This window comes from Pleurodeles waltl, chromosome 11 (genome assembly GCF_031143425.1).
Source record: "Pleurodeles waltl isolate 20211129_DDA chromosome 11, aPleWal1.hap1.20221129, whole genome shotgun sequence".
NCBI lineage: Eukaryota > Metazoa > Chordata > Amphibia > Caudata > Salamandridae > Pleurodeles > Pleurodeles waltl.
Window position 1 is genome coordinate 590,665,015 of NC_090450.1, and position 144,179 is coordinate 590,809,193.

Genomic DNA, 144,179 nt, shown 5'->3' on the forward strand with positions numbered 1-144,179 from the left:
TTTTCAACTCATTTTCAATATTTTTTTATTTCAACAGTTATTTCCCTTGGGAAAACCTTGAGGGATCTACACTCATGTTCCTTTGGTAAATTCAGAATTGTGTTCACTTTTCAGAAATCAATAGCTTTTCTGGATCACCCATGGGTTTCACACTGGTTTCCATCATAAACTGGAAGTAGGTTGAGGGCACACAAAATAGGGAAAATAGGTTACCTCTTAGAAAATGCCAAAACTGTGGTCCAAAATTAGATTTTTTAATTCAACTCTGCATGTTCCTAAAAACTGGAAACATGGTTACTTTAGTACAGCAAACGGTTCGTGGATGCCAATTTAAGGGAAAAACAGACTTTTATCTGGAGCAATTCTTCCCTAGTTTTCTCAAACTTGCTATATTTTTGCCTATTTTCTCAGTCACCTCCAGTGGAATCCACAAGCACCTTCAGAATCCCCAGGATGTTAGAAAAGAGGACACAAATTTGATGTGGATAGCTTAGGTGGACAAAAATGTATGAAGGCACAAGGGCAAACTATCCCAAAATGTCCAAAAAGGCTTAGTACAGTGGGGGAGAGGGGCTAGCAGTGAAGGGGTTAAACTATTATGCCCAAACAAATATTTGCATAAATTAACAAAAACTAAACAAACATTGGAGGTAAGGTTAAGCAAATATTTGGTATTCAAAGATGGCAACTAGGGTGTAGTCCACATCCTTAATTTTAGAATATTATGGGTTTTTTTTAGGTTTTGTGGTGTAGCCGCTCTCGATATATTAGCCTCTTTTAACTTTAGAATATATATTGGCGATTCAGTGTGTAGTTACAATTAGGTAAGAGTTTCCTAAAAATTGTTAATAATTTTGAAAAATCTGAACAAAACACTAAACACTGGTTTTGGGTTCGGCACGCAAAGTTTCATGCAGATGTATAAAGGGGCTTCATTCAAACGGCACCTCACTTTTTACCTCCAACGGTTTCCTTGCTCTTCAAAAGAGAAAAAGCTTAACAGAATAGTGTAAATCTATTCAGCAGTTTTCAAGAGATCAGACTTACAGAACTGGGATATATGGGCTTGTAGGATTCAAAAGCAAGAGATATGTGTACCATTAGTTTACAGGCCGTCTTCAAATCTGAGTTTGCTGGCTGTTTGAGGACCTAAATAAAAAAAAAAGCCTCAATTGGACAAGAGGACTTTTTGCTCATATCATCCATTTTGAGTCTGCAGGCCCGAACAGTCTGTTTGGCTGGACACCAACAGAAAATTCTTATTGCAACCACCACTACAGAATGCAGAGATCTGTTGCTGTTTCTTCTGAAAAAAGAATTTAGATAAGCTAAAAGAGCAGCCTCTGACCCACTAGTTTACTGGGGGACCCCAAGGTTTGTAAAAAAAAAAAAAAAACATGAATTGCTGCTCCAGGGCTGTGGAACTTTGGTCAGGGTTCAAACCCCAATGAGAGAGACTTCAAGATAAGCAAACACTTCTCAACTTCTCAACCCTTGTTTGCACCGCTCATGGGGTCATGAATCTCAGTCAGATTTGCAATCCTTCAGGGGATACGGGTGGCCCAAAAGGGGCAGATGAGTTCTTAAGGATTCACAAATTCAGATTAGGCTTCAAGATCCCCTCCAAAATAAAATGAAAAAATAATAAAATAATTATAGATAGCATAAAATAAATAAAAGGTTTCAACCCCCGTTTTGCCACCAATGGTAGGTTATATGCTGGGTCTGTCTGAGGGACAATCCACAGCGGGATGGCCTGAAGGCTTGGCCGAAAGCTTGGCATTGAGGATTGGGAATTTGTCACCAACAGTGGGTTGGCTGCAGAGTCTTAACTTCCCCACCTATACATTTTGTGAAGATTCAATAAACTGTGCCAAAGTTATTAGCATATGAATTTTTTTTTTGCATGGTTCAGCACAAAATTTTTATCAACATAAAACTAAAAATGCTAAAAACTTCCTAATTCCATATGGATTTGTCAAAGCATGACAAAGTTATTAGCAAATTAACACTTTTGACCCTCCCACTTAACTGTCCCCGATGATATATTCAAAATACAAAGAGTAAACTAAACATGTTAAGTGTGTGCCATATTTTGTGCAAATTTGTCAAACTGCGCTAAAGGTATAGACACATTTAAAAAACCCGAGCTATATAGGTACAAAGTCTTCCTGGCTATCTAGCTCAGCGTGGATACCACTGTGTTAATCCTATGCCTAAAAACCTTGCTAGACAAACAGACATTTAAGGTGAGCAAATCTAGAGTAACGCTGGTGTTGCAGGGTGCTCCTTACTAGAATTGCTCTCCACCTAAATTTGGGAGCTACCCGGAGTTCTCTCTTCCTTTTTATGGGCAAGCACAAAGTGCTCCGTCCATTCTGTAATCTCTCTTTGGGCTTGAAACCACACCCATGCCACGTCAGTCACTTACATTGGTTTGTGGGCTTGCCTTTTAAAATCCGCTTGCTTTCATTTGTGAAAGGCATGCAAACGTCATGCCTTTTCCGATATTAAGCCCACCTACACATCACCGGTAAAGTACCAAAAACATACGAGGCTCGATGTTTTCAGCCTGGAGTCCGGACTACTTTATCTGTTTATTTTCCACGCAGCGCGATTGAGCTGCATTTCACATAGCGCAATCACGCTTCATTTTTTTTGCTTTACCACGCTGTTCGCGCTAACTCGAACAAATGCGAGACCTGTTGCATTGAAAATGCTTGTTGTATATATGTTACCTACTGGCGACCGCCAGTAAGTATTTACAGTTAGGACCATGTTTCCATAAAAAAAACATTTTTTGACTTGCCTATATCTTTGGTACCGTTTGACGAATCTTCACAAAATGTTCTAGAAAAAGTGTGCCCGTGATTCTTGTTGTGCATGGAAAGTTTTGGAGTGATCCGTCGTGGGGGGCAGAGAAGAAAAGGGGGGTCTAAAGACGTGTGTTTCTAATGTTAATTCCCACAGGAGCTTTGAACACAACTACAGCCCGAACCACTGAATGAAATTACACCAAATTTGGAAGAAAGGTCGGTTTTGGTACGCAGATTACGCTTTTGCATATTTGGTGAAAATCCGTTCAGAAGTTTTCGAGAAATTAAAATGGAAATAAATTTGTATATCTAGCCCTGCGGATCCAGTGGAACGTTTTCGTGGCAATTGTGGTGAATTGGTGAATTCGCACCCCAACAGAAATGCTGTGATTTTTAAAAATTAAAAAGACATTCACACTCATTCATACACTACATCATTCACTCATAAAAACACTCAGACACTCATGCTCCCACTCACAGACCCGCTCAGAGAGTCATACACCCACATTCAAACCCATTGAGTCACTCATGCACCCACTCACTCACGCACCCACTCAGACCGTCACACATCCACACACAGATGCACTCAGACCGTCACGCACCCACTCTCACACCCAGACCTACTCAGACACTCATGCACCCACTCACAGACCAATTCAGACCCTCACACACCCGCTCAAAAACCCACTCAGACACTGATGCACCCACTAACAGACCCACTCAGACCCTCACCACCTACTCACAGACCCAGCCAGACACTCGTGCACCCACTCACAGGCCGTCAGCCATCCGCTTGCAGATCCACTCAGACCCTCACGTCCCATTCTCACACAGACAGACACTCTCACACCCACTCTCACATCAAGAGACACCCTCTCACACCTATTCTCACACCCAGACAGCCAACTCCCTTCAGCTGTGTGCGATGCAGGGTTAAATTGTTATGGGGGTTGGATGTAGGCCAGACTCTCCGGCCAACACCTGTCACACACAGCCGAAAGCCGTGCATAGTGTGGGGTTGGGTGGTTACAGGGTGTTGAGCGCAGGGCCTGGCCACAGGCCAGGCCCTGCTGCCAAACCCCACCATGCATGGCCGAAGGCTGTATGCGGCAATGGCTGGATTAACATATACTAATTAAAATTACTTTAAGTTAAAAAAAACATCGAAATTCACTGAAAGAAAAAAAGGTTACAGGGACGTTATACTTCTGAATTTACTTGTACAAAACCACAGAAATTCAGCAGCTATAGTTAGAGTTATTTCAAGTAACTATAACTCGCTCCCTAAGGTAACTATAACTCACGCCCTCACCATACACTGCTAATTATCCCATATATTACAGCACTCATAACAACTTCTATAACGTTATTAAAAATATAAACTAAGCATTAGCAGTCAAATTAATGAAGAAAAAACTGTGCTGTGTTTTTTTTTTTTAATTGATGTGAGTTCAAAGATCCAGAGTGAATTTGTGGCAAACTTTTTTTAAAAAAATGCTTTTTTGCTCTACAGGGACCACAACACCAGAGCTAAGGGGTCAGGGTGTCCCTACCCTGCCCCTTTTGTTTTTAACAAAAAATGTTTGTGGGTCTCGCCTGAACCCGAGTCCTAAGGTGGCTGATAACACTTCCTGGTTTGTGCCAAATTTGGTGTAATTCTGTCTAGCGGTTCGGACGGTCATGTCTAAATTCCCTATGGGAATTATAATGGGAAATGCACATTTTTTGAAGGATTTTTAATTGCACCAGTCAGAATCTAGCCCTAATGGCTATGTCCCTGGCACTACCAATGGCCTACCAATGGCATCCACCTATTCCTTTTCCTCTAATGGTCCCAGGTCTGTTACCCATTTCTCCTTCAAGTTACGCAGTGGGTCAGGGGAATTGTTAATTAGTTTTATGTAGATTACTGAAGTGCCCAGCCTATTAAGTGGCTCCAGCGGGATACGATCTTCCAACAGGGAAGCATCCGGCAGCCTTTCCCCCTCCCTAATGTGCCTCTTCAGCACATGTCTGAGCTGCATGCATCGAAAATGTTCACCAGGTGCCAGAGCGCACTCCTCTCTAAGTGTCCTGAAGCCCGTCGCGCTTTTCACTGTCTGCTAGGCAGACAGTGAAAAGCTTCATGGGGCCCTGTTAGGGGGCCCCTGCACTGCCCATGCCAGTGGCATGGGCAGTGCAGGGGCCCCCAGGGGCCCCAGGACACCCCCTACCGCCAGCCTCTTCCTGGCGGTGAAAACCGCCAGAAACAGGCTGGCGGTAAGGGGGTCAGAATCTCCAGGGCAGCCCTGCTTGCAGCGCTGCCCTGGCGGATTCGCCCAGCCGGGGCAAAAACGGCGGGAAACCGCCGGCTCCAGTTTTCTGACCGCGGCTTTACCGCCGCGGTCAGAATGGGCTTGGAAGCACCGCCAGCCTGTTGGCGGTGCTTCCGTCATTCGTGGCCCTGGCGGTCTTGGACCGCCAGGGTCAGAATGACCCCCATAGTCTGGAAGCGAGAGCCCTGGCCTCCAACAATCCAGAAGATCATGAGAAATTGCGACCGCGACAATCGGAGCTGAGAGCTCTGTCAGCGAACCAGGCCAAGCAATATGCTATAGCGGTCCAGCGTAGGATGTATGATGTGAGTGACAAGGCAGGCAGGTTGTTAACATGGCTCGAGTGGAGGGACAGAGAGTGTACATAGACACAAATGACTGGGGCAGCCATAGCAGAGACCTTTGCAGACTATTAAGAAAATCTGTATGCGTCCAAGACGGAAATGTCTGCTGAGGACTGTGAGGATTTCCTCAGGGATATCCAACTACCGGTACTGAAGACAGATGACAGAGACGCACTGGAAGCCGCTATGATGGAGGAAGAGGTGACCCTGGCATTGCGAGACTTGCAGACGGGGAAGGCTGTGGGCCTAAGCAGACAGTGAAAAGCGCGACGGGTGCAACTGCACCCGTCGCACCGCCGGCTCCATTCGGAGCCGGCTCCTGTGTTGCGGCCCCCATTCCCGCTGGGCCGGCGGGCGCTAACATGGTTAGCGCCCGCTGGCCCAGCGGGAATGTCGGAATGGGGGCAGCGCTATTTTGGCCGCATGGCGGCCAAATGGCGGCTACCGCCGCCCGCCAGACTTGGAATGACCCCCTATGTCTTTCTCTATGGTAGCGCATTATAGCCACGTCTCCTTCCTTTTCATCCCAGTGTCTGCCTACGCTTGCCCCCTCAAGACTGTCTTGAAGGCTTCCTATAACGTCCCAGGCCATGCTACTGTACCCTGACTTTCCGCAAAGTAAAGGGATGCCCCCTTCCGCAGTTTCTCTCTAACCCCCAGTTCCTTCAGACTCCAAACATCCAGTCTGCCCGGCAGTGTATAGTCCTGTTGTGGGCCCAGCAGTCTAATCCCAACCGGGGAATGGTCAGAGACACCCCTCGCATGTATAGTCGGGTCGCGAAACTGGTGAGTGTTCGCACACTGGGTGAAGATGTGTTCCAATCTGGAGATACCCCCGTGAGTCACTGAAAAGTATGTGTATTGTCTTGCATGTGGGTTGCCTTCCCTCCAAAGGGCAGCTAGGCCCAGTGCCCGGGCAAACTGGGAGAGTGTTCCTGGACCTCCCCCCATACTTGGGTCCCAAATCTGTCCAGTTTCGAGTTCATGGTCTGATTCAAGTCGTCACTTAAAATAAGGATCCCAGTGGGTAGGTGTAGTAACAGGTCTCCCACCTCTGCGAGGGTCGCTGCCTCTAGTCGGGGAGGAAGGTACACCGAGCACAGGTTGAGCGCAGTCCCCTCGCAGGTACCCGAGAGAGCCACGTAACGGCCCATATGATCATGCCACAACTGATGGATGATAAGGGGTATCGTTTTTTTCATTAGAATACCCACTCCCCTAGCGTTAGTAGTGTACCCTGTGTGTGCTTTGAGGATATAATCAAATCTATCATGTGCCTTATAGTGATTGCCTCTTAGGTGTGTTTCCTGAAGTAGGACCATGTCTGGGGAGTGATGCTTTATATGCTGTAATACCAATGTGCATTTTATCCTGCTCCCCAGCCCATTAATGTTCCAGGACCAAGTTGCAAACCTGCTCTGGGGAGGCAGCCGGTGGCCCACCTCTCTTCGCCACTGGTCCCAGCCGCCTTCCGATTGGTCCACCCCCTCACACTCTCTGTAGGGGCCACCAATTGTAGGTCTCGTGCCCCCGCACTCCTTCTCTCTGGGGGACAGTGGGGTGCAGGCCGCGCTGAGGGCGCCGCTTACTGTGTCCCTGCATGGCCATCTTCTTCCTCGGGCCGGGTGTCCGGAGCGCCGCTCACGGCCGCCACAGTAGATCAGGGCAGTCCCCCCACCTTGCGAGGCCGGGCAGCGAGAGCCCTTGCACTTCAGGAGCCTCGCCGCGATAAGGGCCATTCCGCTCTGACCGCCATTTTTTTCAGAGGCGGGCGGCGGTACTTCACCGCTTGCAGCCCTCAGCCAACCTCACTGGTTGGTTCTCACAGGGTCGCAGGGCTCCAGGCATGCTCTGAGCCCCACCATCAGCAGGATTTTGTCAGATTTAAGGGGGTTATATCCCCCGGCAGCACTGGAGCACTGTCAGTGCGCGGCCATCTTCGGTGGCAGCAAGTTCCGCCCCCAGGATCTGGAAATTTTCAAGCAGTACCCCTGCATGCTGGTAGGTGGCATAGTTCAGCTCCACATCGCCGTTGTTGGCATTGTCTGCACTGGAAGTGACATGCGTGGTTATATAGGCGCTACCCCTGACGTCAGTTTTTCTTTGTGACTTTAAACACCAGAAACACAGAGCCATGAGTAATACTGGCACACTTGTGTGTAATTCTAAGGCCCTTAGAATGGTAACCATATGAAATCAATTTGCAGAGCAGGAAGGATCATTAATCAATCTCCAGCTAGACAGAGTCTCTGTCAGATAAGGCATTACCAAAGGTAAGTAACTTGTCATCTGATAGAGACTTCTAGCTGCAGGTTTCTTACCTAAGAATAGATACTCAAGCAATACCTCCCCAGAGATGGGTCTGTGATACAGAATAAATCAAGACATCCTCCAGGACCAGATGGGTAAAGTGTCTGTCATGATGTACCTAGCCATCTAGACAGCAGTGTTTATGAATGTGTGCAAGGATGTCCACAGTGCTGCCTAACAGATGCCCAGGACAGGGAATCCAGAAGATAAAGCAGTGGTCACAACCATGGCTCTGGTAGAATGAGCTTGCAAACCCTCAGGGGGCTATTTTGTCGGCCAATGCTAACATATCTTTATGCAGAGTACTATCCATTGTAAGTTGGTTCTCTCCTGCATGGCCTTCCCTTTGTTAGCAGCAATATACTCCACAAAGAGTGGATCATCCATCCAGAACTTGTGTGGCCTAGATAAAACAACAATGTTCTTTTTCAGTCTATAGTCTCTCATCTTCTTTGGAATGGTGATGCGCAGCACAGAAAGCAGGTAAGGTGATGTTTTTGTCTACATGAAAAGTTGTCACAACCTTCAGAAGCAATGGAGCGCATGTGTCTGCAAAACCAGCTTGTCTGGGTAAAGGGTGGTGTAAGGAGGGTGAACAAAGTGCATGTACAATTCACTGACCCTCCTGGCTGGTGGTATGACACTAGAAAAAACGTCTTAATGGTAAGCAGGAAAAGTGGACAGTTGTACAGCAACTTGAACTGCGCACGCATAAAAAAGTGAGCACCAAATTAGGATTCCTTTGGGGCATGATGAAGGGCCTGGGAAAAAACATATCATGAAGGCCTTTGAGGAATTTTGTCATGTCAGGTGAGTTGAACAAGGAAGTTTAGTCCAGCATCCACAAGAATGCTACAATGGCAGACAAATACCCTTTAACAGTGCCAAGAGTCCTGCTGGGCTAGAGAAAGAACAAACTAAGGAACTTGGGATGAGGGCAAATAAAGAGGATCGATATCCTTGGATGCACATCATGCCAGAAGCTTGTCCGAACAGCAGGCGTATACCATCTTGGTGGAGGGACACCTGGCTACCTAATTAACATCTAAACACACAAAGAGAGTCCGGGAGAGAAAAAGAACCAACCCACACTATCTCCCTATAACTAGAACCATAAACACAAAGAGTATGGAGTTCACTTATATGATGGAGCCACTGGCGAGGGATTTCACCTAGGGTTCCTCAAACTCACACTATGAGTTTCCGTGTCGGGTGCTGTGGAAGATTATGTGGTGAGGGGAGTTTCCTTTACGGACTAGGTGGTCTCACACACTATATAGTGTCATGCTTCATCATATGACCACCTAGCCCCACCCAGGTAGGACAGTGCCACCTGGGCAGACTCAACCTCACCAGTAAAAGAACAAGAGGGAGTGCGTAAATTCAGTTTGTCTGAAAAAATATGGGATCCAGCTATACTAGGGAAGAAGTAAAAACACCTAGTCAGTCACCTGTGTGATAGTACACCTTTATTCGTGATGTCTGCTGGTGTGATTAAGAACAAAGGATAGGACACCTATGTGAGAATTTAAGACTCACTGGGTCACCTACCTAAAAATTACTGGCCAACACGTTTCTGCCCTCTACTAAGAGCCAAAGGAGGTCTGGGGTCATTCTTCAGGGCCTAGGATGCCTCATAATCATGCATTACAAACGATGGACTACTCCGCTAAAAGGAGTGCAGATAATATAAAGATAAGGGGCCTACCCTTGGGGAGATACCCTATGGAGGCCTGAAGGAAACAAAGGAGGGAAATGTTATGCATATACGTCACACAAAACACTACACAGCACACGAAGAGGTGACACAGCAAGCAAAGAGTTGTGCAATGTAAACGGGAGTAACATGTGTCCAAGGGGAAGGTATAGTTTTCTTACCCTAAACCTAAAAGGCTACTGGCCCCAGGTCAAAAGGAGGGGGAGTGTCCCCTTATAGTCACACACTAAAAAAGGAAGATAAGGCAGAACAGAAAAAGAAACAACCAGTAAATATTATGTAGGCATGATCTGGTCCACTAAATGGTAGCCATCGATGCCCTATGCTAAGAGGGCCGCGTGGGGGCTGAGGTTAATTACATAGCTGATGCCCACAGAGTAATGTAAGAGCCAACATCCAGAAATTTCATGGCTCATGCACCTATGTCATAACATAAATGTAAACATCAAAGTACACATGTAGTATGCTCAAGTCAGTGATATCCAGCTATATAACCCAAACGGGGATAACCAACCAACTGAGAAACGTAAGAAAATATTCAGGAGTTATCTGTGCCGTAGAAGTCACCGCTGTGCGAGGGTTCATAAAAGACTCACAACTCCAAAGCAGGCGCTCGCTTAGCACCTACTCCATTCCCCTCTCTAGACCGCTTGTGGTAACAGGTCTAGCGAGAGGACAGTAAATAAAGAGGGAGAAACAGCACGTGTCCCCGCCCGCTGGCCCCACCGGATCCCGGGGCGTAGTGGGTGGCGGGACGTTGGTATTGCGTTACCAACGCGAAGGTGCGTTGAACTGTGGCCCGAAGAGTCTGGGAAACGTAGTTCCCTGCTCTGCGTGCCGTGCGTTTGTATGCGCAGGTCCGGTCACAGTGAAAGAAACTGACCATCGCTCTGGGATATGAGCAGGGGGGATGGGTTTTAGGGAGGGGGTGGTGGCAAAAGAGAGAAGGGTGAATGGGGGAACAGAGAGGAAGTATGAAGACACACAAGGGGAGAAATCGTAAAAAAAGGACAGAAGAAGAAGCAGAAATTGAGAGATTAAAAGATCTGAGAAACAGAAGAAAAGAGGAAAAAGGTTTTTCAGAAATAGAGAGATTGAAAGATCTGAGATACACATGGGGCGAAGGAGGGAAGGGGGAGGGGTGAGGGAAAGAATGGGTGGAGGAGGGGAGGAGAGGGGGTGTAAAAACACACAAGAGGAGTGATAGCGAAAGGGACAAAGGAGAAGAAGAAGAGAAGATTTCTTTGAGTTAGTGAGATTAAAGGATCTGAGAGACATAAGGGGGAGGACGGGGTTGAGAGAATGGGTGGAGGAGGAGGTGTGAAAATACATACAAGAAGAGAGATAGAAAAAAGGAAAACAAGAGCAAAGGACAGAAGAAAGAAAACAGAAAAGGTTTTTCAGAGATAGAGAGATTGAAAGATCTGAGAAACACTTGGGGGGGAACAGGGGGAAAAAGTATTAAAGATAGACAACTCATGACAAGTGGGAAGAAGGAAGGGAAGGGGGAGGGTAGAACAGGTGTGGTGAGAGGGGGGAAGAAGAGGGGGGAAGAAGAGGGGGAAGGTTGGTGAAGGTGTGAAGGTGCTAGGAGGTTGGCTATGGGGGGAGGGGTTAGGAATAAAGGGGATGAGTTAGCACTGGTGGTGCTCAATGAGTGCTGGTTGTGTATCATATCACTTAGTTAGTAATGTCACTTAGTAATGACCACGGAATTTCATCATTCAATCCATTGGTATATGAGTGTAGCCTCCACACCCATTGTTGTTCGTCATAAAAAGGTTTCTGGTTCAAGTTATTTGTTATTGGTGGTAGTTTGTCTAAAACTATCCATTCCAGCTCCTCTGGGGAATGGTTACTCATGATGAACTTGCTTGTGAGTTTAGTGGTGTCCCGTTTGCAACGGATGGTACTCCTATGTTCACAGATGCGGGTGCCCACCTTCCTGGTTGTCATACCAATGTACTTAAGTTGACAGGGACACTTGATCATGTAAATCACATTCTTACTGTTGCAATTTGTGAGAGATTTCAATATCCTTGGTGTTTTTAAACCTAAATCCACTGTGGTGGATCTCTGCGTGAACCGGCAAACACTACAGTTTCCACAGGGATAGTGACCCGTTGGGGGTGGTAGTTGCCATAGTGTTGTCTGGTTGTTGAAAGGTTTCACGGTGGGTCTTGTGTGGACCACCATGTCTCGTATGTTTGTGGCCCTTTTATAGGCCTGTAGAGGTTGTTGAAACGGAAGGCCGCCAGAGGTCAGGATTTTCCAGTCATCCCTGATTATTTTCTGGATTTTGTTAGATAGAGGGTTAAATGTTGTCACACACACTCTCTGTTCGGCCTATGGTTTGCTTTGGCAGGGTTCTAACAATTGAACTCTATTGTTATTCCGTGCCCTTTTGTTTGCTCTCCTGACAAGGTATGCAGGGTAGTCTTTTCCTTGCAGTTTTGTAGTCGGACAGACCCGAGCAGTTTCGTCTCAAACGTAAGAATTGGCCCATCAGAAGATTCTCCTGTAGGGACCTCAGGTGAAAACTCTGAAATTAAATCAGATTATTGCAGTCTGTAGATTTGTAATAGACCTCTGTGGCTAACGTTCCATTTTTCTAGTAAATTGATTATTGCCAATCGTCATTGTAAATTTCAAAAAGGGGTTTGCTGTATTGAGCCAGTTCGAAAAGGCCTGGGCTTCGTTCCAGGTACCTGTCCAGATCAGTAAGATATCATCAATGTAAAGTTTCCACAGTTAGATCTGCCCCAGGACCGGGTTATCATCGTGGAGAACCACTTGTTTTTCAAAACTATCTACATAAAGACAGGCCAGAGTGGGAGCAAACGTGCTGCCCATATATGTCCCCTGTATGTGTAGATAAAAGGTATTTTCAAAGTCAAAATAGTTCCTTGTTAATGCTAGGTGGGCCAGATCTAGTATGAATTCCGGAGATGTTCGTGAATTACCTCTAGTCTTTTCCAGTAGGTCACAGATGACTTCCAGGGTAGCTTTCTGGGGAATATTGGTACAGAGAGATTCCACGTCCAGCGTGATTAGAAGTTCTGTGGTTTTGTCAAAGGACATGGAGTCTAACAGAACCAGGACATCAGTAGTGTCTTTTAAGTAGGTTGGGATCTGTTTGACTAGGGGTTGTAAGAAGAAGTCACAGAACTGAGAGAGGGGTTCCAAAATGGAGCCAATTCCAGAGACAATAGGCCTTCCCGGGGGAGGGGTTTTCCCTTTATGTACCTTAGGGAGAATATAAAAGTAAGGCACTTTTGGATTGGTTTGTATCAGGAAGGCTGCTTCCTATTTAGTTAGCCAGTTGTTCTCGGATCCTCTCGCCACTAGGAAAGAGATTTCTTCCTGGATTTCTGGTGTTGGGTCCCTAGACAAGCGTTTATAATGTTGTGTGTTCCTCAACAGACGTTGGCATTCATCTTTATACATCTTCCGTGGTAAAATCACCGTCGCCCCACCTTTATCTGCCGGTTTAATCACAATGGAGGGATCCGATGTCACACGTTTCAAGGCTGTTAATTCATCTGAACTCATATTATGAAATGAATTGTTAGTTATCTCCATTAGGCCACCAATTTTTTGAGATACTGATTTCTCGAAGGCTAAGATCTCTGGTGGCATCTGCCCTGGCACGGGACAGAATGTGGACTTAGGGCGTAGTCCTGTATTTTTATCTAGTTCGTCGGTGGTTCTCTCCAAGAAGAATGTTTTAAGTCGGATTTTACGAAAAAAGTCTGAAAGTTCAGTTCTGGTTTTGAACAAGTCTACTTTAGGGGTTGGGACAAAGTTCAAACCCTTTATCACAGCTTTTGACTTAGTAGTGTCAATGTTTCTATGGCTTAGATTTATAATGTTGTTGTTTCTAGTTGTCATATTTGCAGTTGCTACAACTTGCTCATGCCTGGGGCATTCTCTCGCAGTAACTCGCTCTCTGGAGGTTCCTCTCTTGGTCTCCAACTCACCCCTTTCTTTTTTCCTTTTCCCCTTCCTTGGCGTCTGTCTAAAAAAGAGGGTGGAGGTTCAGGAAACGACCATTGTGCTGGATGTTGGTATATAGGAGCCTGATAGTGGGCTGGAGGTCCATACTGAGTTGGCAACCACATTGTTGGTTGTTGAACGGGGGATAGGAGGCATCATTGGTGGATACTTCCACCTCCCCTGATACTGGCCACGACGTCCGCGGCGCTGTCGTGTGATCCCTGAGGACTCGCTATCAGAGTCTGAGCTAGTGTTCTTTCCTGACGATGTATCAGACATATTGTTAGACTTAGCTAGTCCGTTTTTGTGTAGGGGTACACTTTCTCATGGGAGAATCTGGTTAAATCTTTTTGGAATTTGGAGATTTTTTGTTGAGACAAGTACTCCTTGTACTCATGCATATTTTAATAGTTTCTTCTAGTTTCTTTTTGAAGGAGAGGATACCCAGGCCTGTCTTCAGATTGCTTTCGCTTGTGTAATCTGTATCAGCAATGTTTCTGATAGTCTAGTTGCTGTTTTGATTTGTTATTAATCACACCAGCAGACACCACAAATAAAGGTGTCCTATCACACAGGTGACTGACTAGGTGTTTTTACTTCTTCCCTAGTGTAGCTGGATCCCATATTTTTCCAGACAAACTGAATTTACGCACTCCCTCCTGTTCTGTTAACAGAGAGGTTGAGTCCGCCCAAGTGGCACTGTCCTACCTGGGTGGGGCTAAGTGGTCATATGATGAAGCATGACACTATATAGTGTGTGAGACCACCTAGTCAATAAAGGAAACTCTCATCATCACATAATCTGCCACATCACCCGACATGGAAATTCATAGTGTGAGTTTGAGGAACACTAGGCGAAATCCCTTTGACACTTTGCACCACCTGGATGGATCCACTAGGCATCGAAGGCTGTTTGTCTGCCCTGGCGTTTTGAAAGCTGACCAGGGAAATGCCCTGACATTCCAGTCAATGTCCAGAGGTGCAGGGACTCTTGACAAAGGGTCCACAATCCCACCCGCCCTGTTTTTTGCAGTACCACATTGTGGTGTGTGTTCGTGAACACCTGCCACAGCCTTCCCTTGACTGACGGAAGAAAGGCTTTCAATGCTCACCGGATCACCTGGATCTTCAACAGGTTAATGTGGAGCCCGGACTCCATTGGAGACAGACAGTCCTCTTATCTCCACCTCTCTCAGATGGCCACCCGAGATCCAGGAGTGACGCATCTATTAATACAGTCAGCACTGGTTGGGGAAGGGGAGGGGGTCTGTTGCTGGCCTAATTGCGGTTCATCAGCTACTACTGCAGGTTTGTTGCAGCTCTCTCCAAAACATGGACTAGGTCGGAGAGATTTCCCAGAAGCTGTGCCCACTGGAGCTTCAGGCCCCACTGCAGAGCCCTCATATGCCAACAGACACGTGTCAAGAAAAGGAGGCAGGTGTCATGATGCCCAGCAGCCTTAGAGTCAGTCTCATCAACATCCAGGATAGAGGGTGAAACATTGGTTTTATAGCCTAAATATCCTTAAGCCGTTTGGGAGGATAGGCCTAAAACTGCACTGAGTCCAGAACGGCCCAGATGGAGGGGAGCATCTGAGAGGGATTCAGTTGTGACTCTTGTTAGGGAATAACAGTGAATGCAGGAGGTCCACACTCGTCTGGAGGTAGGAGATGACTGCCTGGGGGGGTCCTGCCTTCAACATCCACTCGTCGAGGTTGGAGCACACTGGAACCCCTAATCTCTGTAGATGTGCTTCCACCACCACCATGAGCTTGGTGAACACCCGAGAGGCACTAGTCAGACCAAAAGGAAGCATGGCAAACTGGAAGTGCTCTTGGTCCACTGTGAAATGCAGGTTCAGCCTGTGGACAGGCAGGACAGAGATGTGGATATATGCGTCTTGCAAGACCAATGCTACTATCCAGTGTCCAGAGTTCTTAAGACATCAGCTAAGGTGGGTACCTTGAACTTCTCCTTTTTCCAGAAGTTGAGAAGGTTCACTTTTAGAATAGGACGGAGGCCTCAGTCCTTTTTGAACACCAGAAAGTAGCAGGAACCTACTTCTGATGCTGGAACCCTGTCTATGGAGCCTATGGCCAAAAGGCTCAACACTTCCTGATGGAGCAAGAAGAGATGGTCCCCTGTTAGCCAGTTGTGAGTGGCATGGCTGGGGAATCCAGAAAGGGGATGGAGTAGTCCCTCTGGATTATTTGCAAAACCACTTATGTTATGGACTGCTAGTGGGGCAGGTGAAGACGAATCATGCCTCTCACTGGGTGCACGTGCTAGTTTAAGGACAAACTAAAGGGGTTGTAGGCTGTGGCTCCCAGGGGTGGGATGGACTGACTAATCTCTGGTTGGTAGTTCCACATGGTCTGTGGGAGCCGCAGCCATGAAAAGGCTGGTAAACCTGTTGGCCTTGGTGGCTGGGCGGGAAGGGACGTGGCTGGTAGTAGCTACTGTAGTCACAGAAGCGGCGAAAGACAGGCTGGGGTTGGAGAGGTGCCAAGGATAGGCCCTACTACCTTGCTGTAACTCTGTTGTCCTTAAAGCGTTAGCTCTGAGTCTGCCTTCTCATCAAAGAGGCAAGAGCCGTCAAAGGGCATGTCCATGAGTGTAGCTTGGATATCTCCTGAAAAGTCAGTCATTATCAGCCAGGCATGGTGTCTAAGTGCAACTGATGATGAAATGGCTTTGCCCAGCAAGTCAGTTGTGTCAAGTCTATATCTGATGGTGAACTTGGCTGCATCTGTTCTGTCAGCAAACGTTTGGGAGAGGATGGCTCAGGCCTCCTACAAGACCATGGGCAGCACTTGTACAATCGAATCCTATACAGTGTGAGTGTATTGTGGCAAAAGGCACATAGTGTTCACCGACCATAATGCTAGGCTTGTGGAAGCAAAAATCTTCTTATGAAAGGTATCCAGCCTTTTGGATTTCCTAACCAGTGGAGTGGCATAGAATGAACCTTGAAGAAATTGAGATTCAGAAGAGTAGAAATGGATCCTGGAAGTGGAGGCTTTGACCAAGCTGTCTGGTGTGGGGTACTGGGTGAGGACACTGGGGTCCCCCAGTAGGGCAATGGCAGCGGGCAATTGTCCTGTGCACAGGAGCCACTGTGTGGGATAGGACAAGGCCCCAAGAAGGACATCGTAGGGGCTTCATTAAATGGGAGTAATAGTTTGGAGGTGACAACTCTCAGCTGAAGCACTGCTGTCAATATGTTTATCTTAACTGCTATTGAGGGCAACTGATGGTCCAGTGTAGGAGGCTGGCCTGGCTTATAGTGGGTACCTAATGATACTTACACCTTGTGCCAGGTCCGCCTCCTACATTGGTGGCAGCGGTGGGATAAGTACTTGTAACTGCTTTACCACTTTGTCATTGGTGCTTTTCATAAGAAAAACATATACCAAATACTTAAAAATATACACAGTTAACCTAAACAGTTTAACTTTCTTTCTAAAAATATCATAGGAATCACAATACTCAGAGTTACTAAAAATAAAGGTACTTTATTTTAGTGACAATGTGCCAAAAATATCTAAGAGGATATACTCCCTTAGGACGTAAGTAAAATACACAAAATATACACACAAACCAAAATCGGGTAAGTAAACAGAAAAGTAGTGCAAATACTGTAGAGTACAATAGGATGCAATAGGCCTGGGGCAACACAAATCATATACTAAGAAAGTGGAATGCGAACGACTTAGGGACCCAAGGCCTAGTGTAGTGTGTAGAGGGTCGCTGGTGGTGTTCGAAAACACTAAGGGTGTCCAAGGTACCCCACCAAGAACCTGAAAAAAAAAGTTACCCTACTTCCCCAGAAACACACTAAAGTCGTGATAGGAGATTCTGCAAGGACAACAACTGACTGCAAAGCACTGAAGACGGATTCCTGGACCTGAGGACCTGTAAAGGAAGGAGACCAAGTCCAAGAGTCACGAAAGTGTCCGGGGGGAGCAGGAGCCCACTAAACCACGGATGAAGGTGCAAAATGGCTGCCTCTGGGTGGAAGAAGCTGAAGATTCTGCAACAACGGAAGATGCCAGGAACTTCTTCTTTGCACAGAAGATGTCCCACGGCGTGCTGGAGGATGCAGAGTTGTTTCCACACAGAAAGACCGCAAACAAGCCTTGCTAGCTGCAAAGGTCACGGTTGAAGAAAATAGGTGCTGCCCAGGCCCAGAAAGGACCAGGAGGTCGCCCCTTGGAGGAGGAGACTGAGGGGGCGCTCAGCAGCACAGAGAGTCCACGCAGAAGCAGGCAGCACCCGCAGAAGCACATGAACAGGGGTTCAAGAGAACTGAGCACAGCGGTCATCTCAAGACTACAAAGGAGGGTCCCACGAAGCCGGTGGTCAACTCAGCGAGTTGAGCAATGCAGGACGGAGTGCTGGGGACCTGGGCTGTGCTGTGCACGAAGTATTCCTTGCAAAAGTGCACAGAAGCCCTAGCAGCTGCAGTTCACTCAGTACACAGGATTACTGTCTGGCATGGGGAGGCAAGGACTTACCTCCACCAAATTAGGACAGAAGGACCACTGGACTGTCGGGGTCACTTGGATCCAGCTCCTGTGTTCCAGGGACCACGCTCGTCAAGATGAGAGGAGACCCAGAGGTCCGGTGAAGCAGAAGTTTGGTGCCTGCGTTAGCAGGGGGAAGATTCCGTCGACCCACAGGAGATTTCTTCTTGGCTTCCAGTGCAGGGTGAAGGCAGACAGCCCTCAGAGCATGCACCACCAGGAAACATTTGAGAAAGCCGGCAGGATTAGGCGCTACAATGTTGCTGGTAGTCTTCTTGCTACTTTGTTGCGGTTTTGCAGGCGTCCTGGAGCAGTCAGCGGTTGATCCTTGGCAGAAGTCGAAGAGGGAGATGCAGAGAAACTCTGGTGAGCTCTTGCATTCATTATCTGACGAGAAACCCACAGGAGAGACCCTAAATAGCCATCAGAGGACGATTGGCCACCTAGTCAGTGTAGGAGGCTGGACTGGCTTGTAGTGAGTACCAAGGGGTACTTACACCTTGCACCAGGCCCAGGTATCCATTATTAGTGTAGAGGGATGTCTAGCAGCTTAGGCTGATAGAAAAGGTAGCTTAGCAGAGCAGCTTAGGCTGAACTAGGAGACGAGTGAAGCTCCTACAGGACCACTAGTGTCACTTGCACAATATCATAAGAAAACACAATACACGGATATACTAAAAATAAAGGTACTTTATTTTTATGACAATATGCCAAAGTATCTCAGTGAGTACCCTCAGTATGAGGATAGCAAATATACACAAGATATATGTACACAATACCAAAATATGCAGTAATAGCAATAGGAAACAGTGCAAACAATGTATAGTCACAATAGAATGCAATGGGAGCACATAGGGAGAAGGGCAACACAAACCATATACTCCAGAAGTGGAATGCGGACCACGAATGGACCCCAAACCTATGTGAGCTCTTAGAGGGTCGCTGGGACTGTAAGAAAACAGTGAGGGTTAGAAAAATAGCCCACCCCAAGACCCTGAAAAGTGGGTGCAAAGTGCACCTAAGTTCCCCAGAGAGCACAGAAATCGTGATAGGGGAATTCTGCCAGGAAGACAAACACCAGCAATGCAACAACGATGGATTTCCAGACGAGAGTACCTGTGGAACAAGGGGACAAAGTCCAAGAGTCACGATCAAGTCGGGAGTGGGCAGATGCCCAGGAAATGCCAGCTGAGGGTGCAAAGAAGCTGCCACCGGACGGTAGAAGCTGTGGATTCTGCAAGAACAACAAGGGCTAGAAACTTCCCCTTCGGAGGATGGATGTCCCACGTCGTGAAGAGTCATACAGAGGTATTTCCGTGCAGAAAGACCGCAAACAAGCCATGCTACCTGCAAAGGTCGCAGTTAGGGTTTTTGGATGCTGCTGTGGCCCAGGAGGGACCAGGATGTCGCCAATTGCGTGAGGAGACAGAGGGGGCGGCCAGCAAGACAAAGAGCCCATTCAGAAGCAAGCAGCACCCGCAGAAGTGCCGGAACAGGCCCTACGAAGTGGAGTGAACCGGAGCTCACCCGAAGTCACGAAAGAGGGTCCCACGACGCCGGAGGACAACTCAGGAGGTCGTGCACTGCAGGTTAGAGTGCCGGGGGCCCAGGCTTGGCTGTGCACAAAGAAAACCCTGGAAGAGTGCACAGGAGCCGGAGTAGCTGCAAAACACGCGGTTCCCAGCAATGCAGTCTAGCGTGGGGAGGCAAGGACTTACCTCCACCAAACTTGGACTGAAGAGTCACTGGACTGTGAGAGTCACTTGGACAGAGTTGTTGAGTTCAACGGACCTCGCTCGTCGTGCTGAGAGGAGACCCAGAGGACCGGTGATGCAGTTCTTTGGTGCCTGCGGTTGCAGGGGGAAGATTCTGTCGACCCACGGGAGATTTCTTCGGAGCTTCTAGTGCAGAGAGGAGGCAGACTACCCCCACAGCATGCACCACCAGGAAAACAGTCGAGAAGGCGGCAGGATCAGCGTTACAAGGTCGCAGTAGTCGTCTTTGCTACTTTGTTGCAGTTTTGCAGGCTTCCAGCGCAGTCAGCAGTCGATTCCTTGGCAGAAGGTGAAGAGAGAGATGCAGAGGAACTCTGATGAGCTCTTGTATTCGTTATCTAAGGAATTCCCCAAAGCAGAGACCCTAAATAGCCAGAAAAGGAGGTTTGGCTACCTAGGAGAGAGGATAGGCTAGCAACACCTGAAGGAGCCTATCAGAAGGAATCTCTGACGTCACCTGCTGGCACTGGCCACTCAGAGCAGTCCAGTGTGCTAGCAGCACCTCTGTTTCCAAGATGGCAGAGGTCTGGAGCACACTGGAGGAGCTCTGGGCACCTCCCAGGGGAGGTGCAGGTCAGGGGAGTGGTCACTCCCCTTTCCTTTGTCCAGTTTCGTGCCAGAGCAGGGCTGAGGGATCCCTGAACCGGTGCAGACTGGCTTATGCAGAGATGGGCACCATCTGTGCCCATCAAAGCATTTCCAGAGGCTGGGGGAGGCTACTCCTCCCCAGCCCTGACACCTTTTTCCAAAGGGAGAGGGCGTAACACCCTCTCTCTGAGGAAGTCCTTTGTTCTGCCTTCCTGGGCCAGGCCTGGCTGGACCCCAGGAGGGCAGAAACCTGTCTGAGGGGTTGGCAGCAGCAGCAGCTGCAGTGAAACCCCGGGAAAGGTAGTTTGGCAGTACCCGGGTCTGAGCTAGAGACTCGGGGGATCATGGAATTGTCTCCTCAATGCCAGAATGGCATTGGGGTGACAATTCCATGATCCTAGACATGTTACATGGCCATGTTCGGAGTTACCATTGTGACGCTATACATATGTCGTGACATATGTATACTGCACGCGTGTAATGGTGTCCCCGCACTCACAAAGTCCGGGGAATTGGCCCTGAACAATGTGGGGGCACCTTGGCTAGTGCCAGGGTGCCCACACACTAAGTAACTTAGCACCCAACCTTTACCAGGTAAAGGTTAGACATATAGGTGACTTATAAGTTACTTAAGTGCATTGTAAAATGGCTGTGAAATAACGTGGACGTTATTTCACTCATGCTGCACTGGCAGGCCTGTGTAGGAATTGCCAGAGCTCCCTATGGGTGGCAAAAGAAATGCTGCAGCCCATAGGGATCTCCTGGAACCCCAATACCCTGGGTACCTCAGTACCATATACTAGGGAATTACAAGGGTGTTCCAGTATGCCAATATGAATTGGTGAAATTGGTCACTAGCCTGTTAGTGACAATTTGGAAAGACATAAGAGAGCATAACCACTGAGGTTCTGGATAGCAGAGCCCCAGTGAGACAGTTAGTCATAACACAGGTAACACATACAGGGCACACTTATGAGCACTGGGGCCCTGGCTGGCAGGGTCCCAGTGACACATACAACTAGAACAACATATATACAGTGAAATATGGGGGTAACATGCCAGGCAAGATGGTACTTTCCTACACTGGGTACCTTAGTACCATATACTAGGGAATTATAAGGGTGTTCCAGTATGCCAATGTAAATTGGTGAAATTGGTCACTAGGCTGTTAGTGACAATTTGGAAAGAAATGAGAGAGCATAACCACTGAGGTTCTGAATAGCAGAGCCTTAGTGAGACAGTTAGTCATAACACAGGTAACACATACAGGCACACTTATGAGCACTGGGGCCCTGGCTGGCAGGGTCCCAGTGACACATACAACTAAAACAACATATATACAGTGAAATATGGGGGTAACATGCCAGACAAGATGGTACTTTCCTACACAACCCCCCCCGCCCCAAACGAAGGACAATAAGACTAGCCATGACCTGATGAGTCTTCATTGCCTAAGTGGAAATATCTGGAGAGTCCATCTGCATTGGAGTGGGTACTCCCAGGTCTATGTTCCACTGTATAGTCCATTCCCTGTAGGGATATGGACCACCTCAACAATTTAGGGTTTTCACCTTTCATTTGTTTTAGCCAAAGTAGAGGTTTGTGGTCTGTCTGAACAATGAAGTGAGTGCCAAACAGGTATGGCCTCAACTTCTTCAGTGCCCAGACCACAGCAAAGGCCTCCCTCTCTATGGCAGACCAACACCTTTCTCTAGGGGTCAACCTCCTGCTGATAAAAGCAACAGGTTGATCCTGGCCCTCAGAATTAAGTTGTGATAAGACTGCCCCTACCCCTAATTCAGATGCATCAGTTTGGACAATGAATTTTGTGGAGTAACAGGGGCTTTTCAGGAAAGGTGCAGAGCACATGGCCTGCTTCAGCTCCTCAAAAGCTTTCTGACAGTTTGCTGTCCATAATACCTTTTTAGGCATTTTCTTAGATGTGAGGTCATTAAGAGGGGCTGCAATGGAGCCATAGTTCTTTATGAACCTCCTGTAGTACCCAGTGAGGCCTAAAAAGGCTCTCACCTGAGTCTGAGTTGTAGGGGGAACCCAATCTATAATAGTTTGGATTTTCCCCTGAAGTGGTGCAATCTGTTCTCCACCTACCAGGTGTCCCAGATAAACCACTTTTCCCTGCCCTATCTGGCACTTTGAAGCCTTGATAGTGAGGCCTGCCTTTTGCAGGGCCTCCAAAACTTTCCATAGGTGGACCAGGTGATCATCCCAGCTGGAGCTAAAGACAGCTATATCATCTAGATATGCTGCACTAAAAGCTTCCAGCCCTTGCAGGACTGTATTCACCAGCCTTTGAAAAGTGGCAGGTGCATTTTTCAATCCAAAAGGCATTACTGTGAATTGGTAATGGCCTCCAATGGTTGAAAATGCAGTTTTTGCTTTTGCATCCTCTGATAACTTGATCTGCCAATACCCTGCAGTCAAATCAAAGGTGCTTAGATACTTGGCAGATGCCAGTGTATCTATTAGCTCATCTGCCCTGGGTATAGGGTGAGCATCAGTTTTGGTTACCTGGTTGAGACCTCTGTAGTCAACACAAAATCTCATTTCCCTTGTACCATCTTTGGAATGAGGTTTTGGTACAAGTACCACAGGAGAGGCCCATGGACTTTCAGAGTGCTCAACCACTCCCAGTTCAAGCATTTTCTGCACTTCTTGCTTTATGCAGTCTCTGACATGGTCAGGCTGCCTATAGATCTTACTTTTGACAGTCAAGCTGTCTCCAGTATCTATAGTGTGCTCACACCAAGAAGTGGTGCCTGGCACAGTAGAGAAGAGTTCAGAAAACTGACCCAGGAGATTTATGCAGTGGTCTTTCTGCTCAGCAGTAAGACAATCTGCCAGTACTACACCTTCCACTAGGGCATCTTGTTCTGTGGAAGAGAAGAGATCAGGGAGAGGGTCACTCTCTTCTTCCTGTCCCTCATCTGTTGCCATGAGCAGGGTGAGATCAGCCCTGTCATAGTAGGGTTTCAGGCGATTGACATGGAGCACCCTAAGGGGACTCCTGGCAGTGCCTAAGTCAACTAAATAGGTGACTTCACCCTTTTTCTCAACAATAATGTGGGGTCCACTCCATTTGTCTTGGAGTGCTCTTGGGGCCACAGGCTCCAAGACCCACACTTTCTGCCCTGGTTGGTACTGAACCAAAACAGCCTTCTGGCCATGTCAAAGCCCAGCTCACCTGAGTTCTTGTTCAGTTCTGATGGAGGTTGAAGACAATCCGACCCCACCCTGAAACTGCTTGTTCCAGCACACTAGTTTTTAAAACAGTGCACTAAGAACAGAAGCTCAAGGGAAGGGGGGAAGTGGATAAAATAAAAAAGAGAGACAACACCGTTCTTGCGTTTCCACTGTTGAAGTGCTGCACAAATCTGCGGCCCTTTCTGACTTCTGTAGAAACTGGTGCCTAATGAAACATAAACAAAGAACAGATAAGTGCAACCTATTCCTATATGGGTTCCTGACTATCCCTTTATTTATTAGAAATTCTCTTCTAAAAGTACCTCTTGGATCCTGGTCTCTAGTTTCCAGGTTTGGAATGTGTTACTGCTCTGGGATGTGTTTTCTATTACTGTAAAGCTTCTAAAACATTAAACAAATACCGTTATCAGAATTACCAATATCAAACATTCATCATAATATAACTAAAGCCTAAATTCCCAATAGCAGACTCACTTTTCCCATATTTCCAGAATCTTTTATAAAACAAATACTGTACTTTTACATCAAAATACAGCATGTAATTTGTGCAAGTCCTTGATTTACTGTTTGCCTTGCTGTTAATGGTTTCCACTGTTCGATTCTTAAAAGTTCCATGAGAAAAAACAATGTTTGCTTCACAAAGTTCTGCAAAATATTCTTGTAACAAAGAGTTTGAATCACAATGTTCGTGGAAGGTATTTCGTTTCAAATTGTCTATACACGAATCCAGAAATTGTAATCAAAGTTCTTTCAGGTAATAAAAGGTTTTGCACTTACTTGTTGCTGGGAAGAGATACTGATCAGTCTAACCTTGCCTTCTTTCTCTTTTGCAGGTTACTCATAGGAGAGAGGCTGAAGCAAGGAGGAACCGGAAACCGGAAGAAGGAAGAGCCAGAAGCTGCGCCCATTGAAGTCAATGAAAGTCTGTAAAGAGCAGGAGTGCCAGCGCCGAGGGATCTGTTCTCAGGTAAGCGGGAGGTAGACGAGCACAAGCACTGGGTGAGGCTCGGGGATGCCTTTTATAGACAGGGCTGGGTGTGGTTTGAAGGGCTGAGTGTGGTCCTCACATGCTGCACATGTTCTTGAAAGGTGTGCAGAGTTTCAGTTATTATACAAATGAGTTGGATTAACACATGGCCTAGGGAGGAGTATTTTAAAGAAGCCTTGGTAAAAGCAAGGCCCAATGTGTAAACAAAACAGCACATTAAACAACATACACAGAAGCCTAGGGGGGGGGAAGGTGAGATAACAAGAAAGGCTTTCAATAGTAAGTTTAAAAGGGAGCTATTACAGAACCCACTATTGCAGTGAGAGGGGACATGCTCTTTGCTGTGTACAAACCCTAACAGTTGCCCCCCTCAAAGGCCCTCCTACAGGACGGGGTTTTCCTGGATTTTTTAAATAAAACCGTCTAATCAGCTGTGGGGCATGCTGGTTCCCATGAATTCTCAGATTCATCATATCCTTTCCATTCTACTAAATAAAACAGACGTCCACTAATTCTTTTTGAGTCTTTTATGCTTTTCACTTCATATTCCAGATTTCCCTTAATTGGTATGGGTGGAGGTGGTGGTTCAGGTCGGGTTTTTGAGTTGTACGGCTTAAGCAAAGACACATGGAATGTAGTATGTACTGGATATTCTTTTGGTAAATCTAATTTTACTGTTGCCGGGTTTACTATGGCAGTTATACTAAAGGGTCCAATGAAACGTGGTTGCAGCTTTCGGGATCCCTCTATGTTTAGGTTCTTTGTGGAGAGCCATACCTTGTCACCAATTTTATACATTGGGGCCTCAGACCTGTGTTTGTCTGCTTGTCTTTTCATGCTTTCCTTGTACTTTAATAAATGTTTCCTGGCTTTGTCTTGTATGTCACCTAACCTCGTTAGTCTATCCGTTACTGTAGGCAACAGGGAATCTTCTAACAAAATGGGTATAGCTCTTGGATGATACCCCTGCAAGAAATAGAATGGTGAGCAAAGTAGAGCTGAATGCTCAGTATTATTATAAACAAACTCTGCTACAGGGAGAGCTTCCAACCATTCACTAGATTAATCAGCCAATAAACAACGTAGCGTTTGAAGTAAGGTTTGGTTCAGTCGTTCAGTCTGTCCATCTGTCTCTGGGTGGAAAGCAGTGGATAAGGCCACATCTATTTTCAGTTTTTCACATAATTTTTTCCAAAATCTGGAGTTGAACTGGCTCCCTCGGTCTGACACCACTTTGCTTGGCAAACCATGTAAACGCACAATTTCCCTTATAAAAATATCGGCAAATTCTGCCGCCGTGGGTAATTTCCGTAATGGTACAAAATGTGCCATTTTAGATAAAAAAATCCACTATAACCAACACTGTTGTGAAGGATTTTACAGGTGGTAAACCTACAATAAAGTCTACGCTCACAGTGTGCCAAGGTTGTTTGGGTGTTGGCATTGGTATTAACAAGCCGTCAGGAGCCTTATGAGAAGATTTATGTCTTGCACAAATTGGACAGGTAGTGACAAATTGCTTAATGTCCTTTCTTATAGTGTCCCACCAAAAGTGTTTTTGCACATTTTCCAGGGTTTTTACCCAACCAGGATGACCTGCCAACGGTGAGGCGTGATGCCAAATTATCACCTGTGTTTGTAATTCAGAGGTGGGCACTAACAGCATGTTGTCGTGATACAATAAACCTTGTTGTATTGTGTTATGGGAATCCTTTAACCAATCCTGAGGTGCTATTTGCATCCTTCTGTTGTACTGGTGCCAACAACTTTTGGGGAGGAATAATGGGTTCTCCTATTTTATCTTGTTTCATGTCTGAGGTATGTCCGTATCTAGATAACACATCAGATTGAATTTGTTGTGCACCTGGTCTATAGGTTATAACAAAGTCAAATGTGCTAAAGAAATTTAACCAGCGCATCTGACGTGGTGTTAGTGCTTTAAGTGATCCAAAAAACTGTAGGTTCTTATGGTCAGAAAAGATTGTAACTGGGTACTTGGCTCCCATTAAATGGTGCCTCCATTCTGAAAAGGCTACTTTGATAGCTAGTAGTTCCCTTTCAGCCACAGTGTAATTTTGTTCAGCTGGCAATAACTTTTTAGAATAGAAGGCTATAGGATGTAACTGGCCATCTACTGCATCTCGTTGAGAGAGAACTCCTCCTAAAGCTACTTGTGAAGCATCCGCTTCAACAAAAAAGGGCAAGTCAGGATCAGGATGTTTCAGAATTGGGGCTGAAGTGAACTTTTGTTTTAGGAGTTGAAAGGCGTGTTCCGCCTCATCAGTCCAAAGAAATCGTTGCCCTTTCCGCAACAAGGTAGTTATTGGGGCCGCAATGTCTGCAAAATGTGCAATAAACCTCCTATAAAAATTGGCGAAACCCAGAAATTTCTGAATATCTTTTACAGAGGATGGTTCTGGCCAATCAGCAATAGCACAGATTTTCTTTACATCCATAGTTATTCCTTGAGGTGACAGGCAGTATCCTAAAAAGTCCACCTTGTTGACATTAAAAGTACACTTTTCTAACTTAGCAAAAAGATGATTTTCTTTTAACTTTGATAATACTGCACAAACATGTTGGGTATGTTCTTCTGAGTTCTTAGAGTAAATGAGGATGTCGTCTATGTATACTATGACACAAACGTCCAGGAATTCGTGTAGGACCTCATTTATAAAGAACTGAAAGGCCGCAGGGGCATTACATAACCCAAAGGGCATTACTGTGTACTCAAATAAACCAAACTTTGTCTTGAAAGCTGTCTTCCACTCATCCCCCTCTTTTACTCGGACCAGGTGGTAAGCTCCCCGCAGATCTAGTTTAGTGTATACAGTAGAATGTCTTAATTGATCCAACAACACAGGTATTAGAGGAAGAGGATATTTATTCTTTATTGTAGCCTTTATTAGTCCTCTATAATCGATACACGCGCGCAGGGATTTATCCGGCTTCGGGATAAAAAAGAGTGGAGATGACACCGGAGATGTGGAATGACGGATGAACCCAGACTGTAGTAGGTCATCTAGGTAGGTTCTTAAGTATTTGGTTTCTTCGTCAGTCAAAGCATATACTCTGTTATTAGGTAAAGGGGCCCCTGGGATAAGATCTATACGGCAGTCATAAGACCGATGTGGGGGCAGCACACTAGCCTTTACTGGATCAAAGACGTCTTTAAAGTCAGAATATTCAGGAGGGAGACTTGGTTCATCTTGTGTAACACTAGCACAGTGTAATACTGTGCTCTGTTCTGTACCTGCTTCTTGATAGCAATTGGTTCTACAGAAAGAGGAATCCAAAGTAACAGTTCTATTCACCCAATCAATTTTTGGGTTATGAGTTGTTAACCAGGGTACCCCGAGAATCAAACCAAAATTAGGAGTATCTATTAGATCAAAGCTAATCACCTCTGTGTGCCCGTTCTGACAGACCATAACAAGTGGACTTGTTTGTTTTGTGATTAATCCAGAGGTCAATTCTGACCCATCCACTGCACATACTGCTTCTGGACAAGGCTTTAGGCACATAGGAAGTCCTAAGATTTCAGCTAACTTATTATCCACAAAATTTCCTGTCGCGCCTGAGTCCAGTAGGACAGGGAGAGAATGCCTCACTTGGGTAGTAACAATTAAAACAACCTGAATTATGAAATGTCTAGGTATGTGCGGTACCCTGAAGGCTGCAGCATTAGAGGTTTGATTAAGATGTTTTCTCGAACAAGTAACCTCTCCCCTTGTCGAGCTTAATCGTTTCCTGATTCAGTTGAGGAGGTGGAGGAAACAGCACCCTTTCGTGGAGTTTTAGGCTTTACTGGACATTCTCTGGCAAAGTGACCTGCCCTGCCACAATATAAACATAATTGAAATTTTCTCCTTCTTTCTTTTTCCTCTGATGTGAGTGGACCTCTGAGTGTCCCTATTTGCATAGGCTCTGGTTCAGGGAGTTTATTATCTGTGTCTTTCTTCTCGTGTCTAATAAAAGTTAACCGTGATTCCAGTTTGTATTTATCTCCCTTTCTTTCTCCTAGTCTATGTTCTAATTTCACAACTAAATCTACAAAGTCCGAATAGTCTTTTGGCAAATCAACGATATGAGCCAGCGCGTCTTTTAACTCGTCTCTCAAACCTTTATAAAAAAGGGAGACACGCTTTTCTTCTGGCCACTGTGTCTCGGTGAGTAAACGATTAAAACTAGTGAGATAGGTCAATAAATCCTTGTTGCCTTGTTTAAGATTTAAAAGCTCATTATCACTTGCCTGCATGAAAGTGTGTTTTGCAAAAAGGCTGGTCATGGTACGTTTAAATTGATTCCAATTATGGAGGATGGGATTATCTCTATCCACGAAAGGAATTGACCAATTGGCTGCTGTGCCACCCAAATAAGACAAGACGAATGCCACTTTCGTATCATCAGTAGGGAACTGTTGTGGCTTACAAATGAAGTGTAATTGACATTGATTGATAAAAACATGGAATTTGTTAGTATCTCCATGAAAACGTTCAGGTGCTGCTAAGGGCACAACATTAGGAACATTAACAGTAACCTCAACTGGGGAAGGCAAAGTTGTATGTTTTGATGGCGCCCATGTCTCTGAGGAGGTTTTAAACAAAGGCGTAGAAGCTGTGTTCCACTGAGATCCCCTAAATTTATACCTGCTTAAATCCTGTTTTAAAGAGGTATTCTCCATCTTTAATCTCTCTATTTCCTCTTGCATATGTTGCAAGATGCCAGACACTGATTCATTATGAGCCAAGTCCTCATTTAGGGCCTGCGCCATATCCGTGACGTCAATGCCCTCTATTTCTTCCCCGGTATTCATCGTCCACCAGAACTGAAATTTTTTAAGGCTTGTGCTTCTGTCAAAGCCCAGCTCACCTGAGTTCTTGTTCAGTTCTGATGGAGGTTGAAGACAATCCGACCCCACCCTGAAACTGCTTGTTCCAGCACACTAGTTTTTAAAACAGTGCACTAAGAACAGAAGCTCAAGGGAAGGGGGGAAGTGGATAAAATAAAAAAGAGAGACAACACCGTTCTTGCGTTTCCACTGTTGAAGTGCTGCACAAATCTGCGGCCCTTTCTGACTTCTGTAGAAACTGGTGCCTAATGAAACATAAACAAAGAACAGATAAGTGCAACCTATTCCTAAATGGGTTCCTGACTATCCCTTTATTTATTAGAAATTCTCTTCTAAAAGTACCTCTTGGATCCTGGTCTCTAGTTTCCAGGTTTGGAATGTGTTACTGCTCTGGGATGTGTTTTCTATTACTGTAAAGCTTCTAAAACATTAAACAAATACCGTTATCAGAATTACCAATATCAAACATTCATCATAATATAACTAAAGCCTAAATTCCCAATAGCAGACTCACTTTTCCCATATTTCCAGAATCTTTTATAAAACAAATACTGTACTTTTACATCAAAATACAGCATGTAATTTGTGCAAGTCCTTGATTTACTGTTTGCTTGCTGTTAATGGTTTCCACTGTTCGATTCTTAAAAGTTTCATGAGAAAAAACAATGTTTGCTTCACAAAGTTCTGCAAAATATTCTTGTAACAAAGAGTTTGAATCACAATGTTCGTGGAAGGTATTTCGTTTCAAATTGTCTATACATGAATCCAGAAATTGTTGTCAAAGTTCCTTAAGGTAATAAAAGGTTTTGCACTTACTTGTTGCTGGGAAGAGATACTGATCAGTCTAACCTTGTCTTCTTTCTCTTTTGCAGGTTACTCATAGGAGAGAGGCTGAAGCAAGGAGGAACCGGAAACCGGAAGAAGGAAGAGCCAGAAGCTGCGCCCATTGAAGTCAATGAAAGTCTGTAAAGAGCAGGAGTGCCAGCGCCGAGGGATCTGTTCTCAGGTAAGCGGGAGGTAGACGAGCACAAGCACTGGGTCAGGCTCGGGGGATGCCTTTTATAGACAGGGCTGGGTGTGGTTTGAAGGGCTGGGTGTGGTCCTCACATGCTGCACATGTTCTTGAAAGGTGTGCAGAGTTTCAGTTATTATACAAATGAGTTGGATTAACACATGGCCTAGGGAGGAGTATTTTAAAGAAGCCTTGGTAAAAGCAAGGCACAATGTGTAAACAAAACAGCACATTAAACAACATACACAGAAGCCTAGGGGGGGGGAAGGTGAGATAACAAGAAAGGCTTTCAATAGTAAGTTTAAAAGGGAGCTATTACAGAACCCACTAGTGCAGTGAGAGGGGACATGATCTTTGCTGTGTACAAACCCTAACAGGTCATGCCATTGCTTCTGGTGCTCTTGGCTGGCCTGAAGGTTTTTACTGGCCTTTTTCATGTACTCAGCCATTCTAGATCTTAGGCCAAGTACATAGTCCACTATGTCTTGCTTAGGAGCTTTTAAAGGTTGTTCCCAACCCTCCTTCACAAGTGCTAGAGGACCTCTCACAGGGTGTCCAAATAGGAGTTCAAAGGGGCTGAAGCCCACTCCTTTTTGGGGTACCTCCCTGTAAGCAAAAAGGAGGCAAGGTAACAGGACATCCCATCTCCTGCGGAGTTTGTCAGGGAGTCCCATTATCATTCCTTTGAGAGTTTTATTAAACCTCTCAACCAGTCCATTTGTTTGTGGATGATAGGGTGTGGTGAACTTGTATGTCAAACCACATTCCTTCCACATGGCCTTTAAGTAAGCAGACATGAAACTGCTTCCCCTGTCTGATACCACGTCTTTTGGGAAGCCCACCCTGGAAAAGATTCCCAGGAGGGCCTTTGCCACTGCAGGAGGTGTCGTGGTCCTTAGAGGAATTGCTTCAGGATATCTGGTGGCATGGTCCACTACCACCAAGATAAACCTATTGCCTGAAGCAGTAGGAGGGTCAAGGGGGCCAACTATGTCAACCCTTCCCTTTCAAAGGGAACCCCAACCACAGGTAGTGGAATAAGGGGTGCCTTTGGGGTGCCACCTGTCTTGCCACTGGCTTGACAGGTTTCACAGGACTTACAAAATTCCTTTGTGTCCTCTGCCATTCTAGGCCAATGAAACAAGGGAACAAGCCTGTCCCAAGTTTTCATTTGCCCCAAATGTCCAGCTAAGGGAATGTCGTGGGCTAGAGTTAGGAGGAACTTTCTGTATTCCTGAGGAATCACCAATCTCCTAACAGCTCCAGGTTTTGGATCCCTTGCTTCAGTATACAAAAGGTTATCCTCCCAGTAAACTCTGTGAGAGTCACTGACATCCCCATTTGCTTGTTTGACAGCTTGCTGCCTTGGACCCTCTAGTGTGGGACAGGTATTCTGTGCCACACTCAGCTCCTCCCTGGCAGGCCCCCCTTCACCCAAAAGCTCAGCAGTGTCTGCTTCCAGCTCTTCTGGTGTAGGTTCTGCACAGGGTGGAAATTCTTCTTCCTCAGAAGTTGAATCCACTGTAGAGGGAGGGATAGTAGGTAGTGTTTTACCTTTACTAACCCTAGCTTTAGGAAGCACTTGGTCCATTCTTCCAGGATCCAAGTCACTCTGTCCTTTTTGCTTTTTGGCCTGAGCCCTGGTTAAAGCAAAAATATGCCCTGGAATGCCCAGCATTGCTGCATGAGCCTCCAACTCCACTTCTGCCCAAGCTGATGTCTCTAAATTGTTCCCTAGTAGACAGTCTACAGGTAGATCTGAGGCAACCACAACTTTCTTTGGACCAGTAACCCCCCCCAGTTGAGATTCACAACAGCCATGGGGTGGCTAAGAGTGTTGTTATGAGCATCGGTTACTTGGTACTGGTGACCAAGTAGGTGTTGTTCAGGGTGGACCAGTTTCTCTATTACCATTGTAACACTGGCACCTGTGTCCCTGTAGGCCTGAACCTCAACACCATTTATTAGGGGTAGTTGCTTGTACTTATCCATATTAAGGGGACAAGCAACCAAGGTGGCCAAATCAATGGCCCCCTCAGAGACTAACACAGCATCTGTGGTCTCCCTATCAAGACCAACCCCAACTAAATTACCAAAAGTGAGCCCAGCTACTCCCTTGAATTGGCTATTAGTAGGTTTGCTCCCACCACCACTGCTATTACTAGGGGCACTAGGTGTAGCAGCAGGGGTTGTAGTGGTAGGAGGCTTGGTGCTTTTCTTTGGGCAACTGGGATCAGTTGTCCAATGGCCTTTTATTTTACATAAATAGCACCATGGTTTCTTTTCTTTGTTTTGATTTGAAGAGGATTTGGGCCCACCACCCCCACCAGAGTGTTTTTGTGGGCCTGATGAAGACTCATTTTTAGATTTGTCCCCACCCTTGTCAGAAGACTTACCATCCTTCTTCTTGCCATCCTTGTCACCCCCTGTATGAACCTTTCTGTTCACCCTTGTTCTGACCCATTTGTCTGCCTTCTTTCCCAATTCTTGGGGAGAGGTCGGATCAGAGTCTACCAGGTACTGGTGTAACAAATCAGACAAACAATTATTAAGAATATGCTCTCTCAGGATTAAGTTATACAGGCTTTCATAATCAGAAACTTTACTGCCATGTAACCACCCCTCCAAGGCCTTCACTGAATGGTCAAGAAAGTCTACCCAGTCTTGTGAAGACTCCTTTTTGGTTTCTCTGAACTTGATCCTGTACTGTTCAGTGGTTAAGCCATAACCATCTAGGAGTGCATTTTTAAGAACTGTAAAATTATTGGCATCACTTTCCTTAACAGTAAGGAGCCTATCCCTACCCTTTCCACTGAAAGATAGCCATAGAATAGCAGCTCACTGCCTTTGAGTGACCTCCTGTACAACACAGGCCCTCTCAAGTGCAGCAAACCACTTGTTAATGTCATCCCCCTCCTTGTAAGGGGGAACTATCTTATGCAGATTCCTAGAATCATGCTCTTTTGCAGGATGACTATTTGGAATACTGCTACTGCCACCATGGGGTCCTAACACCAACCTCTGTCTTTCTCTTTCTAAATCAAAGGACTGCCTATCTAAATCCAGCTGTTGCTTCTTGAGCTTCAGCCTGGATTCTTCCACTCTCAATCTATTGAGCTCCCTTTCTAACACTCTGTCATCAGGGTGGGTGGGTATGGCATGCCTTGAAACAGGAGTATGGTGAGAATGAACAGAGGGAGACCTGGCCCTAACAGATGGCACTCTAACAACCTGGCTAACAGAAGTAATACTCCTACTGTGATGAGAACTCACATTAGTACCAGCATTGCTAGGTGGCCTGCTAATGGGCAGGTTGGGAAGGTTCCCTTCTAAATCTTTTGCTAGGGGTACCCCAGGGTCAGATTGAGAACCATCAGCTAATTTCTCACCAGAAGTGCCAACTAAGGTCTTATCTTGTTCAATGAGCATATTAACTAACAGTTGTCTTGAGGGATTCTTCCCTACCCCTAAACCTCTATCTATGCAGAGACTCCTTGCTTCCTTCCAGCTAAGGTTGTCATAAGCTATGCTGGCCAGATCAAGAGTTTGGCCTGTACCAGACATGATAGACAAGAGTTTAAGGGACAGAAAAAGAAAGAAAAAGTTTCAGAACTTTTTTAAAGAACAGAAAAAAAAAAAAACATTAAACTTTTTAAGAACTTTTTAAAGTTTTAGAGGTACTTTTCAGCAATTAGTAAAGAAGTGAGAGGAGAAAAGCAAAACTTTTTGGTTAGGTGTACATACACTGAACTTGTTTTGTATATTTTTCTCTTATGAAAAGTACAATATGACAAAGTGGTAAGTAGTTGCAAAGTACTTATCCCACCGCTGCACAACCAATGTATGAGGCTGGACTGGCTTGTAGTGAGTACCAAGGGGGACTTACACCTTGCACCAGGCCCAGGTATCCCTTATTAGTGTAGAGGGGTGTCTAGCAGCTTAGGCTGATAGAAAAGGTAGCTTAGCAGAGCAGCTTAGGCTGAACTAGGAGACGAGTGAAGCTCCTACAGTACCACTAGTGTCACTTGCACAATATCATAAGAAAACACAATACACAGATATACTAAAAATAAAGGTACTTTATTTTTATGACAATATGCCAAAGTATCTCAGTGAGTACCCTCAGTATGAGGATATCAAATATACACAAGATACATGTACACAATACCAAAATATGCAGTAATAGCAATAGAAAACAGTGCAAACAATGTATAGTCACAATAGAATGCAAAGGGGGCACATAGGGATAGGGGCAACACAAACCATATACTCTAGAAGTGGAATGCGAACCACGAATGGACCCCAAACCTATGTGACCTTGTAGAGGGTCGCTGGGACTGTAAGGAAACAGTGAGGGTTTGAAAAATAGCCCACGCCAAGACCCTGAAAAGTGGGTGCAAAGTGCACCTAAGTTCCCCAAAGAGCACAGAAGTCATGATAGGGGAATTCTGCAGGAAAGACCAACACCAACAATGCAACAACGATGGATTTGCAGACAAGAGTACCTGTGGAACAAGGGGACCAAGTCCAAAAGTCACGATCAAGTCGGGACTGGGCAGATGCCCAGGAAATGCCAGCTGTGGGTGCAAAGAAGCAGCCACCGGATGGTAGAAGCTATGGATTCTGCAAGAACGACACGGGCTAGAAACTTCCCCTTTGGAGGATGGATGTCCCACGTCGTGAAGAGTCGTGCAGAGGTCTTTTCGTGCAGAAAGACCGCAAACAAGCCTTGCTACCTGCAAGGGTCGCTGTTAGGGTTTTTGGATGCTGCTGTGGCCCAGGAGGGACCAGGATGTCGCCAATTGCGTGAGGAGACAGAGGGGGCGTCCAGCAAGACAAAGAGCCCACTCAGAAGCAAGCAGCACCCGCAGAAGTGCCGGAACAGGCACTACAAAGTGGAGTGAACCGGAGCTCACCCGAAGTTGCACAAGAGGGTCCCACGAAGCCGGAGGACAACTCAGGAGGTCGTGCAATGCAGGTTAGAGTGCCGGGGACCCAGGCTTGGCTGTGCACAAAGGAAATCCTGGAAGAGTGTGAGAAAGTAGCCTCTTTCTAGCCTTGTTAACCCCACTTTTGGCCTGTTTGTGAGTGTATGTCAGGGTGTTTTCACTGTCTCACTGGGATCCTGCTAGCCAGGGCCCAGTGCTCATAGTGAAAACCCTATGTTTTCAGTATGTTTGTTATGTGTCACTGGGACCCTGCTAGTCAGGACCCCAGTGCTCATAAGTTTGTGGCCTATATGTATGTGTTACCTGTGTTATGACTAACTGTCTCACTGAGGCTCTGCTAACCAGAACCTCAGTGGTTATGCTCTCTCATTTCTTTCAAATTGTCACTAACAGGCTAGTGACCAATTTTACCAATTTACATTGGCTTACTGGAACACCCTTATAATTCCCTAGTATATGGTACTGAGGTACCCAGGGTATTGGGGTTCCAGGAGATCCCTATGGGCTGCAGCATTTCTTTTGCCACCCATAGGGAGCTCTGACAATTCTTACACAGGCCTGCCACTGCAGCCTGAGTGAAATAACGTCCACGTTATTTCACAGCCATTTACCACTGCACTTAAGTAACTTATAAGTCACCTATATGTCTAACCTTTACCTGGTAAAGGTTAGGTGCAAAGTTACTTAGTGTGAGGGCACCCTGGCACTAGCCAAGGTGCCCCCACATTGTTCAGGGCAAATTCCCCAGACTTTGTGAGTGCGGGGACACCATTACACGCGTGCACTACATATAGGTCACTACCTATATGTAGCTTCACAATGGTAACTCCGAATATGGCCATGTAACATGTCTATGACCATGGAATTGCCCCCTCTATACCATCCTGGCATAGTTGGCACAATCCCATGATCCCAGGGGTCTGTAGCACAGACCCTGGTACTGCCAAACTGCCTTTCCTGGGGTTTCACTGCAGCTGCTGCTGCTGCCAACCCCTCAGACAGGCTTCTGCCCTCCTGGGGTCCAGCCAGGCCTGGCCCAGGATGGCAGAACAAAGGACTTCCTCTGAGAGAGGGTGTTACACCCTCTCCCTTTGGAAAATGGTGTGAAGGCAGGGGAGGAGTAGCCTCCCCCAGCCTCTGGAAATGCTTTCATGGGCACATTTGGTGCCCATTTCTGCATAAGCCAGTCTACACCGGTTCAGGGACCCCTTAGCCCTGCTCTGGCGCGAAACTGGACAAAGGAAAGGGGAGTGACCACTCCCCTGACCTGTACCTCCCCTGGGAGGTGCCCAGAGCTCCTCCAGTGTGCTCCAGACCTCTGCCATCTTGGAAACAGAGGTGCTGCTGGCACACTGGACTGCTCTGAGTGGCCAGTGCCATCAGGTGACGTCATAGACTCCTCCTGATAGGCTCTTTCAGGTGTTGCTAGCCTATCCTCTCTCCTAGGTAGCCAAACCCTCTTTTCTGGCTATTTAGGGTCTCTGTCTCTTGGGATTCCTTAGATAACGAATGCAAGAGCTCATCCGAGTTCCTCTGCATCTCTCTCTTCACCTTCTGCCAAGGAATCGACTGCTGACCGCGCTGGAAGCCTGCAAAACTGCAACATAGTAGCAAAGACGACTACTGCAACTCTGTAACGCTGATCCTGCCGCCTTCTCGACTGTTTTCCTGGTGGTGCATGCTGTGGGGGTAGTCTGCCTCCTCTCTGCACTAGAAGCTCTGAAGAAATCTCCCGTGGGTCGACAGAATCGTCCCCCTGCAACCGCAGGCACCAAAGAACTGCATCACCTGTACCCTGGGTCTCCTCCCAGCATGACGAGCGAGGTCCCTTGAATCCCGCAACTCTGTCCAAGTGACTCCCACAGTCCAGTGACTCTTCAGTCCAAGTTTGGTGGAGGCAATTCCTTGCCTCCCCACGCCAGACTGCATTGCTGGGAACCGCGACTTTTCCAGCTACTCCGGCCTCCGTGCACTTCCGGCGGAGATCCTTTGTGCACAGTCCAGCCTAAGACCACGGCACTCTAACCTGCATTGCACGACCTCCTAAGTTGTTCTCCGGCGACGTGAGACTCCTTTGTGCGACTTCGGGTGAGCACCGTTTCACGCATCCTCGTAGTGCCTGTTTCTGGCACTTCTCCGGGTGCTACCTGCTGCTGAGAGGGCTTCTTGTCTTGCTCGACATCCCCTCTGTCTCCTGACGCAATTTGCGACATCCTGCTCCCTCCTGGGCCACAGCAGCGTCCAAAAACCCTTACCGCACGATTTGCAGCTAGCAAGGCTTGTTGGCGGTCTTTCGGCGGGAAAACACTTCTGCACGACTCTCCACGGCGTGACGGATCCGTCCTCCAAAGGGGAAGTCTCTAGCCCTTGTCGTTCCTGCAGAAACCTAAGCTTCTACTGTCCAGTAGCAGCTTCTTTGCACCCACAGCTGGCATTTCCTGGGCATCTGCCCATCTCCGACTTGCTTGTGACTTTTGAACTTGGTCCCCTTGTTCCACAGGTACCCTCGACTGGAAATCCATTGTTGTTGCATTGCTGGTTTGTGTCTTTCCTGCAGAATTCCCCTATCACGACTTCTATGTCCTTTGGGGAACTTTAGTGCACTTTGAACTCACTTTCCAGGGTCTTGGGGTGGGCTATTTTTCTAACCCTTACTGTTTTCTAATAGTCCCAGCGACCCTCTACAAGGTCACATAGGTTTGGGGTCCATTCGTGGTTCGCATTCCACTTTTGGAGTATATGGTTTGTGTTGCCCCTATCTCTATGTGTCTCCATTGCATCCTATTGTAACTATACATTGTTTGCACTGTTTTCTAAGACTATTACTACATATTTTGGTATTGTGTATATATATCTTGTGTATATTTCCTATCCTCTCACTGAGGGTACACTCTGAGATACTTTGGCATACTGTCATAAAAATAAAGTACCTTTATTTTTAGTATAACTGTGTATTGTGTTTTCTTATGATATTGTGCATATGACACTAAGTGGTACTGTAGGAGCTTCACTCGTCTCCTAGTTCAGCCTAAGCTGCTCTGCTAAGCTACCATTATCTATCAGCCTATGCTGCTAGACACCCTATACACTAATAAGGGATAACTGGGCCTGGTGCAAGGTGCAAGTACCCCTTGGTACTCACTACAAGCCAGTCCAGCCTCCTACATTGGTTGTGCAGCGGTGGGATAAGTGCTTTGAGACTACTCACCACTCTTGTCATTGTACTTTTCATAAGAGAAAAATATACAAAACAAGTTCAGTGTATATACACATAACCAAAAAGCTTTGCATTTCCTCTTTTCACTCTTTTCTAAGTGCTGAAAAGTACTTCTAACTTTCTAAAAAGTTCTAAAAAGTTTTTAAAGTTTTTTTCCAGTCTTTCTAAAAGCTCTGACAAACTTTTTTCTCTTTTTCTATCACTTTAACTCTCTCTAAAAATGTCTGGCACAGGCCAAAATGTTGATCTGTCCAAACTTGCATATGATCACCTTAGCTGGAAAGGAGCAAGGAGTCTCTGCATAGAGAGAGGTTTGAGTGTAGGGAAGAATCCTTCCTTGGAATTGTTACTTAACATGCTTAGAGAACAAGATAAGGCTAAAAGTGCCCCATCTGTTGAAAAAGTAGCTAATGGTTCCCAATCTGATCCAGGGACTCCCCCAGGAAAAGATTCAGGAAAGAAACTTCCAAGCCTGCCCATTACTAGACAGTCTAGCATAGTTGGTACTGATGTACAGTCACACCATACAGATAGTGTTGTCTCGCATCATAGCAAGAGCATTCATTCTCACCACAGTAGAAGTGATGTTTCTGTTAACCAAGCTGTTAGGGTGCCTTCTGTAAGGGACAGGTCTCCTTCTGTCCATTCTCATCATACTTCTGTTTCAAGACATGTCCCCCCCACCCACCCTGATGACAGATTGTTAGAAAGGGAGCTCAATAGATTGAGAGTGGAACAAACCAGACTGAAGCTCAAGAAGCAACAGCTGGATTTGGATAGACAGACTTTAGAAGTAGAGAAGGAGAGACAGAAGTTGGGTTTAGAAACCCATGGTGGCAGCAGCAGTATTCCCCATAGTCATCCTGCAAAAGAGCATGATTCCAGGAATCTGCACAAGATAGTTCCCCCTTATAAGGAGGGGGATGACATTAACAAGTGGTTTGCTGCACTTAAGAGGGCCTGTGCTGTACAGGATGTCCCTCAAAGGCAGTGGGCTGCTATCCTATGGCTATCATTTAGTGGAAAAGGTAGGGATAGGCTCCTTACTGTGAAAGAAAGTGAAGCCAATGATTACAAAGTTCTTAAGAATGCACTCTTAGATGGTTATGGCTTAACCACTGAACAATACAGGATAGAGTTCAGAGAGACCAAAAAGGAGTCTTCACAAGACTGGGTTGATTTCATTGACCATTCAGTGAAGGCCTTGGAGGGGTGGTTACATGGCAGTAAAGTTACTGATCATGACAGCCTGTATAACTTGATCCTGAGAGAGCATATTCTTAATAATTGTGTGTCTGATTTGTTACACCAGTACTTGGTGGACTCTGATCTGACCTCTCCCCAAGAATTGGGAAAGAAGGCAGATAAATGGGTCAGAACAAGGGTGAACAGAAAAGTTCATACAGGGGGTGACAAAGAGAACAACAAGAAGAAAGATGGTGAAAAATCTCAAGATAAGCATGGGGATAAGGGTAAAACCAAAGATCCCACTTCAAATCTTAAACACTCTTCAGGGGGTGGGGATAAAACTAATTCTTCCTCTTCTTCTCAACCTACACAATTTAAAAAGCCTTGGTGCTTTGTCTGTAAAAACAGAGGCCATAGGCCAGGGGATAAGTCCTGTCCAGGTAAACCCCCTGAGCCTACCACCACTAATACATCAAGCTCTAGTGCCCCTAGCAGTAGGGGTACTAGTGGTGGGACTGCTGGCAACAGTCAAGTTAAGGGTGTAGTTGGGTTCACTTATGGGTCCATAGTAGAAACTGGGGTAGTCAGTCCCAAGACAGTTTCTGTCACACCTAGTGGCATTGGCCTTGCCACACTGGCTGCTTGTCCCCTTACAATGGATAAGTACAGGCAGACAGTTTCAATAAATGGTGTTGAGGCCTCGGCCTACAGGGACACAGGTGCCAGTATCACTTTGGTGACTGAAAACCTAGTGGCTCCTGAACAACACATCATTGGACAACAGTATAAAATTATTGATGTCCATAACTCCACTAAGTTTCTTCCCTTAGCTATAATTCAGTTTAGTTGGGGTGGAGTTACTGGCCCTAAGCAGGTGGTGGTATCACCTAGCTTACCTGTAGATTGTCTCTTAGGTAATGACCTAGAGGCCTCAGGTTGGGCTGATGTAGAGATTTATGCCCATGCAGCCATGCTGGGCATCCCAGAGGAATTGTTCACTCTCATTTCTACTGAAATGAAAAAGCAAAGGAGAGAAGGCCTGAAAACTCAGGATCCCTCTCCATCAACAGGTAAAAAGGGTATCACAGTATCCCCTAACCACCCTGCCAATCAGGATATCATTCCTGTGGTGGGAGAAACCTCTCCTGGGGTGGCACCTGTTCCAAGGGAATCATCAGCTGGCAAAGCTGTACTCCCTGAGGTAGAAGTACCTCTCTGTGGGATAACTAACATTGGTGACAAAAAGAGCACCATTTTAGTTAACATGGAGCATCCCTCCAACCCTCCCAGAGAAACTTTAGTGCAGAAACCCTGCACTACCTCACAACACTTAGGACAGCATCCCTGCCCTAGTGTGGAGCTCATATGACAGCATTCCTGCCCTGCTCCAACTCAAGAGAAACAGCATCCCTGTTCTCTCTTCCAGCCATATGGACAAAGTTTTTGCCCAGTTATGGCTTTTCTGAGACAGCATCCCTGTCTGGCATTTCCATCACTACAAATAGGTTCAGTGGACAATTCCCACTGCTCTAAACTAAAACTTACTGATAGAAACTCTGAAAATACATCTTCACATTGTTGCTTAGCTAAAAAACTTCAAACAGGGTGGTTTACATCCCCACAGGGAAGTAACCATATAGTGGATGATAAAGGGAGTAACCAGTCTATTGCAGAGCTACTCTCTACTTATCACCACTTAGACAATAAAGTCTCAACTGGCCAAGGTTAGCCTTATTGTCCTTCGTTTGGGGGGGGGGGGTTGTGTGAGAAAGTAGCCTCTTTCTAGCCTTGTTACCCCCACTTTTGGCCTGTTTGTGAGTGTATGTCAGGGTGTTTTCACTGTCTCACTGGGATCCTGCTAGCCAGGGCCCAGTGTTCATAGTGAAAACCCTATGTTTTCAGTATGTTTGTTATGTGTCACTGGGACCCTGCTAGTCAGGACCCCAGTGCTCATAGGTTTGTGGCCTATATGTATGTGTTACCTGTGTTATGACTAACTGTCTCACTGAGGCTCTGCTAACCAGAACCTCAGTGGTTATGCTCTCTCATTTCTTTCAAATTGTCACTAACAGGCTAGTGACCAATTTTACCAATTTACATTGGCTTACTGGAACACCCTTATAATTCCCTAGTATATGGTACTGAGGTACCCAGGGTATTGGGGTTCCAGGAGATCCCTATGGGCTGCAGTATTTCTTTTGCCACCCATAGGGAGCTCTGACAATTCCTACACAGGCCTGCCACTGCAGCCTGAGTGAAATAACGTCCACGTTATTTCACAGCCATTTACCACTGCACTTAAGTAACTTATAAGTCACCTATATGTCTAACCTTTACCTGGTAAAGGTTAGGTGCAAAGTTACTTAGTGTGAGGGCACCCTGGCACTAGCCAAGGTGCCCCCACATTGTTCAGGGCAAATTCCCCGGACTTTGTGAGTGCGGGGACACCATTACACGCATGCACTACATATAGGTCACTACCTATATGTAGCTTCACAATGGTAACTCCGAATATGGCCATGTAACATGTCTATGATCATGGAATTGCCCCCTCTATACCATCCTGGCATAGTTGGCACAATCCCATGATCCCAGGGGTCTGTAGCACAGACCCTGGTACTGCCAAACTGCCTTTCCTGGGGTTTCACTGCAGCTGCTGCCAACCCCTCAGACAGGCTTCTGCCCTCCTGGGGTCCAGCCAGGCCTGGCCCAGGATGGCAGAACAAAGGACTTCCTCTGAGAGAGGGTGTTACACCCTCTCCCTTTGGAAAATGGTATGAAGGCAGGGGAGGAGTAGCCTCCCCCAGCCTCTGGAAATGCTTTCATGGGCACATTTGGTGCCCATTTCTGCATAAGCCAGTCTACACCGGTTCAGGGACCCCTTAGCCCTGCTCTGGCGTGAAACTGGACAAAGGAAAGGGGAGTGACCACTCCCCTGACCTGTACCTCCCCTGGGAGGTGCCCAGAGCTCCTCCAGTGTGCTCCAGACCTCTGCCATCTTGGAAACAGAGGTGCTGCTGGCACACTGGACTGCTCTGAGTGGCCAGTGCCATCAGGTGACGTCAGAGACTCCTCCTGATAGGCTCTTTCAGGTGTTGCTAGCCTATCCTCTCTCCTAGGTAGACAAACCCTCTTTTCTGGCTATTTAGGGTCTCTGTCTCTTGGGATTCCTTAGATAACGAATGCAAGAGCTCATCCGAGTTCCTCTGCATCTCTCTCTTCACCTTCTGCCAAGGAATCGACTGCTGACCGCGCTGGAAGCCTGCAAAACTGCAACATAGTAGCAAAGACGACTACTGCAACTCTGTAACGCTGATCCTGCCGCCTTCTCGACTGTTTTCTGGGTGGTGCATGCTGTGGGGGTAGTCTGCCTCCTCTCTGCACTAGAAGCTCTGAAGAAATCTCCCGTGGGTCGACGGAATCGTCCCCCTGCAACCGCAGGCACCAAAGAACTGCATCACCGGTACCCTGGGTCTCCTCTCAGCACGACGAGCGAGGTCCCTTGAATCCAGCAACTCTGTCCAAGTGACTTCCACAGTCCAGTGACTCTTCAGTCCAAGTTTGGTGGAGGTAAGTCCTTGCCTCCCCACGCCAGACTGCATTGCTGGGAACTGCGACTCTTGCAGTTACTCCGGCCTCCGTGCACTTCCGGCGGAGATCCTTTGTGCACAGTCCAGCCTGGGTCCACGGCACTTTAACCTGCATTGCACGACCTCCTAAGTTGTTCTCCGGCGACATGGGACTCCTTTGTGCGACTTCGGATGAGCACCGTTTCACGCATCCTCGTAGTGCCTGTTTCTGGAACTTCTCCGGGTGCTACCTGCTGCTGAGAGGGCTTCTTGTCTTGCTCGACATCCCCTCTGTCTCCTGACGCAATTTGCAACATCCTGGTCCCTCCTGGGCCACAGGAGCGTCCAAAAACCCTTACCGCACGATTCGCAGCTAGCAAGGCTTGTTGGCGGTCTTTCGGCGGGAAAACACTTCTGCACGACTCTCCACGGCGTGACGGATCCGTCCTCCAAAGGGGAAGTCTCTAGCCCTTGTCGTTCCTGCAGAAACCTAAGCTTCTACTGTCCAGTAGCAGCTTCTTTGCACCCACAGCTGGCATTTCCTGGGCATCTGCCCATCTCCGATTTGCTTGTGACTTTTGGACTTGGTCCCCTTGTTCCACAGGTACCCTCGACTGGAAATCCATCGTTGTTGCATTGCTGGTTTGTGTCTTTCCTGCAGAATTCCCCTATCACGACTTCTATGTCCTTTGGGGAACTTTAGTGCACTTTGCACTCACTTTTCAGGGTCTTGGGGTGGGCTATTTTTCTAACCCTCACTATTTTCTAATAGTCCCAGCGACCCTCTACAAGGTCACATAGGTTTGGGGTCCATTCGTGGTTCGCATTCCACTTTTGGAGTATATGGTTTGTGTTGCCCCTATCCCTATGTGTCTCCATTGCATCCTATTGTAACTATACATTGTTTGCACTGTTTTCTAAGACTATTACTACATATTTTGGTATTGTGTATATATATCTTGTGTATATTTCCTATCCTCTCACTGAGGGTACACTCTGAGATACTTTGGCATATTGTCATAAAAATAAAGTACCTTTATTTTTAGTATAACTGTGTATTGTGTTTTCTTATGATATTGTGCATATGACACTAAGTGGTACTGTAGGAGCTTCACTCGTCTCCTAGTTCAGCCTAAGCTGCTCTGCTAAGCTACCATTATCTATCAGCCTATGCTGCTAGACACCCTATACACTAATAAGGGATAACTGGGCCTGGTGCAAGGTGCAAGTACCCCTTGGTACTCACTACAAGCCAGTCCAGCCTCCTACAAAGAGTGCACAGGAGCCGGAGTAGCTGCAAAACACGCGGTTCCCAGCAATGCAGTCTAGCGTGGGGAGGCAAGGACTTACCTCCACCAAACTTGGACTGAAGAGTCACTGGATTGTGAGAGTCACTTGGACAGAGTTGCTGAGTTCAAGGGACCTCGCTCGTTGTGCTGAGAGGAGACCCAGAGGACCGGTGATGCAGTTCTTTGGTGCCTGCGGTTGCAGGGGGAAGATTCCGTCGACCCACGGGAGATTTCTTCAGCGCTTCTAGTGCAGAGAGGAGGCAGACTACCCCCACAGCATGCACCGCCAGGAAAACAGTCAAGAAGGCGGCAGGATCAGCGTTACAAGGTCGCAGTAGTCGTCTTTGCTACTTTGTTGCAGTTTTGCAGGCTTCCACCGCGGTCAGCAGTCGATTCCTTGGCAGAAGGTGAAGAGAGAGATGCAGAGGAACTCTGATGAGCTCTTGCATTCGTTATCTAAGGAATTCCCCAAAGCAGAGACCCTAAATAGCCAGAAAAGGAGGTTTGGCTACCTAGGAGAGAGGATAGGCTAGCAACACCTGAAGGAGCCTATCAGAAGGAGTCTCTGATGTCACCTGCTGGCACTGGCCACTCAGAGCAGTCCAGTGTGCCAGCAGCACCTCTGTTTCCAAGATGGCAGAGGTCTGGAGCACACTGGAGGAGCTCTGGGCACCTCCCAGGGGAGGTGCAGGTCAGGGGAGTGGTCACTCCCCTTTCCTTTGTCCAGTTTCACGCCAGAGCAGAGCTGAGGGATCCCTGAACCGGTGCAGACTGGCTTATGCAGAGATGGGCACCATCTGTGCCCATCAAAGCATTTCCAGAGGCTGGGGGAGGCTACTCCTCCCCAGCCCTGACACCTTTTTCCAAAGGGAGAGGGTGTAACACCCTCTCTCTGAGGAAGTCCTTTGTTCTGCCTTCCTGGGCCAGGCCTGGCTGGACCCCAGGAGGGCAGAAACCTGTCTGTGGGGTTGGCAGCAGCAGCAGCTGCATTGAAACTCAGGGAAAGGTAGTTTGGCAGTACCCGGTCCTGAGCTAGGGACTCAGGGGATCATGGCATTGGGGTGACAATTCCATGATCCTAGACATGTTATATGGCCATGTTCGGAGTTACCTTTGTGACGCTATACATATGTCGTGACATATATATAGTGCACGAGTGTAATGGTGTCCCCGCACTCACAAAGTCCGGGGAATTTGCCCTGAACAATGTGGGAGCACCTTGGCTAGTGCCAGGGTGCCCACACACTAAGTAACTTAGCACCCAACCTTTACTAGGTAAAGGTTAGACATATAGGTGACTTATAAGTTACTTAAGTGCAGTGGTAAATGGCTGTGAAATAACGTGGACGTTATTTCACTCAGGCTGCACTGGCAGGCCTGTGTAAGAATTGTCAGATCTCCCTATGGGTGGCACAAGAAATGCTGCAGCCCATAGGGATCTCCTGGAACCCCAATACCCTGGGTACCTTAGTACCATATACTAGGGAATTATAAGGGTGTTCCAGTATGCCAATGTAAATTGGTGAAATTGGTCACTAGCCTGTTACTGACAATTTGGAAAGAAATGAGAGAGCATAACCACTGAGGTTCTGAATAGCAGAGCCTAAGTGAGACAGTTAGTCATAACACAGGTAACACATACAGGGCACACTTATGAGCACTGGGGCCCTGGCTGGCAGGGTCCCAGTGACACATACAACTAAAACAACATATATACAGTGAAATATGGGGGTAACATGCCAGGCAAGATGGTTCTTTCCTACAGTCAGGTAAGCACCTATCAGGAGGGGTCTCTGACATCACCTGCTGGCACTGGCCAATCAGAGGCCTCCATTGTGCCCTCACACCTCTGCATTCAAGATGGCAGAGGTCTGGGACACACTGGAGGAGCGCTGGGTACCACCCCTGGGATGGTGATGGACAGGGGAGTGTTCACTCCCCTTTCCTTTGTCCAGTTTCGCGCCAGATCAGGGGCTGGGGGATCCCTGAACCGGTGTAGACTGGCTTATGCAAGGAGGGTACCATCTGTGCCCTTCAAAGCATTTCCAGAGGCTGGGGGAGACTACTCCTCCCCAGCCCTTAACACCTATTTCCAAAGGGAGAGGGTGTAACACCCTCTCTCAGAGGAAATTCTTTATTCTGCCTTCCTGGGACTGGGCTGCCCAGAACCCAGGAGGGCAGAAGCCTGTATGTGGGTTGTGAGCAGCGGTAGCTGCAGTGAAAACCCAAAAGAGCTAGTTTGGCAGTACCCGTGGTCCATGCTGGAGCCCCAGGGATGCATGGGGTTGGCACCCCAATACCAGAGTTGGCATGGGGCGACAATTCCATGATCCTTACATGTTACATGGCCATATTCGGAGTTACCATTGTGAAGCTACATATAGGTATTGACCTATATGTAGTGCACGCGTGTAATGGTGTTCCCGCACTCACAAAGTCTGGGGAAATTGCCCTTAACTATGTGGGGGCACCTTGGCTAGTGCCAGGGTGCCCTCACACTTAATAACTCTGGACCTAACCTTCCCTAAATGAGGGTTAGACATATAGGTGACTTATAAGTTACTTAAGTGCAGTGTAAAATGTCTCTGAAATAACATCGACATTATTTCACTCAGGCTGCAGTGGCAGTCCTGTGCAAGGATTATCTGAGCTCCCTATGGGTGGCAAAAGAAATGCTGCAGCCCATAGAGTTCTCCTGGAACCCCGATACCCTGGGTACCTAGGTACCATATACTAGGGAATTATAAGAGTGTTCCAGTGTGCCAATCAGAATTGGTGTGAGAAGGTAGCCTCTTTCTAGCCTTGTTACCCCCACTTTTGGCCTGTTTGTGAGTGTATGTCAGGGTGTTTGTCACTGTTTTCACTGTCTCACTGGGATCCTGATAGCCAGGCCTCAGTGCTCATAGTGAAAACACTATGTTTTCAGTATGGTTGTTATGTGTCACTGGGATCCTGCTGGTCAGGACCCCAGTGCTCATAGGTTTGTGGCCTATATGTATGTGTCACTGGGACCCTGTCACACAGGGCCCCAGTGCTCATAGGTGTGCATGTATATGTTCCCTGTGTGGTGCCTAACTGTCTCACTGAGGCTCTGCTAACCAGAACCTCAGTGGTTATGCTCTCTCATTACTTCCAAATTGTCACTAACAGGCTAGTGACCATTTTTTCCAATTTACATTGGATTACTGGAACACCCTTATAATTCCCTAGTATATGGTACTGAGGTACCCAGGGTATTGGGGTTCCAGGATATCCCTATGGGCTGCAGCATTTCTTTTGCCACCCATAGGGAGCTCTGACAATTCTTACACAGGCCTGCCACTGCAGCCTGAGTGAAATAACGTCCACGTTATTTCACAGCCATTTTACACTGCACTTAAGTAACTTATAAGTCACCTATATGTCTAACCTTTACCTGGTAAAGGTTAGGTGCAAAGTTACTTAGTGTGAGGGCACCCTGGCACTAGCCAAGGTGCCCCCACATTGTTCAGAGCCAATTCCCTGAACTTTGTGAGTGCGGGGACACCATTACACGTGTGCACTACATATAGGTTACTACCTATATGTAGCTTCACCATGGTAACTCCGAATATGGCCATGTAACATGTCTATGATCATGGAATTGCCCCCTCTATGCCATCCTGGCATTGTTGGTACAATTCCATGATCCCAGTGGTCTGTAGCACAGACCCTGGTACTGCCAGACTGCCCTTCCTGGGGTTTCACTGCAGCTGCTGCTGCTGCCAACCCCTCAGACAGGCAGCTGCCCTCCTGGGGTCCAGCCAGGCCTGGCCCAGGATGGCAGAACAAAGAACTTCCTCTGAGAGAGGGTGTGACACCCTCTCCCTTTGGAAAATGGTGTGAAGGCAGGGGAGGAGTAGCCTCCCCCAGCCTCTGGAAATGCTTTCATGGGCACATTTGGTGCCCATTTCTGCATAAGCCAGTCTACACCGGTTCAGGGACCCCTTAGCCCCTGCTCTGGCGCGAAACTGGACAAAGGAAAGGGGAGTGACCACTCCCCTGACCTGCACCTCCCCTGGGAGGTGTCCAGAGCTCCTCCAGTGTGCTCCAGACCTCTGCCATCTTGAAAACAGAGGTGCTGCTGGCACACTGGACTGCTCTGAGTGGCCAGTGCCACCAGGTGACGTCAGAGACTCCTGCTGATAGGCTCCTTCAGGTGTTAGTAGCCTTTCCTCTCTCCTAGGTAGCCAAACCCTCTTTTCTGGCTATTTAGGGTCTCTGTCTCTGGGGAAACTTTAGATAACGAATGCATGAGCTCAGCCGAGTTCCTCTGAGTCTCCCTCTTCACCTTCTGATAAGGAATAGACCGCTGACCGCGCTGGAAGCCTGCAAACCTGCAACATAGTAGCAAAGACGACTACTGCAACTCTGTAACGCTGATCCTGCCGCCTTCTCGACTGTTTTCCTGCTTGTGCATGCTGTGGGGGTAGTCTGCCTCCTCTCTGCACCAGAAGCTCCGAAGAAATCTCCCGTGGGTCGACGGAATCTTCCCCCTGCAACCGCAGGCACCAAAACGCTGCATTACCGGTCCCTTGGGTCTCCTCTCAGCACGACGAGCGAGGTCCCTCGAATCCAGCGACGCTGTCCAAGTGACCCCCACAGTCCAGTGACTCTTCAGCCCAAGTTTGGTGGAGGTAAGTCCTTGCCTCACCTCGCTGGGCTGCATTGCTGGGAACCGCGACTTTGCAGCTACTCCGGCCCCTGTGCACTTCCGGCGGAAATCCTTCGTGCACAGCCAAGCCTGGGTCGACGGCACTCTAACCTGCATTGCACGACTTTCTAAGTTGGTCTCCGGCGACGTGGGACTCCTTTGTGCAACTTCGGCAAGCACCGTTTCACGCATCCTCGTAGTGCCTGCTTCTGGCACTTCTCCGGGTGCTACCTGCTTCAGTGAGGGCTCTTTGTCTTGCGCGACGTCCCCTCTCTCTTCAGGTCCAATTTGCGACCTCCTGGTCCCTCCTGGGCCCCAGCAGCGTCCAAAAACGCCAAACGCACGATTTGCGTGTAGCAAGGCTTGTTGGCGTCCTTCCGGCGGGAAAACACTTCTGCACGACTCTCCAAGGCGAGAGGAATCCGTCCACCAAAGGGGAAGTCTCTAGCCCTTTTCGTTCCTGCAGAAACCTCAGCTTCTTCTGTCCAGTCGAAGCTTCTTTGCACCCGCAGCTGGCATTTCCTGGGCATCTGCCCATCTCCGGCTTGCTTGTGACTTTTGGACTTGGTCCCCTTGTTCCACAGGTACCCTAGATTGGAAATCCACAGTTGTTGCATTGCTGGTTTGTGTCTTTCCTGCATTATTCCTCTAACACGACTGTTTTGTCCTTAGGGGAACTTTAGTGCACTTGGCACTCACTTTTCAGGGTCTTGGGGAGGGTTATTTTTCTAACTCTCACTATTTTCTAATAGTCCCAGCGACCCTCTACAAGGTCACATAGGTTTGGGGTCCATTCGTGGTTCGCATTCCACTTCTGGAGTATATGGTTTGTGTTGCCCCTATCCCTATGTTTCCCCATTGCATCCTATTGTAACTATACATTGTTTGCACTGTTTTCTAAGACTATACTGCATATTTTTGCTATTGTGTATATATATCTTGTGTATATTTCCTATCCTCTCACTGAGGGTACACTCTAAGATACTTTGGCATATTGTCATAAAAATAAAGTACCTTTATTTTTAGTATAACTGTGTATTGTGTTTTCTTATGATATTGTGCATATGACACTAAGTGGTACTGTAGTAGCTTCACACGTCTCCTAGTTCAGCCTAAGCTGCTCTGCTAAGCTACCATTATCTATCAGCCTAAGCTGCTAGACACCCTATACACTAATAAGGGATAACTGGGCCTGGTGCAAGGTGCAAGTACCCCTTGGTACTCACTACAAGCCAGTCCAGCCTCCTACATTGGTTGTGCAGCGGTGGGATAAGTGCTTTGAGACTACTTACCACTCTTGTCATTGTACTTTTCATAAGAGAAAAATATACAAAACAAGGTCAGTGTATATACACATAGCCAAAAAGTTTTGCATTTCCTCTTTTCACTCTTTTCTAAGTGCTGAAAAGTACTTCTAAACTTTCAAAAAGTTCTTAAAAGTTTAAAAAGTTTTTTCTGTCTTTCCAAAAAGTTCTGAAAAGTTTTTTCTCTTTGTCTATCACTTTAACTCTCTCTAAAAATGTCTGGCACAGGCCAAAAAGTTGAACTGTCCAAACTTGCATATGATCACCTTAGCTGGAAAGGAGCAAGGAGTCTCTGCATAGAGAGAGGTTTGAGTGTAGGGAAGAATCCTTCCTTAGAACTGTTAATTAATATGCTTAGAGTACAAGATAAGGCCATAAGTGCCCAATCTGTAGAAAAAGTAGCTAATGGTTCTCAATCTGATCCAGGGACTCCCCCAGGAAAAGGTTCAGGAAAGAAACTTCTCAGCCTGCCCATTACTAGACAGTCTAGCATAGTTGGTACAGAGGTTGAATCACACCATACTAATGGTGTGCTCTCACATTATGCTGGTAGCCAAGCTGTTAGGGTGCCCTCTGTAAGGGACAGGTCTCCTTCTGTTCATTCCCATCATACCTCTGTATCTAGAAATGTCCCTCCCACCCACCCTGATGACAGATTGTTAGAAAGGGAGCTCAATAGATTGAGAGTGGAACAAACCAGACTGAAGCTCAAGAAGCAACAGCTGGATTTGGATAGACAGTCTTTAGAAATAGAGAGGGAAAGACAGAAGTTGGGTTTAGATACCCATGGTGGCAGCAGCAGTATTCCCCATAGTCATCCTGCAAAAGAGCATGATTCCAGGAATCTGCACAAGATAGTTCCCCCTTATAAGGAGGGGGATGACATTAACAAGTGGTTTGCTGCACTTGAGAGGGCCTGTGTTGTACAGGATGTCCCTCAAAGGCAGTGGGCTGCTATCCTATGGCTATCATTTAGTGGAAAAGGTAGGGATAGGCTCCTTACTGTGAAAGAAAATGATGCTAATAATTTCCAAGTTCTTAAGAATGCACTCCTGGATGGTTATGGCTTAACCACTGAACAGTACAGGATAAAGTTCAGAGAGACCAAAAAGGAGTCTTCACAAGACTGGGTTGATTTCATTGACCAGGCAGTGAAGGCCTTGGAGGGGTGGTTACATGGCAGTAAAGTTACTGATTATGACAGCCTGTATAACTTGATCCTGAGAGAGCATATTCTTAATAATTGTGTGCCTGATTTGTTGCACCAGTACTTGGTGGACTCTGATCTGACCTCTCCCCAAGAATTGGGAAAGAAGGCAGACAAATGGGTCAGAACAAGGGTGAACAGAAAAGTTCATACAGGGGGTGACAAAGATGGCAATAAGAAGAAAGATGGTGAAAAATCTCAAGATAAGCATGGGGATAAGGGTAAAACCAAAGATCCCACTTCAAATCTTAAACACTCTTCAGAGGGTGGGGATAAAACTAATTCTTCCTCTTCTTCCCAACCTGCACACATTAAAAAGCCTTGGTGCTTTGTGTGTAAAAATAGAGGCCATAGGCCAGGGGATAAGTCCTGTCCAGGTAAACCCCCTGAGCCTACCACCACTAATACATCAAGCTCTAGTGCCCCTAGCAGTAGTGGTAATAGTGGTGGGACTGCTGGCAACAGTCAAGCAAAGGGTGTAGTTGGGTTCACTTATGGGTCCATAGTGGAAACTGATGTAATCAGTCCCAAGACAGTTTCTGTCACACCTAGTGGCACTGGCCTTGCCACACTGGCTGCTTGTCCCCTTACAATGGATAAGTACAGGCAGACAGTTTCAATAAATGGTGTTGAGGCCTTGGCCTACAGGGACACAGGTGCCAGTTTCACTTTGGTGACTGAAAACCTAGTGCCTCCTGAACAACACATCATTGGACAACAGTATAAGATTATTGATGTCCATAACTCCACTAAGTTTCTTCCCTTAGCTATAATTCAGTTTAGTTGGGGTGGAGTTACTGGCCCTAACCAGGTGGTGGTATCACCTAGCTTACCTGTAGACTGTCTCTTAGGTAATGACCTAGAGGCCTCAGGTTGGGCTGATGTAGAGTTTTATGCCCATGCAGCCATGCTGGGCATCCCTGAGGAATTGTTCCCTCTCATTTCAAGTGAAATGAAAAAGCAAAGGAGAGAAGGCCTGAAAACTCAGGATCCCTCTCCATCAACAGGTAAAAAGGGTATCACAGTATCCCCTAACCACCCTACCATTCAGGATACTATTCCTGTGGTGGGAGAAACCTCTCCTGGGGTGGCACCTGTTCCAAGGGAATCATCAGCTGGCAAAGCTGGACTCCCTGAGGTGGAAGTACCTCTCTGTGGGATAACTTACATTGGTGAGAAAAACAGCACCATTTTAGTTAACATGGAGCATCCCTCCAACCCTCCCAGAGAAACTTTAGTGCAGAAACCCTGCACTACCTCACAACACTTAGGACAGCATCCCTGCCCTAGTGTGGAGCTCATAGGACAGCATCCCTGCCCTGCTCCAACTCAAGAGAAACAGCATCCCTGTTCTCTCTTCCAGCCAGATGGACAAAGTTTTTGCCCAGCTATGGCTTTTCTGAGACAGCATCCCTGTCTGGCATTTTCATCACTACAAATAGGTTCAGTGGACAATTCCCACTGCTCTAAACTAAAACTTACTGATAGAAACTCTGAAAATACATCTTCACATTGTTGCTTAGCTAAAAAACTTCAAACAGGGTGGTTTACATCCCCACAGGGAAGTAACCATATAGTGGATGATAAAGGGAGTAACCAGTCTATTGCAGAGCTACTCTCTACTTATCACCACTTAGACAATAAAGTCTCAACTGGCCAAGGTTAGCCTTATTGTCCTTCGTTTGGGGGGGGGGTTGTGTGAGAAGGTAGCCTCTTTCTAGCCTTGTTACCCCCACTTTTGGCCTGTTTGTGAGTGTATGTCAGGGTGTTTGTCACTGTTTTCACTGTCTCACTGGGATCCTGATAGCCAGGCCTCAGTGCTCATAGTGAAAACACTATGTTTTCAGTATGGTTGTTATGTGTCACTGGGATCCTGCTGGTCAGGACCCCAGTGCTCATAGGTTTGTGGCCTATATGTATGTGTCACTGGGACCCTGTCACACAGGGCCCCAGTGCTCATAGGTGTGCATGTATATGTTCCCTGTGTGGTGCCTAACTGTCTCACTGAGGCTCTGCTAACCAGAACCTCAGTGGTTATGCTCTCTCATTACTTCCAAATTGTCACTAACAGGCTAGTGACCATTTTTTCCAATTTACATTGGCTTACTGGAACACCCTTATAATTCCCTAGTATATGGTACTGAGGTACCCAGGGTATTGGGGTTCCAGGATATCCCTATGGGCTGCAGCATTTCTTTTGCCACCCATAGGGAGCTCTGACAATTCTTACACAGGCCTGCCACTGCAGCCTGAGTGAAATAACGTCCACGTTATTTCACAGCCATTTTACACTGCACTTAAGTAACTTATAAGTCACCTATATGTCTAACCTTTACCTGGTAAAGGTTAGGTGCAAAGTTACTTAGTGTGAGGGCACCCTGGCACTAGCCAAGGTGCCCCCACATTGTTCAGAGCCAATTCCCTGAACTTTGTGAGTGCGGGGACACCATTACACGTGTGCACTACATGTAGGTCACTACCTATATGTAGCTTCACCATGGTAACTCCGAATATGGCCATGTAACATGTCTATGATCATGGAATTGCCCCCTCTATGCCATCCTGGCATTGTTGGTACAATTCCATGATCCCAGTGGTCTGTAGCACAGACCCTGGTACTGCCAGACTGCCCTTCCTGGGGTTTCACTGCAGCTGCTGCTGCTGCCAACCCCTCAGACAGGCAGCTGCCCTCCTGGGGTCCAGCCAGGCCTGGCCCAGGATGGCAGAACAAAGAACTTCCTCTGAGAGAGGGTGTGACACCCTCTCCCTTTGGAAAATGGTGTGAAGGCAGGGGAGGAGTAGCCTCCCCCAGCCTCTGGAAATGCTTTGTTGGGCACAGATGTGCCCAATTCTGCATAAGCCAGTCTACACCGGTTCAGGGACCCCTTAGCCCCTGCTCTGGCGCGAAACTGGACAAAGGAAAGGGGAGTGACCACTCCCCTGACCTGCACCTCCCCTGGGAGGTGTCCAGAGCTCCTCCAGTGTGCTCCAGACCTCTGCCATCTTGAAAACAGAGGTGCTGCTGGCACACTGGACTGCTCTGAGTGGCCAGTGCCACCAGGTGACGTCAGAGACTCCTGCTGATAGGCTCCTTCAGGTGTTAGTAGCCTTTCCTCTCTCCTAGGTAGCCAAACCCTCTTTTCTGGCTATTTAGGGTCTCTGTCTCTGGGGAAACTTTAGATAACGAATGCATGAGCTCAGCCGAGTTCCTCTGAGTCTCCCTCTTCACCTTCTGATAAGGAATAGACCGCTGACCGCGCTGGAAGCCTGCAAACCTGCAACATAGTAGCAAAGACGACTACTGCAACTCTGTAACGCTGATCCTGCCGCCTTCTCGACTGTTTTCCTGCTTGTGCATGCTGTGGGGGTAGTCTGCCTCCTCTCTGCACCAGAAGCTCCGAAGAAATCTCCCGTGGGTCGACGGAATCTTCCCCCTGCAACCGCAGGCACCAAAACGCTGCATTACCGGTCCCTTGGGTCTCCTCTCAGCACGACGAGCGAGGTCCCTCGAATCCAGCGACGCTGTCCAAGTGACCCCCACAGTCCAGTGACTCTTCAGCCCAAGTTTGGTGGAGGTAAGTCCTTGCCTCACCTTGCTGGGCTGCATTGCTGGGAACCGCGACTTTGCAGCTACTCCGGCCCCTGTGCACTTCCGGCGGAAATCCTTCGTGCACAGCCAAGCCTGGGTCGACGGCACTCTAACCTGCATTGCACGACTTTCTAAGTTGGTCCCCGGCGACGTGGGACTCCTTTGTGCAACTTCGGCAAGCACCGTTTCACGCATCCTCGTAGTGCCTGCTTCTGGCACTTCTCCGGGTGCTACCTGCTTCAGTGAGGGCTCTTTGTCTTGCTCGATGTCTCCTCTCTCTTCAGGTCCAATTTGCGACCTCCTGGTCCCTCCTGGGCCCCAGCAGCGTCCAAAAACGCCAAACGCACGATTTGCGTGTAGCAAGGCTTGTTGGCGTCCTTCCGGCGGGAAAACACTTCTGCACGACTCTCCAAGGCGAGAGGAATCCGTCCACCAAAGGGGAAGTCTCTAGCTCTTTTCGTTCCTGCAGAAACCTCAGCTTCTTCTGTCCAGTCGAAGCTTCTTTGCACCCGCAGCTGGCATTTCCTGGGCATCTGCCCATCTCCGGCTTGCTTGTGACTTTTGGACTTGGTCCCCTTGTTCCACAGGTACCCTAGATTGGAAATCCACAGTTGTTGCATTGCTGGTTTGTGTCTTTCCTGCATTATTCCTCTAACACGACTGTTTTGTCCTTAGGGGAACTTTAGTGCACTTGGCACTCACTTTTCAGGGTCTTGGGGAGGGTTATTTTTCTAACTCTCACTATTTTCTAATAGTCCCAGCGACCCTCTACAAGGTCACATAGGTTTGGGGTCCATTCGTGGTTCGCATTCCACTTCTGGAGTATATGGTTTGTGTTGCCCCTATCCCTATGTTTCCCCATTGCATCCTATTGTAACTATACATTGTTTGCACTGTTTTCTAAGACTATACTGCATATTTTTGCTATTGTGTATATATATCTTGTGTATATTTCCTATCCTCTCACTGAGGGTACACTCTAAGATACTTTGGCATATTGTCATAAAAATAAAGTACCTTTATTTTTAGTATAACTGTGTATTGTGTTTTCTTATGATATTGTGCATATGACACTAAGTGGTACTGTAGTAGCTTCACACGTCTCCTAGTTCAGCCTAAGCTGCTCTGCTAAGCTACCATTATCTATCAGCCTAAGCTGCTAGACACCCTATACACTAATAAGGGATAACTGGGCCTGGTGCAAGGTGCAAGTACCCCTTGGTACTCACTACAAGCCAGTCCAGCCTCCTACAATTGGTAAAAATGGTCACTAGCCTGCAGTGAGAATTTGGAAAGCAGAGAGAGCATAACCACAGAGGTTCTGTAAAAGTGAAACAATTCTCATAATAGTCACAACATATCTTCAGCATCATTTTCCCTTGCTGTACAGATTTTCCCTCTGCATCCTGGTTTCGCTTAAATACCTTCTGTTAACACAAATACACATAAAAAATGCCTTTACATAAACTGTATATGCACAAGTACAAAAGAAGGGAAGGGGCCTCATGGCTCACTGAGACTTCACAGTCATGGCCTCTCCTTACACTGAATAATGGTAATAAATACCTTAAAAGCATATTATTTTCTGGACATCTGCATATATATGTCCCTAGGCCCTATGCCCAACCCACCGTGGGCAGCCCACACCTGTTGTTTCATGGGTTGTCACAAGTGCTTGCCCTTACCCCCATCCACCGTTGGTACTAGGCATTATTTGCTGCCCCTTCCACCAATGCTCAGGGCATTGCTGCTCAGAATGTCAGCCACCCAGGATTGTGACTGTCACAAATGTACTCCCCAGTTGACACAGTCCCCCTGATCCTCCCTCAATTACCAGCACAGTCAATTCTGTCCACAAGCTAACACCCCAAAAGCTGTGACTATGCCCTATGTCACTGACAGGTTACAGTGGGATTCTAGGACCTAGTGCAGGATTCGAGGATCCAAGGTTTCGAAGACCTTCAGCAGGATTTTATGGATCCTAGAATTTGGAGATCTAGCAGGGTTCAAGAATCCTGCAGTCTAAAAAATCCACAACCTGGACACAGCCAATGCATGGCTTTTCTCACTGTTGATGAGAGAAAACCTCTCCTTCAACAACTATCTCCTTGGCCTCAACAGTGTTATATGCAGACCCTGTGTAAATTCAATAACTGCTGTGGGACATTAGAACAAGACCATTCTCATGACTATTCTTTTGGTTCTAACAAGACAAAGGTACTGCATCATTGATAGGTTGAATGTTTGCCATAGTACAGAGGAAATTAAAAAAAATCTTGAGTGTCTCATTTCCAGTAGAAAGATTGCCATTCATGCCAAATCAATGTAAATGAAAAAATGTATGTATTGAATTTGAAGAGAATACAAGCAGTTTTGAGTTCTGTTTAGTATAAAAAAGGGTATCATTCAATAAAGAGTGCAGGAAATGTAACAGAATCTTCATCTAATGAGGCATGACTACATACCGACAACCTCTCTTCTGTACCCTCTCTAGTATACTTATCCCTTTTTCCCTCCTTTTTGGCACCTTCACTGAGTGCAGTCTTTGACATATTTGGCACTCTCAATGATGAAGGATACTAGAGGGTGTAGGAAAGTACCATCTTGCCTGGCATGTTACCCCCATATTTCACTGTATATATGTTGTTTTAGTTTATGTGTCACTGGGACCATGCCAGGCAGGGACCCTGCCAGGCAGGGCCCCAGTGCTCATAAGTATGTGCCCTGTATGCGTTCCCTGTGTGATGACTAACTGTCTCACTGAGGCTCTGGTAACCAGAACCTCAGTAGTTATGCTCTCTCTGCTTTCCAAATTGTCACTAACAGGCTAGTGACCAATTTCAACAATTCACATTGGCATACTGGTACACCCATATAATTCCCTAGTATATGGTACTGAGGTACCCAGGGTATTGGGGTTCCAGGAGATCCCTATGGGCTGCAGCATTTCTTTTGCCACCCATAGGGAGATCTGACTATTCTTACACAGGCCTGCCACTGCAGCCTGAGTGAAATAACGTCCACGTTATTTCACAGCCATTTACCACTGCACTTAAGTAACTTATAAGTCACCTATATGTCTAACCTTCACCTAGTGAAGGTTGGGTGCAAAGTTACTTAGTATGAGGGCACCCTGGCACTGGCCAAGGTGCCCCCACATTGTCCAGGGCAAATTCCCCGGACTTTCTGAGTGCGGGGACACCATTACACGCGTGCACTATACATAGGTCACTACCTATGTATAGCGTCACAATGGTAACTCCGAACATGGCCATGTAACATGTCTAAGATCATGGAATTGTCACCCCAATCATTCCATGATCCCCCGGGTCTCTAGCACAGAACCCGGGTACTGCCAAACTGCCTTTCCGGGGTCTCCACTGCAGATGCTGCTGCTGCTGCCAACCCCTCAGACAGGTTTCTGCCCTCCTGGGGTCCAGGCAGCCCTGGCCCAGGAAGGCAGAACAAAGGATTTCCTCTGAGAAAGGGTGTGACACCCTCTCCCTTTGGAAATAGGTGTGATGGCTGGGGAGGAGTAGCCTCTCCCAGCCTCTGGAAATGCTTTGATGGGCACTGATGCTGCCCATCTCTGCATAAGCCAGTCTACACCGGTTTAGGGATCCCCCAGCCCTGCTCTGGCGCAAAACTGGGCAAAGGAAAGGGGAGTGACCACTCCCCTAACCTGCACCTCCCAGGGGAGGTGCCCAGAGCTCCTCCAGTGTGCCCCAGACCTCTGCCATCTTGGAAACAGAGGTGTTGCTGGCACACTGGACTGCTCTGAGTGGCCAGTGCCAGCAGGTGACGTCAGAGACTCCTTCTGATAGGCTCTTACCTCTCTTAGTAGCCAATCCTCCTTCCTAGGTAGCCAAACCTCCTTTTCTGGCTATTTAGGGTCTCTGCTTTGGGGAATTCTTCAGATACCGAATGCAAGAGCTCACCAGAGTTCTTCTGCATCTCACTCTTCACCTTCTGCCAAAGGATCGACCGCTGACTGCTCAGGATGCCTGCAAAACTGCAACAAAAAAGCCAGACGACTACTAGCAACCTTGTATCGCTTCATCCTGCCGGCTTTCTCGACTGTTTCCAGGTGGTGCATGCTCTGGGGGTAGCCTGCCTCCTTTCTGCACCAGGAACTCTGAAGAAATCTCTTGTGGGTCGACGGAATCTTCCCCCTGCAACCGCAGGCAACAAAAGACTGCATCACCGGTCCTCTGGGTCCCCTCTCAGCACGACGAGCGTGGTCCCTGGAACTCAACAACTCTGTCCAAGTGATTCCCACAGTCCAGTGACTCTTCAGTCCAAGTTTGGTGGAGGTAAGTCCTTGCCTCCTCACGCTAGACTGCATTGCTTGGTACCGCGTGATTTGCAGCTGCTCTGGCTCCTGTGCACTCTTCCAGGATTTCCTTCGTGCACAGCCAAGCCTGGGTCCCCGACACTCTAACCTGCAGTGCACAACCTTCTGAGTTGTCCTCCGGCGTCGTGGGACTCCCTTTTGTGACTTTGGGTTGACTCCGGTTCACTCCTCTTCTAAGTGCCTGTTCCGGTACTTCTGCGGATGCTGCCTGCTTCTGTGACGGCTCCCTGACTTGCTGGGCGCCCCCTCTGTCTCCTCATCGAAGTGGCGACATCCTGGTCCCTCCTGGGCCACAGCAGCATCCAAAAACCCTACCCGCGACCCTTGCAGCTAGCAAGGCTTGTTTGCGGTCTTTCTGCGTGGGAACACCATTGCAAGCTTCTTCACGACGTGGGACATCCATCCTCCAAAGGGGAAGTTCCTAGTCCTCTTCGTTCTTGCAAAACAGCAAGCTTCTTCCATCCGGTGGCAGCTTCCTTGCACTCTCAGCTGGCATTTCCTGGGCGCCTGCCCACTCTCGACACTGTCGTGACTCTTGGACTTGGTCTCCTTGTCTTACAGGTACTCAGGTCCGGAAATCCACTGTTGTTGGATTGCTGGTGTTGGTTTTCCTTGCAGACTCCCCCTATCACGACTTCTGTGCTCTCTGGGGGTTGTAGGTGCACTTTACACCTACCTTACAGGGTCTTGGGGTGGGCTATTTTTCTAACCCTCACTGTTTTCTTACAGTCCCAGCGACCCTCTACAAGCTCACATAGGTTTGGGGTCCATTCGTGGTTCGCATTCCACTTTTGGAGTATATGGTTTGTGTTGCCCCTATAGCTATGTGCTCCTATTGCAATCTATTGTAATTTTACACTGCTTGCATTACTTCCTTTTGCTATTACTGCATAATTTTGGTATTGTGTACATATATCTTGTGTATATTTTTCATCCTCATACTGAGGGTACTCACTGAGATATTTTTGGCATATTGTCATAAAAATAAAGTACCTTTATTTTTAGTATATCTGTGTATTGTGTTTTCTTATGATTTTGTGCATATGACACCAGTGGTATAGTAGGAGCTTTACATGTCTCCTAGTTCAGCCTAAGCTGCTTTGCCATAGCTACCTTCTATCAGCCTAAGCTGCTAGGAAACACCTCTTCTACACTAATAAGGGATAACTGGACCTGGTACAAGGTGTAAGTACCTCAGGTACCCACTACATGCCAGGCCAGCCTCCTACAGAGGGTTCTATGCTGTTTCTGAAAACAAATTCGATTTAATAGGTTAGTGGTGACTTCAGTGGGTTTTGGGCAAAGAACCATGCCTATGATTAAGTCTTATGCTCAACACACTGGGGGCAGCCAATTATGGCTCAACTCCGGTATGCACAGACCTTGTCCATGTACTGCGGGAGTTGGCCACATGACAAGGCTGCAGGCAGAACCTGCCCTCAACTGAAAACATGCCATAAGTTATGTGAATGTCGTCACTTGTGATGTCCTCAACGACATGTGCCATGTCATATGCAGCGCAAGGGAGTGGATCGAGTTATGGTTTGCACTACAAGCCATAAGTGCCTGATATCTGTAGTCTGTCTTGTTTCAGCCAGAATCATAACTCAAATCCCAACTGTTTTTAAGTGAATTTTATAGGTTTCTTTATTTCACAAGTAATTACCAACACCCCCTGTAGGACTTTATACAGCACGTGTTGCACACAAAACCGGCTTATGGCCGTCCCCCTGCCAAACTCACAGTAGGCAGCCAATACCCCCACTGTGAAAAGCGCTTTGCTGGTAGCAATGGGGGTTGGCCACAGGACCTCAACACTCGCCTGGCCCAGTTCCTAACTTGCACCAAGCAGCCAGCATCCGCTGTGTATGGCCTCCAGCTGTATGCTGCAAGGTTGCTCGAAGGACCTGACCTGCAGCTTGGTCCTGGGCCCTACAAGCTGGTGACTTCATTGTGACTTTGTTGTTGTTATTTTTGTGTTATCTCATTTTTATAAAGTTCTTGAAGTGCAACTCTTTTTGGGTTTTTTCTTTCTGCTTTTAAACTTTTGTTGTTACTTTATATACTTTACTTTTTTACACTTCTATGTTGAACTTTTTAATGCTCATGATCACTTCTTCAAACTTGTAAATAAGGCTTTGTGGAATTTTTTAAGGGCTGTTTCACTGCATAAGAGATAATGGCTATGATCATTTCACCAGAACATTTTTTTTACATTCATTGTACTATGTGGGGAACTTCTCAACCTGGGGGTCATCTTCCACGTCTACATCTTGAAGTACTTCCTGCGTAAATGTTTCCTCCTCCACTTCATCCTCTCTGCTTTTCCAAAATAATACATCCCAGGATATCTGCGATGAAGGATCTGGTCATACAAACTGCATGTTACCATTCATGAGTTTATTCTTGCCTCTCCTCTGAGGGGAGCAAAAAAATGCCTTCCAGGAATTCTTGTGCAGAATGATCTGCTCTTACACCCTTAGAAGTTACTGGCACTTTCAAAGCATCTTATTTGTGATATATTCTTCAGCAGAAGACAGCCCAGAGTGGATCCAGTTGCTAAATGGCTCTGTCCTATTTGTTGTGCAGACATTTTGGTCACAGCAAAAGCTTCCCTCTCACATTCTATGGATAAAAAGTAAAAATTATGTTCTCCAAAATGTTTGATCTTTTTTTACAGGCTATGTATTCTAATAGAGTGAAATGTTTAGCCTATCAGATAATCACTTTCCTCTTTTTTTGCTGTTTGATATTCTGTGGTTCCCCTGCTGCTTAAACAATACAAGAAAATGCTAGAGTAGACTGAGGCCCTCATTACAACATTGGCGGTTTCCAGGCAAGACCGCCGTGCAGAATACCTCCACCATACCTATCACAGTAGTCTGACTGCCATATTACAAGTCACAAAGTGAAAAACGCCCAAATACAGCTACAAATTCAACACCGCCAGGCCGACCGACGGCAAAAGAATGACTGTCCAACCACTACCCCCGCCACGCGACACCATTGCGTCCGCCCTATTACGTGTCAGTTTTCTGCCCAGCGGTCAATGATTGGCAGTGCGCACCACTGTGGTTCAAAAACGTACAGCCAATAGAAGGCAACACCACTTTGGACAGTTTGAATACCCCGCACCTGAGACACATGTACAAACCACACCCACCTGCTCACTGCACTATAAAACACCTCCTCACACACACACAATCCCTTGCCATTCCTACGAACCACACATAGCGATGACCCATTCACACAGATCCCATACACCACAGGTACCTTTACACTGTACACTCAGCACACACCACACAACTGCATGTACTGCGCTAGGCACACATCACACTCACACACCAACCCTACAACCCACCTGCACCCACATCTAAACACCCCTACCCCCACCAACCACCCTACACTGCACCTTACACGCACTGCACCCCCCTAGACACAACATGACACATCAAAAGCACCCACGTTTCACTGACAATGAGTTGACGCTCATGGTACATGTAATCGTCAGGGTAGAGCCATACCTGTTCGGAGCCAAGGTCCAGCAAACATCGTTGGCAAAGGAAACTTGAGTTATGGCAAAGGATCGTTGACAGAGTCAACTCAGTGGGCACACATCCACGCAGAAGGGAGGACATCAGAAAGAGATGGAACAACCTCAAGGCGACAGTGTGTTTAATGGCGCTGAGGCACCAGATCGGCTTGAGCAAGACTGGTGGTGGGCCCCCACCTTCACCCCTTGAATTAACATCCCAGGAGGAGAAGGTCTTCGACATCCTGCATCCTGACGGCCTGACTAGAATCATCAGAGGGCTTGACTCTGGAAAGTCAACAAAACCCCCAGGAACCAACCACTACTGCCCAGCATGCGTCCCCACCACCCATCACTCCCCAATCCACCACATCCCACACTTCTGCACCCCCTCAGGCACCCCACACCCCTTTCCTGCATGCCACCCCACCCCTCTGCCACCATCCCAACACAGTCACCCCCTAATGCATGGATACCAAACACAATCCCAAGCACCACAACTTCCACAATACATTATTCCCTACACATCAGAGGATCACAGTCCCACTTCACAGTGGTACACCTGCATGGAAAACCATACCACATGCCACACCAACTGGTTGACTCGACTGCGTTCAAACACATGACAATGACAGCAATGCTATCCACTATCCTCAACCCTTAATGGCACATGGAAACAATGGCACAATCTGCATCCCCCAAACAATGTCTGCAGTACTGCAGCTGTCATTGCCATCACTGGGAAGCAAGTCAGGCTACACCATGCATCACACAATGTGGCCAACAAATACATCTCCAAAATGTAACTTTCTCCCTTTCCATCCACAGGTCCCTCTGCCACTGCCCACCGCCAGCGGATGCCAGGGTCAGACAGCCCTCCCAGGATGAAGGCCCCAGTGGATGTCTGGACAGTGACGACTTGCCTGGCCCATCTGGGAGGACTGGTCAATCCACACCCAGCAGCCCCACCCTGAACACACCGGACTCCACCTCCCATGTGGCAACTACACCGCAGCTAGACTTTCGTCCGCAAACCAGTGCCCCAGGGACGGTCAATCAGACGTGTGCCCCACAGTACAGGGGCCAGAGTCAAGGGCACACATCCAAGACAATGAAGGTCCTGGTGCTACTGGGAGTGGGCACACTGTGCCAGGGGCATATGCACAGGGGGCCAGGTGTAGTGGGAGGGGGCCTGTGGTCCAAGGGACGGGGCAGCCACAACTACAAACTGGCCAGGCAGCCTTCTCCCAAATCCTGGGTGCATACCACCAAACCCAGGACACGATGGACCACATCCTCACGACCGTGCAGGAGAACCAGAGGCTGCAGAGGGAACACCATCAGGAGGCCATGCAGCAGTGGCAGGGCCTCAATGCCACCATGGCCTCCACTGCAGGGGTGCTGAAGGAACTGACCAGCATCCTGCGTGAGTCCTCCACACACCAGTAGACCCCTTCCACTGGCCACATTCATCAGAGCCCTCCATTACAGTGGCAGCTAGTGGAATGGAGGCCCTGCCAGAAGACCTGCAGACCTCTAGCACCCATCTCCCTGTAGCTGAGGAACCCCCACGCAAGCGAGAACATCCAACCAGACATCCTGCAGGAACTGATGCCAAGACCAACACCACCACCAGGAAGTGACCCTCTCCTGAACATTCTCCCTTGTGTGCCACTGAGACACCCAGTTGACTGTTCACTGTCATCTCTCAGTTTTCCCACGGCTCTCTATACTGGACCCAGACTACCCACAGCTGGGCTAACTACACTGATGATTTCACCCACCAAGACCCCACTCAGTGTCAGTCACACATAAACACTATTAAGCACAACTTTTGTCTATGTGTTTTATTGTAAGAAGTACCATTTACTCTGGCATAACATGTTTAACTGTCAACCCACTGTCCTGCAAAAGTTTGTGAGAGTGACAGAAGGGGGCGCAATATGCAGCAAGGAAGACAGTGGAGCAGGCAGAGGCTGGAGACATGTGTCAAGGGAGAGAACAGGAGAGGCAGGAACCAGAGTGCGCCACACTAATGCCCTGCAAGTAGAACAAGATAGGGACAACAATCACTGTAGGGGTGAAATATGCCCACACAACACACATGCACTACAATTACAAAGTTCCTAGGGTGTGATGGCAAGTGTTAGCTCTAACCATATACCCATGTCGGACTCACATTCCAAAGACAATCATTCCCAATGGTCCTTCCATCACAACAGACAAAGATAAACTTAAGGCATGTTTCAGTCAGAAACAGTAATGTTGCACTGCCTCCCAATATGGACTCTCAGGGTAGGTAGCAATAATGTTGACACCACAATCATTAGCACACATATTGCAGTTGATATAGCAGTTCAGAGAACAATGGAAATGCACAAACATGTCACAAGTGAAGCAGCACGACAGCAGGGTGAGAATTGCACTGAAATGTGCACAGTAACAACTCCACTGATGTGCAAATGCGACCCCTCCAAACCCACACAAGGGCAGAGCTGCACCCAATACCACCAGTGCTAACAGACACCAGGAGGATCTATGTCACAAGGCAGCTAGGAGTACAGGTCACATAACACACATCTGACACATACCTGTATCTCAGTGGAAGTATTGTCAGCTGCATCCTCATCATCTTCTTCCTCATCACTCCCTATATCTCCTTCATCAGCCACTGGTCCAGCTGCCACCTCCTCTGCATCTAGCAATGGGATGTGACGTATCAGTGCCAGACTCTCTATCATGCAGCAGGCAATAACGATCTGGCACACTTTCAGTGGTTTGGAGAGTAGGGCACATCCAGAGGTGTGTAGTCACCGGAATCTGGCCTTCAGAAGCTCTACTGTGTGCCTCACTGAAACGGTTTTCAGCATCTGTAGTCGGATGGCTCACAGGTGTCAGTAGCCAGGGAAGGTTGGGATCGCCAGAGCCAGCTTTGTGCACAGAGGTAGAACCCATATCAAGACTGGGAGGGAGATAGGGCAGGGTGTGAAGAGAGTTAAGTGTACAGGGGCACACATACAAATAGATGCATACCGAAGAGCCAGACTCGGTCCCTCTGTAGTGGTGCCATCATGTGTGGGACGTTGCTGTTCCGCAGAATGAAGGAGTCATGCACAGAACCAGGGAACTTGGCCGTCACTTGGGAGATACATTGGGCAGAGAGACACACCACCTGCACATTGACAGAATAAACGTTTTTTCGGTTCCTGAACACTTGTTCATTTCTCCTGGGTGGCACCAAGGCAATGTGTGTGCCACCTATGGCCCCTATCACATGATGGACATGTGCCAAATCGTAGAAGGCAGCTCTGACAGTGGCTAAATCAGCACATTGGGGGAACCTGATATAGCAGGGCAGATGTCTTAGCAGGGCAGATGTCTTAGCCGGGCACACAGTACATCCCTCAAAACATTACTAAACTTCGGCTGTGACATTCCAGATGGCCCACTGCCATCTGGAACGAACCTGTGGCAAGAAAATGGAGGACAGAAAACACCTGTACGGTGGGAGGGATGGTATTGGGATGACATTTGGCAGGCAACAGATCAGGCTCCAACTGGGTCAGCAGCTCCATGATGGTCTGACGGTTCAGAAAATACATTTGAATTACATGTCGCTCTTCCAGGGTGGCAAGGTCGACTAGGGGCCGGTGCACAGGAGCATGTCTCATCCTCAATATTGCACCTTATCTGGGACTAGGAGAGGGAGAAGTCACAATAAGCTGCATTGACTGTTTGGACACAGTAAAGCTGTGCAATATCCACCAAGTATCACCCATGACGCACCTAACATTCAGGCACTATTCACTAAATACATGTAAAATGTCAGCCGCCTGTCCTGCATGCACTGGACAAAAGAAAATGACTTCAGACTGCCAGCGTTAGTTGTCATTGTGGTAGGCGGTCGCAACCGAAGTACAACTCCTTATTGGATAACATGGTTGTCTATGGGAGACTGGAGCCAATGATGATCACCTCCAGTGGTGATGGTGATATCCGCGCCAGTGACCGCCATTTCAAGTGGTAGGGGATCACTTGACTCATGACACTCCTGCACACAAGACCTCCACTGCATGTGCTGCTGTGTTCTGACTCTGGTAGCCAAGATGCCACGTCCTGCAAGAGATAGGGCACCACTCTTCACCCATGAAGAACTCGAGAAGCTTGTGGACGGGATCCTACCCCTGTATGGACAGTTGTATGGGTCACCAGAGCAGCAGGTGAGTCTAATGTCACCATCCTGTCTGATAGTGATGTGTATGGGATGAAAGGATTTGGGACGAGGCAGATAGAGTGGATGCATGGAGATGGGTAAAGAGTCTGAGAGTAAGTAGCGTGAAGACGTGAGTGTAGGCATGAGATGTGTGACATGTCTGCTGTCCCTGTGATGCCATTCTACATGACTTTGTCCTTCTGTCTGTGTCACCCATGCAGGTCAGTGCCCATCAAAAGAAGGGGATTTGGCGTGCCATCGCCAAGCAAGTGCAGACCCTGGGCGTCCATGCCCAACAGAGCACCCACTTCAGAAAGAGGTGGTAAGACCTGAGACGCTGGGCCGGAAGACCGCGGAGGTCCAGCTGGTGACATCCTCCCAACCAGGGACGGGTGCCCATCGGACCCTGACCCTCCAAATGGCGGTGGCCTACCCTGAGGTGGATGGGCGCTTGAATGCAGCACAGCAGCCACAAGGGGGTAAGTACACACTCTCACCTTGTTAATGTGTTGCTTAGGTGGGTTTGGGTTGAGTACTAGTGGGAAGCTCTAGTGTAGGTACTAGGAAGATGCCTATCCACTACAGATATCAGCCAACCTGGCAGGATTGGTATCACAGATATATGCCCATACCATGCAGACAGTGACTTATGAGGGCAATTACTTCCAATATGTAATTTGTGTGGTCCTCCTCAACCAAGTTTGGAAACCCAGCTCCTTCCAACGTCATCAGTACACCTGAGGTAACAGGGTATTGTCATCTGTATTTGCCTACCATTGTACCAGAGGAGATAAGTGAGTCCTCAATCTGCCATGTACTGTATGTGTAGTGAGGTAGAGTGGGCTAAGATGTCACTGTACTCTTTGTCAATGGCTTAGTAGGCACGCTACCTACCCATGCAGGTTTCAAGTTGATTCAGGAGTACAGGAATTTCTTCCCTAAATAGCCATGTGAAGTTGCCAAGTACTGGGTAAGTGTGACTAGTATGAATTACATCAAGTACATGAGTGCAATTGTACCACCATCAGCAGCAGAAAATGATGTTGTTACTCTGTGTGACAGTTGTGCTGGCATTGACCCACTGCACCCTGTCTCTCTCTCCCACCCTCCCTTACCCTCTCCTCTTTGTGTGCATCAGCATCATCTGGCAAGGGAGAAGGGGCACCGGCGAGTGGGGAAGCTGCAGCCCACGGGACCCAGGAGGCTGATTCCAGCAGAACTGAGGGGACCAGTGGGACGGAGGGCGAGAGGGGTGCTACGACGGAGCCAGGATCGACCACACCATCTTCAGATTCCTCCTCTGATGGCGTTTCCGTGGCAGACCCATTTGGGACCACCCCAGTAACTTCCTTGTCCGCCACCCCCCTTTCCAGCACCGCCCTCCCTGCAGCTCCCCAGCCAGTTGCCCATGTCCTATCACCTTGGAGGGTGGGCAACTCCTTCGCAGCAGGCACCTTTGCCCCTGCCCCAGTCAGCCCTGCTGCCCTCAATGAGGAGGCTATTGACCTCCTGAGGTCCATCTCTGTGGGAAAATCAACCATTGTGAATGCCATCCAGGGACTGGCATCGCAGATGCAGCAGACCAATGCACTCCTGGAAGGCATTCACAGTGCCCTGACTGGCTTGCAGAGATCGTTTTAGCCTCTGGCCTTCTCATTAACAGCAGCCATTATCCCTTCTTCTTCCATCCCCCCTCCAGCTACCTGTTCCCAATCCCACATGCCTCTCCGCTCGCCATCCGAGGCACACTTTCTGACCCACATGCATCCACATCAACAGACACAATATGCAAGGGCAAACATAAGCACCAGAAACGCCACCACCGCTATGCCCACACACAACATTCAGATGCACACATGATACTATCCACTCCCTACACCAACTCCCCTTTCCCCCTCACAGGCACTACACCACTCACACTAGTAGTCACCACCTCATCAGTCCTAGATCCTGCCACAAGTGCCCATACTGTGACCATCACCACAATTTCAGACCTGCATGCATGCGCCCCAAACACCTTATGGGCGACATTGTCAACACTCCCACATGCAGCATACAAACCTTACCTGAAGACACCACAACATTCACTCACACATCCCCACTGCCATCTCCCTGCATCTCCTCTCTCCCTCCTCCTACTACATCTCAATTCTCACACTCAACCACCCAACAGTCGTACAGCACACACATGGCATCCAAGCACGCACCTGCACACAAATCACCTCCACGTACACACCTCCCAACCACTTCTTCTCCCTCCACCCCCATACCTTTCTGCCATGACCGTCCCCGTGCCTCCAAGAAACATTTCCTCCGTGAATTTTCCCTGTTCCCTCCAAGTGAAGTAGTACCTTCCCCCTCCTCCAAGCACCCTGTTACCCTCGCCACACCGCTGCCTTCTACCTCCCAGTCCTCCCCTGGTAATCGCCACGTCCCTCCCCATCCTAAGACTTACACCCCCACCGAGTCCACAGCCACCCCTTCCAAACCCAAACCCACTGCCCCAAAATCCGAGTCAAAGCCCAAACACCCGCTACCCAAGCCTAAGGACCCCCCCCTCCAAATCCATGCCCAAGGAACCCCCTCCAAACCCAAACCCCCACTCCAGTCGCCCCCCTCACTGGTGAAGTGCCTGCATGCCCCATTGATGCCCCTGCCCTGTGGAGGGCAGCAGTTTGCATGCAGGAGTCAAGTTGGGGGCTTATTCTGTGCCCAGTGTACTAAGGGCACTATCGTCATTTTGGACTGGCCCTTGGCCCTCTTTGTACATTTCTTCATATCATTTTCACTTTTTTAATATATCTGCACCACTGACCATTGGTGTCAATGGCAACAACCTTGTCCTGGCTTTCCTTCCACATGTATGTGTCGTAAATATGCAATTTGGTGTGTGTGAGTGTGTGGGTTTTGGTACGGGTGTTTGTATGGATGTGTGTGTGTGGACGTGGCTTGCCGTGCCATGTGTGTGTGTTGTGTGTGTATACTAATGTCCTTCTCTCCAGTGTGTGCTACGCAGGTGTACTTACTGTTGGTGTCTTCGTCGCTAGTGTAGGAAAGTACCATCTTGCCTGGCATGTTACCCCCATTTTTCACTGTATATATGTTGTTTTAGTTGTATGTGTCACTGGGACCCTGGTAACCCAGGGCCCCAGTGCTCATAAGTGTGCCTGAATGTGTTACCTGTGTAGTGACTAACTGTCTCACTGAGGCTCTGCTAATCAGAACCTCAGTGGTTATGCTCTCTCATTTCTTTCCAAATTGTCACTAACAGGCTAGTAACCATTTTTACCAATTTACATTGGCTTACTGGAACACCCTTATAATTCCCTAGTATATGGTACTGAGGTACCCAGGGTATTGGGGTTCCAGGAGATCCCTATGGGCTGCAGCATTTCTTTTGCCACCCATAGGGAGCTCTGACAATTCTTACACAGGCCTGCCACTGCAGCCTGAGTGAAATAACGTCCACGTTATTTCACAGCCATTTTACACTGCACTTAAGTAACTTATAAGTCACCTATATGTCTAACCTTTACCTGGTAAAGGTTAGGTGCAAAGTTACTTAGTGTGAGGGCACCCTGGCACTAGCCAAGGTGCCCCCACATTGTTCAGAGCCAATTCCCGGAACTTTGTGAGTGCGGGGACACCATTACACGCGTGCACTACATAGGTCACTACCTATATGTAGCTTCACAATGGTAACTCCGAATATGGCCATGTAACATGTCTATGATCATGGAATTGCCCCCTCTATGCCATCCTGGCATAGTTGGCACAATCCCATGATCCCAGTGGTCTGTAGCACAGACCCTGGAACTGCCAAACTGCCCTTCCTGGGGTTTCACTGCAGCTGCTGCTGCTGCCAACCCCTCAGACAGGCATCTGCCCTCCTGGGGTCCAGCCAGGCCTGGCCCAGGATGGCAGAACAAAGAACTTCCTCTGAGAGAGGGTGTTACACCCTCTCCCTTTGGAAAATGGTGTGAAGGCAGGGGAGGAGTAGCCTCCCCCAGCCTCTGGAAATGCTTTGTTGGGCACAGATGTGCCCAATTCTGCATAAGCCAGTCTACACCGGTTCAGGGGACCCCTTAGCCCTGCTCTGGCGCGAAACTGGACAAAGGAAAGGGGAGTGACCACTCCCCTGACCTGCACCTCCCCTGGGAGGTGTCCAGAGCTCCTCCAGTGTGCTCCAGACCTCTGCCATCTTGGAAACAGAGGTGCTGCTGGCACACTGGACTGCTCTGAGTGGCCAGTGCCACCAGGTGACGTCAGAGACTCCTTGTGATAGGCTCCTTCAGGTGTTGCTAGCCTATCCTCTCTCCTAGGTAGCCAAACCCTCTTTTCTGGCTATTTAGGGTCTCTGTCTCTGGGGAAACTTCAGATAACGAATGCATGAGCTCAGCCGAGTTCCTCTGCATCTCTCTCTTCACCTTCTGATAAGGAATCGACTGCTGACCGCGCTGGAAGCCTGCAAACCTGCAACATAGTAGCAAAGACGACTACTGCAACTCTGTAACGCTGACCCTGCCGCCTTCTCGACTGTTTTCCTGCTTGTGCATGCTGTGGGGGTAGTCTGCCTCCTCTCTGCACCAGAAGCTCCGAAGAAATCTCCCGTGGGTCAACAGAATCTTCCCCCTGCAACCGCAGGCACCAAAAAGCTGCATTACCGGTCCCTTGGGTCTCCTCTCAGCACGACGAGCGAGGTCCCTCGAATCCAGCGACTCTGTCCAAGTGACCCCCACAGTCCAGTGACTCTTCAGTCCAAGTTTGGTGGAGGTAAGTCCTTGCCTCACCTCGCTGGGCTGCATTGCTGTGAACCGCGACTTTGCAGCTACTCCGGCCCCTGTGCACTTCCGGCGGAAATCCTTTGTGCACAGCCAAGCCTGGGTCCACGGCACTCTAACCTGCATTGCACGACTTTCTAAGTTGGTCTCCGGCGACGTGGGACTCCTTTGTGCAACTTCGGCGAGCACCGTTTCACGCATCCTCGTAGTGCCTGTTTCTGGCACTTCTCCGGGTGCTACCTGCTTCAGTGAGGGCTCTTTGTCTTGCTCGACGTCCTCTCTCTCTTCAGGTCTAATTTGCGACCTCCTGGTCCCTCCTGGGCCCCAGCAGCGTCCAAAAACGCCAAACGCACGATTTGCAACTAGCAAGGCTTGTTGGCGTCCTTTCGGCGGGAAAACACTTCTGCACGACTCTCCAAGGCGAGAGGGATCCGTCCACCAAAGGAGAAGTCTCTAGCCCTTTTCGTTCCTGCAGAAACCTCAGCTTCTTCTGTCCAGTAGAAGCTTCTTTGCACCTGCAGCTGGCATTTCCTGGGCATCTGCCCATCTCCGACTTGCTTGTGACTTTTGGACTTGGTCCCCTTGTTCCACAGGTACCCTAGATTGGAAATCCACAGTTGTTGCATTGCTGGTTTGTGTCTTTCCTGCATTATTCCTCTAACACGACTTCTTTGTCCTTAGGGGAACTTTAGTGCACTTTGCACTCACTTTTCAGGGTCTTGGGGAGGGTTATTTTTCTAACTCTCACTATTTTCTAATAGTCCCAGCGACCCTCTACAAGGTCACATAGGTTTGGGGTCCATTCGTGGTTCGCATTCCACTTTTGGAGTATATGGTTTGTGTTGCCCCTATCCCTATGTTTCCCCATTGCATCCTATTGTAACTATACATTGTTTGCACTGTTTTCTAAGACTATACTGCATATTTTTGCTATTGTGTATATATATCTTGTGTATATTTCCTGTCCTCTCACTGAGGGTACACTCTAAGATACTTTGGCATATTGTCATAAAAATAAAGTACCTTTATTTTTAGTATAACTGTGTATTGTGTTTTCTTATGATATTGTGCATATGACACTAAGTGGTACTGTAGTAGCTTCACACGTCTCCTAGTTCAGCCTAAGCTGCTCTGCTAAGCTACCATTATCTATCAGCCTAAGCTGCTAGACACCCTATACACTAATAAGGGATAACTGGGCCTGGTGCAAGGTGCAAGTACCCCTTGGTACTCACTACAAACCAGTCCAGCCTCCTACATTGGTTGTGCAGTGGTGGGATAAGTGCTTTGAGACTACTTACCACTCTTGTCATTGTACTTTTCATAAGAGAAAAATATACAAAACAAGGTCAGTGTATATACACATAGCCAAAAAGTTTTGCATTTCCTCTTTTCACTCTTTTCTAAGTGCTGAAAAGTACTTCTAACTTTCTAAAAAGTTCTAAAAAGTTTTAAAAGTTTTTTTTCTCTGTCTTTCTAAAAGCTCTGACAAACTTTTTATCTTTTACTATCACTTTAACTCTCTCTAAAAATGTCTGGCACAGGCCAAAATGTTGATCTGTCCAAACTTGCATATGACAACCTTAGCTGGAAAAGAGCAAGGAGTCTCTGTATAGAGAGAGGTTTGAGTGTAGGGAAGAATCCTTCCTTGGAACTGTTACTTAACATGCTTAGAGAACAGGATAAGGCCATAGGTGCCTCATCTGTTGAAAAAGTACCTAATAGTTCCCAATCTGATTCAGGGACTCCCCCAGGAAAAGATTCAGGAAAGAAACTTCCTAGCCTGCCCATTACTAGACAGTCTAGCATAGTTGGTAATGATGATGAGCCACACCATACAAATAGTGTTGTCTCACATCATAACAAAAGCATTTATTCTCACCATACTGGTAGCAATGTTTCTGTTAGACAAGCTGTTAGGGTGGCTTCTGTAAGGGACAGGTCTCCTTCTGTTCATTCCCATCATACCTCTGTATCTAGGAATGTCCCTCCCACCAACGCTGATGACAGAATGTTAGAGAGGGAACTCAATAAGTTGAGGGTGGAACAAACCAGACTGAAGCTTAAAAAGCAACAGCTGGATTTGGATAGACAGTCTTTTGAACTAGAGAAGGAAAGACAGAAGTTGGGTTTAGAAACCCATGGTGGCAGCAGCAGTATTCCCCATAGTCATCCTGCAAAAGAGCATGATTCCAGGAATCTGCACAAGATAGTTCCCCCTTATAAGGAGGGGGATGACATTAACAAGTGGTTTGCTGCACTTGAGAGGGCCTGTGTTGTACAGGATGTCCCTCAAAGGCAGTGGGCTGCTATCCTATGGCTATCATTTAGTGGAAAAGGTAGGGATAGGCTCCTTACTGTGAAAGAAAATGATGCTAATAATTTCCAAGTTCTTAAGAATGCACTCCTGGATGGTTATGGCTTAACCACTAAACAGTACAGGATAAAGTTCAGAGAGACCAAAAAGGAGTCTTCACAAGACTGGGTTGATTTCATTGACCATTCAGTGAAGGGCTTGGAGGGGTGGTTACATGGCAGTAAAGTTACTGATTATGACAGTCTGTATAACTTAATCCTGAGAGAGCATATTCTTAATAATTGTGTGTCTGATTTGTTGCACCAGTACTTGGTGGACTCTGATCTGACCTCTCCCCAAGAATTGGGAAAGAAGGCAGACAAATGGGTCAGAACAAGAGTGAACAGAAAAGTTCATACAGGGGGTGACAAAGATGGCAACAAAAAGAAGGATGGTAAGTCTTCAGACAAGGGTGGGGACAAATCTAAAAATGAGTCTTCATCAGGCCCACAAAAACACTCTGGTGGGGGTGGTGGGTCCAAATCCTCTTTTAATCAGAACAAGGAAAAGAAACCGTGGTGCTATTTATGTAAAATAAAAGGCCATTGGACAACAGATCCCAGTTGTCCAAAGAAAGGCACCACTGCTCCTACCACTACAACCCCTACTGCTACACCTAGTGTCCCTACTAATAGCAGTGGTGGTGGGAGCAAACCTACTAATAGCCAATCCAAGGGAGTAGCTGGGCTCACTTTTGGTAATTTAGTTGGGGTTGGCCTTGTTAGGGAGGCCACAGAGGCTGTGTTAGTCTCTGAGGGGGCTATTGATTTAGCCACCTTAGTTGCTTGTCCCCTTAATATGGATAAGTACAAGCAGCTACCCCTAATAAATGGTGTTGAGGTTCAGGCCTACAGGGACACTGGTGCCAGTGTGACTATGGTCATAGAGAAACTGGTCCACCCTGAACAACACCTACTTGGTCACCAGTACCAAGTAACCGATGCTCACAACAACACACTTAGCCACCCCATGGCTGTTGTTAATCTCAACTGGGGGGGGGGTTACTGGTCCAAAGAAAGTTGTGGTAGCCACAGATTTACCTGTAGACTGTCTACTAGGAAATGATTTGGAGACATCAGCTTGGTCAGATGTGGAGTTGGAGGCCCATGCAGCAATGCTGGGCATCCCAGGGCATATTTTTGCTTTGACAAGGGCTCAGGCCAAAAAGCAAAAAGGACAGGGAAGCTTGGATCCTGGAACAATGGACCAAGTGCTCCCTAAAGCTAGGGCTAGTAGAAGCAAACCACTTCCTACTATCCCTCCCTCTACAGTGGATTCAACTTCTGAGGAAGAAGAATTCCCTCCCTGTGCAGAACCTACACCAGAGGAGCTGGAAGCAGACACTGCTGAGCTTTTGGGTGAAGGGGGGCCTGCCAGAGAGGAGCTGAGTGTGGCACAGCAAACCTGTCCCACATTAGAGGGTCTCAGACAGCAAGCTGTCAAACAGGCTAATGGGGATGTCAGTGACTCTCACAGAGTTTACTGGGAGGACAACCTCTTGTACACTGAGCATAGGGATCCTAAACCTGGAGCTGCCAGGAGATTAGTGATTCCTCAGGAGTACAGAAAGTTCCTCCTAACACTGGCACATGACATTCCCCTAGCTGGACACCTGGGTCAAATGAAAACTTGGGACAGATTGGTTCCATTGTTTCATTGGCCTAGGATGTCTGAGGACACAAAGGAATTTTGTAAGTCCTGTGAAACCTGTCAAGCCAGTGGCAAGACAGGTGGCACCCCAAAGGCACCCCTTATTCCACTGCCTGTGGTTGGGGTACCCTTTGAAAGGGTAGGGGTTGACATAGTTGGCCCCCTTTACCCTCCTACTGCTTCAGGCAATAGGTTTATCTTGGTGGTAGTGGACCATGCCACAAGATATCCTGAAGCTATTCCTTTAAGGACCACTACAGCACCTGCAGTGGCAAAGGCCCTCCTGGGAATATTTTCCAGGGTGGGCTTCCCAAAGGAAGTGGTATCAGACAGGGGAAGCAATTTCATGTCTGCATACTTAAAGGCCATGTGGAAGGAGTGTGGTGTAACGTACAAGTTCACAACACCCTATCATCCACAAACAAATGGACTGGTGGAGAGATTTAATAAAACTCTCAAAGGCATGATTATGGGTCTCCCTGAAAAACTCCGCAGGAGATGGGATATCCTTCTACCATGCCTCCTTTTTGCCTACAGGGAGGTACCCCAGAAAGGAGTGGGCTTAAGCCCCTTTGAACTTCTTTTTGGACACCCTGTTAGGGGTCCACTCACACTTGTAAAGGAGGGTTGGGAACAACCTTTAAAAGCTCCTAAGCAGGATATTGTGGATTATGTACTTGGCCTCAGATCAAGGATGGCTGAGTACATGAAAAAGGCCAGTAAAAACCTTCAGGCCAGCCAAGAGCTCCAGAAGCAATGGCATGATCAGAAGGCTGTTTTGGTTCAGTACCAACCAGGGCAGAAAGTGTGGGTCTTGGAGCCTGTGGCCCCAAGAGCACTCCAAGATAAATGGAGTGGTCCCCACACAATTGTTGAAGAGAAGGGAGAAGTCACCTATTTAGTTGACTTAGGCACTGCCAGGAGTCCCCTTAGGGTGCTCCATGTCAACCGCCTGAAACCCTACTATGACAGGGCTGATCTCACCCTGCTCATGGCAACAGATGAGGGACAGGAAGAAGACAGCGATCCTCTACCTGATCTCTTCTCTTCCACAGATCAAGATGCTCTTGTGGAAGGTGTAGTTTTGGCTGATTGTCTTACTGCTGAGCAGAAAGATAATTGCATAAATCTCCTAGATCAATTCTCTGAACTCTTCTCTACTGTGCCAGGTACCACTTCTTGGTGTGAGCACACTATAGATACTGGAGACAGTTTACCTGTCAAAAGTAAGATCTATAGGCAGCCTGACCATGTCAGGGACTGCATAAAGCAAGAGGTCCAGAAAATGTTAGAACTAGGAGTAGTTGAGCACTCTGACAGTCCATGGGCTTCTCCTGTGGTACTGATACCAAAACCCCATTCCAAAGATGGAAAGAAGGAAATGCGGTTTTGTGTAGACTATAGAGGTCTCAACTTGGTAACCAAAACTGATGCTCACCCTATACCCAGGGCAGATGAGCTCATAGATACACTGGCATCTGCCAAGTATCTAAGCACTTTTGATTTGACTGCAGGGTATTGGCAGATCAAATTATCAGAAGATGCTAAACCTAAGACTGCATTTTCTACCATTGGAGGACATTACCAGTTTACTGTAATGCCTTTTGGTTTGAAAAATGCACCTGCCACTTTTCAGAGGTTGGTGAACACAGTCCTGCAAGGGCTGGAAGCTTTCAGTGCAGCATATTTGGACGATATAGCTGTCTTTAGCTCCAGCTGGGATGATCACCTGGTCCACCTATGGAAAGTTTTGGAGGCCCTGCAAAAGGCAGGCCTCACTATCAAGGCTTCAAAGTGCCAGATAGGGCAGGGTAAGGTGGTTTATCTGGGACACCTTGTTGGTGGGGAACAGATTGCACCACTTCAGGGGAAAATCCAAACAATTATTGATTGGGTTCCCCCTACCACTCAGACTCAGGTGAGAGCCTTCCTAGGCCTCACTGGGTATTACAGGAGGTTCATTAAGAACTATGGCTCCATTGCAGCCCCTCTTAATGACCTCACATCCAAGAAAATGCCTAAAAAGGTATTATGGACAGCAAACTGTTAGAAAGCTTTTGAGGAGCTGAAGCAGGCCATGTGCTCTGCACCTGTCCTGAAAAGCCCTTGTTACTCTAAAAAATTCTATGTCCAAACTGATGCATCTGAATTAGGAGTAGGGGCAGTCCTATCACAACTTAATTCTGAGGGCCAGGATCAACCTGTTGCTTTTATTAGTAGGAGGTTGACCCCTAGAGAAAAGCGTTGGTCTGCCATTGGGAGGGAGGCCTTTGCTGTGGTCTGGGCTCTGAAGAAGTTGAGGCCATACCTGTTTGGCACTCACTTCATTGTTCAGACAGACCACAAACCTCTACTTTGGCTAAAACAAATGAAAGGTGAAAATCCTAAATTGTTGAGGTGGTCCATATCCCTACAGGGAATGGACTATACAGTGGAACATAGACCTGGGAGTAGCCACTCCAATGCAGATGGACTCTCCAGATATTTCCACTTAGACAATGAAGACTCATCAGGTCATGGCTAGTCTTATTGTCCTTCGTTTGGGGGGGAGTTGTGTAGGAAAGTACCATCTTGCCTGGCATGTTACCCCCATTTTTCACTGTATATATGTTGTTTTAGTTGTATGTGTCACTGGGACCCTGGTAACCCAGGGCCCCAGTGCTCATAAGTGTGCCTGAATGTGTTACCTGTGTAGTGACTAACTGTCTCACTGAGGCTCTGCTAATCAGAACCTCAGTGGTTATGCTCTCTCATTTCTTTCCAAATTGTCACTAACAGGCTAGTGACCATTTTTACCAATTTACATTGGCTTACTGGAACACCCTTATAATTCCCTAGTATATGGTACTGAGGTACCCAGGGTATTGGGGTTCCAGGAGATCCCTATGGGCTGCAGCATTTCTTTTGCCACCCATAGGGAGCTCTGACAATTCTTACACAGGCCTGCCACTGCAGCCTGAGTGAAATAACGTCCACGTTATTTCACAGCCATTTTACACTGCACTTAAGTAACTTATAAGTCACCTATATGTCTAACCTTTACCTGGTAAAGGTTAGGTGCAAAGTTACTTAGTGTGAGGGCACCCTGGCACTAGCCAAGGTGCCCCCACATTGTTCAGAGCCAATTCCCTGAACTTTGTGAGTGCGGGGACACCATTACACGCGTGCACTACATATAGGTCACTACCTATATGTAGCTTCACAATGGTAACTCCGAATATGGCCATGTAACATGTCTATGATCATGGAATTGCCCCCTCTATGCCATCCTGGCATAGTTGGCACAATCCCATGATCCCAGTGGTCTGTAGCACAGACCCTGGTACAGCCAAACTGCCCTTCCTGGGGTTTCACTGCAGCTGCTGCTGCTGCCAACCCCTCAGACAGGCATCTGCCCTCCTGGGGTCCAGCCAGGCCTGGCCCAGGATGGCAGAACAAAGAACTTCCTCTGAGAGAGGGTGTTACACCCTCTCCCTTTGGAAAATGGTGTGAAGGCAGGGGAGGAGTAGCCTCCCCCAGCCTCTGGAAATGCTTTGTTGGGCACAGATGTGCCCAATTCTGCATAAGCCAGTCTACACCGGTTCAGGGGACCCCTTAGCCCTGCTCTGGCGCGAAACTGGACAAAGGAAAGGGGAGTGACCACTCCCCTGACCTGCACCTCCCCTGGGAGGTGTCCAGAGCTCCTCCAGTGTGCTCCAGACCTCTGCCATCTTGGAAACAGAGGTGCTGCTGGCACACTGGACTGCTCTGAGTGGCCAGTGCCGCCAGGTGACGTCAGAGACTCCTTGTGATAGGCTCCTTCAGGTGTTGCTAGCCTATCCTCTCTCCTAGGTAGCCAAACCCTCTTTTCTGGCTATTTAGGGTCTCTGTCTCTGGGGAAACTTCAGATAACGAATGCATGAGCTCAGCCGAGTTCCTCTGCATCTCTCTCTTCACCTTCTGATAAGGAATCGACTGCTGACCGCGCTGGAAGCCTGCAAACCTGCAACATAGTAGCAAAGACGACTACTGCAACTCTGTAACGCTGATCCTGCTGCCTTCTTGACTGTTTTCCTGCTTGTGCATGCTGTGGGGGTAGTCTGCCTCCTCTCTGCACCAGAAGCTCCGAAGAAATCTCCCGTGGGTCGACGGAATCTTCCCCCTGCAACCGCAGGCACCAAAAACCTGCATTACCGGTCCCTTGGGTCTCCTCTCAGCACGACGAGCGACGTCCCTCGAATCCAGCGACTCTGTCCAAGTGACCCCCACAGTCCAGTGACTCTTCAGTCCAAGTTTGGTGGAGGTAAGTCCTTGCCTCACCTCGCTGGGCTGCATTGCTGGGAACCGCGACTTTGCAGCTACTCCGGCCCCTGTGCACTTCCGGCGGAAATCCTTTGTGCACAGCCAAGCCTGGGTCCACGGCACTCTAACCTGCATTGCACGACTTTCTAAGTTGGTCTCCGGCGACGTGGGACTCCTTTGTGCAACTTCGGCGAGCACCGTTTCACACATCCTCGTAGTGCCTGTTTCTGGAACTTCTCCGGGTGCTACCTGCTTCAGTGAGGGCTCTTTGTCTTGCTCGACGTCCCCTCTCTCTTCAGGTCCAATTTGCGACCTCCTGGTCCCTCCTGGGCCCCAGCACCGTCCAAAAATGCCAAACGCACGATTTGCGACTAGCAAGGCTTGTTGGCGTCCTTTCGGAGGGAAAACACTTCTGCACGACTCTCCAAGGCGAGAGGGATCCGTCCACCAAAGGGGAAGTCTCTAGCCCTTTTCGTTCCTGCAGAAACCTCAGCTTCTTCTGTCCAGTAGAAGCTTCTTTGCACCCGCAGCTGGCATTTCCTGGGCATCTGCCCATCTCCGACTTGCTTGTGACTTTTGGACTTGGTCCCCTTGTTCCACAGGTACCCTAGATTGGAAATCCACAGTTGTTGCATTGCTGGTTTGTGTCTTTCCTGCATTATTCCTCTAACACGACTTCTTTGTCCTTAGGGGAACTTTAGTGCACTTTGCACTCACTTTTCAGGGTCTTTGGGAGGGTTATTTTTCTAACTCTCACTATTTTCTAATAGTCCCAGCGACCCTCTACAAGGTCACATAGGTTTGGGGTCCATTCGTGGTTCGCATTCCACTTTTGGAGTATATGGTTTGTGTTGCCCCTATCCCTATGTTTCCCCATTGCATCCTATTGTAACTATACATTGTTTGCACTGTTTTCTAAGACTATACTGCATATTTTTGCTATTGTGTATATATATCTTGTGTATATTTCCTGTCCTCTCACTGAGGGTACACTCTAAGATACTTTGGCATATTGTCATAAAAATAAAGTACCTTTATTTTTAGTATAACTGTGTATTGTGTTTTCTTATGATATTGTGCATATGACACTAAGTGGTACTGTAGTAGCTTCACACGTCTCCTAGTTCAGCCTAAGCTGCTCTGCTAAGCTACCATTATCTATCAGCCTAAGCTGCTAGACACCCTATACACTAATAAGGGATAACTGGGCCTGGTGCAAGGTGCAAGTACCCCTTGGTACTCACTACAAACCAGTCCAGCCTCCTACAGCTAGTCATGCAGTTCAATGGCCAGCAGGATCATTGGGAAGACTGTCAATTCATGTGCCATGGCGCCTGCAGATGTTCCTGTGTTCCTGACCGTGACCGCTCCCTTTTCAGTGATTCGTTTCTACCAGGATTTTCGTGGTGGGGCGACTGCTCTGGAAATCCTGGCGGTGTGCAGCCTCCTAATAGGGTTGACCATCTGAGCCTTTTCTCATGGTTTCAGCCCTGGGGTAATTGTGAAGCTGGACATACTTTGAGGGGGCACTGAACCTAAAAACAAGCTCCACTCCGTACATTTTATTAAAGTTGTGGGTGGTAACAAAACAACTGAGATATAGGGCCTGATTTAGAGTTTGGCAGAGGGGTCACTCTGTGACTGATATTCAGCCCACCAAAATATAAATCCCATTATATCCTATGGCATTTGTATTTTGGTGGACGGGATAACCTTCACAGCTGTGATGGAGCAACCACTTGGCCAAACTCTAAATAAGGCCCATAGTGTTTAAGAGTAGTGGGGATGTGTGCAACTTTAAATTCACATCTGTAGGGGTATGTTTCATTTATTTCACACTTTAAGCCTTGCTTGATTTTGCTCCAATAAGAAGCCGAACCATGGTTCTAGGGTCCGCTAGATCGATCCATAGATATTTCCATTAACCAGAGAGGAATCACAGATCTTCTTTTGACCATTGCAGAGGTTTTACTGATTCAAGAAAATGTACTGCTTCACACTGCAATAGTTCTTGACTTACTGGAAAGATTACTACACTCCTTGCCTTGAAAGAGCTCTTGAGCAAAGAGAAAGTTTAGTTATTTCTTTGGTTTTTGTTAGAAATTGTGTCTCTAGCTGCCAGTGGTATGGGTCCTGTCCAAGTAGGGACCACAATCCTAGTCAGGGTAATAAAGGTACACTCCTTTAATTAACCTGTGCTCATCCTCTGGTAGCTTGGCATAGAGCAGTTAGGCTTAACTTAAGAGGCAATGTGTAAAGTATTTGTGCAACACTTAAACACCACAAAAAGACTCCACACCAGTTTAGAAAAATAGAGGATAATTATCAGAGTCAAACAAGACCAAAACGACAAAAATACAATAAGCAGGAGTTGAGAAATTAATTTTTTAAAATGAATAGCCTGATTTAGATCTTGGCTGCGGGATTACTCTGTCACAAACGTGATGAATATCCCATCCGCCGTATTAAGATCTCCATAGCATGTTATGGGGTCGCAATATAGCAGACTGGATATCCGTCACGTTTGGGATGGAGTAATCCCTGCCACCAAGATCTAAATCAGGCCATAAATGTGAAAACAGTGCTTAGAAGTCACTAGCGGTCGAAAGGTTACTTAAAGTTGCGAGGGCTGGTGCAAATCCAAAGTTCAGGCCAACTAGAATGGAGGGTAGATTGGCTACAGAAACCTCGGAGGGCCTGCTGAAACAGCACCTTTGATAGAGCAAAGCATCGATGTGGAGAGTTGATATTTTCCACGCAGTCGGGTCACTGCGTTGTCAGGTTCCATTGAAGTGAACATGATGCATCATCTTCGAACCATACAGAACGTTGTTGTCGCGCAGGCTGGTAATCTGCAGTCATTGGGCAGCCACTGCCGCGGTGTTGTGTGAGTGATGTGTCAGAATCTTCCCTCACTCGAGGCAATGCGTCACGTTTTGCAGGAATCAACTGCAGAACCCCCTTTTGAGGCACAGGACTGGAGGGGGGCAACTCAGGCAAGGGATGGACTTACAGATGGAAGGGTCCAGCAGCACCAGGATTGTTAAAGGCAGTCTTTGATATCCCTGAGGCTGCAGGAGAACAGGGGGGCAAGGCAACACACCCTTGGAAAATCTTGGGTGTAATGAAGTCCAGTCCTTCTCAATCTCAAAAGCAGCAAACAGCAGGCCAACACAGCAAAGTGAGTAGCAAAGTGGCAGTCCCTCCTAGAGTAAAGCACACAGCAAGCAATAGGCCAACAGAGCAATGCAGTTGCAGAGTGGCAGTACCTCCTGGCAGCACAGCATGTCATAGTTGGACCCTTGCTCTAGGCAAGACTGCTGGTTTAGGAATGACAGCACTCTTGTTTGTAAGCAACTAGGCCAATCCTACAACAAGTCGCAACTATCGGCCCAACCCTCTCGCCTCTCAAGCAGTACCTCACCAAAAACCCAAACAGTAAAAGGTGATTTCTGGAAACCTTTATGCCTGGACTCAAGTATGTGACATCTCAGGAGAGTCATGGTAAAACGGAAGTTACCCTTTTCTCACATGAGCAGTAAGTCTCAGTCACACACAGGCAATGGAAGAGATGCAGTAAAGTTTTCAGTAGGTTTTATTAACAAGACTGCAATCTACTGTAAAATGCATGAGCTGCAATGATTAGGATAATGAACAATGCGAGTAGCAGGATGGTAAAGATGAGAGTCGTGAAAACAAAGAACCCCACTGTCTTGCAATAAACCTGTGATGTAGAAGATCTCTAAACCCCTAGCATGGAGAACCTAATCTCTAACCTAAAGGGAGCTAGGTGTGATAAACCTAATCTGCCAGTACCATGTCAATGAGAAGCGCCCAACTCAACCCTCGTTACCATGTAATGAGGTCTCTAGCTCAGACTCTGTCGGGACACGAAGGCTGGGTAGGCATCAAGGCAACGTGTAGCATAGATATCGTTGATGACGTCTGGTATTAATCCGTCTGATAACCTTATTTGTGTGAGAAGTATTTATACAGATCTTGTAAGACCCATGACACAGGTATGTTCCCGAAGAATTGATAAGAAGGAATGCTTGGGACGGCAATTATATAAACAATTCCCTCCAAAAGTACATTAAGTTCCTGTTACACGTACCACGTAAGTGGGAAAGGGACATGATGTGAATACCTATGTATATCACTTATCTTTGACACAATAATGATGCCTGCCCAGAGTGGCACTGATAACGTGAAATCAAAACAGCTTCCTAACTATAAACACAGCAGCCATCTTGGAAGAAATAATTAAGTAAATGTGCTAAAACAGAGTAAGGTAAGTGGGTTAAAAGTTACTAGGTGACAGGGGCACAGGTCAGCAAACCAGAAGGCTACGCGAACTCCTGATTCCCAATAAAACTAAATAGGCTCCACTACACCCTTCCCATTGCCAGAACAAGTATGACGCCACAGTGATAATGTCTGAGAAGCTGCGTGAGCCCAAGCTAAATGCTCTGAACTAAAACAAACTAAAATCCTAATAAAAAAGTATTAAAATCTAATTAAAAACTAGTTAAAGATATCTATAACATGCAGAGAGATAAAATGTCAATCATGACAAGCACAGCAGGCTGAAGTGTATTCGGTCAAAAGGCAATTTTTGCCATGACTTTAAAATTTGTGGAATAAACCCAATGGTCAAATTCATCTAACAATAGTCATGATCTTAAAGAATGTCTCCGATGCCATCAAAAGGAAGATCATCCAGGAATTAATCTACATCGTCAGATCGATGACAGGATTGGCATACGGATCCATGCAGCCGTAGTGCGCAGCAGCCTCAAGTGCAGGATCACCCGCGAGGGCAGCACTATCCAAAGTGCCTGAAGGAGCCAGATAGTTCACTAAGGCCGGCTCATAAGTGGCCTCACGTATCAGCCTCAGTCTCATGAGGCACGACTGAGAATGAACCCTCATTGGGAAAATTAGCAATTCTTGGTCCACAGGAAGCACTCTGTTTTGCTGGGAAGGCACAACCACTGTGTATTAGGAACAGCTGCAGCAGTACCATGTCTATCAAAGCCAAAGTCACAGGAAAGCCGCCAAACACACTTGAATAGAGTCAATGGATGGCTGAAGGAATAATTCCAAAGAGTCTGGAAAAGGGACACAAATCCAGACCCAACAGCTTTAAAGAAGTGCACAATTCCTATATTGTTTGAAGTGCTGAATATTCTGAATACCAGACTTCCAAAGTGATTGGGGAAGTTGGTTGGTATTTAACAGGGATTGTATCTCGGCTGGTGATATTGCTATCTGGACGCCATACGTCTTTCTAGCCAATGTCAATGCAACTTGTTTCTGGAACAGCAACGCCTTTAGTCTGCTCAGCTTGTCATAATTTACATTAGTAGTATCAATGTGAGGCCACATTTCTGCTACTCTTATCTCTTGTGTGTGGAGGAATAAAACATGTCCGCAACAAGTTACAATCTTAAAGACTGAAATTGCGTAGGCAATTGCTGCTTTCATACCGCAACAGCTCTGTCTGTTCAGGAACACATAACTTCCATTAGAAAGTATAAGAAATGCTGGACAAATCAAAGGAACGGGTGTACCCTTCACAAAACAAGTTTGCGACCCCCGCATTGCAAAGGCCATGAAAAGACACCTGTTTGTAAATCACTGAATGACTAACAGTAGACTCACATGTGCTTCAGCTGAGAAAGACCTCTGTTTCGCCATTCAGACATTTATATTTAAGGGGCAACTCCCACTCTTCTTTAATATAGCTATCACCCAGTTGCTTGTATCTGCCCATGGCAAGACGTTTCAAGCATTTCTTGAAACGAAAGGTGGAAATGGGTAGATTTACAATGCCATGTACGAGCCATACTAATAATGGACTTTCTGCAACCGTGAAAGGCATCTTTTCTCATTTTTCTATATGAAGCAGGTAAAAATTGCTTCCCTTTTAGTCATTGTCTGCTGCTCCCTGGATACATTAAAAGCAGCAAAGAAGTCACTACCGTTAATGTATTTCAATGGAACCAGTAACAGCCAGTCTAACTGCATGATGGTGCACAGTTGTAAAAGGGACATGTTGTTCTGAATGATGTCAATTGTAGATGAAACTTTATTACTCAGGGTGTATATTCTGTAGGACAGAGTATTCACACAATTATAGACAATAGCTAAAGCCTTTTCCAAATTGTACTTATCTATCTGCCTTAAACATGCAGCTGCTTCCATTTGAGAAAGCTTCCAGATCTCATTGTATACGGCATACAGTAATCATTTAGAGCGTGGCTTCTGGATCTAACAAGAAGTCTTGTAAGTCTATGTCTTCAGATAGCATATTAAGATGTTCTTTAATTGCTGCTAAGGTGTTTGTCTGTAAACACTGTTGGCACAGTTTACCCACACTGTATGTGGTAACTATACCAGAGTGTTGACCTGAGACAAAGAGATGGTCCCGCCGGCTAATCTTGAAACCCCCTGAGGAATTAACAAAACAGGCATGACACCCATTTGTGTCTATTGGCCACAATAACAACCCGACGGAACTAGAAAGTTAGGAATTATAGGTACCAGCCTGAACCGTTGCACCTAATTCTTTCTCTGTGGCATTTAAGAAGGATTGCCAATTGGTGAATTTGGACGGTGTAGGGATACTGGGTGCATTCATTTCCTTCATTTTTGCTAACCCTAAGCAGGATTTCTGCTGAACTGTGTCATTTAAAAATATCTTTTGACAAGGTATAAGGGATGCTCTGAACAAAGCTACCCTACCCTGAATCTGCCATTCTTGTGCTCCCCATACATTGTATACATCGATATTGTTCTTCCAGTGTTCGTAACCTTCAACTGCAAGACAGGAAAAAAAGCAATCTGAATAAATCAATTTTGTGTTAGTTAGCAAAATGTTCCTAATTTTAGAAGGTGGTGACTTAAAAAAGTACAACTCTGCATTTTAAATGTCCTGCCCAGAAAAATATTTGAATTTGTCCAAATAATTCTTTGGGCTCCCCACAAGTGAAGTTAAATAGTGTTCCCACTGTGTGTAATTAAATACTAATCTATGTCTTGTTGCTCGGTGCAGGTACTAATGTCCCCAATTATTGTAACAGAACATTTCCACATAATTCTTTGTGTCAGTATACACATCATCACTTTCACATACAGTATAATTCTGCAGCTCAGCAAGCACTGAATCAACTGTTTGAACATCCCAGTCACCAGAAACAACACTAGGGCCCTCATTATGACATTGGCGGTAAACGCCGCCCACTGCTACACTGACGGCCGTCAACATACCGCCACTTTGGCGAATAACCGTTTGCCATATTTTGACACACACACACCAATCCGACAGAATACTGCCACATACACAAATCCGCCAGCCCAAAGGTCAGTGCTAAAGTGGTGGTCCCAAATGGCACACCGTTACGCCAAAAGAACAACGCCCACCACATTATGACGCACGAATCACCACGGGGGACTTTAACGGCTGTAAACCATTGGCGGTACATACCGCCATGCTCAGAATAGACACCCACATACAAAACAACACCACATTGGCCAATACCAAAAACACACACCTGACAGCCATACACACACCACACCCACACCACTATAAAACACACACGTACATTACCCCCAACCCTTTACGATTACAAATCACAGCCACCGGACTGACGCCATGACCACTGTGACAACTACACACACACACCACTTACACCCATGCATCCCTCACGCGCCCCACATTACGCACCCCACCACATAATTCAACACACTCTCACCAACACACACCACACAACACCCATGGCACCACAAAGGCACCCCCATTTCACTGAGGAGTTAAGGGTCATGGTGGAGGAATTGACAGGGTAGAGCCACAGCTGTTTGGAGCACAGGTGCAGCAGATATCCATTGCCAGGAAGATGGAGCTATGGCAGAGGATCGTGAACAGGGTGAATGCCGTGGACAGCGTCCAAGAACAAGAGACGACACCAGGAAGAGGTGGAACGACCTACGGGGGAAGGTACGTTCCAAAGCAGCAAGGCACCAGCTCGCCATACAGAGGACTGGCAGTGGACCCCTATCTCCTCCCCCACAGCTCACAGCATGGAAGGAGCAAGTCTTGGCAAAACTGCATCCAGAGGGACTCGCTGGAGTAGCCGGAGGACAGGACACTGGTAAGTCAATAGTTACTACTTATCACCCCTCATAGCTGCATGCCATCTCACACCCTCACCCTCACTCCCATCACTCCACTCCATCCCTCATACTGCACCTACACATATGACTAACCCCAATGCCAGGCCCTGCATGCGATACCAATGCATGGACACCCACACTAAAGCATGCACAGCATATGGACGCTAACAATACCACAATCCATCACCATACACAAGCAAAAGCTGGCAGGGCAACACCAATAGAGTGGAAGCCAGGGATGTACAAATGTCATACACATGAAGCATAATACATCACTTACATCCCCACAGGTACCCTAGCCAATGTCAGTGGAGAGGAGGTGCCATGACTGTAGGAGGCTGGACTGGCTTGTAGTGAGTACCAAGGGGTACTTGCACCTTGCACCAGGCCCAGTTATCCCTTATTAGTGTATAGGGTGTCTAGCAGCTTAGGCTGATAGATAATGGTAGCTTAGCAGAGCAGCTTAGGCTGAACTAGGAGACGTGTGAAGCTACTACAGTACCACTTAGTGTCATATGCACAATATCATAAGAAAACACAATACACAGTTATACTAAAAATAAAGGTACTTTATTTTTATGACAATATGCCAAAGTATCTTAGAGTGTACCCTCAGTGAGAGGATAGGAAATATACACAAGATATATATACACAATAGCAAAAATATGCAGTATAGTCTTAGAAAACAGTGCAAACAATGTATAGTTACAATAGGATGCAATGGGGAAACATAGGGATAGGGGCAACACAAACCATATACTCCAGAAGTGGAATGCGAACCACGAATGGACCCCAAACCTATGTGACCTTGTAGAGGGTCGCTGGGACTATTAGAAAATAGTGAGAGTTAGCAAAATAACCCTCCCCAAGACCCTGAAAAGTGAGTGCAAAGTGCACCAAAGTTCCCCTAAGGACAAAATAGTCGTGTTAGAGGGAGAATGCAAGGAAAACACAAATCAGCAATGCAACAACGATGGATTCCTGACTGAGGGTACCTGTGGAACAAGGGGACCAAGTCCAAAAGTCACAAGCAGCTCGGAGATGGGCAGATGCCCAAGAAATGCCAGCGGTTGGTGCAAAGAAGCTCTTACTAGGCTGAAGAACTGTGAATACTGCAGGAACGACAAGGGCTAGAGACTTCCCCTTTGGAGGATGGATACCCCACGCCTTGGAGAGTCGTGCAGAAGTGTTTTCCCGCCGGATGGACGCCAACAAGCCTTGCTACACGCAAATCGTGCGTTTGGCGTTTTTGGACGCTGCTGGGGCCCAGGAGGGACCAGGAGGTCGCAAATTGGACCTGCAGAGAGAGGGGACGTCGAGCAAGACAAAGAACCCTCACTGAAGCAGGTAGCACCCGGAGAAGTGCCAGAAACAGGCACTACGAGGATGCGTGAAACGGTGCTCGCCGAAGTTGCACAAAGGAGTCCCACGTCGCCGGAGACCAACTTAGAAAGTCGTGCAATGCAGGTTAGAGTGCCGTGGACCCAGGCTTGGCTGTGCACGAAGGATTTCCGCCGGAAGTGCACAGGGGCCGGAGTAGCTTGCAAAGTCGCGGTTCCCAGCAATGCAGCCCAGCGAGGTGAGGCAAGGACTTACCTCCACCAAACTTGGGCTGAAGAGTCACTGGACTGTGGGGGTCACTTGGACGGTGTCGCTGGATTCGAGGGACCTCGCTCGTCGTGCTGAGAGGAGACCCAAGGGACCGGTAATGCAGCTTTTTGGTGCCTGCGGTTGCAGGGGGAAGATTCCGTCGACCCACGGGAGATTTCTTCGGAGCTTCTGGTGCAGAGAGGAGGCAGACTACCCCCACAGCATGCACAAGCAGGAAAACAGTCGAGAAGGTGGCAGGATCAGCGTTACAGAGTTGCAGTAGTCGTCTTTGCTACTATGTTGCAGGTTTGCAGGCTTCCAGCGCGGTCAGCGGTCGATTCCTTATCAGAAGGTGAAGAGGGAGATGCAGAGGAACTCGGCTGAGCTCATGCATTCGTTATCTAAAGTTTCCCCAGAGACAGAGACCCTAAATAGCCAGAAAAGAGGGTTTGGCTACCTAGGAGAGAGGAAAGGCTACTAACACCTGAAGGAGCCTATCACAAGGAGTCTCTGACGTCACCTGGTGGCACTGGCCACTCAGAGCAGTCCAGTGTGCCAGCAGCACCTCTGTTTCCAAGATGGCAGAGGTCTGGAGCACACTGGAGGAGCTCTGGACACCTCCCAGGGGAGGTGCAGGTCAGGGGAGTGGTCACTCCCCTTTCCTTTGTCCAGTTTCGCGCCAGAGCAGGGGCTAAGGGGTCCCTGAACCGGTGTAGACTGGCTTATGCAGAATTGGGCACATCTGTGCCCAACAAAGCATTTCCAGAGGCTGGGGGAGGCTACTCCTCCCCTGCCTTCACACCATTTTCCAAAGGGAGAGGGTGTCACACCCTCTCTCAGAGGAAGTTCTTTGTTCTGCCATCCTGGGCCAGGCCTGGCTGGACCCCAGGAGGGCAGCTGCCTGTCTGAGGGGTTGGCAGCAGCAGCAGCTGCAGTGAAACCCCAGGAAGGGCAGTCTGGCAGTACCAGGGTCTGTGCTACAGACCACTGGGATCATGGAATTGTACCAACAATGCCAGGGTGGCATAGAGGGGGCAATTCCATGATCATAGACATGTTACATGGCCATATTCGGAGTTACCATGGTGAAGCTACATATAGGTAGTGACCTATATGTAGTGCACGCGTGTAATGGTGTCCCGGCACTCACAAAGTTCAGTGAATTGGCTCTGAACAATGTGGGGGCACCTTGGCTAGTGCCAGGGTGCCCTCACACTAAGTAACTTTGCACCTAACCTTTACCAGGTAAAGGTTAGACATATAGGTGACTTATAAGTTACTTAAGTGCAGTGTAAAAATGGCTGTGAAATAACGTGGACGTTATTTCACTCAGGCTGCAGTGGCAGGCCTGTGTAAGAATTGTCAGAGCTCCCTATGGGTGGCAAAAGAAATGCTGCAGCCCATAGGGATCTCCTGGAACCCCAATACCCTGGGTACCTCAGTACCATATACTAGGGAATTATAAGGGTGTTCCAGTAAGCCAATGTAAATTGGTAAAAATGGTCACTAGCCTGTCAGTGACAATTTGAAAGTAATGAGAGAGCATAACCACTGAGGTTCTGGTTAGCAGAGCCTCAGTGAGACAGTTAGGCACCACACAGGGAACATATACATGCACACCTATGAGCACTGGGGCCCTGTGTGACAGGGTCCCAGTGACACATACATATAGGCCACAAACCTATGAGCACTGGGGTCCTGACCAGCAGGATCCCAGTGACACATAACAACCATACTGAAAACATGGTGTTTTCACTATGAGCACTGAGGCCTGGCTATCAGGATCCCAGTGAGACAGTGAAAACAGTGACAAACACCCTGACATACACTCACAAACAGGCCAAAAGTGGGGGTAACAAGGCTAGAAAGAGGCTACCTTCTCACACAACCCCCCCCCCAAACGAAGGACAATAAGGCTAACCTTGGCCAGTTGAGACTTTATTGTCTAAGTGGTGATAAGTAGAGAGTAGCTCTGCAATAGACTGGTTACTCCCTTTATCATCCACTATATGGTTACTTCCCTGTGGGGATGTAAACCACCCTGTTTGAAGTTTTTTAGCTAGGCAACAATGTGAAGATGTATTTTCAGAGTTTCTATCAGTAAGTTTTAGTTTAGAGCAGTGGGAATTGTCCACTGAACCTATTTGTAGTGATGGAAATGCCAGACAGGGATGCTGTCTCAGAAAAGCCATAGCTGGGCAAAAACTTTGTCCATCTGGCTGGAAGAGAGAACAGGGATGCTGTTTCTCTTGAGTTGGAGCAGGGCAGGGATGCTGTCCTATCAGCTCCACACTAGGGCAGGGATGCTGTCCTAAGTGTTGTGAGGCAGTGCAGAGTTTCTGCACTAAAGTTTCTCTGGGAGGGTTGGAGGGATGCTCCATGTTAACTAAAATGGTGCTCTTTTTCTCACCAATGTTAGTTATCCCACAGAGAGGTACTTCCACCTCAGGGAGTCCAGCTTTGCTAGCTGATGATTCCCTTGGAACAGGTGCCACCCCAGGAGAGGTTTCTCCCACCACAGGAATAGTATCCTGAATGGTAGGGTGGTTAGGGGATACTGTGATACCCTTTTTACCTGTTGATGGAGAGGGATCCTGAGTTTTCAGGCCTTCTCTCCTTTGCTTTTTCATTTCACTTGAAATGAGAGGGAACAATTCCTCAGGGATGCCCAGCATGGCTGCATGGGCATAAAACTCTACATCAGCCCAACCTGAGGCCTCTAGGTCATTACCTAAGAGACAGTCTACAGGTAAGCTAGGTGATACCACCACCTGCTTAGGGCCAGTAACTCCACCCCAACTAAACTGAATTATAGCTAAGGGAAGAAACTTAGTAGAGTTATGGACATCAATAATCTTATACTGTTGTCCAATGATGTGTTGTTCAGGAGGCACTAGGTTTTCAGTCACCAAAGTGAAACTGGCACCTGTGTCCCTGTAGGCCAAGGCCTCAACACCATTTATTGAAACTGTCTGCCTGTACTTATCCATTGTAAGGGGACAAGCAGCCAGTGTGGCAAGGCCAGTGCCACTAGGTGTGACAGAAACTGTCTTGGGACTGATTACATCAGTTTCCACTATGGACCCATAAGTGAACCCAACTACACCCTTTGCTTGACTGTTGCCAGCAGTCCCACCACTAGTACCACTACTGCTAGGGGCACTAGAGCTTGATGTATTAGTGGTGGTAGGCTCAGGGGGTTTACCTGGACAGGACTTATCCCCTGGCCTATGGACTCTGTTTTTACACACAAAGCACCAAGGCTTTTTAATGTGTGCAGGTTGAGAAGAAGAGGAAGAATTTGTTTTATCCCCACCCTCTGAAGAGTGTTTAAGATTTGAAGTGGGATCTTTGGTTTTACCCTTATCCCCATGCTTATCTTGAGATTTTTCACCATCTTTCTTCTTATTGCCATCTTTGTCACCCCCTGTATGAACTTTTCTGTTCACCCTTGTTCTGACCCATTTGTCTGCCTTCTTTCCCAATTCTTGGGGAGAGGTCAGATCAGAGTCTACCAGGTACTGGTGCAACAAATCAGACACACAATTATTAAGTATATGCTCTCTCAGGATTGTGTTATACAGGCTTTCATAATCAGTAACTTTACTGCCATGTAACCACCCCTCCAAGGCCTTCACTGAATGGTCAATGAAATCAACCCAGTCTTGTGAAGACTCCTTTTTGGTCTCTCTGAACTTTATCCTGTACTGTTCAGTGGTTAAGCCATAACCATCCAGGAGTGCATTCTTAAGAACTTGGAAATTATTGGCATCATTTTCTTTCACTGTAAGGAGCCTATCCCTACCTTTTCCACTAAATGATAGCCATAGGATAGCAGCCCACTGCTTTTGAGGGACATCCTGTACAGCACAGGCCCTCTCAAGTGCAGCAAACCACTTGTTAATGTCATCCCCCTCCTTATAAGGGGGAACTATCTTGTGCAGATTCCTGGAATCATGCTCTTTTGCAGGATGACTATGGGGAATACTGCTGCTGCCACCATGGGTATCTAAACCCAACTTCTGTCTTTCCCTCTCTATTTCTAAAGACTGTCTATCCAAATCCAGCTGTTGCTTCTTGAGCTTCAGTCTGGTTTGTTCCACTCTCAATCTATTGAGCTCCCTTTCTAACAATCTGTCATCAGGGTGGGTGGGAGGGACATTTCTAGATACAGAGGTATGATGGGAATGAACAGAAGGAGACCTGTCCCTTACAGAGGGCACCCTAACAGCTTGGCTACCAGCATAATGTGAGAGCACATCATCAGTATGATGTGATTCAACCTCTGTACCAACTATGCTAGACTGTCTAGTAATGGGCAGGCTGAGAAGTTTCTTTCCTGAACCTTTTCCTGGGGGAGTCCCTGGATCAGATTGAGAACCATTAGCTACTTTTTCTACAGATTGGGCACTTATGGCCTTATCCTGTACTCTAAGCATATTAATTAACAGTTCTAAAGAAGGATTCTTCCCTACACTCAAACCTCTCTCTATGCAGAGACTCCTTGCTCCTTTCCAGCTAAGGTGATCATATGCAAGTTTGGACAGTTCAACATTTTTTTCTGTGCCAGACATTTTTTAGAGAGAGTTAAAGTGATAGCAAAAGAGAAAAAAGTTTTCAGAATTTTTTGGAAAGACAGAAAAAAAACTTTTTAAACTTTTAAGAACTTTTTGAAAGTTTAGAAGTACTTTTCAGCACTTAGAAAAGAGTGAAAAGAGGAAATGCAAAACTTTTTGGCTATGTGTATATACACTGACCTTGTTTTGTATATTTTTCTCTTATGAAAAGTACAATGACAAGAGTGGTAAGTAGTCTCAAAGCACTTATCCCACCGCTGCACAACCAATGTAGGAGGCTGGACTGGCTTGTAGTGAGTACCAAGGGGTACTTGCACCTTGCACCAGGCCCAGTTATCCCTTATTAGTGTATAGGGTGTCTAGCAGCTTAGGCTGATAGATAATGGTAGCTTAGCAGAGCAGCTTAGGCTGAACTAGGAGACGTGTGAAGCTACTACAGTACCACTTAGTGTCATATGCACAATATCATAAGAAAACACAATACACAGTTATACTAAAAATAAAGGTACTTTATTTTTATGACAATATGCCAAAGTATCTTAGAGTGTACCCTCAGTGAGAGGATAGGAAATATACACAAGATATATATACACAATAGCAAAAATATGCAGTATAGTCTTAGAAAACAGTGCAAACAATGTATAGTTACAATAGGATGCAATGGGGAAACATAGGGATAGGGGCAACACAAACCATATACTCCAGAAGTGGAATGCGAACCACGAATGGACCCCAAACCTATGTGACCTTGTAGAGGGTCGCTGGGACTATTAGAAAATAGTGAGAGTTAGCAAAATAACCCTCCCCAAGACCCTGAAAAGTGAGTGCAAAGTGCACCAAAGTTCCCCTAAGGACAAAATAGTCGTGTTAGAGGGAGAATGCAAGGAAAACACAAATCAGCAATGCAACAACGATGGATTCCTGACTGAGGGTACCTGTGGAACAAGGGGACCAAGTCCAAAAGTCACAAGCAGCTCGGAGATGGGCAGATGCCCAAGAAATGCCAGCGGTTGGTGCAAAGAAGCTCTTACTAGGCTGAAGAACTGTGAATACTGCAGGAACGACAAGGGCTAGAGACTTCCCCTTTGGAGGATGGATCCCCCACGCCTTGGAGAGTCGTGCAGAAGTGTTTTCCCGCCGGATGGACGCCAACAAGCCTTGCTACACGCAAATCGTGCGTTTGGCGTTTTTGGACGCTGCTGGGGCCCAGGAGGGACCAGGAGGTCGCAAATTGGACCTGCAGAGAGAGGGGACGTCGAGCAAGACAAGGAACCCTCACTGAAGCAGGTAGCACCCGGAGAAGTGCCAGAAACAGGCACTACGAAGATGCGTGAAACGGTGCTCGCCGAAGTTGCACAAAGGAGTCCCACGTCGCCGGAGACCAACTTAGAAAGTCGTGCAATGCAGGTTAGAGTGCCGTGGACCCAGGCTTGGCTGTGCACAAAGGATTTCCGCCGGAAGTGCACAGGGGCCGGAGTAGCTTGCAAAGTCGCGGTTCCCAGCAATGCAGCCCAGCGAGGTGAGGCAAGGACTTACCTCCACCAAACTTGGGCTGAAGAGTCACTGGACTGTGGGGGTCACTTGGACGGTGTCGCTGGATTCGAGGGACCTCGCTCGTCGTGCTGAGAGGAGACCCAAGGGACCGGTAATGCAGCTTTTTGGTGCCTGCGGTTGCAGGGGGAAGATTCCGTCGACCCACGGGAGATTTCTTCGGAGCTTCTGGTGCAGAGAGGAGGCAGACTACCCCCACAGCATGCACAAGCAGGAAAACAGTCGAGAAGGTGGCAGGATCAGCGTTACAGAGTTGCAGTAGTCGTCTTTGCTACTATGTTGCAGGTTTGCAGGCTTCCAGCGCGGTCAGCGGTCGATTCCTTATCAGAAGGTGAAGAGGGAGATGCAGAGGAACTCGGCTGAGCTCATGCATTCGTTATCTAAAGTTTCCCCAGAGACAGAGACCCTAAATAGCCAGAAAAGAGGGTTTGGCTACCTAGGAGAGAGGAAAGGCTACTAACACCTGAAGGAGCCTATCACAAGGAGTCTCTGACGTCACCTGGTGGCACTGGCCACTCAGAGCAGTCCAGTGTGCCAGCAGCACCTCTGTTTCCAAGATGGCAGAGGTCTGGAGCACACTGGAGGAGCTCTGGACACCTCCCAGGGGAGGTGCAGGTCAGGGGAGTGGTCACTCCCCTTTCCTTTGTCCAGTTTCGCGCCAGAGCAGGGGCTAAGGGGTCCCTGAACCGGTGTAGACTGGCTTATGCAGAATTGGGCACATCTGTGCCCAACAAAGCATTTCCAGAGGCTGGGGGAGGCTACTCCTCCCCTGCCTTCACACCATTTTCCAAAGGGAGAGGGTGTCACACCCTCTCTCAGAGGAAGTTCTTTGTTCTGCCATCCTGGGCCAGGCCTGGCTGGACCCCAGGAGGGCAGCTGCCTGTCTGAGGGGTTGGCAGCAGCAGCAGCTGCAGTGAAACCCCAGGAAGGGCAGTCTGGCAGTACCAGGGTCTGTGCTACAGACCACTGGGATCATGGAATTGTACCAACAATGCCAGGATGGCATAGAGGGGGCAATTCCATGATCATAGACATGTTACATGGCCATATTCGGAGTTACCATGGTGAAGCTACATATAGGTAGTGACCTATATGTAGTGCACGCGTGTAATGGTGTCCCCGCACTCACAAAGTTCAGTGAATTGGCTCTGAACAATGTGGGGGCACCTTGGCTAGTGCCAGGGTGCCCTCACACTAAGTAACTTTGCACCTAACCTTTACCAGGTAAAGGTTAGACATATAGGTGACTTATAAGTTACTTAAGTGCAGTGTAAAAATGGCTGTGAAATAACGTGGACGTTATTTCACTCAGGCTGCAGTGGCAGGCCTGTGTAAGAATTGTCAGAGCTCCCTATGGGTGGCAAAAGAAATGCTGCAGCCCATAGGGATCTCCTGGAACCCCAATACCCTGGGTACCTCAGTACCATATACTAGGGAATTATAAGGGTGTTCCAGTAAGCCAATGTAAATTGGTAAAAATGGTCACTAGCCTGTCAGTGACAATTTGAAAGTAATGAGAGAGCATAACCACTGAGGTTCTGGTTAGCAGAGCCTCAGTGAGACAGTTAGGCACCACACAGGGAACATATACATGCACACCTATGAGCACTGGGGCCCTGTGTGACAGGGTCCCAGTGACACATACATATAGGCCACAAACCTATGAGCACTGGGGTCCTGACCAGCAGGATCCCAGTGACACATAACAACCATACTGAAAACATGGTGTTTTCACTATGAGCACTGAGGCCTGGCTATCAGGATCCCAGTGAGACAGTGAAAACAGTGACAAACACCCTGACATACACTCACAAACAGGCCAAAAGTGGGGGTAACAAGGCTAGAAAGAGGCTACCTTCTCACAATGACTATCCAGTACCCCAACTGAAGATGCCCCCAGTGATGGCAGTAACTCTGGACTGGATGACCTACCTGGCCCATCAGGGAACACTGGACAGCAGGTCACCCAAGCCCACTCACAGACCACCACAGAGCCTCCCCCATCGTTATCCAACACCACAGCACCCACCCAGCATACCCACACCTCTGTCCCCAGGACACAGCAATTAGCAGTGTGCCCACCTGTACAGGGACCACAGGCTACACCTCGCCCCCAAGACAATCAGGGACCTGGGGTCAGTGGCAGTGGGCACACCGTTCAGGGGACAGAGGCACAGGCCAACAGGGACACTGGGAGGATTGTTGTGCACCTGGGGGAGGACAAGACCAGGGAACCGACTCTCCAGGAGGCAATCTCCGACTTTCCTCCATCATCACCCCATTCCATTGCACTTTTCCCTAAATTTGTTGGCACTAAAATAAACACCCTTGAACACAACTCAACTACTTGTATGTCATGTGTTGAAAATGTGTATTTATGGACACAGTTACAGCCATTGCAAATGAACTGTACATAGTGAGAGCATAGAAATAATGACTTGTAGCTGGCTGTAGTCAGCACATCAGTACACAGTTGACATAGCACCAACATCTGTAGAATGATAAACCATGGGTGACAGTAAGTAGAGGTAAGAGGAAGTTAATGCATTCACGCCACAGCCACACAGAATACACCAATAGTCATAGAAATGTGACGTTGCACTGTCTCACCTGTGTGTCATTGGAAGTACTGACAGATAACTGATGTTCTGTTGTCCTCATCCTCAGCCTCTTCATCCTCACTGTCATTAGGGTCTACTGCTGCCACAGGGGCTGTCTCCTCCTCCTGCAGAAAAGGTACATGGCATCTGAGGGCCAGGTTGTGCAACATGCAGCATGCCACTACTATCTGGCAGACCTTCTCGGGTGAGTAGCACAAGGATGCACCTGACAGATGGAGGCACCTTGAACCTGGCCTTCAGGAGGTCAAAGGTCCTTTCGATGATCTGTCTGGTTTGCCCATGTGCCTCATTATAACGTTCTTCAGCCCTTGTCCTGGCATTCCTCACAGGGGTCAGCAGCCACGATAGGTTTGGGTAGCCAGAGTCACCTGCAGGTATTGAGGGACAACATTTATCCACACACAATCCTATGGGGTCAACAGAAGAGGCATACACTAACATACAGTGGGTGGAGACCATGGCTCACCTATTAGCCACACCCTGTGCCTCTGTGGTTGGGCCATCACATTTGGGATGCTGCTATTCCTCAGGACAAAGGCATCATGCACCGACCCAGGATACTTAGCATTGACTTGGGAGATGTATTTGTCCACCAGGCACACCATCGGCACATTCAGTGAGTGGAAACTCTTACGATTCCTGTACACCTGTTCATTCTGGTGAGGGGGAGAAATGCAACATGTGTCCCATCAATCGCCCCAATAATATTGGTGATATGTCCCATTGCATAGAATTCGGCCTTCACAGTGGCCAAATCTTCCACCTGGGGGAAAGCAATGTAGCCGCACATGTGTTTTATCAGGGCAGACAACACTCTTGCCAGCACGATTGAGAACACTGGCTGTGACATTCCTGCTGCCAAGCCCACTGTCATTTGGAAAGAACCTATCACCAGGAAATGGAGCACTGATGGCACTTGAACAAGAGTGGGGATCCCAGTCGCATTACGGATGAATGAGATAAGGTCTGGCTCCAACTGGGCACACAGCTCTGTGATTGTGGCCCTGTCCAGTCTATAGGTGAGTATAATGTGCCTGTCCTCCAGTGTAGCTAAGTCCACCAGGGGTCTGTACACAGGGGTATGTCTCCACCTCCTATTCATCCGCAGCGGTAGGTCTCTAAGGGACACAAGAGTGATGAGACTGTCACAATTTGAACAACAAAAGCACAACAGCAGTCCACATGATGCACTGATGTATTGGGACAGGGTAAAGAGTATATGCCAATATAATTTGTGACGTAGTAATTGTTGATATGCCTGTCCCCCACCTTGAAATGGCGACCCCCTGTCCTGTATGTAGGGACAGGTGGAAGTGAGCTAACTCCGCCGATGTTGAGCGTCATGGTGGAAGATGGTTTTGCAACGCCGTGCAATTCCCCATTGGATAATATGGGTCTCTATGGAGTACAGTGGCCAATGGGGATGTACGCCAGCGGTGACGGTGTACACCGCCGCAGACGTGACCGCCATTTTCCATCTCAATCCTCACTTGTTTCCTGACCGTCAACAGCAGAACACCTATACTGGGTGTGCTGCTGTGACCTCTGTCTGGAACCTACCATGGCCCGTGTGACCGGGGGAAGGGCCCCTGCCTTCACTTCGGAGGAGTTGGAGCAACTGGTTGATGGGGTTCTACCCCAGTACGGACAGCTGTATGGGCCTCCAGGCCAACAAGTGAGTACACTTTGGCCACAATGCATGTGGCAAGGATGCATGGAGATGTGTGTGCAAGCATCGTGTAAGGGGGAGTGGGGGTGGGGGGATTGTCTGTTGGCAGTGTACATGTTGTGTGCTGGGCTATGTGTGTGCCAATGGTGATGGAAATGGGTATGGTGGGCCTTTTGTGTGACAGGCTGGACTGTTTGTTTAATGGTGTTCTCCGGTCTGTATTGCCTCTGCAGGTCAGAGCCCATCAAAAGACGGGAATATGGCGCGCCATCGCCAAGGACGTGCGGACTCTGGGGGACTATGGCAGGCGGAGCACCCACTGTTGGAAACGGTGGGAGGACCCGAGACGCTGAGCGCAGAAGGCTGTGGATGCCCAGCTGGGGATGGCCTCCCAACGAGGAAGGGGTTCCCGTCAGACCCTGACCCCCCTGATGGCCCACATACTGGTGGTGGCGTACCCTGAGGAGGATGGGCGCTTGAGGGCATCACAGCAGCCACAAGGGAATGAGTACAGTGGCTGTAACAACAAAAATGTGTAGGTGGCATGGGATCCGGGTGGTGGGTGTCAATTAGTGGGTGCCTCTTAATTCCAGGCCAGACATTGCAGCGTGGGTCATCTGAAGGGTAATGGGTGTATGGCAAATACAGGTGACCTAGCTTGTTAACACTCCATTTCAGCCAGGGCATCATGGGTCCCAGGAGTGCTGCAGTTGGCGATGTGTGGTCCTCATCTTGCCTTAGTGACTAGCCATATCACTGGTAGTGCAATGCATAGTGCTTAAGCCTGTTCCCTGTGTGTGCCGGTGATGTGTATGACAACTGTGGTGTTAGTACAGTCACTGATCCAGTGTATCACTTGTCTCGCCTTTCTTGTTTTGTCATCCTGTCTTTGTATGCATTAGCATCATCTGGCAGAGAAGCAGGGGCACCGGCGATAGAGGGAGCTGCATCCAAGATGACTCAGGAGGCAGAGTCCACAGACTCTGAGGGAACCAGTGGGACGGGGGGGCGAGGGGAGCACCATGGCGAAGACTGGAGGAGACAACACAGGCTCAGATACCTTCTCAGATGAGAGCGCGCTGGTGGTGGTGGACACATCTGTGACCACCCCAGCTGCAGCCGCACCCCCTGTACCAGCACCGCCCTCCCAGCAGCCCCTCAGCGAGTTTCCTGTGCCCGCTCAGCCAGAAGGGCGGGCATCTCCTTCGCCCCAGGCACCTCAGGCCCTGCACCAGTGGGCCCTGCTGCCCTGAGTGAAGAGGCTATTGACCTCCTGAAATCCATCTCTGTAGGGCAGTCAACCATTGTGAATGCCATCCAGGGGCTGGCATCCCAGATGCAGCAATGTAATGCATTCCATGAGAGCATTCAAAGTGGATTGGCGGCCCAACAGAGATCGATTCAGGCTCTGGCCTCCTTTGTGATGGCAGCCATTGTCCCTGTTTCTACCGTCCCCCCTCCAACTCCCACTTCCTAGTCCCATTCTCCTCAACCCCAACCCATCCCAGGCACACGTACAGATGAGCATGCACACAAGACAACACCCAAGAGTGTCACAGGCAAACACAAGCACCACACTTCATCCTACAAGCACTCACGCAAACACCGTACAGTTGCAGACCCAACAACATCCACGGCCTCCACTGTCTCCCCTTCCTCCTCTTCCTCCACCTCCCTCCCGGTCACGTCCACAAACACACATGCATGCACTACATCAACATCCCCTACCAGCATCACCACACCAAGCAGAAAACACACCTCACTGGCAGACACCGCCACAACAGCCATGCACGCGTCCCCTCTGTCCTCTCCCACCCTGCCTGCCCCCACCTCCTAAAGGACACAAAGGCAAGCACTCACAAACCCAACAGCCATCCACCTCACGTCAGCATACAACTCATGCACCTGCACCCAAATCCAGCAGAAATACACCTCCAACAACCACTCCCTCAACCTCCACTCCCACCCCAATGTCCCTAAAAAGCTTTTCCTTTCCCAACTTGACCTCTTCACCCCCTGTCCTGCCCGTATGAGCAGGGTACCAAGGACACAGCCCAGCACCTCAGCCAAACAGTCCACAGGGACAGTGGTAGCACCACCTACTCGTGGTGGTAAGGATACCACATCTACATCGAAGAAGGGGAAGGAGGCTGCACCACCTGGCAAGAAGGGGAAGGAGCCTACACCACCAGGCAAGAAGGGGAAGGAGGCTGCACCACCAGCCAAAAGGGGAAGGAGGCTGCACCACCAGGCAAGAAGGGGAAGGAGCCTGCACCACCAGGCAAGAAAGGGAAGGAGCCTGCATCACCAGGGAGGAATGGGAAGAGCCCATTCACCCCTTCCAAGAAGGGTAAGGGATCCACGCCCCATATACTGGTGCAGACAAAGCCCTCTACTCTAGCGGAGGCTTTCAGGGTGACACCTCCACCACCACCACCAGCTGTCACGGGGCCCCCACCGCCAGCTGATGAATTGCAGCCATCAGAAAGTGCAGAGGCTGCCTAGGAGCCTCCTCCATTCACCACCACACTGCAGCCATCCAAAAGTGCAGAGGAGGCCCAGGAGGCTCCTCCATCCACCACCACACTGCAGCCATCCAAAAGTGCAGAGGCGGCCCATGAGGCTCCTCCATCCACTATCACACTGCAACCATCCGAAAGTGCAGAGGCGGCCCAGGAGGCTCCTACATCCACCACCACACTGTTGCCGACACTGCCAGAGGACGCCTTGTAGGCCACACTCCAGGGGCTGCTGTACGAGTTGCCCCTCCAGAACCAGTGGGCAAGCCACCCATCTGAAAGACAGTAGCCTTTCACTACCCAGGACAGAGCAATGGGCAAGTTGCCCCATCCAAAACCAGTAGGAAAGTCACCCACCTGAGAGACTGTGGCCTTGACCTCCACTGCACTGAGAAATGGGCAAGTTGTCCCATCCAGAACCAGTGGGAAAGTCACCCACCAGAGAGACTGTGGCCTTCACTCCCCAGGACAGAGCAATGGGCATGGAGCCCACTCCAGAACCAGTGGGCTTGTTCCCGCATCCGGCTGAGGTGCCCCTCCCCCTCCCCCTCCCCCTGAGGTGGTTGCCTATTTGCAAACTGATGCCCCTGCAGTGTACTATCCGGATGTGGTCTGGATTTGAGTTGGACTGTGCCCTGTGGCCATGTGGGCCCTTGGAACATTGAACTCGGCAGTTTCCCTTTGTGTACATGTGTACATATCTGTTTCATTGACAAATCGAATTAGTTATTTTGATGTTTATCTGATTATAATCACTTTCGTCCTTTCCTGTGGTCCTTGCATCATTCTGCCATTTTTCGGGGACAAATTGTTTTTCGTGTGCAGCTGGATGTGTGTCTGGTGTGTGTGTGTCTGGTATGTGTCGTGCATGTGGGTGTCACTCTCGTTTTCCTCCCACCCTCCCTTGTGTGCTAGGCGGCTGTACTCACCGTCGTCATCTTCATCGGCATTGGTGTTCCAGGTGGAGCATTACGTAGAAGATCATCTTAAAGACTTGCAGTTCGGGTTCCATGGCGCCGTTGTTCTTCCCTGTGTCTCTGATGGTGAGTCCTTTCTCTGGTGTGGTACACTGGCTGTCTACGGAAGTTATCACCGCCATGGTCATAATTTGGCTGTACTTACCGCCAGCCTGTTGGTGGTATTATCGCCACTTTATCACTCACCGCCAGGATCGTAATGAGGTCCTAGGTGTAATTACATCAGTCACTGAAATTTTAAATACATATGGAATTTTAATGACCTCAGAAGACCCGTATATAGCAAATGGAACTTTGTCCAAGACAATCCCATCTGGAATTGGTACAGCTGAAATGTTCACAAGGGATAAAACTCTTCAGACCTTATGTGAGGAAAGATATGGAGTTAGAACTTCATCCATGGCTCGAAGATCTTCAGGAAGATAATGACCATTGATAAGGAGAAAGAAAACAGTCACAAAACCAATCCATAAGAGAAAGGCAAGCAATGTCAAAAATAGCCACAGATAATTCCATGGATAAGCTAAATAGTTATTTGTAAGCCATATGTATAGCTTACATGTCTTTGAAACAGTTTCAGTTGCTGGTGCGAATAAAGTTGAAGACAAGTCATCAGTGTCGATGAAGTAACCAGAAGCAGCCTCTGCAAACAAAGGAGCCGGTGCATTAGTGGTGAATGGATCCACTTCACGTGGAGCACCATAATAGACAGTGTTGTTTTGTGTTTGTGTTGAGCTGGAATACAAGACAGCCACATCTTGGACAGTTGTTGTTGGTGAAGTGGTAACAGGAATCAGCAAAAGTTCATTTTCTATCCTCCCATGCTCAAGGAGGCATTTGTAGCATTGTTGAACATGCTGGTGTATGCAGAAGAGTTGTTGTTTCTTCTTTGAAGAGGTATGTCCTGTTGGGTAGTGAGACACCCAGGAGGCTGCACCACCTGGCAAGAAGGGGAAGGAGCCTACACCACCAGGCAAGAAGGGGAAGGAGGCTGCACCACCAGCCAAAAGGGGAAGGAGGCTGCACCACCAGGCAAGAAGGGGAAGGAGCCTGCACCACCAGGCAAGAAAGGGAAGGAGCCTGCATCACCAGGGAGGAATGGGAAGAGCCCATTCACCCCTTCCAAGAAGGGTAAGGGATCCACGCCCCATATACTGGTGCAGACAAAGCCCTCTACTCTAGCGGAGGCTTTCAGGGTGACACCTCCACCACCACCACCAGCTGTCACGGGGCCCCCACCGCCAGCTGATGAATTGCAGCCATCAGAAAGTGCAGAGGCTGCCTAGGAGCCTCCTCCATTCACCACCACACTGCAGCCATCCAAAAGTGCAGAGGAGGCCCAGGAGGCTCCTCCATCCACCACCACACTGCAGCCATCCAAAAGTGTACTACCCAAGGGATCTCTGGGTCAACTGTGCAGGATCAGCCACATGGTGTAGTTTGATGTTGTCGTTGGAGACAATTTTGTTTATATATAAATATTTTTATTAAGCAACAAAAACAGCTATTGCACAATGTAGCATACGGCAATAAAGAACACAGTGTGTATCTACAACTCAGAGACAAATTATAATGGTTGTCAAGCATCAGAGGTGTAGCATTGCTATCAAAAACCACCCAGGTGAAATAGTCTGATAAAGCTAGTGTGTAGCCCCCCCCCACCTATGTGCTGCCATTCAGAGAATCACTCCTTACTCCTATAGTTATCCCACTCTCCCCAGATTTTCTCACACTTTTTTGGACAGCCCCTACTCTGGTAAATTACTTTTTCTGCACCCCGGCACCAATCCAGGTCTGATTGCCACGCCTGTACGTTGGGTGGTGACTCTGCACCATAAGCCCATGTGATGTTGCGCTTGGCCACTACTGCCGCCATTGCCAACCACAGTCCCTGATGCTTCGGCCAGTGCTCTCTACCTACTATATTGAGAAGAAACAATTTCGAATCCAGCTAGACTGCCCTCCTAAGCACCCCGGCCGCCACCCCTGAGGCCCTCTGCCAGTAAGCCTGTATCACGGGCATATCCATAAAATGTGATAGAAGGTACCTTCCTGCCCGCATCGATGGAGACAAATCTGTTTGCTTTACAGCCTGGCAGCGGTGGTAAGTTGACAGTTCTGGTGCCTTGTATTCCCAAGACGTTAATTTATGTTAAAAAGTGTATCTGCTGCCACCAAACCAGGGCCATCTAGATCTGGGACATACATAGGTTTCCCAAACAGGACCTCGTAAGGAGTGTGTCCTCCCAAAGACCATCTAGGCAGATTATTCAGTGCTCTCTGGACCCCATCTAGGTGATGAAGCCAACTGTAGCCTGAACCTAATACACTAGCTTTTAAGGACTACATTAGATCACGACTCCTCCTCTCCACAACTGAATTACCTTCGGAATGGTAGGGTGAGGAGTAATGGAGTTCAACACCCATTGGCCTCATGGTGTCCCTGAATGCCTTGGAGGCAAAGGCAGGGCCCTGGTCCGAATGTAATGCTGCAACCGCATATGTACCAAAAAAGATGAGCAAGCCTTTTATAACAGTTCGAGCATCAGCTGACCGCTGTGGCCATACCCACAGGAATCTAGAACAAGAATCTACAGCGACTAAGATGTATTTGTATGCACCATCAGATTGTAAGGGAACACAATGGCCCAGGTACACACATTGTAGTGGCCTGTTGGACACTAAGAGGGATGTCTGAGGAGGGTGTTTGATGTTTGAGCCCTTGATTTGCTGGCAAATGTCACAACAAAGGACATGTTGCTTGGTCTGTTTGTATATAAGTATTTCTGCGAGAGTGCTATTGTGGCCACAACACCAGCATGAGCAGATGCAACACCCTCATGCACTGCTTTGATAAAATCTAATTATTGGTTTTGGTTGGGGATCACTCGATCTCCAACTCCAGGAATTGTTGCAAAGGCAACATTCTGTGCACTGATATGATATGAATTTTTTGTAGGGTATGCTTTTGGAGAGGCTTGCCCTCAGCCGAAGCTTTCACAGCAGCCAGAATTTCATTATCCAATCTAGTCTGAGAACGAGTCACTGCAGCAACAGAAGCCGTAGCTACTGTGGATTTGGCCCCTTTGTCAGTCAAAGTGTTTCCAATAACGTGTACTCCTACACAATGGTGACCCATTGTATGGACTACATGGGCATCAGGTAGATTATCCTTAAGATCAGCCACCCTCTGTGTTTTATGGTGTTCCCCTTTGAGTCTCTGAACCTGTTCAATCACCAATGATTAAGATAATCATTGTAGGACTGGACACAGTAGTACGAATCACAGACAATCAATGTGAGTTGTCCTGGATCCTTAGGTTCTAGTGCTAGGATAAGTGCTTTAAGTTCAGCCAGCTGAGCTGTGCAGTCCCTCGGGGTCTGCATGTAGGTATTGTGAAGGTGGAATATATCATCCTTCATCACTCTGCTCACGGCTGCGCAAGCCGCTGAGTACTGATATTTAGTACCTACAGCTAGTTGTGCTGAACTATCAGTGTAAAAGACAGCATGGTATCTGTCAAGCGGCAAGATGTCAAGAGGTGCGGGGTGCTCCTGTTTGTATTGAAGAAATACTTGTGTTTGAAGTTTTGGATCAAATATGTAATCAACATCAGTGGCAGTCAGGGAGTTTGCCTGCTAAATCCAGCATGGATGTAATACTTTAGCCTTAGGAACACTAGCTTTGGTGATGACCTCTAAGGTTTTCACCAGGGTAACAAAAAAAATGGGTTTCACTTGGGTACGTGGCCACTTCATGATGACAGCCATCTGTATTGCAGTTAGTTTCTTGATAGTGTTAGGTGGTTGGAGTTGAGCATATTTTTCCAAAAACTGCAGGGCCAGGCTTTTGCCCTCATTTGATAGCTCATATCCCAGGAACAATACACTGAGAAAGGTTATTTTAGTTTTCCTAAAACTGAATTTGTAGCCAATGGCTGCGAATCCTAGAACTATCAGATCGATCCTGGCAAGATGAATGTTGAGGTCGTCTGCTGTGAGATAGATATCATCCACATAGGACAACGGCTTGGGATCAATATCATGCAATATTGATGTTAAATGGCTGAGAACAGCCCTGGGCTGTTTTTATAGCCTTGGGGCAAACGACAGAAGCATTTTTGAGAGCCGAATGAGAATGCTCTCAGGTTCTGACTTTCCTGTGCTATGTTTTGGCAGAAAAAAAACGCTGGAGATATCCAAGGTTGTTTCGTATTTTTTACGCACTATGGCCCTCATTTTGACATCGGTGGTAAAAAACCGATGGCCGCCAAAAGACAGTCGCCGCGGCTACCGGCCGTCTGCCGTATTATGACCACAGCTGGATTTCCTCCACAAGAAGGGCGGAAATCAGGCTGTAGCCATGCCGGAAGGTGGTGGTAAGGAGGCGCTGCTGCCACCAGCAGGTTACAGCAGTAGACCGCCGCCAGCCGTATTATGAGAAATAATACGGCTGCTGACGGTAGCAGCGCCCAGTACCGTCCTCCGCCGGCATGGGCACAGCCTGATTTCCACCAGGGTCGTATTGACCCCCTATGTGGTTAATTAGAGAAGTGCTATATGAATTTTGTATTGCATATGTGCATGTGTGACTGTTTAAGTGTCAGTAATCTAAAACTATTCTATATGAATGATCGGGTTTTGCAACAGGGAATAACGGGTTATTCATTGCAGAGACACAGAGCTCAATTACACCCTAGTACTCAAGCTGAGTGAGGATCTCCCTCTACTGAGCTTTGGCTTTGTGTTTAACAGGATATTAGGGTGGAGGCTGGGGTGTAGACCTAATTGGTATTACATGGTAAGTAGAATCCTTATCCCAACCTACATGGTTGCGGTATGGTGCAGATGCCTGCGCAAAAGCCCAGTTGACAGTGTAGACTTCTTTTACCACTTCTGGAACAAGATCCGAGAATGAAGGCAAAATGACATCTTCCCCATGTGGGAGCTTACCGAAGTGTTCAGGAGGCCAGTCTCTTTCAGCCAACAGGATATCACAACTAAGTTCATCCTAGAATATTACACTAATGGTGCGCTTTATATCTCCCTCAATTTGGATATTTAAATCACAAACCCTGTCAGGTGAAAGAACGCACCCGTCCACAGTCTCGACTGAAACAAAGTCGCTAGTTGCTTTGGCATCAAGATGATCTTTTAATCTTTCAATCTTTCAATCATGATTTCTGCTGCGCTGTCCAGCAGTGTCACTGCTCACATCTTGTTCTTCAGCAATGTTCTCAAGTTTGCTGGCATTTTCAATTGAAAGAACTGCAACTTTTTTCTTTTTAAATTGTGGCTTTTGTTGTGGGGACTTGTCTTCTTTCTTGTCTGAAGACCGCTGTGAGTCTTTCTTCTGTTGCACGTAGTCAGGACGTTGCTCTGACCAGTCCACTCTCTTGCTAAGTCTATTCGGTGTGTCCTGAAAGGAACGAGAGGGACGTGAATCAGTATATCTGTCAGGAGCTTTATATTTTCTCTATTTCTGACATTATAGTGGTCATTACAACCCTGGCGGACGGTGTTAAAGCGGCGGGGCCGCGGTAAAAAAATTGGAATTGCGACCGTGGCGGAAACCGCCAACAAAGACGGCCACTTTAACACTCCGACTGCCACGGCGGTACAAACAAACAGCTTGGCGGTCACCGCCAACAGACAAGCGGAGGACAAAGTACCGCCCACAGTATCACAACCTACCAATCCGCCACCTTTTCCGGGGCAGATTCACAGCGGACAAAAACACAGCGGAAACAGGACCTCAAAGGGAAAACGCTCACCTCTACACACCCCACGAGGAACCAGGACGCCATGGAACCAGAGCTGCAGATCCTGCCAGCCCTTATCTTCTTGCTCCTCTACCAGGAGCATGAACGCCAGCGTCGAAGACCACGGTGAGTACTGCACCTACGACACAGGGGAGGGGGGAGGGAAAAAACAGGGACACACACACGCAACACCCCCACCCCCACCCTCACCGACGACAACACACAAACACTAAGACATATTGATACATTACAGTTACACCCCGCAACCCCACCCCAGAAGAATGCAAAGACCAAAGAAAATGAGTGTAACCATTGTAATATATCAAAATCCAGTACGCAAAAATATATATATATACACACTATAAACAAAATATACACCAAGAATAGTAGTCCAGGTAGTGCTCCATTGAAGTCCGTGGAACACTGGGGCCCACACGGTATGGGCGAGGCCCACACTCAATCCCCGACCATGACGGAGAGAACACTGCAGGGGCATCAGATAGCAATAAAACAGGCACCTCAGGGGGAAAGGAAAGGGGGGGGCACCTCAGCCGGTTGAGTGCACTACGCCAAATCCACGTGGGGGCCAAATGCCCACTGTTCAATCCTGGGGAGTGCAAAGCTACAGTCTCTCAAGTCTCTACAGTGGGTGGTTTGCCCACTGTTCCATCCTGGGGAGTGCAAAGCCACAGTCTCTCAAGTCTCTACAGTGGGTGGTTTGCCCACTGCTTTATCCTGGGGAGTGCAAAACCACAGTCTCTCAAGTCTCTACAGTGGGTGGGTTGCCCACTGTTCCATCCTTGGGAGTGCAAAGCCACAGTCTCTCAAGTCTCTACAGTGGGTGGCTTGCCCACTGTTCCATCCTGGGGAGTGCAAAGCCACAGTCTCTCAAGTGGATGCCTTTCTCCACTGGTTCTGGAGGGGGCTTTGTGCCCAGAGTGCTTCATCCTGCCAAGGACTGAGGTAGTGGATGTCATTCTCCACTGGTTCTGGAGGGCGCTTTGTGCCCAGAGTGCTTCATTCTGCCAAGGACTCAGGTAGTGGATGTGATACTCCACTGGTTCTGGAGGGGGCTTTGTGCCCAGAGTGCTTCATCCTGCCAAGTACTCAGGTAGTGGATGTCATTCTCCACTAGTTCTGGAGGGGGCTTTGTGCCCAGAGTGCTTCATCCTGCTCGTGACGGACGACTTAGTAGCGTCAGTGCCCTTGGCGCTCATGGGCCAGCGGTGCTTGTGGCAGCGGTGCCCTGTTCAGCAGTGCTTGTGGCGGCGGTGCCCTGTTCAGCGGTGCTAGTGGCGGCGGTGCCCTGTTCAGCGGTGCCCTGTTCAGCGGTGCTAGTGGCGGCGGTGCCCTGTTCAGCGGTGCTTGTGGCGGCGGTGCCCTGTTCAGCGGTGCTTGTTGCGGCGGTGCCCTGTTCAGCGGTGCTTGTTGTGGCGGGGTCCTTTGCAGTGACTCAGCTGCTGGCGGTCCTTCATGGCCCAGCGGGGCTGGTGCTGGCGGTCCTGTCTGGCCCAGCTGGGCTGGTGCTGGCGGTCCTTCATGGCCCAGCGGGGCTGGTGCTGGCGGTCCTGTCTGGCCCAGCAGGGCTGGTGCTGGCGGTCCTTCATGGCCCAGCGGGGCTGGTGCTGGTGGTCCTTCATGGCCCAGCGGGGCTGGTGCTGGCGGTGGCCTCCTGGGCAGCAGGGCTGGTGCTGGCCTCCTGGGCAGCGGGGATGATGGCGGTGGCCTCCCGGGCAGCAGGGCTGGTGGCGGTCGCCTCCTGGGCAGCAGGGCTGGTGGCGGTCGCCTCCTGGGCTGCAGGGCTGGTGCTGGTCTCCTGGGCAGCGGGGATGATGGAGGTGGCCTCTTGGGCAGCAGGGCTGGTAGTGCTCGCCTCCTGGGCAGCAGGGCCGGTGCTGGCGGTGGCCTCCTGGGCAGCAGGGCTGGAGGCGGTCGCCTCCTGGGCAGCAGGGCTGGTGGCGGTGGCTTCCTGGGCAGCAGGGCTGGTGGCGGTGGCCTCCTGGGCAGCGGGGATGATGGCGGTCTTCTCCGCCGTGCTGCTCTTCCCAGACTTGCTGACTTTCTTGTGGCCCTTCCCCACGTTGGAAGGTGTCGCAGCTGACTCCACACTCCAACCTGTACCCCTGGGAGCGGCTTTGGTGGCTGGAGTCTTCCCCCTCTCCCTCCGGGCACTGGGCAACTTTTGATGCTTGACAGGTGGGGGACTGTCTGTGCTGTGGCTCTGTGCCGCACTGGCTGCCCTGGTGGCCGGTGCACTCCAGATTCCGGTGACTACAGGCACCACTGGTCCCGGAGATGTTGTGGCTGAGGTGCTAGGTTGGGACCTGGAGAGTTGGGCCCTAGGAGAAGGACGGGGTGGGGGAGGTGTGGGAAAGAGGTCAAGGTTGGACAGGAAAAGTTTTTGGGGAACACTGGGACGGGTAGCTGGAGGGGTTTTGGGAGTGGAGGAAGAGGTTGTGGTTGTAGGAGGTGTTCGTTTGGTGACTTTGGGTGAAGGTGCATGCACTGGAGGCTGTAGTGAGGTGGATGTCTGTTGGGTGGGTGTGTGCCTGCGTTTGTGTATCTTGGGAGGTGGTGTCACAGACACACTGGGAGAGGACACAGGGGACGTGTGAATGGCAGTGGGGGTGGTGACTGCATGTGAGCGGGGTGTGGTGGTGGGTGTGCTGGTGATGGAAGTAGTGGCTGTAGATGTAGTGCATGCAAGTGTGAGTGTAGATGAGACTGGGAGGGAGGAGGGAGACGAGGAGGAGGGGGACACAGTGGAGGCAGTGGATGTTGGTGTGTCTGCATGTGTGTGATGCTTGCGTGAGTGCCTGTGGGATGTGTGGTGCTTATGTTTGCCTGAGCTTCCCTTGTGTGTTGACGTGTGTGCATGCTGGTCTGAAGGTGTGCTTGGGATAGGATAAGGTAGAGGGGATTGGGTCTGGGTGGAGGAAATTGGAGGGGGGAGGCTAGACACAGGGACAGACAATGGCTGCCATCAGTGCTGAGGCCAGAGTCTGAAAAGCTCGCTGAAGGGCCGCCTGACTAGAATGAATGCCCTCCAGGAATGCATTTGTTTGTTGCAACTGCCTTTCTACACCCTGGATGTCATTCAAAATGGTAGACTGCCCAACAGTAAGGGACCTGAGGAGGTCAATGGCCTCCTCACTGAGGGCAGCAGGGGTGACTGGGAAAGGGGCTGAGGTGCCTGGGGAGAAGGTGATGCCCACCCTCCTGGGTGAGCGGGCACGGGGTAAAGGCTGAGTGGCTGCTGGGAGGGCGGTGCTGGTAGGGGGGGTGGCTCCCATCAGAGGACGAGTCTGTGTCACTAGTGTCAGCTCCTGTCACCGCCGTGGAGCTCCCCTCGCCCTCCGTCCCACTGGTGAACTCCGAGTCCGTTGTCTTGCCCTCCAGGGTCATGTGGGATGCAGCTCCCTCCTGCTCCGGTGCCACTGCTCCTCCGCCTGATGATACTAATGCACACAAGAACAGGGAGACCACAAAAAGTGGGGGGGAGGCGACAGAAGAAAGACTTGTTGAGTGCATCCATTACCGCTACCGCTGGCGGACACGACAGACACAGAAGCACCCTGCACTACGCCGCGCACTTGGGCTCCACTGTTCAATCTCTAGGACATGGCCTACAAGGCTATGGACGACATCTGCACACATGGATGACACAGGAGCCTGACTAGGTGTACTTGGCAATGTACACAGGTGGGGTGGGGTGCCACAGGGTCTTCCAGAACAAGGGGACCTAACTAGCACACTCGCCCTGGCCTAGGGAAACCCACAGCCCACCCCCCGACACCTTCACTGCACGCAAAATCAGCAGAATGAGAGTGTATTCACCTCCTTGTGGCTGCTGTGATGCCCCCAAGCGCCCATCCAACTCCGGGTATACCACCGCAGGGATCCTGAACATCAGGGGGGTCATGGTGCGACGGGCACCCCTCCCACGTTGGGAGGCCATCCCCACCTGGGCCTCCGCCATCTTCTTGCTTCAGCGGTGAATGTCCTCCCTTCTTTTACGGCAGTGGGTGCTCCGTCTGTGGTAGACCCCCAGGGTCCGGATGTCCTTGGCGATGGCACGCCAAATCTCTTTTTTCTGGTGGGCGCTGACCAACATAAATTGTACAGGGGGAAAAGAAATGTTATTACCAAATGCACCGTCACAGTCATTGGCCCCCAACGCTACCCTTGCCAGGATGCACATGCACTCACCGTTGTTTCATGCACACCTCAATCCCCCCCCACATCTTTAATCCACCCCACTCCACACAGGCATAGCCCATACAGCATGCTCCAAGTGTATTTACCTGTTTGTCTGGAGGACCGTAGAGTAGCGTATACTGGGGGAGGACCCCATCCACAAGTTTCTCCAACTGCTCTGATGTCAAGGCAGGGGACCTTTCCCCAGACGCACAAGCCATTGTCTCTCCCAGACCGAGGTCACAGCAGCACTTGCAGTGTAGGTCCTCTCCTGTCGAAGATCAGGTATCGAGTGATTGAACAGATAGAAAATGGCAGTCACGTCTGCGGCAGTGCGTACCGTCACCGCCGGCGTACATTGTCATTGGCTCCTGGGACCCATAGGGTCCAATGTTAACCAATGCAGCATTGCGCTGCGGTCTTCGACCGCCTACCCGGACGGTGTACAACGCCAGCGCAGTTTACCTCACATCCCATTGTCCCACTTTACAGGTCATGTAGCCGCCATTTCAGGGGCCCACATGGCTTAATTTTTAACTGCGTCACACATATCTAGGCCTTGCCTCAACACTCATACAGGCCAAATTTCGGATTATGATTCGTGTTCTGCGTTAGCTGTAGGTACGTACCTCTGAGTTGGTTGACTCTGTGCTCGCTGTTGTCCTTCATAGGCACCGTCCGCTGGGACATGTGAGGAGATGGAGGCATCCTCCGGTGTACAGACCACTGGTGGGCCTGTCGACAATGGAGGAAAGACATGTGATCATCACCTACAGGCTTGACCGTGCCACAATCCAGGAACTGTGAGCCCAGCTGGAGCCAGACCTGATGTAAGCTATCCGCCATCCCACAGGAATCCCCCCTCAAGTGCAGGTGCTGTCAGTACTCCATTTACTTGCAAGTGGGGCATTTCAAACAACAGTGGCCATAGCATCAGGGATATCCCAGCCTATGTTTTCCAACGTGTTGTCCAGAGTGTTGTCTGCCCTGCTGAAACACATGCAGAGCTACATCGTTTTCCCTCAGGTGGAGGATTTGCCTACAGTGAAAGGAGACTTCTATGCTCTGGGACATATCCCCAACATCATAGGTGCCATTGATGGGACCCATGTGGCTTTGGTACCCCCCGCAGGAGTGAACAGGTGTACAGAAACTGGAAGAGTTATCATTCAATGAATGTGCAGATGGTGTGTTTGGCAGACCAGTACATCTCCCATGTTAATGCCAAGTTCCCTGGCTCAGTGCATGACGCTTACATCCTGCGGAATAGCAGCATCCCTTATGTGATGGGTCAACTCCAGAGCCACCGTGTGTGGCTATTAGGTGAGCACCTGGAAGCAAGTCAGTGGGAATGGTTGTCTGGGTCAGAGGACATCCCTACAGGTTAGTGTGTGTCTAACAGTTGTCCCTCGCCATTACCCCAACCTGTCATGGCTACTGACCCCAGTGAGGAATCCCAGGACACGGGCAGAGGAACACTACAATGAGGCCCATGGCCGAACTTGGCAGATAATAGAGCGGACCTTCGGCCTCCTGAAGGCCAGGTTCAGGTGCCTCCATATGACAGGTGGATCCCTATTCTACTCACCAAAGAAGGTGTGCCAGATCATTGTGGCCTGCTGTATGCTTCACAACTTAGCTTTGCAACAACAGGTGCCTTTTCTGCAGGAGGATGGTCCAGATGGCAGTGTTGTTGCAACTGTGGAGCCTGTGGACAGTGAAGACGAGGAAGCAGAAGAAGAGGACATCGACAACAGGAACTCGGTGCCTACTAAATGTACTTTAACACTACTACCTCTCTACTGTCTGTTGTTTTTAACCCAGTGTATGGTCACTGAGTTGTCACTTTCCCTTACGATTTTACAGATGTGTGTCCCACAGCGTGACATCTGCTTTGTTTCCTCATGGACTGGAGCTGTGTGACATAGGTATGTTGACATTACAATTGAAAGAGCATTTTGCCACTGTAATTGCTAATACACTATTTCAAAATCACAGACTGACTCCAGATTGTTTAGTGCTTCAAGGGTGTTTATTTAAATGCTCAATATAGGAGGGGGTTGTAAAATGGAGAGGGGTGATGGTGGAGGAATGTCCATGGCAGAGTCCAGTCTATTAGTCTCACAGGTGCATTGCCCAAATGGGCATAGAAAATGGAGCTGGGACAGTTTGAGGATGGACAGGGTGACAAAGTGGGACAGAAAGATGACATTCAGGGTGTTCTCATTTCTTGGCGGGGGTCTTGGCATCATTCTCTGTCTTTGTCCTGGATCTCAGGGATCGTTTGCGGGGTGGTTCTCCCTCTCCAGGCGGTGGGTGCTGGTGTTGTGGTCCTGTGGCGGTGCCTCCTGTCCACTAGCGCTGGCGGAGGTGGTGGCCAGTTCATCGTCCAGGCTAGTGTCAGGGGCCCCTTGTTGTGCCACAGTGTCCCTCCTGGTGTTGAGTACTTCCTTCAGCACCCCTACGATGGTGCCCAGGGTGGAATTGATGGCTCTGAGTTCCCCCCTGAAGCCCAAATACTGTTCCTCCTGCAGGCGCTGGGTCTCCTGAAACTTGGCCAGTACCGTTGCCATCGTCTCCTGGGAGTGGTGGTAGGCTCCCATGATGTTGGAGAGGGCCTCGTGGAGAGTGGGTTCCCTTGGCCTGTCCTTCCCCTGTCGCACAGCAGCCTTCCCAGTTCCCCTGTGTTCCTGGGCCTCCGTCCCCTGGACCGTGTGCCCACTACCACTGCCCCCAGGTCCCTGTTGTTGTTGGGGTGGTGGGTTAGCCTGGGTTCCCTGTAGTGGTGGAAACACTGCCTGACTGACGTGTCCTGGGGACAGAGGTATGGTCCCGCTGGGTGGGTGCTGTGCTGGTGTTTCCAGAGGGGGGAAGCTCTGTAGTGGCCTGTGACTGTGCCAGGGGAACCGACTGTCCCGAGGTCCCTGATGGGCCGGGCTGGTCATCTAGATCCAGTTGGACAGAGCTGCTGTCATCACTGTGGGCCTCTTCTGTTGGTGGTGTGGACATGTGTGGACCCTCCTATAGGAAAGTACCCTCTTGCCTGGCATGTTACCCCCATATTTCACTGTATATATGTTGTTTTAGTCTATGTGTCACTGGGACCCTGCCAGGTAGGGCCCCAGTGCTCATATGTATGTGCCCTGTATGTGTTCCCTGTGTAATGCCTAACTGTCTCACTGAGGCTCTGCTAACCAGAACCTCAGTGGTTATGCTCTCTCTGCTTTCTAAATTTGTCACTAACAGGCTAGTGACTAGATTTACCAATTCACATTGGCATACTGGTACACCCATATAATTCCCTTGTATATGGTACTGAGGTACCCAGGGTATTGGGGTTCCAGGAGATCCCTATGGGCTGCAGCATTTCTTTTGCCACCCATAGGGAGCTCTGACAATTCTTACACAGGCCTGCCACTGCAGCCTGCGTGAAATAACGTCCACATTATTTCACAGCCATTTACCACTGCACATAAGTAAATTATAAGTCACCTATATGTCGAACCTTCACCTGGTGAAGGTTGGGTGCAAAGTTACTTAGTGTGTGGGCACCCTGGCACTAGCCAAGGTGCCCCCACATTGTTCAGGGCAAATTCCCCAGACTTTGTGAGTGTGGGGACACCATTACACGCGTGCACTATACACAGGTCACTACCTATGTATAGCGTCACAACAGTAACTCCGAACATGGCCCTGTAACATGTCTAAGATCATGGAATTGTCACCACAATACCATTCTGGTATTGGGGGGACAATTCCATGATCCCCGGGTCTCTAGCACAGAACCCGGGTACTGCCAAACTGCCTTTCCTAGGTTTCCACTGCAGCTGCTGCTGCCAACCCCTCAGACAGGTTTCTGCCCTCCTGGGGTCCAGGCAGCCCTGGTCCAGGAAGGCAGAACAAAGGATTTCCTCTGAGAGAGGGTGTTACACCCTCTCCCTTTGGAAATAGGTGTGAAGGGCTGGGGAGCAGTAGCCTCCCCTAGCCTCTGGAAATGCTTTGATGGGCACAGATGGTTCCCAGCTCTGCATAAGCGAGTCTACACCGGTTCAGGGATCCCCCAGCCCTGCTCTGGCACAAAACTGGACAAAGGAAAGGGGAGTGACCACTCCCCTGACCAGTACCTCCCAGGGGAGGTGCCCAGAGCTCCTCCAGTGTGTCCCAGACCTCTGCCATCTTGGAAACAGAGATGTTGGGGGCACACTGAACTGCTTTGAGTGGCCAGTGCCAGCAGGTGACGTCAGAGGCTCCTTCTGATAGGCTCTTATCTCTCTTGGTATCCAATCCTCCTTCCTTGGTCGCCAAACCTCCTTTTCTGGCTATTTAGGGTCTCTGCTTTGGGGAGTTCTTCAGATAACGAATGCAAGAGCTCACCAGAGTTCCTCTGCATCTCCCTCTTCACCTTCTACATAGGATCGACCGCTGACTGCTCCAAGACGCCTGCAAAACCACAACAAAGTAGCAAGATGACTACCAGCAACATTGTAGCGCCTAATCCTGCCGGCTTTCTCGACTGTTTCCTGGTGGTGCATGCCCTGGGGGTAGCCGGCCTTCACCCTGCACCAGAAGCTCCGAAGAACTCTCCCGTGGGTCGACGGAATCTTCCCCCTGCTAAAGCAGGCACCAAAAGACTGCATCACTGGTCCTCTGGGTCCCCTCTCAGCCCGATGAGCGTGGTCCCTGGAACACAGGAACTCTGTCCAAGTGACTCCCACAGTCCAGTGATTCTTCAGTCCACATTTGGTGGAGGTAAGTCCTTGCCTCCCCACGCTAGACTGCAAAGCTGTGTACCGTGTGATTTGCAGCTGCTCCGGCTCCTGTGCACTCTTCCAGGATTTCCTTTGTGCACAGCAAAGCCTGGGTCCCCAGCACTCCACCCTGCAGTGCACAACCTTCTGAGTTGTCCTCCGGCGTCGTGGGACTCCCTTTTGTGACTTCACGTGGACTCCGGTTCACTTTTCTTTTAAGTGCCTGATGGGGTACTACTGCGGGTGCTGCCTGCTTCTGTGAGGGCTCTCTGAGTTGCTGAGCGCCCCCTTCTGTCTCCTCCTCCAAGTGGCGAGATCCTGGTCCTTCCAGGGCCACAGCAGCACCCAAAAACTTCTACCGCGACCCTTGCAGCTAGCAAGGCTTGTTTGCGGTCTTTCTGCGTCGGAACACCTCTGCAAGCTTCATCACGACGTGGGACATCAGTCTTCCAAAGGAGAAGTCCCTAGTCCTCTTCTTTCTTGCAGACCTCCAAGCTTCTTCCACCCGGTGGCAGCTTCCTTGCATCTTCAGCTGGCATTTCCTGGACTCCTGCCCACTCTCGACACTGTCGCGACTATTGGACTTGGTCCCCTTGTCTTGCAGGTACTCAGGTCCAGAAATCCACTGTTGTTGCATTGCTGGTGTTTGTTCTTCCTGCAGAATCCCCCTATCACGACTTCTGTGCTCTCTGGGGGTAGTAGGTGTACTTTACTCCTACTTTTCAGGGTCGTGGGGTGGGATATTTTTCTAACCCTCACTGTTTTCTTACAGTCCCAGCGACCCTCTACAAGCTCACATAGGTCTGGGGTCCATTCGTGGTCCGCATTCCACTTTTGGAGTATATGGTTTGTGTTGCCCCTATACCTATGTGCTCCTATTGCAATCTATTGTAATTCTACACTGTTTACATTACTTTTCTTGCTATTACTTACCTAATTTTGGTTGGTGTACATATAACTTGTGTATATATCTTATCCTCTTACTGAGGGTACTCACTGAGATACTTTTGGCATATTGTCATAAAAATAAAGTACCTTTATTTTTAGTAACTCTGTGTATTGTGTTTTCTTATGATATTGTGCATATGACACCAGTGGTATAGTAGGAGCTTTACATGTCTCCTAGTTCAGCCTAAGCTGCTTTGCCATAGCTACCTTCTATCAGCCTAAGCTGCTAGAAACACCTATTTTACACTAATAAGGGATAACTGGACCTGGCACAAGGTGTAAGTACTTCTGGTGCCCACTACAAGCCAGGCCAGCCTCCTACACCTCCTGTCCGGTGATGTTGGGTAGGGGTCCTGCAGGGGTATAAAAGGGTGTTTATTTCATCTGTGTGTGCCATGGTGTGCAATAGGTGGGTGACCGTGTACCCCAGTGCTTGCATTCCTGTGTGGGACCTTGTGTGATGGTGGTTTAGGGGGGTGTATGGGTATGTGCAGTGGCCATGCTTTGGTGATGGGTGTCCATGCTTTGTTGTTGCATGCAGGGTTTGGTGTTGGGATGGGTGGGTTGTGATAGTGGGACATTTGTGAGGAGTAGCAGTGATGGGGGTGAGGGTGAGGGTGGGGGTATGTGATGGCATGCAGGTAGGGTGGGGGATGTTATAGTAAAGATTTGACTTACCAGAGTCCATTCCTCCATCTACTCCTGCGAGGCCCTCAGGATGCAAAATCGCCAAGACCTGCTTCTCCCATATTGATAGTTGTGGGGGAGGAGGTGGGGGTCCGCCGCCAGTCCGCTGAACCACAAGGTGGTGTCTTGAGACCACGGAACGCACCTTCCCCCGTAGGTCGTTCCATCTCTTCCTGATGTCATCCCGATTTCTTGGGTGCTGTCCCACTGCGTTAACCCTGTCCACTATTCTTCGCCATAGCTCCATCTTCCTAGCTATGGAGGTGTGCTGCACCTGTGATCCGAATAGCTGTGGCTCTACCCGGCCGATTTCCTCCATCATGAACCTGAGCTCCTCCTCAGAGAACCTGGGGTGTCTTTGCCATGCCATGGGGTGGTGTAGGTGATGTGTGGGGCGGTGTGTGTAGTGATAAGTGGGGTGATATTTGGTGGTGTGTTGTGTGAGGTGCGTGGAAGTTATGTGGGTGATGGTATTGTGTGCCTGTGGATGCTTGGTAGTTGTTTGTGGTGTCTGTCTCTGGCCTTCTCTCGGTAATTGTGGTCGTAGAGGTTTGTGGGTGATGTGGGTGTGTGTTTTATATTGTAATGGGTGTGTGGGAGTGGTGTGTGTATGTGTATCAGGTATGTGTGTTTTGAATTGTCCAATGTGGCAGTGTTTTGTCAATGTGTGTGTATTTTGAGCGCAGCGATGTTTGCCACCAATGGAATAACGCAGTTGAAAGACCGCCGCGTGGATTCGTGGGTCGTGATAATGTGGGCGTATTTCTGTTGGTGTGACGGTGGAGGTTTTGTTTTCGACAGTTCATCACTGACCTTTGGTATGGCGGACTTGTGTGGGTGTCTGCATTTTGGCGGATTCCGAGCTGTGGGTCATAATAGCTGTGGTGGAATTCCGCGGCCGCGGCGGTGTGTTGGCGGTCTTCTGCACGGCGGTAAGCGGCTTATACCGCCAATGCTGTAATGAAGGTCTATATCTCCTGTCGGAGTTCTCTGGGTGTGGAGAGTCTGCTCTCTGACTTTGTCTGTCTTCATTTTGTTTGTGTTTATCCTAGTGCTTTTTAGAACCCTCCTGTGCTTGTCTGGTACCTTACTTAGGGGTGGTACTCTGAATTTCAGCCTTTTTCGGCTTGGCTCCCAAACTATCCTGTCCTATACTAGTATAAGTATCAGAAATAAAGTTCGGTAGTTGTTTCTCGTGTTCCAAGTGTGCAATCTCTCACAGCCGCGGGCATATAGCCAATGCTACCGCTTCCCCATTAATATTACTCAGTATAATTGAGGGGACTTCGTCGAGCTTACCCATCAATTTCATCCCCAAGTCTAGGGCTGGTGCAGCCCTGTGTTTGTTTTGAATTTGTTTTAACGTGTCCAGTAAATTGGCAAGTGTCAGGGTACCATGTGTAGTAGTGTATATTGCAGCAAAGACTGTACCCCATGTGGTGCAGTCGTCCACTGAGGGAACGATTCTGAACGCCAAGCAAATTGTGAGAATTCTAGGTTTCTCCTGTTGTTCCATATGGGGAAACAGCTCCCAGCTGATTAGTTTTCTGAGCTAACCAGACTGGGATTTTCTCTTGTTCCGTGGGCACCTTGCCCATGATAGAATATACTCTTTGTGAGTGAATCCCAGTAATGGCCAACTGGTATCCAGCGGGGGCTGGTGGTGCTGGTTGCGCTGGTGTTGTGTTCAGAGTTCGCATTATGAACTGAACAAGTCCTTTATTTAATGTTACTAGCTCATTGTAAAGATTGCGCAGATCAGCTGCCTGCATGTTTTGTATATGGGGTGTGGTGTATATGTGGCAAACATTTCGCACGTTGGTCCGTTATTACCCAAGGGACCTAATCTCACGGATTGTATTACGTGTGGTGGGGCGCCATTAAACCATTTCTGATGTTCTTGATAAGTAATCGGTGTTTCAAGATACTGGTATGCTTGGTACCACTGTGGTATGGTTGCAACTCTGTATGTGTGGGATATGTATGTTGTAGAGTCTTCCTCAGGAAAGGTGACCCATGAATAGAAAGTTCCAGTTTGGTAAGCTTTATGAGCTTCTACAATGAATGTGACAACCCCGCCATCATCTGTTAAGCCATGCGCTATTAGATGTAGTGTTATTACATGTCTGACATTCTCAGGAATGTCTGTGGCATTAGCCATATTATGAAATGGGTACAGAAATGGAACACCAAATGGAGGGAAAGTCCTTTTCAGAGTTCGAGCTCGAATAACCTACAGCCTAGTTAGGTGCTCCCTTTTCAACTGAGCAGGATTATCCCAAAGATCACAGACGTCTCTGTATAAGACTACTTAGGGTACTTCTTGTGTGTGAGACAGAAAATACTCAAGGCATCCGCAAATTAGTTGAACTCTTGCTCAAGGCAAGACTGCTGGGTTAGGGATGACAGCACTCTTGTTTGTAGGCGACTAGCAAATTCCTACTACAAGTCGCAACTGTCTGCCCAACCCCCCCGGCTCACAAGCAGTACCTCAACAAAAACACAAACAGTAAAAGGTGATTTCTGGCAGCCTTTAAGCATGGACTCAAGAGTGCCATATCTTTGGGGAGTCGTGGTTAAATGGAGACTACCCTTTTCTCACATGAGCAATCCGTCTCAGTCACACACAGGCAATGAAAGAGATGCAGTAACATTTTCAATAGCTGCAATGATTAGGACAATGCGAGAAGCAGGATGGTAAAGATGAGAGTTGTGAATACAAAGACCCCCACCATCTTGCAATAAACATGAGATGTATAAGATCCCTAAAACTCTAGCATGGAAAACCTAATCTCTAACCTAAAGAATGATAGGTGTGATAAACCTAATCTTCAAGTACCGTGTCAATGAGAAGCTCCCCCCCCAACCATCGTTACCTTGGAATGAGGTCTCTAGATCAGACTCCTTGGGGAGCAAAGGCTGGGTCTGCCTCAAGGCGATGTGTAGCATAGATAGCGTTGATGGCATCTGGTAGGATTCCCTCTGATAACCTTGTCTGCGTGACCTATTTATACAAATCTTGTAGGACCCCTGACGCAGGTATGTTCCCAAAACAATAGATAAGAAGGCAAACTCGGGGTGGCAATTATATAAAAAACTCCCTTCAAAAGTACATTATGTTCATGTCACACGTAAGTGGGAAAGGGACATGATGTGAATACCTACGTGTATCTCTTGTCTTTGACGCTGATAATGACTGTTTCACAGAAATCAAAACATATTCCTAACTATAAACATAGCAGCCATCTTAGAAGAAATAATTAGGGTCAGTAGGTTAAAAGCCACTAGGTGATGGGGCACAGGTTTGCAAACCCAAAGGCTAAGCGAACTGCTGATTCCTAATAAAATTAAATAGTATCCACTACAAGCAGTCCTTCTTCCTGGCAGAGTGCCTTTGGTTCCAGTAGAGTTCTGATTTGCGGGTGTTTGGCATCCAATACTTATACCCAAATGTGCCTTTGAACTGGGGGAGACTTTAAAGAGGCCTTTTAAGATCAAAAGGGCACTGCCCTTCCTTCCCTGGCTCCAGACACTTTGCAAGGGGGGATGCAGCCCTTTGTGTGAGGAAAGGCACAGTCCTATTTAGGTGTGTAAGCTCCCCCCACCCATCTAGCCCAGGAAGACCCATCAGCCTGGTAATAGGCCATCACAATGCAAATGTCACACACAAGCTCCCTTTGTGTGTGACTGTCTAAAGGGTTTGCAAAAAGCCAAACTTTCATCTTCCAAAGACGTGTATTCAGAGACAGGCAGAAGAACAGAATGATGAGTCCAGAAACACCAATCTCCATATTTCTATCTTTTCCCAATCAGAAATTACACTTAAAATATGTTTTAAGGTAATCCCAATGTTATTGTATGGGAGAGATCGGCTTTGCAATAGTAAAACATTAATTTAATAGTTTTTCACTATCTGGAAATATTAAACTTAAAAGTACATGTTCATTTTTTAAACAAAACACTGCACCCTGTCTTTGGGGCTAACTAGGGTCTACCTTAGGAGTGACTTACATGTAATAAAACAGAAGGTTTGAGCTGGCAAGTGGGTACCATTACCAGGGCGAAATGGCAGTTTAAAACTGCACACACAGACTCTGCAGTGGCAGGCCTGAGACATGGTTGAAGCTATTGTAGTGTGTGGCACAGTAAGTGCTGCAGGTCCACTAGTAGCATTTCATCTACAGGCCCTGGACACATGTAGTGCACTTTATAATAAGTTATATTTTGGTATATCTATTGGCACACGTCAATTTGTTGACTTTTAATTATTTTCTTATAACTTTCTCTTAACTATCTTTTTTTTTTTAATAAAGATTTATTTATTTATTTTGGTTAAGAAGAACAATAAGAACACATTATAACAATAGGTACAAATACAAAGACACCGTCATTGGGATATAACTCCTGTCACATCCGATTAGTTAATATCTCGTCCTATTGGTCTTGAAGGCCCTCATGAGATCCGTGTAATTGGGATTGGGGTTAGAGTCTGGGCATTCTCCCATCTCCAGAGCCCAGGCTCTGCAGCTCCCACCGTCCCATTGGTCAACAGAGTTCGGCTTCGTCTTCACACCACCCCCAGTGGGCTTGGACCCACCCTCATCACAAGCGGAGATTACGGCTAGTTGCACCACCCCCCACCAGCCATGGGGTGTCTCCCGAGAGTTTCTGAAGAGATCTGTACTCATAGGTTAATCAAGTGGCCAATAAACTGTCCCAGTTCCCCCATACTCTGTTGTACTTGTCCGGGCATCCCCTCACCTCGTATACAAGTTTTTCACATCTTGCACACCAATCCAATCCCCGTCTCCATTTAGCGAGGGTCGGAGCTTTTACGTCCTTCCAGCCTGACATGATGTCTCTCTTCGCCACCAAGCAGGCCACCCCCAGGAAGGTTCGATTTGCTCTGCTTAGCCCCGTCTCTCCCATGGCTCCTAACAAGATTGGAATCGGGGAAATCTCTATCTCAGTCTGTAGGACCTCGGACACCTCCTCCAGGACTGCCCCCCAGTAAGACTCTATAATTGGGCAGGACCAAATCATATGGAAGAAGTCGGCTCCTGGTTGAAAGCAACGGGGGCATTCGTCTGTGGGGCGGAGGTTAGCTTGGTGGAGCCTTTTAGGGGTGAGGTAGGCTGAGTGTAAGTAGAGGGTTTGTAGGAGCTGAAATCGTGTAGATATGGCCAAAGTCCGGGGGGCTGCTAGTGCTTCTCTCCAATCTAGGTCTTCTATGGGGCACACCCAGCCCTCCCATTTCTGGCAGAGTTTCTCAAGGGGGGGGGTTGTATTTGCAAGGATAGTACGGTAGATCTGGGAGATCCCTCCTTTATTTAGGTGTCCCATCATGACCTTCGCCTCAAGTGGGCTGTGTTCTGGGATGCTAACCCCGGGGTGTAGGTGTACTAATAATGCATGCCTAAGTTGCAAGTACTTATGAAATTGGGTCTTATTTAAAGAGTGTGTTTTCTGAAGCTCCTCGAAAGACCGGATTTGTGATTCCTCCCAAACATCACCCAATGTGGATATTCCTATAATGTCCCATTTTCGGAACCCTTCTAGCGTGGAGACCTCCCTCAGCCATCTCCCCAGTGTAGGAAAGTACCATCTTGCCTGGCATGTTACCCCCATTTTTCACTGTATATATGTTGTTTTAGTTGTATGTGTCACTGGGACCCTGGTAACCCAGGGCCCCAGTGCTCATAAGTGTGCCTGAATGTGTTACCTGTGTATTGACTAACTGTCTCACTGAGGCTCTGCTAATCAGAACCTCAGTGGTTATGCTCTCTCATTTCTTTCCAAATTGTCACTGACAGGCTAGTGACCATTTTTACCAATTTACATTGGCTTACTGGAACACCCTTATAATTCCCTAGTATATGGTACTGAGGTACCCAGGGTATTGGGGTTCCAGGAGATCCCTATGGGCTGCAGCATTTCTTTTGCCACCCATAGGGAGCTCTGACAATTCTTACACAGGCCTGCCACTGCAGCCTGAGTGAAATAACGTCCACGTTATTTCACAGCCATTTTACACTGCACTTAAGTAACTTATAAGTCACCTATATGTCTAACCTTTACCTGGTAAAGGTTGGGTGCAAAGTTACTTAGTGTGAGGGCACCCTGGCACTAGCCAAGGTGCCCCCACATTGTTCAGAGCCAATTCCCTGAACTTTGTGAGTGCGGGGACACCATTACACGCGTGCACTACATATAGGTCACTACCTATATGTAGCTTCACAATGGTAACTCCGAATATGGCCATGTAACATGTCTATGATCATGGAATTGCCCCCTCTATGCCATCCTGACATAGTTGGCACAATCCCATGATCCCAGTGGTCTGTAGCACAGACCCTGGTACTGCCAAACTGCCCTTCCTGGGGTTTCACTGCAGCTGCTGCTGCTGCCAATCCCTCAGACAGGCAGCTGCCCTCCTGGGGTCCAGCCAGGCCTGGCCCAGGATGGCAGAACAAAGAACTTCCTCTGAGAGAGGGTGTGACACCCTCTCCCTTTGGAAAATGGTGTGAAGGCAGGGGAGGAGTAGCCTCCCCCAGCCTCTGGAAATGCTTTGTTGGGCACAGATGTGCCCAATTCTGCATAAGCCAGTCTACACCGGTTCAGGGACCCCTTAGCCCCTGCTCTGGCGCAAAACTGGACAAAGGAAAGGGGAGTGACCACTCCCCTGACCTGCACCTCCCCTGGGAGGTGTCCAGAGCTCCTCCAGTGTGCTCCAGACCTCTGCCATCTTGGAAACAGAGGTGCTGCTGGCACACTGGACTGCTCTGAGTGGCCAGTGCCACCAGGTGACGTCAGAGACTCCTGCTGATAGGCTCCTTCAGGTGTTAGTAGCCTTTCCTCTCTCCTAGGTAGCCAAACCCTCTTTTCTGGCTATTTAGGGTCTCTGTCTCTGGGGAAACTTTAGATAACGAATGCAAGAGCTCATCCGAGTTCCTCTGCATCTCCCTCTTCACCTTCTGATAAGGAATCGACTGCTGACCGCGCTGGAAGCCTGCAAACCTGCAACATAGTAGCAAAGACAACTACTGCAACTCTGTAACGCTGATCCTGCCGCCTTCTCGACTGATTTCCTGCTTGTGCATGCTGTGGGGGTAGTCTGCCTCCTCTCTGCACCAGAAGCTCCGAAGAAATCTCCTGTGGGTTGACGGAATCTTCCCCCTGCAACCGCAGGCACCAAAAAGCTGCATTACCGGTCCCTTGGGTCTCCTCTCAGCACGACGAGCGAGGTCCCTCGAATCCAGCGACTCTGTCCAAGTGACCCCCACGGTCCAGTGACTCTTCAGTCCAAGTTTGGTGGAGGTAAGTCCTTGCCTCACCTCGCTGGGCTGCATTGCTGGGAACCGCGACTTTGCAGCTACTCCGGCCCCTGTGCACTTCCGGCGGAAATCCTTTGTGCACAGCCAAGCCTGGGTCCACGGCACTCTAACCTGCATTGCACGACTTTCTAAGTTGGTCTCCGGCGACGTGGGACTCCTTTGTGCAACTTCGGCGAGCACCGTTTCACGCATCCTCGTAGTGCCTGTTTCTGGCACTTCTCCGGGTGCTACCTGCTTCAGTGAGGGCTCTTTGTCTTGCTCGATGTCCCCTCTCTCTTCAGGTCCAATTTGCGACCTCCTGGTCCCTCCTGGGCCCCAGCAGCGTCCAAAAACGCCAAACGCACGATTTGCAGCTAGCAAGGCTTGTTGGCGTTCTTTCGGCGGGAAAACACTTCTGCACGACTCTCCACGGCGAGAGGGATCCGTCCACCAAAGGGGAAGTCTCTAGCCCTTTTCGTTCCTGCAGAAACCTCAGCTTCTTCTGTCCAGTCGAAGCTTCTTTGCACCCGCAGCTGGCATTTCCTGGGCATCTGCCCATCTCCGACTTGCTTGTGACTTTTGGACTTGGTCCCCTTGTTCCACAGGTACCCTAGATTGGAAATCCACAGCTGTTGCATTGTTGGTTTGTGTCTTTCCTGCATTATTCCTCTAACACGACTTCTTTGTCCTTAGGGGAACTTTAGTGCACTTTGCACTCACTTTTCAGGGTCTTCGGGAGGGTTATTTTTCTAACTCTCACTATTTTCTAATAGTCCCAGCGACCCTCTACAAGGTCACATAGGTTTGGGGTCCATTCGTGGTTCGCATTCCACTTTTGGAGTATATGGTTTGTGTTGCCCCTATCCCTATGTTTCCCCATTGCATCCTATTGTAACTATACATTGTTTGCACTGTTTTCTAAGACTATACTGCATATTTTTGCTATTGTGTATATATATCTTGTGTATATTTCCTATCCTCTCACTGAGGGTACACTCTAAGATACTTTGGCATATTGTCATAAAAATAAAGTACCTTTATTTTTAGTATAACTGTGTATTGTGTTTTCTTTTGATATTGTGCATATGACACTAAGTGGTACTGTAGTAGCTTCACACGTCTCCTAGTTCAGCCTAAGCTGCTCTGCTAAGCTACCATTATCTATCAGCCTAAGCTGCTAGACACCCTATACACTAATAAGGGATAACTGGGCCTGGTGCAAGGTGCAAGTACCCCTTGGTACTCACTACAAGCCAGTCCAGCCTCCTACATTGGTTGTGCAGTGGTGGGATAAGTGCTTGAGACTACTTACCACTCTTGTCATTGTACTTTTCATAAGAGAAAAATATACAAAACAAGGTCAGTGTATATACACATAGCCAAAAAGTTTTGCATTTCCTCTTTTCACTCTTTTCTAAGTGCTGAAAAGTACCTCTAAACTTTCAAAAAGTTCTTAAAAGTTTAAAAAGTTTTTTTCTGTCTTTCCAAAAAGTTCTGAAAACTTTTTTCTCTTTTTCTATCACTTTAACTCTCTCTAAAAATGTCTGGCACAGGCCAAAGTGTTGATCTGTCCAACTCCTAGTTCAGCCTAAGCTGCTCTGCTAAGCTACCATTATCTATCAGCCTAAGCTGCTAGACACCCTATACACTAATAAGGGATAACTGGGCCTGGTGCAAGGTGCAAGTACCCCTTGGTACTCACTACAAGCCAGTCCAGCCTCCTACACCCTGCCAAAGAGGTGTCTGTTGAGTTAGTCGAGACCACCACCCCGTGGTCTTCTGCGCCGCTCGCCATCCCGTCAATACCAGCCTAGTAATCTCAGGGATGGTCTGTGGAATCACTCCCCCATACAGAGCATCGAAAACCCCGTTGTATCCCAGCGACTGGAGCTCCAGTCTGTACGCGGGGTCCGTCCAGCCTCCCGACAGCCAGTCGTTAATCACCTGTAGGCGCATGGCCAGATAGTAGAAAAAAATATTGGACATTCCCATACCCACCTCACTCATGTCCCTTTGGCACGTAGCAAGGGATAGCTTGGATCGGGAGCCGTGCCACAGAAATTGGCGTGCAGTCGACTCGATTTCGTTAAACCACTTCCGGGGAATAGGGTGCAGGAAATTTTGCAGCTGGTATAGGAAGCTGGGGAGTATCATCATCTTGTATAGTGCAACTCTACCCAGTGTGTTGAGTGGTAAGTCCCGCCAGCGTTGAAGGTCTTTTTTAGCCTTCCTAAGCAATGGCGTGATGTTGAGTTCCCATGTCAGTTCAGGGAGTAGAGTTATGTGGACTCCTAGATATTTAAAACTGTTACGACGGATTGGGATGTTTTCCTGCCAGTTTATGCAGTCTCTAGAGGGGTGTAGGGGGATCAGTAGGGATTTACTGGGGTTTAGGGATAGACCCGAAGCTTGCGAGAAGAGGTCCAGGAGTTCTAAGGCACGGGGCCTCTTAACTATCTTTTAATGTTGTTTTTAGAATAACCGTAAAAGTTGCCAACCTTTTGTATATTTAGTTTTTACTATTTACATTTACATTTAATCGTTTTTCCTCTTAGGTATACTTACAAGACTGCATGCAGCTCTTCTAATTATCTGCAGCCTTAAGGGGAATTTGTGTATTCAGGTAAATTGGATTCTCTTTGAATTCCTTTCAGTTCTCTCTTTCTGTATTTCAAGCTTCAAAAACAACCAGTCTTAATTGAATTGTATCTTGAAAAGAATTATATAACTTTTTTAAATAGCATGGATTCAGCAATAACTGTGAAGGAAATATGCGCTGTTACTCTAGCAACATCTTTTCACAACTCGTTGTTTCTCCTGAGCATCTATTTTCTGTCTTGAGACACTATACACTCTGACTGAGTACACTGTGTGAACTCTGGAACACTTATCTCCTACTAACTCTAAACGGCTAACTTATTTTGAGCAAGCTCTAGATTTAGATGCTACTCCTGTATAAGCAGTTGCGCTGGAGAGAGAGCGCTGTTTTCAAAACTTTTACTGAAGTGGATGAACAGTGGTTAAAACAAATATATTTTTAACGTGGCTCTGCCCAGAACTCTGCACCTTGAAGAGGGTTGCACACAACGCTCCAATTCCTCGATGAAGGAGAGCAATGCCACTACCCTGCTTGACCGATGAGAAAACTCAGGAACAACTCGGTGAGAGGACTTGTCAGGGAGAATTCTTCACTGAAGAGCGCATTTCTGAAGGCAACACATGCTTAACATCCCACTGAGGTGGAATAGTAAAACAACTAGTGTGAGTCCTTCTCTTGTAGTGTAGCAGCCATTTTGAGGTATCTGTGATGCTGTTTGGTTGTTCTGCTGGGCAATCTTGTGTTTCTCATAAATTGAGATTTATTCTTACTCTCTGTTTCATGGGACATACCAAATTAGTCTTTTGCTTGGTTTTCTTCGTATGCACTTTGACAGGCAAGTACGCCATACAGAAAAGTGAGCCAGCAAGTGAAGTTGAAGTTAGAAAAATAAAGAGAGGCGGACACCCAAAAACAAATTTTGAGAAAACATAGCTAGTCCAGCGAAAAAGCATGCCCTACAAACTAGGCCGATTTTTTCAGAATGGCCTTTAGGCATTAACGCTTCTAGAGAACAAAGCAGAAGCGAAAGTAATTGGACAGACTCTCAAGGATCATCTGGCGGTGACTACAACTAAAAAAAAGGGAAAACTAGGTAAGACACCGCATAGACATGTAAACCCTGCAGACGTAGTTTATGAAGTCCAAATATAAATTGAGAGCGATACTGCACAAAGTCAATGCAATATTTTAGCCTAATTTGTCAAATGCTTATATTATCTTAACAATGGGTGACTGGCCTCCAATTTTCATAGGGAATGCATCTTGAGGTGAGGAGGTGACAGTGCAAGCATTTCCCTTCTTAACAACTGAAGAACTGATGAAAAAATATGCACAAGAATAGGCCTCAAAGCAGACTCTTGAATTCTACAGAAACCAAGCTACATGGGATAAGCAATCTGTTTCATATGTGATTCCCTTCAGGAGTGAGCCCAATTTCAGACACAGCACGCTCTAAGGCCAGAAGCTAAGTGAGAAATATAACAGCTATTTTAGATCCATTACATTATCAAGATACAAGAGTGCCTTGCCATTCCACCATGAAGGCTCCTCTTTTCCCTGTTTTAAAACCTGACAATTCATATCGAACTTAAGATTATAGAAATGTAAATGCACATACATGCACACGTGCTGTACAAAATGCTCACAGCACTGGATTAATGACAAATGTTGTTGTGAAAAAATAAAGTAAATGAGATATTTCTAATTATCTTCATATTCACATTCTTCAGTCAAACTATAGCACCTGAATCCTAGTATCTAACAGCATTTTCATTCAGCGGTTTCCGATACACTTCTACAAGTTTGCCTCAACTGTTTAAGAACAGCCTTGGACCCTTTGCAGCAAGGATTACGGAGATCTTATAAAAAAATCTCAAGGCATCTCAAGGCGCAATCATATATTAATGACATCTATATTACAGACGATGACTTAGCAGCTGGCTAAGGTGGACACGGTAGTGACACTTTTAGGCAGAAATTGGTATAAAAATAATTTTAAGAAATACAAAAATTGCACATACTAATGTATTGTTCCTTTTAAAATGAATTATCTAGTGAGGGTAGAGAATTGGCACCTGACATCTTACAGAAGTGTGCTACTTTACAACCTCCAAACACATTAAGGAAGTACAAGTCCTCATGGGGTTTCTTTCACCCTAGTGGACATCTCTTATTATTTACAGGAACGCCTGTCTTGGCAGTTCCTGCTTATGTATTAAAAGGTCAACACAATGGTGCCATCCATCAAACGTTTAAAATATGTTTGTATTTTCAAAACAAAATCCCAAAAGTAGGACTTTGTTCCTGAAAATACAAAAAATGAATAATTCCACACAATGGGAGTTGCCTCCCATGGTGTTGGGGTGAGTTTGTATTTTTCACTTCTCCTTACTGCCAGCTTTTCCTGGCAGTAAGGGACAATGCAAACTGTCCATTTGACAGCTCATTCTAAATCGGTTGGGTGGTCAAATCACCAAACCTCCAGCAGCGCTTATATCGGGCTGGTGGAGGAGTATGTCAGTGATGGAGACGGGCTAGTTTCCGTCACTGACATACGTAATGTCGGACCATCTGTCAATCAGGCCGTCAGGTCAAAGACCTGGTGGCAGAGTTACTATTTTGCCTTTGCAATGCAGTAACCTATCTAACAAATTCTAAATCAGCCCTAAATATTTACAGACATGTAGTTTACTATGAGGGACAGACAACTCCCATAGCATACACATCACACTTACATTCTTCTGCTGAGGAATGATGTACTGCTGCTGAGGAAATTGTCACTGTAGTACAGACAGCTATATGGAAAGAGTGCCCTTCAGCAAAGAGAAAACAAATATTATAGTTTCTTCCATATCTACACCAGAGCAGCAACCAAATCTATATCTTACAAATGTGCAAGCTCTATGCCTTCATTGGGTGCAGTGGGGTGCTTCTTTAAAAGCTGTTGATGTAAATGTTTAATATGATCCAACAGGGAGTTTTTGATGATGGTGTTTTCAAGGCACCATGTATACCCACTAAAGGTTTGTGTGAGTACTCCTGACAGTTAGTAAAAATACATGGCTTACTTGCATAGGCCCTTTGGTGGGTTGATCAGTCAGTTCTTACACTTATTGAGCTGGATTCAGCATGCTGTGTGCAAGGAGACAATGCAGATTTAAGACAGTGGCACTTAAACAGATTCAGTGACTCACAAGGGGAAACAATAAAAAGTAAACACCTTTGGGGAATGTAGCTGTCTTACAAGAAAGCCTTGTTTAATTGATCGACAGTACATGGAACATAAAGGTGAAGGAATACACAATAAAGGGAATTCTGCAATAGATCTGGTAAAATAACAGCAGTGAAAACCTTTAACGCAGCTGCTATAACCTAATCTCAAACAAATATTAATAAAGATATTTTAGTAGCAATACAAGCAACACTGAGAGGAGAAAAACCTCCTGATGGTTTGCCCTCTACCTTTACACCCTTACTAAATATAATGTTCCCATGGTTTTCATACCTGAAACAGGAAATGAGCACATTCCTAATGAGCGAGCTAGATTAGGTCTCGTCAGAGCAGCTCATGAGGGAATAGCATTGACTCATGCTGGGATCGGCGCTACTGTTTCAATGCAACAGCAACAAAAGTGGTGGCAATATTCATCAAATATTTATCAAAGCTTACATAAAATATGTGCAGCAATGCAATATTTGAAAACAAATAAACATTCAACTGCCGTAGGAACAGCACATACTCCCTGTAGTATCTCTGCTAACTAGCTAGTGGTATTTTTTTTTGACAACATTAGGCCACTCCAGAGTGGCAATCAATATAAATATATAGTGTTTGTGGTCAATCAATGCTCCTGATCCCTTATAAACATAACCAAAGTGGTCATAAAAGACTTGCAGTGGCTAGTATCAATAGAAGCAGTTCATACCTTTCATTCAGACACTGGTTGTGTGCTTATTGCTAATGCATTTATGGATGCTATGTCTGCTCTTATAGTAGGACTGCTATATTTGCATCCATTCCACCCAGGATAGAACAACATAACAGGACTCTTAAGTTACTCTTTGGAGTACCAATGCATTTGCCTCATTATGATATCACTGGCAAGGTGTCAGAGATGAAACTACCTGATGCTGTATTCTTTTTAAATTTATTGAAGACTGTTTAAAAAACTGATCTAAATGATCTAATATCAAGAATTCTGACTCTACCACCAATGGAGATAAACCATTGGCCTGATTTAGAGTTTGTCAGACAGAGGATAAACTTTTGATAAGGCTGGCTTCTTTAATAACCTAGCCACTTAGGGTGTACAAAGAACCACCAGCAGGGTCAAGACTGATTTGCATATGGCTGGGTCCAAACTGGGGTGAGGTGGTGAGCAAATTAACAATAGATTAAACCCAGACCTGTTACTGGGGGAGAGTGTTTGACAAGTTTCAACACTTAGTACATCATTTTACCTTGTGAGTTCTTTAATCCCACCATAACGAGAGTCCTCTGCCCACCAAATTTAGAGACGTCAGCTGGTCCAGAGGATATATCTCAACATTGGCGGGAACCACATTTACGGTAGTTCCTATCAATGTATTAAAAGTCTGAGGGATGGGGGCATGGCCAAGCCAGCCAAGCTAAGTCCAGTCACCTCGCTGATCAGGCAAGACCACGCAACAGCCTTCATCACTGAGCTTGAGGCACCCACATGAGTCACTGTTCGCAGGCAGGAGGAAGTACTACAGTCATTTTATACCTATGACTCCTCAGTATGCTGAGTCCCGCCTGACTTCTCAAAGGAGCACTATTGCATCTTCCTGGAAGGGGTTAAGCTACTTCACATCCCCACCCCACCAAACTTGCCCTCAACGCTAAAATAATGACTGCGGACATAGCCAAGGAAATCTGAGATCTAGCCTGCAATAAAATACCTGGACTGGACAGCCTGCAAATTGAATATTACAACACCTTTTCTGCATTCCTAGTCCCCCTCTTTGCAGAAATGTACGAGTCAGCCCTAACTGTTAGGGAACTGCCCCCTTGACTACGAGAATCACTTCTAGTTTCCATTCCAAACTGGGCAGGGATTCCTACCAATTATCGCCATACTGCCACATAGCAATATTAGGAGCAGATTTCAAAATCATCTGGAAAATCCTAGCAGAATGGTATGCCCGTATCCTCCCGGAACTCATCCAAAATAGACCAAAATGGATTTGTCCCAGGGTGTCGTACTTCTCAAAATATTTGTTGCCTCTTCCACATACAGGACCACGTTCAGGGGCAGCTCCCACGGGCAGCCTGTTTATTATTTGACTTGGAGAAGGCGCCGGATATGCTGACATGACACTACCTTTCTCTGATCCTCACTCATGTGGGCATCTGGCCACGACTCCTAGCCTATACCAGGCTACTTTATCCAAGCCAACCTCTAGAATACGCCTGGGCTATCGCATCTCTACCTCCTTCCCGGTAAACTGCGTGACCAGGCAAGGGTGCCCTCTGACACCATTCCTTTATGAGCTCGCAATGGATCCCATGGCCATATGTCTGAGGAAAGAAGATCAGGAATGGGGAATACTACTAGAAGACAGGAGGCATACAGTGTCCCTTTACATTAGTGACCTAGTGCTATACCTACATGATGGTGCATCAAATCTCTCCCCAATACGCAAAACATTGACTGGGTTTGCTGCAGCTGCTGGGCTTCGTGTAAACTGGAAAAAATCAGCCATATACCCACTCAGCCCTGACCAGTCACCACGACCAGTATATAAAAATGTGAGGCCCTTATACGCTGGCAAGGAGCAGCAATTCGCTATTTGAGAATTCACCTGTATCGCACCCTGTCGCACATATACGAGGCAAACCTTCAAGCCATTCTACCAGGCATCAGAGCACAAATCCACTTTTGGCAGTCACTACCCCTTGCTGAGAATAGAAAAACAGCCTTGGCAAAGATGGGCCTTCTACCCCCCCTTTATTATTTGGCCAACCTTTCTGTTTTCCATCATGTCCTTTTTTTAAAACCCTAGACTCTTTATTAGGCAATCTGGGGCACTTAACAACGCTGTGTACCTTTTGGAAACTGCAGCTGCTAGTTGACTGAGGTCGGTTGGGTGCTCCATCTTTCAAGGCATACTACCTGGCATCCCAGTTACAGTGGCTGTCAAGATGGACTGCTGGATGATACATGGGGGAAAGCTGAGGCAACAAGGGTACCCTATCAATGCCAACGATCCACGGCATCCCACTCCCGAAGATCCTACCCCACTCCACATGGTCTTTGCGAGTGGCCTGGGCATGTATGTCCCGGATACATCGATTGTCACAGGGAACAGCAATATACTCTCCATCACTACCCTGGTCTACCACAATCCCCAGGTTTCTACACACGGCAAGCCATAGCACCGTGGACAGTGCACTTCATCCACACCATGGGTGATCTCTTTGTAGATAGCCAGTTCTTCCCTTTCGAGCAACTGAATGGTGATAATAGCCTCCCACCATGTCAGTTTCTCCTTTACAGGCAGCTCATCAACACATTCCACACCCTGTGGAACACCACAGTGGCAGAACCCACAACATATCCAGTACAGCAAACTATACTTATAATGGGTGAAGGCCGACACCTTTCTACCTGGCTGTACAAAGCCATTTGCGACCTGATGGCTGCTCCTCTTGACAAGCTTCAACAGAAGTGGGAGGATGAGTACAGATAAGTATTACACGGCCAGGAATGGGGTTAAGCACAGAATTCCCTCAGCAGGTATCCTGTAACTCCTGCTTTAAAAACATACACAGGCACCAAAACATTTACTCACCCACTCTCTATGACGAGTCATATTTTATCAGGTTGAGCTATTTTTAGGAACTATTCACCCCTTCTGGCAAGTTAGCAAAGAAAAGGTATTCTGTTGAGTCAGAAAGTGGAGGAGCTTTAAAGAAGCCTTTAAATCTTGTTCTTGACACATTTGCTCTGTGTTCAGATACATAGGTCAAAAGTCAGTTTGTCTTCTTACAATTACCTTTTCTTCTGACTGCAGAGTTCCAGGATTTTGTTAGGTGAATTGTCTGACCTGCTGGCAGAGTGTTAAATTGAAAGGCTATAAAGTGTCAAGTTTTTTCTAACACACATAATTTAAATAACCAAGGGTCTACCGTCCGCCGAACTATAAATCCCATAGGATATAATGGGATTTAGATTTCTGCAGACAGGATATCTGTCACCATTGTGACAGAGTAACTTGTCCACCAATATCTAAATAAGGCCCTAAATCAACTGTACAAACATTTCAAAATATATTTCAGTAGTTGTAAAAGCCAATTTTTGTACTTCTGTGTGATGAAAAAATATTTGAATAGGATGAAAACAAATCAGAACCCTTTACTTGGTGATGTGCAAATGATAAATATGTTTTCTGGAAGCAATTTTCACAGATTGTTGTTAATACATTATACATTTTTATCAGTAAAGCTGCAAGTTAGTGGGAACTATTTGGGACATTTCTTGGAATTTTACTGTCTGTAAATGATAGTGCACTACCACATCATGCTTTAGTAATATATTTATTAAAAGTGAGTGCTTAAACATCAACTGAGAAACACTGCTGCTCTGATGACAAATCTATTTGTCACGGATCATGGGTACCTTTATATGTGGGACAGATTCTTATTGTACATGGAGCAAATGTTTAGTCTATTTAATCAACCAAAAGAGGTTATTTTGTACAGCAGAAATGCTGAGCTCACATATCGGAAGGTGCACTCATATGTGAGAATGTCTAGGAGAGTGACTATGTAAACTAAGATTTTTGCCTAGGATCACACAATTTGAGACCCATTTACTGGTCAAGTATATTACAGTAAGGTTGAGTAGACTATACAAGTTACTCGCCCTGCAGGTCTTGTAACATTTTTATGATTTTTCAATGCCTGATACAACTCTTTATATTACACAGAGCATACCTCACCCCAGCCCTGATAAACCACTACTTCCCTCAGGCAGACGTGGGGTGCCTGCGCTGCCAGACCCTAAACGCGGACCGGGCGCACATGCTTTGGTCCTGTCCTGCTCTGCACCACTACTGGAAAATGGTACATGACACACTGCAACAAGTCACAGAGCTACCTGACATTCACACCTGGGAAGCATGTTCACGAGGCATTTTCAGGCAGTGCAAACAACATAAAGTACGCACTCGCTTCGCCTCACAGGTGCTCCTCCTCACTAAATGTGCACTGCCCCTACACTAGCGCTAGACATTCATTCTGCCACTGCTTCCTGGTGCAAAATAGAAGAAAAAGGTGAACTGGACACATTAAAAACACTATGTGGCTGATTCCATTCAGCAGACTCCCATCAACACCAAGGTGCCTCCGAAGTAGGACAACACATACTCTCCCTACTATGGAGGATCTAACTCACAAAGTCTAGCCACAATGAGATCTTCAACCACATTCGATTGATGAGACAGTGAATCTAATGATGAAATATTGAAAACTTTAACTCCCTCCAACTCTAATTTATTATGAACCACCAACACCACTCACATCCATTGAAATTATACCAGTGCAAACATGTTGTTTACGAAAATTACTTTGATGCAGATTTTGAAAGAGGAGAAATGACCATCCCTCCTCCAGTTTAGTCAATGTTACAGATGGCTTTGTGCATGGTGTTGGTTCTTTGCCATATACCCTTTTCTACTGTGGTCACACATTTGGATTGTTAGTAGAGTTTTGTCCATTCTAAGCGGATAGTAATGTTGATTATAATTTAGCTTTTAGTATACAGGAACTACCTTGCTGATAAAACAGTGGCATTTCCCAGTCCAGGAATTACAGCTGCATTCTTCTCACAGAGTCCAAGGGATTACAAGGCTGTGAACATCACTGCATATCCGTTTCTGGACAGTGTTGTCTGGGAAAATGTTCCTTATCACATTATGGGTTCAGCAGAAATGATTCCAATTCATTATATTTGAGAAGTCTCCCTAGATAACATTATAATTCCTAGCCCTTCCTCAAATTCACAGAACATGAATGCTTTTGAACAGTTAGTGATCGACACAGGTTCCTATGGCATCTTAGACTGAGAGGATCCCTATATAAATGCCGAAAATCATCAGGAACTGTTTTGTTTTCATCATTATAGACACCATTATATGAATTGATTAAACAGCCGCATAGAAATATACATTCACACACAGTGTCAGACCCATAAACATTCCTACAAATTTCGAGAAAAGATTTCATTATTTTAATAGTGATGGCAGGTCTAATCCATCTACATTTATTATCCTCAAGAGTCAGAGAAACTGAAAAAATACTGATCAAAAAACACAATATATTTATTCCACACAGTTTATTGACTTATTTGCAGAACAGGGTTATGTATATTTGAAGGCACATGGCAGATTACTGGGATATATACACTATTAGGGGATGTGTGATACCCGGAGAAATGATATTTCTAAGCACAAAAGTACAGCAAACAACATGCATGAACTCTGCATCTGTTAGACACTTAAGACTCAATCAATTTAGAAAATTGCCTTGACACACTTTTCCGGCTGGAAATGGAACGTAAACATCACTCATTATGACTAAACTGAAATGGTGCAGAATAGAATATATAATTTAAATATGTTCAACTCAGACAGAATAGTCCTATGACCAATAGATACTGATGTATATGTGAAAAGATTTCTTTCCAAAGCTGCTGATACACTGGCATGAGACCAAACCCCTGAAAAACATATATTCCCCATAAAAGTAACCACTTATAGGGTTAGCAATCTATGCCAAGATGGATGACCCACTCTAGTTTAAATGCTGTGAAAGAACACTTGCCAAAGCTCAGCGAAGACACAGACGTGATTTAGTGAAGACAAATACTTAAATGATTTCCTCATGGGGTCACAACCCATAAAAAAGAAATGATCTGTTTGTACCCCCAAATATGCTGGTATAAAAGAAGCACACACATATTCCAAAAGAGAAGTCGCAGAAAGAAGTAGAAGGACTGACAGGCCACATTTAAAGTCAATGATAATGGTTTCAAACATGCATATACACAATCTCATTTATAATGTCTTATGCCCTGTTAGAAATTGGGTCTCTAGTTGGCGATGGTTTCCACCCTGTCCAAGTAGGGATCCTCACTTTAGTCAGGGTAAGGGAATCACACAGCTAAGATAGCCCCTGCTCATCCCCTTGGTAGCTTTTTTTTTCTTCCTCTCTCTCTCTCTCTCCATGCAGAGGCTGGTGGAAAGGGGGCTTGTAATCCCCACAGCAGGACTGGCTGTCGACTGGCGGAAACCTTGTGGTGCCGGCGGTCGGAACGTGGCAGCTCTACCAGGGTCCTAATGTGGAGGCCAGATTGCTGCTTTGGCGGCGGTCTGACCTCAACCGCGAATCTGCCAGTCCTAGGATGGCCAGACTCATAATCAGGGGCTCAGTGTACTTTATTTTATTCTCAACATGTTTTATTGATTTTGTATTTATTGCTTTTAAGGTTTGAAACATTTGAAATAAAGTATTATTATTGTTATTTTTAAACGCTTTGATAAATTAAACAAAACAAGCTTGTTGCAATCATGTCAGAGACAGACAGAGGTGTCAGCGGCATAAACTTTTGCCCTACAAACAGGCCGGTCCGGATACGAAATTCAACAACTTTTGCACACTCAAATCCTGACAAATTTTACTAATTTATTGGACACCATCTTCCACGCATCAAACAGAATAGGCATAGACCATCAGGCTATTGATAAAGGCAACTTACACTTGTGAGGAAATTACATATGAATCTTACTGTTACACTTTTTTCACAACTTTACACTTTGATTTTGTGAACAGACAGTAAAATACTAAAAAGTGGCGATAAACACTTTTTCCTCACCCCCCCCACCCCATTAAATAGGGGGTAGAGCCAAGTTACTACTAAACAAAGAACATGAAGCCCAGCATCACACATGGTCAACCACTGGTACTGAAACACCCACCCACAGAAAATAAACGGAGGCAGGGACTGAAATGTAAACCCTATAGGTTAATGCACTTTTTACGTTTTCACCATACTTTACCATACACAGATCTCAACTCCACTGTGGTGTCTCTCTGTGGTAAAGGATAATTTCAAAAGTTTATTAAACGCAAAGATATTTTCATGTTAAATAATGATGTCAATTAATTTTATATATTTATTTCAAATGTAGAACAAAAGAAAAATGCTACAGGACTATTAATTAAATGTAAAATTAAAAAAGTTGAATTAAAATAAATATAATAAATTAATGTTATTTTAACATTTCTTTATTAGTTTTATTTCACAGCAATGACATAGCAGTGATCACTTGACATTACAAGTACCACCAGTATGAAATAATTCCACCGTACATCGAACTGACTGATCACACCAGACTTACACTATACTAAATTCTGCGGTGGGGATATGGGCCACATACCCCCTTACCTTTGCACTCACCTCAGACGTACAGTGTGGCCTCTCAGGGGATTTCTGATTGTCAAGATCGCGATTCATCCTCCAGAGCACAGCCCATGCTTCCTTTGCCATGGATGGGGATGTCCAAGGGATGGAGGTTCCCCAACTGTTCGAGGAACCCTTTCCTCTAGCAGGACTTGACACTCCCTCTTTCCTGCCCACGAAACTATCCATAAAGTCCACAGATATTTGCAAGTCTCCTGTCCATTCTGATCATGTCCATTCAATTCAATATGCTTCTCTTCTTCAATGGCACATTTCATCATGTCTCTCTGCCGTAAGTGTATTTGGGGGCCCCTATTTCTCATCCAACATATCACATTTCTTCCACGAGCTAGAACCAATCCCAGGTTCAGGAGTTTTTGGTTCCGCTTTTTACTTTTTTTTCTTGGGAGCGGACCAGGTTCTAATGGGATCCAAGTTACTGGTTCCAAACTGGAGAAGATGGAATCTCAGTAATGTCTCACAGGGGGACAGTATCAGGTACCTCTCCCGGGTTAAATTTTACTTACTATCACCGGCATAAAATATGGGCAGGGAAAGAAGTTAAATTGTATCATATTAAATCTATCATTGCCCAAGACAGCTCTCACCTTTGCACATGCCTTGTCGCAGGTCTTTATATGAACCGGCCTAATATATCAAATGCTGAGTGAGATTTTCCCTTTGACTATTTACAGGAGATGCTGCTTTTTAGCAGGCTATACATATGTGTTATGTAATATCACCTAGTTGTATGTTGGCCTTCAATGTCTGTGTAGGGGAAGGAGCAAGCGGAAAACTGGTCCAGATCTCCCTGGCTGTCCTTGCTAGCTTTGCGTACAGGAGAAATTGGCCAGGTCCACCCCAAACATATCTTGAGCTTCCTGGAATGACAGAAAAGTGTATCCTGGCTATACATCCTAGAGGGGGTGCAGTACCCACATAGGTAAGTCTCTGGCAAATGTCAGTCTCCGGAGCACTTGTTTTATGAACTGCGCCCAAATAACTCAGGTCTGCTTGACAATGTAAGGGTATTCTGCAGGGATGCGGTGCCCCTCATTAGGAACTCTACCAAGAAATCACCAAGGAATCATCCCAATGTATGCCCCTTCATAATCCGTTCCCTGCTGTCTTCATCTGTCTCCAATCTGGTTGCATGAAGAATGTGGGATGCATAGTAGTCGGCTTCTAAGTCTGGGAGTCCAAGCCACCCACCCCATATCCTGTTTGAGAAATGCCAGGGAGAATCTACTACCCCTTCCTGCACAGACCAGTCTAATCAGGAGACTAATGTTTTGAACATAGACAAGTGCAGAGGGCAGACAGAATTCTGCAGAGTATAAAAGAATTCTGCAGAGTATAAAGACATTGCGGCAGAACCATCATCTTTGCCACCGTCACTCATGCTATGGCCGAGAGAGGCAGTGTAGGAAAGTACCATCTTGCCTGGCATGTTACCCAGGGCTCCTCCAGTGTGTCCCAGACCTCTGCCATCTTGAATGCAGAGGTGTGAGGGCACAATGGAGGCCTCTGAGTGGCCAGTGCCAGCAGGTGATGTCAGAGACCCCTCCTGATAGGTGCTTACCTGACTGTAGGAAAGTACCATCTTGCCTGGCATGTTACCCCCATATTTCACTGTATATATATTGTTTTAGTTGTATGTGTCACTGGGACCCTGCCAGCCAGGGCCCCAGTGCTCATAAGTGTGCCCTGTATGTGTTACCTGTGTTATGACTAACTGTCTCACTGAGGCTCTGCTATTCAGAACCTCAGTGGTTATGCTCTCTCATTTCTTTCCAAATTGTCAGTAACAGGCTAGTGACCAATTTCACCAATTTACATTGGCATACTGGAACACCCTTATAATTCCCTAGTATATGGTACTAAGGTACCCAGGGTATTGGGGTTCCAGGAGATCCCTATGGGCTGCAGCATTTCTTGTGCCACCCATAGGGAGATCTGACAATTCTTACACAGGCCTGCCAGTGCAGCCTGAGTGAAATAACGTCCACGTTATTTCACAGCCATTTACCACTGCACTTAAGTAACTTATAAGTCACCTATATGTCTAACCTTTACCTGGTAAAGGTTGGGTGCTAAGTTACTTAGTGTGTGGGCACCCTGGCACTAGCCAAGGTGCTCCCACATTGT